Source organism: Acinonyx jubatus, chromosome C2, assembly GCF_027475565.1.
Source record: "Acinonyx jubatus isolate Ajub_Pintada_27869175 chromosome C2, VMU_Ajub_asm_v1.0, whole genome shotgun sequence".
Classification (NCBI taxonomy): Eukaryota; Metazoa; Chordata; class Mammalia; order Carnivora; family Felidae; genus Acinonyx; species Acinonyx jubatus.
In genome coordinates this window covers 107,812,021-107,956,199 of record NC_069384.1, presented here as the reverse complement: position 1 = coordinate 107,956,199, position 144,179 = coordinate 107,812,021, and the positions used below count along the sequence as shown (strand labels likewise).

The 144,179-nt window shown below is 38.3% G+C and overlaps 1 protein-coding gene and 1 long non-coding RNA gene across 6 annotated transcripts; one reads left to right on the top strand and one right to left on the bottom strand.

The window, feature by feature from the left end:
• Positions 1 to 38,691: 38,691 nt before the first annotated feature.
• Positions 38,692 to 136,988, top strand: MME (membrane metalloendopeptidase). Of its 5 annotated transcripts, none has more exons than XM_027061573.2 (23): positions 38,692 to 38,828; positions 43,750 to 43,916; positions 44,881 to 44,916; positions 73,388 to 73,549; positions 74,716 to 74,796; positions 74,883 to 74,978; positions 75,097 to 75,215; positions 76,997 to 77,062; positions 88,909 to 89,043; positions 91,239 to 91,340; positions 92,883 to 93,019; positions 93,129 to 93,222; positions 94,368 to 94,496; positions 95,458 to 95,556; positions 98,512 to 98,592; positions 99,871 to 99,974; positions 116,563 to 116,621; positions 122,569 to 122,688; positions 123,707 to 123,840; positions 124,907 to 124,972; positions 127,885 to 127,980; positions 128,310 to 128,386; positions 135,772 to 136,988. In XM_027061573.2, the coding sequence occupies exons 2-23, from the start codon at positions 43,760 to 43,762 to the stop codon at positions 135,869 to 135,871; spliced, it is 2,250 nt and encodes a 749-aa protein (XP_026917374.1). In that variant the 5' UTR covers positions 38,692 to 38,828; positions 43,750 to 43,759; the 3' UTR covers positions 135,872 to 136,988. The 5 variants fall into 5 exon arrangements, with proteins under 5 accessions (XP_026917374.1, XP_026917375.1, XP_053077257.1 ...); XM_027061574.2 differs by lacking the exon at positions 38,692 to 38,828 and adding an exon at positions 38,973 to 39,095; XM_053221282.1 differs by lacking the exon at positions 38,692 to 38,828 and adding an exon at positions 39,181 to 39,321.
• LOC128315266 (uncharacterized) lies at positions 111,092 to 127,134 on the bottom strand. Its single transcript, XR_008297908.1, has 4 exons — positions 126,474 to 127,134; positions 116,174 to 116,232; positions 113,907 to 114,101; positions 111,092 to 113,816 (listed from the first exon to the last, which is right to left on the bottom strand). It is a non-coding gene; the product is annotated as an uncharacterized LOC128315266 (long non-coding RNA).
• Positions 136,989 to 144,179: the final 7,191 nt, after the last annotated feature.

The window sequence follows — 144,179 nt, the reverse complement described above, 5'->3', positions numbered from 1 at the left end:
ACTGATGGATAATACTCCCGCGTGTGTGATGGGGGTGGGGGGGGGCGGTGGGTGTAGACACCACTTTTTTTTTTTTTAGTGTTTATTTATTTATTTTGAGAGAGAGAGAAAGAGAGCTCAAACACATGCACATGCACATGAGCAGGGGAGGGGCAGAGAGAGAGGGAGAAGAGAGAATCCCAAGCAGGGTCCGTGTGGTTCCTATCCCAGGAACCCTGAGATCATGATCTGAGCTGAAATCAAGAGTTGGATGCTTCACTGACTGAGTCACCCAGGAGCCCCCACACCACATCTTCTTTACCCATCCATCCATCAGTGGACACTTAGGTTGTTTCTATATCTTGGCTGTTATAAATAATGCTGCAATGAAAATGGGAGCAACAGATATCCTTCAAGTTAATTTTCATTTTCTTTGTATAAATACTTAGAACTGGAATTGCTGGATAATATGGTATTTTTATTTTTAATTTTTTGAGGAACCTCCATGCTAGTTTTCCATTGTGGTTTTGCCAATTTACATTCCCACCAATCAAATGTATTTTGAAGGTAAAGCTGATGGCATTTGCCAGTGGGTTAGAGGTGAAACATGAGAGAAAGAGAAGAGTGAAGAAAGACTCTGATTGATGGCCTGAGCAATTGGAGAAATAAATTTTTCATATATTGAAATGGGCAGAATTGGGAGAACAGAAGGTTTTCAGGAAAAGTCAATAATTCATGTTTGGGCATATTACATTCTTTTTAACTTTTTAATAAAATTAATTTAATTGAAGTAAAATTCATAAACAAAATGCACCAAGTTAAAGTGTTCTGTTCAATGAGTTTTGACAAATGCATACATTTGTATAGCTACCGTTGCAATCAATAAGTAGAATGTTTTCCATCATCCCCCAAATTTCCCTTGTACCCTGTCCTAATCCATTCCCCAACACCACAGGTCCTGGGTAACAACTGATCTGTTTTCTGTCCCTGTACCTTAGATTTGCCTCCTTCAGAGTTTTATATACACGTGGTCATATAGTATGTAATCTTTTGGTTAGCTTCTTTCACTCCAAGTAGTATTTTCCTGGTTTCATACATGTTGTGGGCATCAGTAGTTTATTTCTTTTTATGACTGAGTGTTGTTTGCTTTTTTATTATTGAGCTGTAAGAGCTCCTGCTACATTCTGGGTATCACTCTTTTGTCAATTATATGCATAGAAAATAATTTCTTCTGGTCTGTGGCTTGCCTCTTCTTTTGAAGAGTAGTGTATATTGAAGAGCAGAACTTTTAATTTTGTTAAAGTCTAATTCATCAAAAATTGTGTATGGTTTGTGGCTTCTATTTCCAAAAAAATTTTGGCTTACCTTGTTTGCAACTACTTTATCCTATGTTGTGTTTTTTTTTTTTCTAGAAGTTTTACAGTTTTAACTTTCAGGGTTAGCTCAGTGGTTTATCTCGTTAATTTTTATATACAGTGTGCAGTTTATTTTTTTTTTCCCAAATGGATATACTGTTTTCCCAGTACTATTTTCTGAAAATAATTTACTTTATCTGTTGAATTATGCTGGCACCTTTTTCAAAATTCAATTAATTATACTATTTTTGGACTCTCTGTTCTGTTGAATTGATTGACATGTGTATTCTAATGACAGTTCCATACTCTCTTGAGTATTGTAGCTTTCTAGTAAGTCTTTCGTTGTCTCTCCAGGTAGTGGTAGTGGCTTATTGTCATTACTAATAATGTCTGGATTTCCTCAGCATCCCTTGGTTGGCTTTTCAACTCTTCTAATCACTTACACTACTATTAGAATGCATTAAATTCCCTTTGTTGTAAATGCTTAAAGTGGCTTATGTTTTCCAACTTAAATTTGACTAGTATCAATTCTCCCCAAATCGGTAAGTACTGTAATTATCCCCACTTCACAGCTAAGGAAATTGAGGCACAGAGAAATAATTTCCTGTGTTTAAAGGGCTAGTAACTGGAGGGGGCACGTTCAAAGCCAGGTAGTTAGCTCCAGAGTTTGTGACCTTAACAGTCTGCTCAGCTGCTGGCAGACATCATTGTATACATGATATTAAAACATTGAACCTGAGTGAAATGGCGCAAAATGGGAATAGGAAGAGAAGTGCTCAGAGGAGTGAGCCCAAGAGAACTCCAGCCTTTACAGCTCAAACAGTTGAGGAAGAACCAACAAAGGAAAAGAAAAGAAGGAATGAGTGAGGGAGGAAAACCATGGAGTAACCTACAAGCCAAGTGAAGAAAGTATCTCAAGGAAGGAATGCCCAATTCTGTCAAATGCTGCTGATAAGTCAAATGAAGTGAGCATTGGGAAATGATCACTGAATCTGAAAACATAGGTCACCGATGATGTTGGTGAGAACAATTGTAATGGAATTGTAGGGGAGAATTGGCCTAACTGGAGAGGAAGCGGAGATAATGAGTGTACACAACTCTGTGTTTATTGTAAGGGGAAAGGGTAGTAGGGGGAGCGATGGTGGTAGGGAGTGATGAAGTCAGCTTTGGGTGGTCAAGTGGATGATCTAATGAAGAAGATATTGATGACTCAAAAGTGGGGAGAGAAAACCACAGAACACAAATGCTGGAGGAGGCCGTTGAGGCCCACAAATCCTGGATGCGGACCAGACCCAGTGCCAAGAGGAAGGGTGGACTATAGGTAGGAGGAAAAATAACCCCTTCATAGTGGCAGGAAAATAAGACAGAGGATGTGGGTACAAGATGGTTTGACAGGCTTTGTGGTGAGAATGTATGGAAGTCCTCTTTTGGTGGCTACTCTTTCCTCAGTGAAGTAAAAAGATCATCAGCTGAGAGTGAAAAGAGGCAAGAGAGTTGTAGGACTTTGACAAAAATGGAAAAGGTGTGTCAGTTAGGAAAGTGAGAATTAAATAGATCAGGGAGAGAGAGTAGAATTGCCAGGCGGCAAGGATTTGAGGGTAAGGATCATAAATTTAAAATAAGATTCAGTCAGTTGGTACTGAACAAATACCTCTCATTTTTAAAATGCCCACTTTTAAGGCACCTGGGTGACTCGGTTAAGTGTCCGACTCCTGATTTAGGCTCAGGTCATGATTTCGAGGTCACTGAGATGGAGTCCCATGTTGAGTCCTGCACTAACTGTACAGAACCTGCCTGGTATTTTCCCTCTTCCTCTCTCTCTGTCCTTCCCCCACTGTCTCTTGTGCTCTCTCTCTCTCTCTGTCTCTCTCAAATAAATAAACTTAAAAAAATAAAATAAAATGGGAGAGTGTTATGCTAAGTGAAATAAGTCATACAGAGAAAGACAGATACCAAATGTTTTCACTCTTATGTGGATCCTGAGAAACTTAACAGAAGATCATGGGGGAGGGGAAGGAAAAAAAAGTTAGAGAGGGAGGGAGCCAAACTATAAGAGACTCTTAAAAACTGAGAATAAACTGAGGGTTGATGGAGGGGGTGGGAGGGAGGGGAAAGTGGGTGATGGGCATTGAGGAGGGCACCTGTTTGGATGAGCACTGGGTGTTGTATAGAAACCAATTTGACAGTAAATTTCATATTAAATATATATATACATATATGTATATGTATATATATATAAATAAAAAAATAAAATGCCCACTTTCATTCCAATAACATTGTTGGGAAAAGATATTAAGCTAGATCTTTGCATTTAAAAATAATGGCCAAAACAATCTCCATAAAATTGGCGGATTATAGTATTGTATTAAAGATAATTTCCTGATTTTGAGCATTTTAGAGTGGTTGTGCAAGAGAATTGCTTGTTTTTAGAAAATCCACAGTGGGGTATTTGGGGGGAAAGGGACATCATGTCTGCAACTTACTCTCAAGTGGTTCAGAAAAAGAATAATGTGTAAGTATAAAGTTAAATATACACATATGTACACACATATATGTGATATATATTGTGTATTGTGTAGAGAGAGAATAGAGCAAATGTTCATATTTGGAGGAATCTGGGTAAAAATATCTAATATTTCTTTATAGCATTCTCTTTTTTTTAATATTTATTTTCTAGAGAGAGAGCACATGTGCACAAGCACGAGAGAGAGAGAAAGAGAGAGAGGAAGGGAGAGAGAGAGAGGGAGACAGAGAATCTCAAGCAGGCTCCGCGCTGTCAGCACAGAGCCTGACACAGTGCTGGACCTCATGAATCGTGAGATCATGACCTGAGCCAGAATGAAGAGTTGGGCACTCAACTGACTGGGCTACTCAGATGCCCCTGTTTATAGTATTCTTGCAACTTTCCTGTAAGTTCAAAAGTATCTCAAAAAAAAAAAAAAAGAAAGAAAGAAAAGAAAAAAGGAGACTGGTCAACAATATTTCAGACCTATATTTAAAATGGAATACATTTGAAAAATTACTAAAATTTTTAAAAATTATCTGGATTCCTCCATATAGCCTTATAATGTTATGATTTAGAAATTTTAAGTAACTATTTAAAATGTATATTTGAGGAAAAAGTCAAGGTGAGACTGATGCTAGTGATTCTGAATCTGTGTCTCAAAGCATTAGGGAAATCTGCCATTGAAATGTCAATTTCTGTTACGAAGAAAGAACATGGCTCTACTAGGTGTTATCTAGACCCTCTCTATTTGCATTTTCCCCAGGACTGTGCAACATAACAAAGAGCATCAGACCACAAAAATTCCACAAAATTCCATGAACCCTTCCTGCAGCCTCTCACTCCCTTTCCACACTTAGTGCAACAGAAAATGCTGCTGTTTTGATCTTTCATATCCATCCTGAATCCCTTACTTCAGTCTCTCTCTCTAATTGTCACTGGTCCACGTCCACACCATCACTCCCCTGCAGATCTGCCCTCACTATTGTTTCTCCCTCCAATCCATTTTCTACGGAGCAACCAAAGTCATCTTTTATATTTAGACAGTCGTGTCTAAATAAATACAGTGCTGTATGTTAACTACACTAGAACTGAAAAGGAAAAAAAAAGTTCATGTCATAAAAATAAAATAAAGCCAGTCATGTCTCAATGTTTAAAATATTCCAATGCACCTAGAATTTTCTGGGCCTTGAGTATGCCCATATCTCTCCTCTCCATCATTCGCATGTTCCGACCACACTAACCTTTCTGCGGCTCCTGAAATAAGCCATATCTGTTCTCAGATCAGTAGTCTTGGAATGCTCTTCTCCTCGATCTCCCTCATCTCAATATTTTTTTCAGCAAAGATTTGTGAAGTATCTCCTATGTGCTGTAGGCTTTAAGATTACGATGATGAAAGCAGCTGACACGGCCTTTTCACGGGGTTTACATTCTCATCAGTGACACGGTAAGGATTTGTAGAGCCTTAAATGAACATAATTTGGCAGGCCCTCTCTGAGACAAAGCAACCTACAAATTATAGATATCAAATTAGATATAGTAGTGACTACTTATTAGGAATAAGAGAAAAAAATCCAACCACTTTCAGGGCATTGGAGGTTCAGGCCCCTTTCTTCTGAGATACCTGTAAGCAAATTACTAGACATGCCTACATGCTAAGGCCTCTCAGTGGCAGACTGCCTTCCCCTCTTTACCCTGAATACTCCACAGCTTCCAGAAACTCCCACACTCACACGGGCCCCAGGTGAAACAGGGGCTCTGAAGTTTAGCTTCATTGACTTCATGGGAAATTGGCCTCCAATCTATGAACAACACAGATAACATACAATTATACCAAAAAAATATTTTCAGAGAGTGAGAAGTACGATAAAAATATAAAAGTGGGCAGGCAATGTGATACAAAATGCATGGGCAGGTAGTATTAAATACGGTGGCAGCAAAGACCTTAAACTTGATTCCAGAGTACAGATAAAAAAGCCACACACCTAGAAAGGTCACAACTTCTTTGGTTTCTTGACTATTTCTATCGCAGCAAATTTTCAGAAGGGATTTCATGGAAGGGTAGCAGAAGGCTATGTTGCACTTATTATTACACAAAACCGCTTTATAACTTTAAAAAGATCCATAAATTTAGTTTTAAGAGAAAAGAAGGATTTTGTCATGAGATAAATAAAACTAATAAGAAAAAGTAAGACAAGCAACCATTACTTTTATCTTTGAAATGATGGTTCAAATCATCCTGCAGGGTATTTAAGGCCTATTAATCCACCCAAAGACCTTTTGGAAATTGTCTTCATACTCCAGAGTCTCTATTTAAATAGAAGTGCACAGGGTGGTATCTTAGAGAAATGAATGAAAAGAAGGAAGAGGGAGTTCAATTTTAATAGAAAACAAAGAGCTAGAGATGAAAAGATAGGAAAGGAAAATGGAAAAACTTAAATCCTCAAGTACCATGTCTTAAATGCCAAAGACCCAAAGGCTGTGTATCAAGTTACTAAAAGGTATGGCCATTTAGAGTCAGAGAGGAAAGAAGATTGTCAGCAGCATCATACTGTCTCAATCAGAGAGATAAACACTCCAAATGTTTCTAAACTTTTATGAACCACTCCTTTTAATCTTTTTGAAATTGAATTTTGTCATCTTATAAGAACTCTACTTAGCTCTCAAAAATATTTTCAACAAAGGAGTATTTCAATTTAGGAGTTTAGAGAAATTAGTCAAATGGAGTTGGCTGTCTTAATGACCATGCTGGCTTTCATCTTCTCTGAGATAATGTGCACAGACACTCAGGTACTGAGAGCTTTTCCCAACTGCTCTTTTAAATCCTCCTGTCAGGTAAGTTCAGAAGAAAGGATGCAAACTAGCTGCTGAGAATCTCTGCAATGGAATTCCTTCCATCAGCCTGGTCATCTTTTGTGAGAATGTGAGAGGTAGGCGTCTGGCTAGTTTCTTTTTATTTTGAGATACAGAATTATGGTTAGGGAAAAAAAAGGAAAACCCTGTAAACAAAAACATTCATGATATAAAAAGAAAATGTCTCTCTTCCCATTTCATGAAGAGTCCTTCTCTCCAAAGGTAACTAATGGGAAGAGTTTCTTACGGATCCTTCAGGGAGAAGGGGAAAGACACACACACACACACACACACACACACACACATACACACGTGTTTAATGTTTTACACAAATTGCATCATATACCAAAGAGAATTTGAATCTTCTCATTTTTCAATTTGAATAACTGTTGCTGAATTATCTTTCAAAGAAGTTGTATATTTTGTTTTCCTACCAGTGATATATGAATGCATATATTTCTTCATACCCTCCCCAACATTGAATATCAAACCTCCTTACCTTTGTTAATGTAAAAGGTGAAAAAGATCACCATTTTTTGCTTTTGTCGACTTTAATTATGAGTCAAAGTGAGTATCTTTTCATGGTTTTGGCCATTTACATTTGTTTCTCCATTAAGCATTTATCACCTTTGCGTGTTTTTCTACACTCATTGTCTTTTACGTGGGGATTCATATAAACCATCTGTAAATTCAGAAAAATCACCATTTGTAAGCTTTATCTGTTATAAATTTTTTTCCAAGTTCGTCTTTTTTTCTTTTTCTTCTTGCAAATACAATTCTTTTAACTTTTCTTTTATGGCTTTGGTGTTTGGTGTCCTGCCTAGAAAGCCTCCCAATAACAAGATTACATATAAGTTTACCCACTTTTCTTTTAGTAATTTTATAATTTTATTTTTAGATTTTTAATGTACCTAGAAACTATTTTGAGATTCATTTTAAGTAAGGGATAAATTTATTTTTTCTAAACTGTTAGCAAGTTTTTCCAATGCTATTAATTAATCTTTTTTTTTCCCCACTGATTTGGTATGGCACCTTCATAATATCCTAATTTCCCATAAATAGTTGCACCAACCACAGGATCATTTATTATGTTTCCTAGGTGTATTTCTTTGGTATACTAAATTCTTTTAGTTGTTTTAACTCGATTACACATTTTATTATCTAGTAGACTAGTTTGTTTGTTTTTTTTTCATTGCTTTTCCAGAATTGTCCTTCCTATCCTTATATGTTTACTTCCACAAATTTACTCTGGTAACACTTTGTCTAATTTCCCCCCAACCTTTCGGTGTTTCAATGAGATTGAATGACTTAAATTAATAAATTAAGTTAGCATTAATTGATCATTTTTCTTACCTACCCATAAACGAAGTATCATTTCCTTTACCAATCTCAATAGTTTTAAAAATGTAGTCAAAAAATCTTATAAATTAAGTGCGTATCTTTTTAGAACCATTGTGAATGGCACCTTTTCTTTTTTTTCATCTGACATGTTATAGTTTGTTGTTAGAGAAGGTTCTGACTTTTGTACATTAATTTTGAAACCAGCCATCTTGCTAAAATTTCTTTTAGTTTTATTTGATTTCAAATAACTTAAATTTATTTTAATTGTAAGAGGGTTGTTTTGTGTGTGGTTCTTTTAAATTTTCAAAGTAGACAATCATCTCACCTGCAAGTAAGTTTTTCTTTGTTTTCCCTTTTCTTTTTTCCTTCCAGTATTTATCCTTCTAATTTCTTTGTCTTGTTTAATTTGTATTCACTATCACTTCCTGAACAATATTAATAATATTATTAACACTGGGAATCCTTGCCTTTATCCTGATTTTAATTTGAATGTTTATACTGTTTCTCCACTAAGTGTTTTGATTATGATAGGTGTTTGTCAAATATCTTCATTTGAATAGGATAAGAATAATCAGTTTTCCTCTTTTAGGCCAATATTATGAGTAATTAAATTACTTCATTTTCCAAGCTGTAAACATCTTTTCATTCTTGGGATGAACCTCACCAAGCCAAGAAATACTATTCCTTAATTGACTACTTAACGCTATTTACAAAAATTTAAAAGATACTTGCATTAATATTATGAGTGAGACTAGGTTATAATTTTAGAGTGGGGTGGGGAGCACGTTTTGGTATCATTTTTCTCCTGAACTAGTCATGATTTAGGAGAACTAGTGGAACTAGTCACTAGTTTTCCTTTCACTATTCACTGAAAAAAAAAAAAAAATATATATATATATATAGTAATTTAAGTAAGCTCTACACCCAATGTGGGCTTGAACTCACAACCCTGAGATCAAGAGTTGCATGCTCTACCAACTGACCCAGCCAGGTCAGTCTGGAATACTTTTAAATCAGGTTGTAATTATCTATGAAACTATTTGAACTGATGTTTTAGAGTATACCACTGCTATATTTTGCACACATTTAGTTTGATATTTTGTTTACCAAAAGGTCTCTTTAGGAAAAGTGTAAATTTTCAGGAAGTTATGGTTTGAGGTTTTTAAAAATTAATCATCATTTTAATATGTATAGGCTCTTCTCTAATATCTTTTTCATTCCTGATCATGACAATTTATCTTCTTTTTCTTTTTTCTTGATCACTTTACCTAAGAATGTGTTGATCTGTGTTGATTTTGTTGGTTTTTTCAATGGACCAACTTTTGACTTTGTTAATTTTCTTTATTGTTTGTTTTCTATTTTGTTGATTTCTAATCTTTATTATTTCCTTTATTCTACTGACTTTGGACCTATTTCACTCTTTCTTTAGCTTCTTAATATGGAAAGTTAGGCATTGATTTTAGATTTCTTCTTTTCTTTCTTTCTTTTTTTAATCTTATTTTAGGGAGAGAGAGCACACTAGTGGAGGAGAGGGGCAGAGGAAGGAGGAAAGAAATAATCTTAAACAGGCTCCATACTCAGAGTAGAGCCTGTGGGATCTCATTTCCACAACCTTGAGATCATGATATAAGCCCAAATCAAAATCAGATGCTTAACTGACTGAGCCACTCAGGTGCCCCAAGATTTCTTCTTTAAAGCATTTAGTGTTTTAAGTTTTACTCTTAGAACAGCTTTATCTCATAACTGTGGATATGTTGTCTTTTAAGTATAATTCAGTCCAAAGTATTGTCTTATTTTCCTTATTTTCCATGGTATTCTTTGAGTTTATACTGTTTGGGGTTTGCTGATCTTGAATCTATAAATTTATGACTTTCAACAAATTTGAGAAGTTTCAGCCACTTTTTTCTTCAGCCATTTTTTTGTGCTTCTATGTCTCTTACACAGACTCTGGAGCTCTGCTCATGTGCTAGACCTTTTGGTATTGTCACATTAGTCCCTAAGAGCTAAGGTGGTTTGTTATTGTTTTTTTTTCTTCCCCAATCTTTTTTTCCTCTATTCTTCAGGTTGGATAATTTCTATTGACTTATTTCACATTTACTGACTTGTTCCTCTGTCATCTCAATTCAACTTGTAGGTCTATCTACCAGCAAGTTTTTAAATTTATTTATCATTTCAAAATTTCCTTTTTATACACTCTACTTATCTTATGAGGCTTTCTCTCATTCCATTCTTTTTAGGAGTGTTTCCTCCACATCACGTTGCATAGTTTTAATACATAATAGCTGCATTAAAGTCTCTTCTTGGTTCTGTGTATAGAGTAGTTTTCTATTGTATCCTGGACATTGTGAAAGTTGTGTTGTATAGATGATAGGGCTTGTTTTAATCCTCTGGAGAAACTAATATGACTTACACATTAGGATTGATGGGGCACCTGGGTGGCTCAGTTGGTTAAGAGAATGACTTCGACTCAGGTCATGATCTCAAGGTTCACGTATTGGAGCCTTACATCAGACACTGTGCTGACAGCTCAGAGCCTGGAGCCTGCTTTGGATTCTGTCTCCCTCTCTCTGCCCCTCCCCTGCTCGTGCTCTCTCTCTCTCTCTCTCTCTCTCTCAAAAACAAATAAACCTTAAAAACAAATTTTAAAGAAACAGCAGAATTGGTCTTATTTCTATGAGTGGGAATTCAAATCTCAGTTCAGTTTTTTGAGGCTTTGCAAATCTCTGGCCCATGCGTTCATTGATTAGTATGAGAATTTTTGGAGTAGTCCAGTTTTCGGGTCAGATCTTTTTAGGCCTCTGCTTGGGTCTTTCCCGTATAGATATTGTTCCAGGGTGACATTATTCCTGGGTGAAGCTGAGACGTGTGCATATGGCTCAAAGCTCAGCTCCATGTTTGAAGGCCTTGCCATGTACTCGTTGACCTATGCACCCAGAGATCAGGAGCTGGGCCTGACCTAGGATCTAAGTGTAGGATCTGGCATAAATCAGAAATCCCCTTCTTTCCCTCTCTCCTTTCCAGGACTTCCCTTAAGGCACACTCTTCAGCTGGTGACGACCCCTTCCCCTGATTTCTGTGGGGTCTACCCTTAGAGCAGGGCCACAGAGGAAAGATAAATTCATAAATAAATGAGAAAGTCACCCTACGTGGAACATTTTCCTCAGTTTTGCTCCTCTACCACCTATCTGGTTTTGTTTCTTTTCAGAGTCCTTGAGCAATTCAGAACATGCTTGTTTATTTGTTGATCAGAGTTTGTTTCATTGTGATCAGTTGGGAGAGATGGGCTAGAGTGAGATTATTTTGAGATGTTTGCATTTGTTTAAAGATAGCTTTGCCTTAGGGGCGGTTGGTAGAGCATATGACTCTTGATCTCAGGGTCCTGGTTCAAACCCCATGTTGGATGTAAAAGCTTACTTAAGGAAAAAAAAAGATAGCTTTGCCTTGGTGCTTACATAACAAGGCTTGCATAAAAATTTTTATGAACTTTTTCCTCAGAGTTTAGTAGAGATTGCCTCACTGTAAAATCTGAGGAAGTCTGAAATTTCCTGAATATAGCCTATCACTATATTTTTGCAGATTTTTTTTGTCCTTGGAGTTCAGTAAATTCTTCAGAACATCCCTTGCTAATGAACAGCCTGCATCAATTTTTCCTCGAACATCGTGGGCCTTTTAATCCATAGTTTCAGTTTTTCCTTTTTCCTATAAAAATACTCATTATTCTGTATCAGAATACTTTTTTCTACTCTAGTGTTTAGTTTATCTTATTCACAGATACTGGAGATCTTTATGTGGCATTGACTTTTGCTCTCCACATTTATTACCTGCCCTCTAGCTGCTTTAATCTTTGTTGCTTTTATGTCAAATCACTGTGATTATCCCAAACCTTTCCTCCATTTCAGAAACTCTGTCTTTGACATGTCTATTCTAATCCTTACTAATTCTAATTTGTTCATTACTTCTGTATTAAGCACCCTCTTTGTTCCCTTGGCCCTGAAATCTCCCATTTCATCTTTCTGAAACTTCACTATTTTATTTTGTATCTCTTTTTTCTAACCCAAATCATGTTCTTCCTAATTCTTTTGCGGTCAGACTTCTCATGGTGTGTGCAATGGGTTGAACTGTGTCCTCCCAAAATTCATGTCCACCCAGAACCTCAGAATATGACCTTATTTGGAAATAGGGTGTTTGAAGATATAATTAAGCCAAGAATTGAGATGAGGTAATGCTGGATTAGAGGGTGCCCTGAATCCCATGACACTGCCTTTATTTGAAACAGAAAAAAAACAAAGAGACACAGGAGAAAAAGGCCATGTAAAGATGGATGAAGAGGTTTGAGTAGTAGTTCTATGAGCTAGGAATGCCAAGGGTTGCTGGCAACCAACCACGAGAAGCCAGGAGAGAGACATGGGAGAGTTTCTCCTTCAAACCAACCCTGCTGACACTTGATTTTGAACTCCTGGCCTTGTGAAGTGTGAAAGAATAAATCTGGTTTTTAAAGCTACCTGTTTATAGTAATTTGTTATGGCAGCCCCAGCAAAGTACCAAAAATGTCAATTTTGGTACTGGAAAGTGAGAGGCTGCAGTACCAAATACCTAAAAATGTGGAAGTGGCTTTGGAATTGGGAAATGGGTAGAGGCTGGAAGAATTTTCATAGAAAAAGTCTAGATGCCTTAAGGAGATGGTTGAGAGAAATATGAATGTTAAAGGCACGTCAGCTGAGGGCTCAGATGGAAGTGAGGGGCATGGTAGACACAGCTTCCACCATCTTCGAAAACACATGTATTGTCATAAATTGAATGTTGGTAAAAAATATGAACATCCAAGGTGTTCCTGGTGAGGTCTCAGGAGGAAACAAGGGATATGTTATTGTCAAATAGAGGAAAGATGATTCATGTTATGAAGTGCCAGAAACTTTGGCTGAGTTGCATTCTATAGTTTGGTGAAAAGCAGAATTTATAAATGATGAACTTGGATATTTAGCTAAGGATACTTCCAAGCAAAGTGTGATGGGTTCAACCTAGTTTCTTCTTGCTGAAGCTGGTAGTAAAATGTGAAAGGAAAGAGATGGCACCAAATCTGATGATTTGGAAAATTATCAGCCTAATGTAGATAGCATGCTCTAGAGGCAGGATCATGGATTCTGGGCAACTTTTGTTGAATAGATTAAGTACGGAAATCATGGATCAATCAACCTTCTCAACCAAAGCTGGGGAAGATCTGTGGAGGACTTTCTTGTAAGATGGCATAGACCACTGTGAATTACATGGGAGACTAACAAGTCTTCTGAGAATGTTATATGAACAGACACACTACCAGCCTGGACTAAAAAGAGACAGAGATGGGACAAAATGAAGGAAAGCTGTCACACTTCTGAGATTCTACAAGGGGAAAAAAAAAGCTGATAAATTTCTTTGCTGCAAATATGGGCTTGGCCTTGGCCTTCAAGGACACAGAGTGGTTCCAAAGGCAGAGCTACAGACGCAAAGGCAGAGGCCAGAGGGTAAGGCCACTGCCGCAGACCCAGAGGACACAGCATCACACCTTAGATGATGATTCCCAGGCCTTGCATCTATCTAATGGAATTTTCCCTGCTGGGTTTTAGACTTGCTTGAGACTTGCTTTATTCCTTCTGATTTCTCCCTTGGGAATGGTAATGTTTATCCTGTGCCTGACCTACCATTATATTTTGAAAGCAGATAGTTTGTTTTCTAGTTTCACAGGTCCACAGAGAGAGAAGATGGCCAAGGATTGCCAGCAATCAACAGAAGCTATCCTCCAGAACTGTGAGAGAATAAATTTCTGTTGTTTCAAGTCACCTAGTTTGTGGTAATATGTTATGGCAGACGTAGGACACTAATGCAGTGTGCAATTTACTTTTATTTCTTTGGCCTTGTTTTTTTTTTTTTTAACCTACTAGAATTTTTTTATACTAATTCTTTTTTTAATAATTTTTATTATAGTGATTTTATGTAGCTTTCATGCAATTTCTTTTTGCCTTCATTGTTATTCATTTGAGTTTTTTGCCAAAACCTTCTTTTGGTGGTAAATAATTTGGGTACATTCTTCTTATCTTCGTTCCATGTAACTGAGACCCTTATTCCATGGAGTTTTGGTATGAATACTATCATTTCCTTAATTGTGCATGAATAGAAAGAATTAAGTCCAGCTATGACAAATCACAGACAGATGATCTTGCCTATGTTCTCTCTCATATCATTGTTAGAAATTCAGTATATTTGAGAATGGGCTAAAGACTTCAATGAGTATCTTTTGGCCAATAAACATATGGCTAAAATGACAATGAATGAATTGGCAAGGATCTAAAGTAAACAGAAATCTCATAAATTGCTAACATAAATTACTTCAACTATCTTGCAAAATTGTTTGGCAGTATCCATCTACTAAACCTGAGTCATATGTATACTCCATTACCCAGCAATTCAACTCTTAAATATATAATGAACATGAGTATTATATTCATGTGTTTGCCAAATGTATTCATACGTTCACTAAAGACATATAAAATATGCTCATAGCATTTCCAAACAAGAAACTGTTCAAATATCTCAACTGTAAAATGGGGGGAAATGTGATATGCTCACACAATGAAATACCATATAGTAATAAGAATGAATACACAGAAATTACAAACAATGTTGAGCAAAAAAGAGAGAATCTGTTACGGATTAAATGTGTCCACTCAAAACATAAATTGAAGCCCTAACCCCCATTGTGACTGCATTCGGGCCTTAGGAGAAAATAAAGATGAAAGAGGTTATGAGTATGGGGCCACAATCTGACAGGATCAGTGCCCTTCTAAGAGGACACACCAGAGAACTTGCTTTCTCTCCACCATGTGAAGGCACAGCAAAAAGACAACTGTCTGCAAGCCAGGAAGAGAGCTCCCTGCCATGAAACTGAATTGACTGAAACTTGATCTGGGACTCCCAGCCTCCAGAAATGAGAAAGTACATTTCTGTTGTTTAGCCACTAAGTCTTGGCGTTTTTTTTTCCCCTGACAGCCCAAAGTAATACAAAGTCTATTGCGTGAATTCTCCATTTATAAACAGTTAAAAAACTAACCTGTGGGATGAGAAGTTTGAATAATGGGTACTTCTGGGACAAATAGGGAATGACTAGTAATGGGTCCAGGGGGATCTCGGAGGCACTAGCAAGGTTTCACTTTTTGGTGCAATTGTGCGGGTGTCTTAACTTTGCGAAAATTCAGAGATGTATACTTGTGATTTATGCGTTTTCCTAAATGTATGTTATACAAAAAGTGTAATAAAAAATTGGTTTGCCTTTTTTTAAAAAGAGCTCAGGGCCTTAGTTTACTCGTTGTAGTCAGGCCACAGATTTGGGGGGGGTTTGTTTTTTGTTGCTTTATTTCTTTTTTAAGAATTTTTTAAACGGAACTACTCTTAGGATATAGCTCATTTTTCTCCATTCAGCAACTTCAGATAGTAATCCCAGATCTTCAATTCCCTTACCATATTTTTTTTAGCTGAATTCAGTCTCCTCCCACTCAGGTATTTTTTGTTTTTAACCATAAGACATTGGTTTGTAGAAAATAAAATCGATAGGCTTTCACCTGCCGTTCTCCAAGTGCCTCTTCCCTAAGATGATTTTATTTTATCATTTGGCATCCTTTTTACTAGATCCCTAAACTGTTTTAAAAGATCAGTTAGGGGTGGCTCAGGCAGTTGAGCATCAGACTCTTGGTTTTGGCTCAGGTCACGATCTCATGGTATGTGAGTTCAAGGCCTACATTAGGCTTTGTGCTGACAGCATTGAGCCCTCTTGGGATTCTTTCTCTCTCCCTCTGCCCCTCCCACATACACCCCCCAAAATAAATAAACGGCCAATTAATTTGGCTGATTATTACACCTTTTCAGACTTCTCTACTCAGCTCACCTCTCGCTGGGTAAGCCCTAGTGGACTTGCCTGCCTCTGGTGTGCTGATAGATAGCTGTTTATATTTCATACTCTCAAAGGGTTTGAGAATTCTTCCCAAGCTGACATCTTTATTCATTCCTTTGTTTTCGAACTGTAATGACTGTGTGAGAGGGGAAGGGAACAGTGAAAGGGTAAGGATCAATGATACTTTTTAGGATATAATTCATCTTTCCCCCAATGGCTTACAGGAGGGATGAGGGAAGGAATCTTCACAATGCCTGTTACATTCTACCTCTCTCTCCCTGGCTTGGTTATGTATTTATTTGTTTGACTCCTACTACTACACTAATATTTTCTTTCATGCATGTTTGCAATTGCTGTTTTAAACTTATTTTCAATTTTTTAATTTTTAGAGAAAGAGGGGTCTATAATATAACTTTTTTTTTTTTTACCATCTTGCTCTGGAAAGCCCATGGCAAACATACTGAACAACAGAGGATACCAACTTACTTAGCTATCATATATTCTAAGATGTATCAATAGGAAGTTGATTTAAAAAAACTTGTATAAATCCCTATAAGTAATAATAATAATAATACATGTGTACAGTTAAGCTAAAATTGTCAAAATTTTAAATAAAGACTCCTGATCATAATTGATCTCAAGGGTTAGGCAGTAGAATTCTATCAGTTCGAATCCAAGAAAGAGGAAAAGCATCCCCCTGTCCTCAGAGCACATTTAATCACTGCATTTATTCTTGTTGAAGGCAATGCCCATTTTGTTTACTGTTCACTGCCCTACATTCACTTCCAGCACCCTGGACAATGTCTAGTTCTAAATAAATATTTGTGAATGAATCAATTAACTAATTAGTGAGAATGTAATCATAACAAATAACATATAAATATAGTGTGCTTGTGTTAGAAAAAGAGAAAGAAGGGTGCCCAGGTGGCTCAGTTGGTTAAGTGTCTGACTTTGACTCAGGTTATGATCTCACGGTTCATGGGTTTGGGTCCCACGTTGGGCTCTGTACTCAAAGCTTGCTCAGAGCCTAGATCCTGCTTCGGATTCTGTGTCTCCCTCACTCTCTGCCCCTCTCCTACTCACTCTCTGTCTCTCTCTCAAAAATAAATAAACATTAATGGCCAACTAATCTTTGACAAAGCAGGAAAGAGTATCCAATAGAAGAAAGAGCATCTCTTTAGCAAATGGTACTGGGAAAACTGGACAGCAACATGCAGAAGAATGAAACTAAACCACTTTCTTACACCATGCACAAAAATAAACTCAAAATGGATGAAATATGAAACCTAAATATGAGACAGGAAACCATCAAAAGCCTAGAGGAGAAAACAGGCAACAACCTCTTTGACCTCAGCTGCAGCAATTTCTTACTAGACAAATCCCCAAAGGCAAAGGAATTAAAAGCAAAAATGAACTATTGGGAGCTCATCAAGATAAAAGTTTCTGCACTGCAAAGGAAACAATCAACAAAACTAAAAGGCAACCAAAGGAATGGGAGAAGATATTTGCCAGCAAATGGCTTATCAGATAAAGAGTTAGTATCCAAAATCTATAAAGAACTTACCAAATTCAATACCTGAAAAACAAATATTCCAGTGAAGAAATAGGCAGAAGACATGAATAGACATTTTTCCAAAGAAGACATCCAGAAGGCCAACAGACACATGAAAAGATGCTCAATGTCACTCATTATCAGGAAAATACAAATCAAAACCACAATGAGATACCACCTCACACCTGTCAGAGTGGCTAGTATTAACAACCCAGGAAACAACAAATGCTGGCAAGGATGTGGAGAAATGGGAACCTTCTTGCACTGTTGGTGGGAATGTGCACTGGTGCAGCCACTCTGGAAAACAGTTTTAGAGGTTCCTCAAAAAATTAAAAATAGAACTACCCAGAGCGCCTGGGTGGCTCGGTTGGTTGAGCATCTGACTTCAGCTCAGGTCATGATCTCACAGTTTGTGGGTTCAAGCCCCACATCGGGCTCTGTGCTGATGGCTCAGAACCTGGAGCCTGCTTCAGATTCTGTGTCCCCCTCTCTCTCTGCCCCTCCCCAGCTCACGTTCTGTCTCTCTCTTAAATAAACTTTAAAAAAATAATAATAAAAATAAAAATAAAACTACCCTACAACCCCACAATAGCACTACTAGGAACTTATCCAAAGGATACAGGAGTGCTGATTCATAGGGGCACATGTGCCCCGATGTTTTATAGCAGCACTTTCAACATTAGTCAAATTATGGAAAGAGACCAAATGTCCATCAACTGATGAATGGATAAAGAAGATGTGGTTTATGTATACAATGGAATACTACTTGGCAATGTGAAAGAATGAAATCATGCCACTTTCAGCACCGTGGATGGAACTAGAAGGTATTACGCTGAGTGAAATAAGTCAGTCAGAGAAAGACAGATATCATATGTTTTCACTCATATGTGGATCTTGAGAAGCTTAACAGAAGACCATGGGGGAACGGAAGGGGAAAAAAATAGCTACAGAGAGGGAGGGAGGCAAACCATAAGAGACTCTTAAATACAGAGGACAAACTTGGGGCTGATGGGGGGATGGGGGAGAGGGGAAAATGGGTGATGGGCATTGAGGAGGGCACTTGTTGGGATGAGCACTGTTTTCATGTGTAAACAATGAATCTTAGGAATCTACCCCAAAAACCAAGAGCACACTTTACACACTGTATGTTAGCCAATTTGACAATAAATTATATTTATAAATAAATAAATAAATAAATAAGATCAGGGGCGCCTGGATGGCTTAGATGGTTGAGCGCCTGACTTTGACTCAGGTCATGATCTCGCAGTTCACAAGTTTGAGCCCCGCATCAGGCTCTGTGCTGACAGCTCAGAGCCTGGAGCCTGTTAAGGATTCTGCATCTTCCTCTCTCTCTCCCTGCACCCCTCCCCCACTCCTACTCTGTCTCTCTCTCTCTCTCTTTCTCAAAAATCAACATTAAAAAATAAAACATAAATAAATAAATAAACATTAAAAGAAAATTAAAGAAAAAAGAAAAAGAGAAGAAACATCTCTTAACTATTTCTTCACACTTTTAAAGCAGTTTGACAACATTGTACCAAAGAACAAACTAAAGCATTTAACATAAGTTAGAAAAACCCAAAAAACGAAAATAATATTAAAAGATGTCATCAGAATTAAATGGAAAAAAGGAACAAATAAAGAATAAGTTGATAACCAAACCATAACCTAACTTTGAAAATGCCACAAATGAATACATATATTTTAAGTTTCATTAAGAAAAGATTAAAAACAAAACCCATATATTGATACATTTGAAAAATCTTAATATTTTCAAATAGCAAGTGTAATTTTCCAGTAAACTACCCATATCCAAAAAACTACTCCAAGAAGATAAAGAAAATGTGAATTTGTCAAAGCGCTATCCCCACCCCCTGCCAAAGGGCACAGGTTTTGGGTGATTTCATAACTGAGTTATTTCAAATCCCCAGGGAATAGATAATTATTCTGCCTTTTAAGTGTTTCCAGATCATAGAAAAAGAAGGATCACTTCCAAGTGTGTTTTATGAGGTTAGCATATTGATAGCAAAACCTGGCCAGAATGACGTTAAGACGTGGCCAGAAAGACGTTAATGCTTATAAAGAGCTTTTTGTATAAAAAGGACTACTGTAAGTGTTCCAAGAATATAAATTCATTTAACTCTCACAAAATGCTTATGAAATAGATACTATTATCACCTTTTACAGATAAGAAAACTTATACACAGAGAGGTTAAGATCCCACAATTAACAAATGGTGGGCTTGAGATGGAACCCAAGTAACTTGGTTCTAGAAGACAAGCTATTAACTATTACCTTGCCTACCTCCCATAGAGAACAGAAGCTAAAGGCCTATGTCTTTTATGAATGAAGATGCCACCATCTGTGATAAATTGCTAGCAAGTTTAAATCAAAAGTATATTAAATGATTAAAAAAGAAAAATATAGAGGTGCCTGGGTGGCTCAATCAGTTGAGTGTCTGACTCATGATCCCAGAATCTTGGGATTTATATATATATAGATACATATAGATACATATAGATACATATAGATATATATAGATATATATAGATATATAAAACCAATGACCAATGTAGGTTTTATCCAAGAAAATCAAAGATATATCAATAGTAAAAGCTATTTCTATAATTCCGAAATTCTAGGTAAATGAACATTTATATGTAACAAATTCAATAAAAAAAGAACAAAATTCAACAAAAAAGAAGCAAAAATTATCATTATTCACACCTAGTGTAGTAAACACAAGAAAATAAAATGAAAAAAAATTTTAACAATATAAGAATTGAGTAAAAATGTTGTTGAATAGATTTGGGCCTAGGAGACTAGACCCAGAGTGTCCAAGCAGGAGCTGTTAATCTGTTTACGGCTGTCTTGAATTATAGGGATAAGGGTCGAAGAATGTGGTCACAAATACTTTGTGTGCCACCTAAAATTACATTGGGCCATTAGATCATAGGTTACTGACTTCAAGAATAGACCTTTATACCTGCCCTTTGAGAGGCTGGGGACAAAAATGATGTTCTGAGAAGTTGCAGCAAAATTATATAATTTCATATATGTGAGACAGTCTCTGTGATCTGCAGATGTCCCTTTGGGCCGGCTGCAAGCTAAAACCCCATTATTAAAGTCCTTTTCTTTTGCTAGAAGCTTTCTTAATGTGTTAGGTGAAATACTTATGGTTATGATGGTTTACTAAGTTTTACAACAGGTATTTATTCCTTAGTGCAGTAATTTAGGGCAAGTATGCTGGCTTCTCTGGTCCTTAGTTTACTCATTTGTAAAATGAGGGGGTCTGAACAAAATAATCTAAGATTTTTTTTCCAGCTGTAACGTTCCATGATTCTAGAGCCCTCAGGTCCCTCCCAGAGAGCCAGAACTAATGGCTGTACTGGAGGGGAAGTCCAAAGGTCCTGATGACAATAAGTGGGTTGGGGGGGGGGTGTGAATCTTTCACTCTGAATCTTTCACAACTTTGTCTGAGATATGCCTTATCAAAGGATAACTTTGCATATAGCCTATGTGAAAAAAGATGTCCCAAGGTGAAAACAGTATGTAAGTAAAAAGTATCTTAGAAGGGACAGATTGTTTTCAGTACATCCTCCTCTTTAAGGTATATCCTTTGGGGTCTAAATCCAAAGCACTGAGGGGTTCACTAGTTTCCTTCTTTTGGCAGGCTCTAGCCTCCACTGTGTCTTTCTTGCTGTACAAAATTGTCAAAGCACTGCCGTCTCAGGCTCTCAGACCTCATCAAGAATTGATCCTTTTCCCTAGAGTTTTCCTCTAGGGCCCTGAATTGAGGACTCACTTTCTAGGTTACCTCTTTCTCCAGATCTTGACCCCTGCTTTTTCATGATTTCATCATGTTATCTTCGTTTTTCTGTTGTTCACAGTGGGAATGTTGTTCTGAATTAGGCAGCCCGCTATTACTGATGGCCACTTTTTAATTCAAATTCCCTAAGGTCTCTTGGTCATTAAAAAAATTCTTTTTCTCAAAAAAAAAAATTCTCAACAATAATATAGCTGGATAAAAGTTGCTAGGTGATCACAGAAGTACCTTATAAATTTTATCTTAAAGGATGTAAAAGGATTTTAAAATTACATTTCTACTTCTCCAAGGTATAAATCAGACACAAACATTTATTTTTCAGACAGGATAACATGATCCTGTGTTCATTGTATGACTGATTTTGTTCTGCCAACGAAAATTGATTTCAGCAAATTTTACACCACATCATTGTCTTATACAATACAATACAATACAATACAATACAATACAATAGTTGTTGTCAGGCAAAGGCAACCAAAGCATAAAATAATCCTTAACTGAAAGTTATTTGGAATCACGTTTTATCATATGATGACCTTCCTGACAGTGAGCTGGTTAGAATGTAGTGTTAAAAGTAAAGTCCTCAGCAACAATAATATCTGTGTTTGAGTTTTAGCCCCATCACCTGCTGAGGCAAATTAATCTCTCCATTTTAGTTTCCCCATTTGTAAAGTGAGAATACTATGTAATTAATCAGGGATATTTCAAGGGTAAAGAAAAGTTGCTTAGGAATAATTTATTTCTTAGCATATGGTAGTAATATTCATTATTAGCCATTATGCTTGATCACAATTTTCTAATCCTGGTTCTACTGACATTTTGGACTAGATAACTCTATTTCTGAGGGGATGTGCTGTATATTGTAAGATGTTCAGATCTGGGCCTCTGTCCACCAGCTGCCACCAGCACCCCCAATGTCCGACCCACAGTGGGACAAGTGAAATGTCTTCAGACATTGCCAAATATTGCCCGAAAAGCAAAATTTTCCCCATTGAGGACCTCTGTGCTGGAAAATCACATATATATAGAATAATCATCATACTCAAGTCGGAAAAATATTAAATTTGAAGTTAGAATATATAAATTAATATCCTACAATTTCCCTTTATCAGTTCTATAACTTCAAAGAATTCCTTGATTTCTCTTCATCTCAGTTTCCCCACTGTATGTATGCATGCACACACATACACACACACACACAACACATGCACGTGCATATATTATATAATGTGGATGAATATATGTAGTTATCCAATATATGTGGCAATTCTTTTTATGCTGGAAAAGAAAAAAAAAAAGATTTGTTAAACTGTCTCAGAATTTCACTGGCTTGGTAAAGAAAATAAAAACTTCCCATCTGTTGATGAATTACACCCTACCCTCTAACTTTGAGATTTTTTTTTAATTCCATACGTCACCTGGTGCTCATCATGACAAGTGTACTCTTTAATCCCCATGGCCTACTTTACCCATCCTCCTACCACCTCTCCTCTAGTAACTATCAGTTTGTTCTCTATAGTTAAGAGTCTGTTTCTTGGTTTGTCTCTCCCTCTCTTTTCTTTCCCTTTGCTCACCTGTTTTGTTCATTAAATTCCACATATGAGTGAGGTCATTTGGTATTTGTTTTTCTCTGACTGACATTTCACTTAGCATTACACTCTCTAGCTACACCCATGTTGTTGCAAATGGCAAGATTTCATTCTTTTTTATGGCTGAATAATATTCCATTATTTATATATACCACATCTTCTTTATCCATCAGTTGATGGGCTGCTTCTATAATTTGGCTATTGTAAGTAATGTTGCTATAAACAGCAGGGTGCATGTAGTCCTTTGAATTAGTGTTTTTGTGTTTTGGGGGTAAATACCCAGTAATGTGATTACTGGATTGTAGGGTGGTTCTATTTTTTAATTTTTTGGGGAACCTCCATACTGCTTTTAACTGTGGCTGCACCAATTTGCATTACTACCAATAGTGCAAGAGGGTGCCTTTTTCTCCACATCCTCACCAACACTTGTTGTTTCTTATATTTTTTTTATTTTAGCCATTTTGACAGATGTGAGGTGATATCTCAATGTCGTTTTGACTTACATTTCCCCAATCATGAGTGACCAACTTTGAGGTCTTTCAGAAACAGAAAATTGGGCATCATATAACCTTTTACAGTAAAGCTGAATCTTACTAAGGAGCTTTAGAGCCTCAAATCAGCAGGCAGACAAAAATTATTTAGAACCAAAATTATCCGTGAAAACACATCAGGAAGGTGCCAAATTAGAAACCTATAAAAGACTTGCCAGGAATTAAAATATATCCAGTGTTTTGTCCATATTGGAAGAAGTACCTGTTTCTTTGGTTGAGAACCAAATATAGTGTTTGGCTCATGTTTAGGAACCATGTTATTTATTTTTTTAAAGTATATGGCACAACTGTGTTAATCCTCCAATTGGCAAAATACTCAATGATGAGAGGCCTAAGAGATAGGCTAAGGAAAAGAAAAAAAGAGGCTAAGGTTTGTGTCTCATTTCTTTTGTTCATTCTGAGGCACATACTCATTGTGTGAAATAATAAGAAACACCACACACTGTTTGTGTATTTATTATTCATTGAACTACACAGATCCCTTTGACTTTAAACAACTCACTTGCTTTGATGGGATTCCTCTTGGCACTCTTCTACTTTTCTACATCTTTGAACATACTGTTACCTATACCTGGAAGATTTTCCCCCTTAATCTATGTAATGATCTCCCAGATGTCAGTATTGGTTGCCTAGGGCTGCTTTAACAAAGTACCACCACTGGTCCTTAAAACAACAGAGATGTATTTTCTCCCAGCTCAAGGCTAGAAATCCAAAAGCAAGGTATCAGCAAGGCTATGTTTCTTCTCAAACTTATTGGGGACAATTCTTCCTTGCCTCATCTACCAATCAACCACGGACTAAAGTGAACAATGAAATGGGATCAAAAAAAGATGAAGTTATATTTTTTGTAAGGATAACAGTTAAAATATTAATATAATAATCCAGGAAAAATAAGAGAAGAGAATTCATGCTGGCTAATCTTGGCTTTGGGAATGGAATGTAAAGAAAGGAGTCAAGAGATCCTGTAGAGATAAAAATTGCTAGGACTTGGGAACTTAACTATATGGACAGTATTAAAGAAGTCATGAAAGACCACTCGGACCTATGAAACCTAGATGAACTTGGGCAATGCTGGTTGTGTAAAATTTGCCGGGTCCCAGAAGCATGCGTATGTGCAGTGTCCTGCAAATGGAAGGAAACGTGAGTCTGCCATTCAGGAAACACACGGGACTAATTGATGAAGGTTTGTTAGTTGTGGGCCACAAGATCATGGGCCTCATGGAACCGTAAAGAAGGATGGATAAAAACAAGGAAGAAATGGTAAAGAGATGAAAGGAGAAGCAAAGATGCTTTGTTCAGTAGACACAGAGGAAAAAGAGGATGGGAGAGGCCAGTGTTAGCACAGTGTTGTGGAACTGAGAAGTGAAAGTTCACGAAATATATGAAAGTCTTTAAAAGGTCACAGGGCTAGAAATAACGGAGAGAATTAAAGAAGGTTTTCAGTAACCAGGTGAGAGGATTAATGAGAGGGGGACAGCTCAGCATTAAGAGAGGTTTTTCCGGGCCCAGGAAAAGGGTGAACCCACAAATGACTGATTTGGGGGGAAGAAGAGCATCCTTGTGATTGAAGAGTACTAACCTGACCCTTTTTCTTTGAGACTTTAGAGAAATATTAATCACTCCCCGCTAGAACTTGAAATTGTGCCTTAGCAATTTATTGGAGATATTAGAGGAGGAGAAAAATTGTACTTTATGGGGAAACCTTTTTTTTTTTAATTTTATTAGCACCTACTTCAAAGAGTTACTAGAGAAATTAATCTGACCCCGAATTCCTTAGCAGAAAGAAACTCATTGAGTTTCAAATGAGTAAAAAGCAATACTGTCAGTTTAACAGACTAGGGATAGGCTCCATTACCTTCAGCTATTTTAATACCCTGATACTGGCTTAATTTAGCAAGAATGTGACTAAACCTATCCCTTATCTTTGTGATGTCAGACGATCCCAGCAGAAATACCTTATTGGGATCTGCCTCCCTACCCAGCTCCAGAAGCAGCAGGAAATGGGCATAATCAGAGGGAACAGGAAGAGATTAGTTTCCCTTGGGAATATAACTGCAGCCTCTACCGATAGCCATTAGATATCACAGGTGGGCTAGGGGAACAAACAACTCATCTATAATAATACGATTAGTCTGATAGGAGCAAAAACAAGACAGACCACAATATTTAATATTTTTGGAGCTTTCAATTACACAAATTTTGCCCTTGTCAAATGGATCCTACTTTCATTTCTTTAATTTTTCCAGCCTAACTTAAAAAGTTATAGTGTATTAATGTGCACGGAGCAAACTATTGTGAAGTATTCCCAAGTCACTGTACTTGAAGGTGTTTTTTTTTTTAACATTGAAAAGGGTCATAACAATTAGTTACAGCAGTGAGTTTTCCTTAGGATTTGGCTTTCAGAAATTGTAAACATTATAATAAAAATATACACTAAAAGCCTCTATGTGCATACACCTGCACATACAGATCAGGGTGAATTTTAAAGACTTCATTTGGACTTAAAGAATGTAAGGAAATGCAATAATCTGAAATGGTAAGAACGTCTATCTGATGGAAAGGATTAAGAATGATGGGGTTAAAGATAAACTTTATCTTTGCAAATGAATTGCTAAGGCATAAAGCAGAAAACACGAGTCTAAAATCAAGATATTTCTATTTCATTTGGCAATTTTTCTGGGAAACTATGGATCCAAGAGAAGCTGGGAATTGATTACATTTACAATATGATTATATCAAGGTAAGATGCAAAGTTTCCCACTCAGAGGTTGCTTAGAAGCCACACTTCTTTTCTTTATCTTGCTTGTCCTAGTTTTGACTGTTTGTAATCAGCAACCCCATTCAAGGTCAGAATCAGAAAGAACCAGAAATTTAAAGGTAAACTGTGCCAAGGCTGAACAGCTGTCCCCAATCTGGGTTCTTCCTGTCGCTGCTGTGATGTACTACTCAACTCCCTGCTCTTGCCACAGATGTCCACAGGAAATGCATCAGAGAGGTCTAATGGCAGTGAATCAGATGCACATGTTCCTTAGTATGTGGTGATGGGCAGCCTCGACGTGCCTGCCACAGACAGCCCTCCTTCCAAGCTAGAATTAGTTCCAGGTTTGTGAATGCCCAGTGTCCACACAAGCTGTGCCGTAGAATCTCCACTCTTCCCCTTTCTCTATATGTTGTCAATGCGGGAATTTCAGAGCTGCTTGGGAACGTGGCTGGGGGATGAGCATGGTTCTGTAATTGAGCTTAGTCACGTCCTCATGTGAGGGGAAAGTGCAGCGGGTCCCCGTAGGGACTTTCCTGCCCTGCAATATCAGAGCACATGGAACAGTTTAGCCAGAGAATAGGCTCAATTCCACGTTTTGAAATTTAATTTTCAGTCCGTCAGTTATGGTCAATCAAAAAACTGCTTGGGGAGTGAAACCTGAAGTTACAATGTTTCTGAGTCTCATTTGTCCCATCATCGCAGGTAATGATTGCATGTGTCACATAACAGAAATTTAGATGTTTTGCTGGACTGTTGGAAGCAACAAACATCCCACTGTTACATTCTATCACATGACAGAAATGCTACAATTTCAACGAGATGTCCAACATCCTATCCATAGCTCACCACTAAACGATCCCTCGCTCTGTGAAGTGACAGACCCACCTGGTTGCCCAAATGCAGGAGTCCCTCTAGATTCCTGCTTCTTTGCTACCCTCAATATTAAAAAATCACTAAATCCTATGGATTCTTTAATCTTGAATTGCCTTAGATCATTCAGTTATTTTAAAAACACCTCTTATAAGAATCATTGTACTAGCTGGCGTGCCTGGGTGGCTCAGTCACTTGTGTCTGACTTTTGATTTCTTCTCAGATTGTGATCTCACGATTCATGAGATGGACCCTGCGTCAGGCTCAGCACTGACAGTGTGAAGCCTGTTTGAAATTCTCTCCCTCCCTCTCTCTCTGCCCCTCTCCTGTTGCTCTCTTTGTCTCTCAAAATAAAAAATAAACTTAAAATAATCATTGAACTAGCCTTTTTTTTTTAATGTTTATTTATTTTTCAGAGAGAGAGTGTGAGCGAGGAAGGGCAGAGAGAGAGGGAGACACCGACTCTGAAGCAGGCTCCAGGCTCTGAGCTGCCAGAGCCTGACACAGGGCTTGAACCATGAACCATGAGATCATGACCTGACCCAAAGCCGGATGCTTAACCAACTGAGCCACCCAGGCACCCTTCACTGTAGTAGCTTTCTAGCGGATGTCTGCCTTCCTTTTTGCCCTGTTGTCCATGATTTCCATGACCATCAATGCAGGCTGGGCATTCTCATGTACAAGGCTGACTTTATTGCTCCCTTGCATGAATTCCACCATGATTTTCTATTGCATGCAACAAAGTGTAAACAGTTTGCATCAGGTACAAATTCCTTCATTATCTGGTCCCTACCTCTTCAGTCTTTTCGCAAGAAACTGCTCCCCATCTGTTCTTCCTCCCCATGCCTTTTAGCCTTCAGCAATGCTAAACCGTTTGAAGTCATTAAAATATTACAATGTATGTCATACAATATTCAAGACACAGAGAATGTTCTCTATGTTCTCTCTGTCTTGAATGTTTTTATCCTCTCCTCTACCTAACAAATTCCTCATACCAAATAAACGATGTGTTATGTGATGAAGTATTCTGATATGCCCAGGGGTAAAAAGTTGCCTATCACATAGCAAATGCACTTTATATATAACTCAGTTATGAAAATTACCGTGTTCTAGTGTCCATGCTTGTTCGTGTTTCTCTTACCCACTAAACTATGGCTTCCTTGATGACATAAGCATCATATCTTTTGTTTTCTTTGAATCGATGCAATCCTGCACAGGATTTGCTTGCTTTTTCACTCAACATCATTTTTCTGAAGCATCCAATTGATTTGTTTAGCTGCAGTTGCTTATTTTGCATTCTGTGTAGTGTTCTACTGGTATTCCATGTTATGGATGTGTTACAATATTTTACCCATTCTGCCATCAATGGAATTTTGTGTTGTTTCTAGTTATTTTTCAGGATTCTTATAGATAGTGCTGTGGTGAAGTCTTGCTCATATCTCCAGGTGCACATGTGCAGGCTTTCTTCTAGAATATGTATCTGAAGGGACAATTGCTGGATTGTAAATTGTGTGCCTTTTCAACTTTCCAGATAATGCAAATGTTTTCCAAAATGGTTTGCTAAAGTGTAGTTTTTTTCCAACACTATATTGGCCTGTCAAACTTTTATTGGCCTAGGCCAACGAAATGTAATGTTTGGGGTTATCTTTTCAATGGAAATCATTAGTGTCTTTGCCGGAAAAGATTTATTTGCATTATTTTCAACAAGAATCATTTCCATTGCTGTCATTTTCCCACAAATTCCCACACAAGTACTTTTGCATTGCTATCAGTTTCCAATAAAGGTTACCTTTTCACAGTTGTAAAATAGTATGGTCAATAGAAAGTCAACCTGAGGTATACACCCCAATAAAGTCAGATAATCCTGAGAGATCTGCTAGCCAGGGATCTGCAAACTATAGCTGACTGGACAAATTCAGTAGTGGTCAGTAGCCTGCTTTTATGGAGCCCACAAGCTAAGATACTTTTTAAGGGGTTGTAAAAAAGAAAAAAAAGAAGATATGCAACAGAAATATATGTGAACAGTCTAAAACATTAACTATCTGGCCGTTTGCAGAGCAAGTTTTCCTACTCTTATGTAGGAAATGCCCCAAACTCTACTGAAAAGACAGCCAATAATATCATTTGCCCTTTACAAGGACAACTATTTTTTTCCTCCTGGAAGATTATACAAATTAATACTCTTCCCAGCGATGTGTAAGAAGTCACATTGAGTAAAACTTGGGCTTACATTGGAGTTTTAATTGGCAGTTACCTATTAATAAGATTGTGTATCTTCTTATATGCTATGGTCATTTTTATTTAGCCTTTGTTTTAATGTCTGTCTTTTATCGATTTGGAGGGATTGTCTGGCTTTCATTTGCAGTTCTTTATATATTCTAATAATTTTCCACTTTAATATGTTGTAGATCTTTTCCTAGTGCTTTGCTTTTTATTTTCTTTACAAAGGTTTTTGGCCAACAAATAGAATTTAATTTGTAAATTAAATTTAGCAATCTCTTTATATTTTGAACTTTTTGGGCTTTGAAACAATTCCTTATTGCAAGGTCATAAAGACATTCTCTAATATATACTGATAAAAAAAGAAAAAATAGGCCCCAAATTGAGTCACTTGTGCTAAGCCCCACTTCAGCAAACCAAGACTTAGTACCTAATGCAATTGCAGTTTCAACCTCTCCCAGGAATGTAATCTTAAACCAGTCAATCTGGTTTAAGGGATGGTGAAGTAATCCACCTGATAGACCCCTTTCTGTCCGCAAAGGAAGATGAGATAATCAACTCTTCCATTGTTCCCACCCCTTTGCCTATAAAAGTCTTCATTTTGTTTGTATAGCTCTTTGAAACTCCTTTCCATTTGCCAGATGGGATGCTGCCTGATTCATGAATCATTGAATAAAGCCAATTAGATCTTCATATTTACTCAGCTGAATTTTTAAAAGCAGTTTTGGTGGCGGCGGTGGCAAACATAAGAAGCAAACTTCTGATAGCTTCAGAGAGGAAAAGAAAAACAGGAGTGGTAACCTGAGAACCCTTCGAGTTCAGTCTTGCTCGCCATTTCCGCCATTCGGCCATTTCAGAGGGCTGTGGGTAAGTTTCTCTGGATTCTAGGCTCCACTCACTTTGTGAAGCTCCTGATCTAATTGAATTTCTAGTCAGTTCCCTATTTGATTAGAAACCCCAGGCCTTAATTCTGCCCCCAGATTCTACTTTGGGAACTGCTGGTAGTTTAGTCTGCAGTTCCACATTTGTTTGGAATTCTTCCCGAGATTCCATGTTGGGAAGCGCTGGTGACAGCTGTATTTCCCAATTTGTTTGCAATCAGTCTGCAATCCCCATTCTTTGGGGTCCACCAGTTCAGTCCTCTCCCCACTCCCTAGGTTTCACATTGGGAAATGCTGATTGGTTTGGAATGGATTGGATTCAATTTAAAAACTGGACCAGGTCCAAGATGAGACAGGTCAGACTTAAGAACTGGACTGAATATGGGATCAGACTGGGTCGAGGTTAAGCTGAACTGGGTCCACTAAGTAAAGGCTATATTGCTTCTGGGAATCTTGGAAGATAAAAGGCCACAAAACGTGGTGGGCACGGGTTGAGCACTTAAAAGCTGTTAGAGTGTTTGCCACCTAACTCTAAGAAGACTCCTGGGTTAGGATAAGTTGGTCTCAGAACAGGTTAGATTGACTCTAGGTCACCTGCCAACCTCAAGAAAATCTCTATGCAATGATGTTCACTCTAAAACATCACACAATCTCCACTCCAGTGGCACATCTTCCTTAGGTATTAGTTTGGCTCCAAGAGATCCAAAGGCTTAGCTGAAAAAGAATGGGATACTTAAATCTGCTTATTTGACATCTAATTGCTATGGTCCTGGAACTTACAAATATTTACAAAAATGAAAAAATCTTACCCCCAAACCCCCTAGAATTAGACAAGATCATTGTTTTGTGTCCTGAGAACTTAGTAACTGTCAGGTTGGGGTTCTTAAAATATGGCTGGACAGAAATGTGGGTTGAACTCCATTTGTGGTTAAGGGTCCTACAAAACTGCTGCCAGCCCTCAGGGAGGGAAATTACAATGGCCATTCTGAGGAATGTTCCAATTAGCTGAGATCATTTAAGAAGTGCACTTAAAAATTGTGTTCCCAAATTAAACAAACAGAATGAGATACCTATTTTAATAGGTAAGCTGAAGGCTTCAAAAACGCTTCAAGATTCTAAAATGGCTTCATTGCAAAAAAAAAAAATCACACACACACAACACCAGAGGCACCTGAAATGAAAGATGGACGCAATTCCTACTTCTCCTCTCCTTCCTCCTTTAAAGCATTCATTCTATCATTTATCCTTTCTCTACATTATCTTTCCACTCTAAAGAGATTACAAGACCATGAGCGCAAGTCCACCAAGTCAGTGGCCTTACAGATAGCCCTGAATCTACCGTCAACGGAGAACCTCCTTACGGACCCCTCCCAGAGTTGATGACACTCAGGAATTTTCTGGTAAACTGCTATATTATTCCCTTAAACAGCTAAGGGAAACTAAAATTACAGTTAAAGAAAACCCTTGGCAAATTCTGGTAGATACCAGAGCCATACCCTCTGCTTTAACCCCCACGCATAGCCTGTGGATGGAAAACGGGCAGAAGCCAGCTAAGGGTGAGGATTCTCACCAGAGTCAGCTCTTCCAGATCTCTGTCTGTAGTACCTGATAAACAGAGAAAAATAAAATAGCTTTCGCACTCAATTCGTGAATGCCTCTGAAGTCTAAGGGGGTGTTCAGTATTGCCAGAAATATTTACTGTTTTCCCAGCAGAAATTGAAAGATATTTAAAAGGATTTTTTTTTTTTTTAATTGTTGGCCAAACTGGAAGCTGATACTCAGAACCTGATAGGATTTTTTTTTTTTTTTTAAGGTCTTCTCCCCTAAGCTAAAATAAAACTAACTCTTACCTTCTTATCTGGGCCATCTCCTTGAAATGCAAACTTCAGGGAGGTAATTCTCTACAGAAAAAAAAAAAAAAAAAGAAAGAAAGAAAAGAAAGAAAGAGAAAGAGGCTTTAAAATACAAACTGCTATAGACGCTCCCTTGCCCAAAATCTAGCCCACAGCTTCCATAAGATTACTTGTCAAGGACAAGTGTGTGTTCTCCAATCCTTGGATGAAATGTTCAATATACTTATGGAAGAATGTTAGTATTGTTATTCAGATCTTCTGGGTTGTTACTAATTTGTTCACATGATTTATTAAATATTGAGAAAAGTGTATTCAAATAATCCTTATCATGGGGGTGCCTGGGTGGCAGTGGGTTGAGCTTCCAACTTAGTCTCAGGTTATGATTTTGTGGTTTGTGAGTTCGAGCCCCATGTCAGTCTCTGTGCTGATAGCTCAGAGCCTGGAACCTGCTTCAGATTCTGTCTCTTTCTCTTTCTACCCCTCTTTGTCTCTCTCTCTCTCTCTCAAAAATAAATAAACATTAAAAAAAAAATTTTAATAAAAAATGAAATCATCCTTATCACGGTGAATTATCAATTTCTTTTTATAGTTGTTATTTTTTGCAATACATATTTAAAATTTATGCTACTGGATGTAATCACATTTGGAATTGTATTATCCTGCTGAACTGATTACTTTGGTTTTTTTTTTTGGTAAATTGAAGTCTGTTTTATCTGATTACAGTATTTCTGTACCAGTTGTCTTTTGGTTAGTATTTGACATATGTTTATCCATCATTTTGCTTTCAACCATTCTATGTTCTTATATTTTAGATTTGTTTCCTAAATAGAAGATAGCTGAATTTTGTCTATTTATTGCATTACAATCTTTGTCCTGTAACTGGAGAATTAAGTCCAATTATATTTATTGTAATTGATATATTTAGATTTATTTCTACCATGTTAATTTTGTACCGTATGTCTTTTCTAATGTTTCCTTTTTCTCTTTGCTTATTTTCCTTTAGATTTCCTTTTATTAATTCTAGTTTTTTTACCTCTCTGCAACATTTGACCTCATGCACTCAATTTCTCCTCATTGGATACTTACACTAGTAATTTTTACATGTATAATTAATTTAATAAAGTCTAAAATCATTATCATTATCATTATCATTATCATTATCTTCCTTTCCGACAACATAAATAAGCACTGTTAGAGTGCTTTAGCTCTAATCAAACTATCAAGTTATACACCATTATTGTCTAATATTTTAGTTGATCTTTTTTATCCCCAGACTTTTTTTTTAATTCAAATTCCAGTTAGTTAGCATACAGTGTAATATTAGTTTCAGGTGTACAATTTAGTGATTCAGCATGTCCATACAACATCTGGTGCTCATCACAAGTGTACTCCTTAATCCCCATCACCTATTTCATCCATCCCTCCACCCCCCTCCTCTCTGGTAACCATCAGTTTGTTATCTACAGTTAAGAGTCTGTTTCTTGGTTTGCTTCTCTCTTTGTTTTCCCTATGCTTCTTTGTTTTGTTGCTTAATTCCACATATGAATGAAATCATATGGTATTTGTCTTTTTTTGACTGACTTATTTCACTTAGCATAATACTCTCTAGATCCATCCATGTTGTTACAAATGGCAAGATGCCATTCCTTTTTATCACTAATATTCCAGCCAATGGACATTTGGGCTTTTTCCATAGTTTGTCTATTGTAGATAATGCTGCTATAAACTTTGGGATGCATGGGGGTGCCTGGGTGGCTCAGTTGGTTGAGTGTCCAACTTTGGCTCAGGTCACGATCTCACAGTTTGTGAGTTCAAGCCCTGCATCAGGCTCTGTGCTGACAGCTCAGAGCCTGGAGCCTGCTTCGGATTCTGTGTCTCCCTCTCTCTTTGTCCCTCCCCCATTCACACTCTGTCTCTCTCTCCTTCAAAAATAAATAAACATTTAAAAAAATTAAAAAAAAAACCAAAAAACATTGGGATGCATGTATCCCTTTGAATTAGTATTTTTGTAGTTTTTGGGTAAATACCTAGTAGTGTAATTGCTGGATTATAGAGTAGTTCTGCTTTTAGCTTTAAGAAAAAACTTATTTATCTATTTTGAGGCAGGGAGGGGCAAAGAGAGAGGCAGAGAGAGAATCCTAAGCAGGCTCCACACTGTCAGGACAGAGCTCAATGTAGGGCTCGATCCCATGAACTGAGAGATCATGACCGAGCGGAGATCAAGAGTAGGACGCTTAACCGACTGAGCCACCCAGGTGCCCCTATTTTTAACTTTTTGAGTAAACTCCATACTACTTTCCAGAGTAGCTGCACCAGTTTGCATTCCCACCAACAGTGCATAAGTGTTCCCTTTTCTCCACATCCTTGCCAACACCTGTCATTTCTTGTGTTGCTGATTTTAGCCATTCTGATAGGTGTGAAATGATATCCCATTGTAGTTTTGATTTGCATTTTCCTGATGATGAGTGATGCTGAACACCTTTTCATGTGTCTATTGGCCATCTGTATACCCAAACATTTTTTTAAGTCAATGTTTACTTAGATTTTCTTACATTGTTACTATATTCTTTGCTTATCACTCCTTTAAATAACTTATCTATCTAGTATTGATGCAGGCAAGCTGAGTCCAAGAACCCAGTCAAGAGGGTCCTTGGCTTCACACAGGATAGAAATCAAATGCAAGCTGGAGAAAATGAAAACAGACCTTATTGAATAGGGCGAGTGACAGAGAATAGTAGACAGAATATCTGGGCGACCCCCAAAGAAAAGGAGAATGAGTCTCATCATTGCTTGGGGCTTGGGGTTTATCTTGGACAAGGGTGTAGGGGATGTATATCTTCAGGAATCCATGGTTGGGTCCAATCAGAGGTGAGTGTCAGGTGAACAACAGGTGTTATTCCATGAATTACTGAAGGTAGGGGTATTGATGCCAATATCAGCTGAGGTTTGTTTGAAGCTAATGTTCTGGAACATATTTGGGATCTGGTTCTTCTTAAGCGTTATTAGGTGTTTGAGGCCTAGGACAAAATTCAGAGAACAATTAACTTTCTTTTTCCCCCTTGAAGTGGGAACATAGCTTCTGTGGCTTATTCAGAGGTAAATATGGAATATGAATAAATGGAGCCTAGCAAAAAAACAGTAAAGATGGAACCTTTCTAAAATGGTAAGCGAGGAATCATGGGAATCTACTCCTGAAATCAAGAGCATACTATATACACTGTATGTTAGCTAACTTGACAATAAAAATTGTGTTTAAAAAAAATAATAAAATAAAAATTTGAAAATAAACAAACAAACAAATAAATAAATAAATAAATAAATAAATAAATAAAATGGAGTCCTTTCAGCTTTCCTACTTCAGTATCATTTTGTTTTATAAATGTATTCTCAGTAAGTTCCTTTAGTGAGAGCTGAGTGATAATAATTCTTTCAATTTTTGTTTGGTATAGTCTAGCTGGAACCACTTTACTACAAACTTTTAACTTGGGAATTTTCAGGCCACAGAATTCGTTTAAATCCTAGCTAGCCCTACTGTCCATCTGATTATGATTCACCAGTAGCTTTTTGGTGTAAATTTACCTGCCAGAGTCAAGGCTGAAAAAAGCAAACATATTTTGGTTTGGGATAGGGAGGGAAGGGAGGGAATGTGAATGGGGTTTGAGTTTTGTTTTTTCTTTTTCTAGTTCACCTTTGCACTGCAGATGTTTCTTTTCAGTGGCCTCAGTTTTAGGTAGGAATCTCTGACTTGACTTTTCACCTTGCTCTCTAAGAAGTCCCTGGCACTTACAAGTCCTGTTACAAATGCAACCGTAGGTTTGGTGAGGCTGCAGACGGGTAGCCACCCCAGGACAGCACCACCTTTAACACTTACAAGACTTTCTGAATTCATGACTTTAATCTTGGCGTTTCCTTCCCTTTCTTGCTGGCTCAGTGGTGCATTTAAAGGGCCTTTAAAAAACCCTGTATCAAGCGTTTGTAAGTGTTGTGTACAGGGACAGCTTTTAAGGATCTTACTCTGTAACTTGTCGGAACCAACGCATCATTCCACTGTTAATAACTTATTCATGGTAGCCCGGAGGACTACTTTCTGGTCCATCTCTATAACCCACTAAATTGCATGACCTTGTACAACCTCTATAAGTCTCAGGTTTTCTGAGTTTCCTAACCTGGGGACTCTTTCTTTATTAGATCCTTTAAAAGAGAAATCTTCTTAAACTTGTTTAACCTCCTTCTAGGAAGAGATTTAGCATTCCTGATGAAGCCCTTAAATTTTGGTAAACTTTAATGAGATTAAGACTTGTGGGAAACACACCTTCTAGACTATGAGCTGAAAGACAGTCTAAAAACAACTTTAACTATACCTTTTTTCTTTTTCTGTATATTCTCTTTTCATTTTTCTTCCCCTGTAAAATACCCCTACCACTAAGAGTGGATCTTTGAATTGGCTTCCTGCAATGTTTTCCTCTTGCAACAAGACAGAACTAAAACTATGATATATGCTTATCACTGAATAGTCCGAAAAGTTCTCATTAACAAATCTTTAATTTTTAAAAGAATTTAAATGAATTACCTTTATTTTCAACTTCCAGCTATAAGTTTAGAGGCACTATACACAAACCAGACTGTCTTATTTTCTACTGGTAATTAGATATTCCTGAACTGCGAGGGTATTCTATTACCTTCCAAAAAGAACCTTTTTCTGTTTAAAATTTTTGTGCAAATTGGAAAACAAAATGTAGCTTGAAAAGTTTAAATGGAAATGTTACGATCAGGCATGAATTTAAGTTGCATTTTCTGTTGGTATGCAAATTTGGGGATTATTCTGGCCAGGCATCCCCCAATATTCATTATTATGTTAATCAGAAGAAACATATTACATTTTTAATACATGGGGCTCCCTGTGAAGAAACTGAGGCCTGGCTACATGGGGAAAAAAAAAAAAGGACTTTTCTAACTGCTTGTAGTTCATTGTTGATTATGTAAGGTTGAAATAACATTTTGGTAACTTAGCTGAAAAGTAATAAAAATTAAGCACTAGAGTGTTAGAAGAACAAGATTTCTCACACAATGAATTTTAGTAAATCACGTACCTACGCTTCAGTCCTTTCTGTAAAATGAGGAGAACTGTAACTCAGCATTTGAATCAAAAACGAACTAGACTCAGGGGCTCCTGGCTGGCTCAGTTGGTAGAACAGGAGACTCTTGATCCTGGGGGTTGTAAGTTCAATCCCCAATCCCCACATTAGGTGCAGAGATTACTTAAAAATCAGATCTTAAAAAAAAATGAACTGGGTTCATATTCCAGTTGAAACAGTTCCCAGTAGTTTTAACTTGGCCAAGCTCCTTATGCTCATTTATGGGGCAATTACATCCATATTTTAGGGGTGTCATGAGGATTAAGCGGTGTGTAACACGTGAACCAGACAAGAGTAAAGCAGAGAGATATGGAGAGAATTCTTTTGAAGCCTATATATTAGATTGATGTATATTAACCTAGTTATTTAATAATTATTTTAACTTCTTAAAAAATGTCTCTACATTGTATCCCACTTACTATTTCCCTAGCAAGTATTACTATTTCTCCTTGCTTTTCAGGTCTACCACGTAAAGAATGTAAAATCTGTCAGTTACTTGATGTCAAAAACAGATAATTGGGAGTTCAGGAAAAGTCACCTGTATTTCAGTATGACTTCCTCAGGGTGTGTGTGTGTGTCTGTGTTTGCAATGAGACATGATTTGAAAAAGGAAAAGGACACTGTTGAAGCTATGGCATTGAATAATTGAACTAAAAATCATGTAAGCAAAACAAAACCCCCAAACCCCCAAACCACACCAATATGGGAGGTCTAGTTCTTCTGAGCTCCTTGACACTTAGAGCTGCTGAAGGTAGCTTTTATAAAGAAATCGCCTTTGTGCAAAAAGTATTTTTTTTAAACTTCCTTGAGGGGGAATCGCATGTCTTACATGAGAATGCTGTGCTGCTACTTGGCTCCATGAAAACGAGAAGGGTCCAGACACATTATAGCTAATTTTAGAAGGCAGACACACCTTCGCTTATTTTTCTGTGACTCTCTCGCTCCCGGTCCCCAAGCCTTTGGATATACACATCACTAGATTCCCAAGAGTCAGGAGGTGAGAGTGGGGAGTTTCAATACAGAATATAGCTCTTGACATCATTTTGGTCTGACCAAGAAAAAGAAAGGAAGAGAAGAAAGAGGAGAGAGGAGGAGAAAGACGGGAAGAAGGAAAAGGGAGAGGGGTCAAGAAAGAAAGGAAACAAAAAGGGAAGGGACAGAACAAAACAAATAGGAAAGGAAGGAAGCTGGGATGGAGGGAGGAGAAGGAGAGAGAAAGAAGAATGTGAGAAGAGAATCATTTTGGTCTCAGGTTGACTAGGGAGAGCAACAGAACCTTCATCAGTACTACACATTCTCGAAGAGGCGATGCATTGTTTTCTTGAAAGCCCCGAAGCTAAGCAATTCCAAGAATGTTTGGCAAAGCCCTTTTGGGAAGGGTGAGGTGGGGGGGCTTTCTCGCACGCACGCACACCCGGCCCCCACACACGATGTGACAGGGTTCGGGAGACCTAGCGGAAACCTTCAGGTCACCCAGGGAACTGCTCCTCTCGCTCGTCCTGCGGCGGGGGGGACGGGGGGGGGAGGTGAGAGCGCCGAGACGCGCGGGGCGCGGAGATGTGCAAGTGGCGAAGCTTGACCGCGCGCAGGCGGGAGCAGCCGCCCAACTCGCGGCGCGGAATCCACTGAGAGGCCACGGTGAGTCCCTCCGGGTGCGGGTCCGAGGGATGCCCGGTTCCCCCTCGCTCCTTCGGCCCGGGCCGCCGCGGGGCCGGAACCTCCCCCGAGTCCGGCCTCGCTCGGCGCCGCCGCCGCCCGCCGCCCGGAGCCCGCGCCGCTCGGGGCGCGCTGGGGCGGACGCACGGACCGACCGGCGCTCGGCGGGGCTCCCCACGCCCGGCCCCGCGCGCTCATTGGTCGGGATGTGTCTGCTCAGCAGCCTCCAACTTCTCCCGAATCCCACTGGTGAGTCCTGGGAGAGCGAGCCCGCACCTGGGAGCTGGGGAGAAGGGTCCGAAGGGCGCGAGAGCACGGGCGGTGGGAGCCGGTGGGACGGGCACGGGGCGGGCACAGCCGACCGAGGGCAGCGGCCGCCCGGGAGGCGCACGGAGCAGGGGCAGCGGCTCGGCTCCGGCGCAATCGAGCGCCCGGGACCCCGCGGCCGTGGGCGAGGGAGGCGTGCCCTGGGAAGGTGCCGCATCTGGGACTCGAAGAGTGAGGGAAGGGACGAAGAGGGTGACCTGGAGGAGGGGTCTGCGAGTGATGTGGGGTCGAGTCTTCGGGTTCATTTCTACAGCTCCCTGCAGCCTCTGCCTCGGGGAGTTATGTTTGGTTGCCGGGATCAGCGCTACCAAATTGCAGGGGGTCTGATCTGGGGGCTGGGAATTTGCCATTCATTCCGCTGTTACAGACACGGATTTTTTTTTTTTTTAAAGCAAGGTTTGTTTTCATTTTGGTTTCTATCGGATTTTCTCATTTGTAACTCACTTTTCTGTTTTTACTTTTCCTAACCTGAAGATCCTTTCATTACCCTAGCTCTTCATCTTGCCTTAACCTTAGCTTGCTATTATATAATTTATGCTGATAGCGTGCTTAAATCACAGAGGGTTGGTTGGCGGGAGCAGGGGGGGAGTTCCTAGGTAGGTGAAAGTTTTCTTACCTCATTGGCCTCAGTGTATTTGTATTATTCGAAAATAAGGGTAATTGCAACCAAACGTTCCTCTTTAGCCACTTGAGTCTGTTCCTCCCCCATAGGTGATGCAAATGGTAATTTTATTAAACTGGAAAGTAGTACCTGACGTGCAGTGTCAGCATTGGGGAGCTGCCAATCGGCAGGCCGGCTTTGGAGGATTGCAGCGTCTTCACTCTTGCATTATTTCTGGGCCCCAGCACTTACAAAAATTTGTCCGGTACTTTCTTGAACTCGCTGCTGTGACTTCTGTTGAAAAGCTGCACGGCATATGGGAGTGATGTGGTTGTTACTTTGTGTCTAGACCCCCGGGAACACCTACACAGTAATGTCCTGGGAAAAAAGGAGATGGTTTCTCTCTTGACCTGCCTCTTCAGCCTCCGCAGCTACAGCCTAAATATGCAACCTGTCTCTCCTGCTTCCTGTGCCTCAGTTTCCATAACACAAGATTGTTTTAATAGTGTACCCTCAGGGACTTGCAGAAATGCTAATGTGGGGAAGTGCTGTGAAGATGAAAATCGCTTAGGTTTATAGACTTCCCTTTAACAAAGCAGTTATCCTGTAGGTTGATTTGACTCTATTCTCAACTGGTGTAAGAATTGCTGCTTTATATTGCTTTGGAATGCTGTTTCTACTTAAGCAAAATAATCATTCTTTTGGTAATGTTATTTAGCTGAAGTTGGCAGATTTCTTGTTGCGTTAGATCTCCTAATTCTCTGTTCTCTCCTCTGGAAGTGTCTCCTTTTTGGTTGAAACTTTATGACCATATCTCCAATTGAGATGTACTATTTTAAACATGTAGGTATTTTGGGGTGGGGGGCATACCCTGCTTTATATGGAACTATAAGTATCAACTTTATAATTTTTTTTGTATTCTTGTGCCCTCTTCCCTCCCTTCTCTAAAGTGGGGTTGGGTGTAGTTGACTTGAATATTCTGTATCTAGGGGGTTGGTGATTGATCTTGGTGTTCAAGATTCTGGCTCCTGTTTTCTTATAGGAACATAGTGAATCCACCAGAAGTGTCTGGAAATGAATGGCAAAGTTAACCAGGAAGTTAAACTTGTATCATTTCTCCTTTTGCTCAGTGCTGTTCAAAATTGCTACTTAGGAGCAAAAGACAAAAAAAAAAAAATCAGCGTGTTTACAAGAGGGGCAGATGGAGGGTTTGCAGGTGATTCAAAGATGATATTCTTTTGATGCAGGTAAAAGGGCTAACAGCTGTAGTCACTGCCTGTATTTCCCTGTTAACAATTTCTGCAGTCTTAGGTGCAGAACCATTAAAAGCCCAGCTGCCTCTGTACCCCAGTCTCAAGGGTAAGGAGAAGTGAGGGAAAAGTAACCTAGACAGGAGAAAGACATGACTGCCTACCAGTTTTCTGAAGTTGGAAGCCTGGTGGAGCCAAAGAGCACCTTTAATTTAACCCTGTGGCTACCCTGGTTCCTGGCCCTAAGTTTTACTACAGAAACTGATAGTTCTCAGAGAGAACTAAAATGAGAAGTGGATCAGGGCGCCTGGGTGGCTCGGTTGGTTGGGCGACCGACTTCGGCTCAGGTCATGATCTCACAGTTTGTGGGTTCGAGCCCCATGTTGGGCTCTGTGCTGACAGCTCAGAGCCTGGAGCTTATTTCAGATATTGTGTCTCCCCCTCTCTCTGCTCCTCCCCTGCTCACGCTCTGTGTCTCTTGGTCTCTCAATAATAAATAAATGTTAAAAAAAAATTTTTTTTAATGAGAAGTGGATTGTATTATTTCAGGGAAACTTGGCTAGATTGTCTTCTGAAATATTAGAGCAGGAAGACAAATGCTCATGCAAGGCAAATGTGATTAATATTCAGATGCTGTTTACGCCACTCTTGAATTCTTCTGGGGAAACTGGGAAAATTATTCTTTTTATTGTTTACCTCTCTGAGTGGTGTCCAAGTATTAAATTTGGTCCCATCTTTTCTTTCCCCAATCAACATCCGTATTAAAACTCCAAGGGCCACGATCAATGCAATTCCATATCATAACCGCAGGGTCTGTGAGACTAAGCCAACATGAGTTACATAACCATTAAGTAAGACATTTTAACATTCAGGTACATTACATCCCACTTTTATTGAGCAGACACAGTTTTCATGGTCTAATAAAATATTTTTATTTGATAGTCTGTCCTTGGTTATAGCCTCCTGTAATCAAGAGGACAGCGTGCTTAAGACTTTGTATCCAGAACTCTAAAGTCCAGCTGTGGTTCACTTATTAATAACTCACTGGGGAGATTAAATTCCTAGCTATCAGTGGGATCTCCCAGTCCACACTTCAAATGTAGAATCCATTTTCTACTTTATCCTGTGCCTCAGTTTCCACAAAACATACCATCAGACAAATTGTGGGTGTTCAACAAAGATCTTTAAGAGTATTTCTGAGGAGTCACTTCCTCTAGGAACTAAGTTATATGCTTAATTAGTATAAAGTTATAAACAGCTAATCTGTTAGTTTATGATGCCCTTTTCTACAGTCATGCAGAAAAATTGAAGTTGGAGCTTTGGTGGATGGTCAATAAAGAACCACGAGGGCTCTAAAAGAAACCTAATGAAATTTAATATTTAGGCTTTCATCCCCTTAACTTCCCTCCCCCTTTCCAAAACTGCAATAAGATCTAAAATAGCTTTTATTGTGTGATGATATGATACATTTTTATTTCAAACAGTGACCAAATGTGTTCTCTGTAAAGAACATTTACTAGTTTTGTAGTGGGGAAAGTTCCCTGAGTTTTATGTGCCTCGGTTTCCTAAAGTATAGAATTGGAATATTAATACCCACCTTACAAAGATTAAAATAATCAGCACAGGTAAAGCACTAAGAACTAGTGACTGACACACGGGAAGCACTCAACAAATGTCAGCTATTATTAGAAGTATTAATATTAATTTAAATATAAGTTAAGTAAGTATCTTAACAATTGTTACCCTGACCTGCAAGGAGTGTTTTTAAATGCATATATTTTTTTCTTCTTCAGTCGCACGAAGAAACAGTGATTAAGGTTAACAGCTATCTCTGGGTGTAAACCACTGACTTTTGGTTCACTGAGTGACCATCAGAATGTTGTCTAACCAGTTAATAGATACCCACATCAGCAGTAGCTGTAATTTTGAGCTTGTAAAAATAAAAGTTGTTTTTAAGACTAAAAACAAGGGGTGCCTGGGTGGCTCAGTCGGTTAAGTGTCCGACTGCGGTTCAGGTCATGATCTCGCAGTTCGTGAGTTCGAACCCCGCGTCAGGCTCTGAGCTGTGCTGACAGCTCAGAGCCTGGAGCCTGCTTCAGATTCCGTGTCTCCCTCTCTCTCTGCCCCTCCCCTGCTCATGCTCTGTCCCCGTCTGTCTCAAAAATAAATAAAACATTAAAAAAAAAAAGACTAAAAATAAGCTATCACAAGTGTTTGTTCCTTTTTGTTTTTATCTGTATTCATGTTTCAAATTACTGCTTAGTCAAAACCTCAAAGTATTAGTCATTGATTTCCATGCTTATGAAGGAAACCATTGGAGCAAGATATAAAATTCACCTTTGATGTTGTCCAAAGTTCAGAAGGGTGAGTTTAAAACTTTGCTTTATGATGGTACAGCAATTATTTGCTTATGAACTGCCATAGGAATCTTATGTGAGTCTTTAGCTAAGTCTTCTTGTCTAATTTTGTTTGGATCTTTACTGTTATTTAAAAAAAAAAATTGTGACTGATCATGTCATTCATTGGCTCTATACTCTGTTTTCAGAATCAAAATTCTGACTTTCAAAAACAGCAGAACTTGATTTCTTACTTAAAATTAATTAGTCATTTACTTTTATCTAGCCACATTAGCATTTGGAAAGTTGTACACACATTTTCTCTTCTTTTTATCTATGTATTAGTTTGTTGGTAGTATTTAAAGACTTAACAAAAATTTTTTTTCCAGATTTTAGGTGATGGGCAAATCAGAAAGTCAGATGGATATAACTGATATCAACACTCCAAGGCCAAAGAAACAACGATGGACCTCACTGGAGATCAGTCTCTCCGTCCTTGTCCTGCTCCTTACCATCATCGCCGTGACGATGATCGCACTCTATGCAACCTATGATGGTGAGTGACTCCCACACCTGTGCACACAAAAATGCACAAGAGAGTGAAATCTTCATCTTATGCCTTTTTCGTCTACCAAGCAAATGTGTTATGGAGAGAGATACTTAAGGATGGTGGTATAAAGATTTCTTCATAAAATGTAACATCAATATGTCGAAACAGTTAACTCTGACTAAAGTACAATGTCTTTTATGTTTGAGCTAAGTTATTAATTGCCAAGTATATTTAGTGCACTCATGCTTATTTTATAAGGATTCTAGTGTATAATTTTATTTGATTAAAGTATACACCATTTTGTGGCCAGCTTCAATTAGTGAAATTTGTTTTGTTATTGAAATTCTAAAGGGCTTCACAGGAATCTAAGAGGTCTAATTTGAGTCTTAGCAGTTTTCACAATAAGGATTAGAAAAGATTGGTTCCTTAATAGGGGGAAAAGAAATATTACTGTACTAAAACAACTGATGATTTGAATTTAGTAGATCTAGGGCTTAGTGAGTAGCGATGATACAATAAATTGGTGTTTTTCACAATAAAGTGTTTAAATTTAGGATTTACCTATTTTATTTCTCTATGTTCTTTCTAACTATTGGCAATGACATACAATACTCAGGTTTTAGTTCTTGCTTTAAGGAGTTTATTATTTAATTGGCAATTTTTTTAAAAATTTTTTTTTCAACGTTTATTTATTTTTGGGACAGAGAGAGACAGAGCATGAACGGGGGAGGGGCAGAGAGAGAGGGAGACACAGAATCAGAAACAGGCTCCAGGCTCTGAGCCATCAGCCCAGAGCCGGACGCGGGGCTCGAACTCACGGACCGTGAGATCGTGACCTGGCTGAAGTCGGACGCTTAACCGACTGCGCCACCCAGGCACCCCTAATTGGCAGTTTTTAAAAGAACAGAATATAGGGAGAAATTACAAGCCCGCATTGCAGATATTTATGCATATTCCCTTCTTTTTCTAGATGGCATTTGCAAGTCGTCAGACTGCATAAAATCAGGTAAGAAGATGGTTTTCAAATGGAATCGTTTTGCAAGTAATGTATTAACATTTAAAAATCAAATGCTAATAGACAAATATCTCTATATTTCCTTTGTGTATACTTTTATTTATTATAGATCATTTATTTATAGTCAAGGAAAATGCAAAAGTACTTAAGTACTAGATTGATTAGCTAGTTTATTCTAAAAAAGAATTTGCTCTTTCCAGCTCTGGAGTGTGTGGTAAGGGTGATAGAGGACTGTATCTCTAGCTTCTTGGAGTTTGCCAGGTAGTTGGAGAAAGACAACACGCTGAAATGGCGAGAGCGTCATATCATCATGTTGACTTCTCGATGCAGGTGATCAGAGGGGCATGAACTAAGAAGGGAGTGTTGTGTGGTCCGTAAAGCCAGTTGGAGAAGAGAGATTTGGGAGGGGCCTTGATATGGGCTAAGGGTTAGAAGTACAGGTATAGAAGAGGGAATTCCAAGTAAGGACAGAGAACAGGAATCAATCATGTTGTTGAGAAACAGTGAATATGTAGGCTTGATAGATAGGGCCACGTGATGGAGAGCTTTGGAAATGCATGTGTTAGCTTTGATGTTGTAATGAAGGAGAAACGGATATTTTCCAGGACAGATCATTCAGTAAGGCAAAGCCGAAAGATGATTCTGGGAGTGCGGGGTTGGGTAGGTTCAGTGAAAAATGATGAGCCAGAGAGGGTGGGCAGGTAGGGACTGCTGCTGTAATGGAGGGGTGCTCAAGAGTTAGAGTACAAGGAAAAGAAAAGTCAGAGAAGGGAACCGAGAAAGTGTGTGGAGTTACAAGCTGTCACATCAATTAGAGAGTGGTGAAAAAGAGAAGAGCATTTGACAAGAAGAAGGTGGTAGCTGGGTGCAACAGCCTGGGATATGAACACTATTTACCTCCTGTCTCCTTTGTCAGGAGATTCTAGACCTCTTTTCTAATGTTCACATGTCTTCTAAGAAATAACCTGTCCCAAATGATTTTGAACCATTTCCTATTAGATGGTTTTATCTGGGTTTTTGTTATGCATTGACCTTTGCAAAATAATGATGAGAAAATATCTCGGGATTTTAGGTGATAGTTTAATGTTCTGAATGTTTGCCCTTTGCTCTTCTGTATATTGCTTTTTGATGTTTTTATTGCTGTAGTTGCTCTGGATCTCATGTGCACTGACAGGACACCTGAGATATGATGTGGGTGACTGGAGGGAGGCCTGATTGGGACATTAGCCACTGGTTGCTCAACATACTAACAGTCACTTGCCCACCCAAGGGCTTTCCAGAAACAAAAGAAGTTTCTTTGTTCCCCAGAAAATGGCTGCACAGATCCCTTGGTTGGGAAATGTCCAGGGGCACTGTGCCAGAGTTGGTATGTGCCCAAGTTGTCAAAGTTATCATTTGCTCATCCCCCACTTTTCTTTTATTATATGCTCATTCTTATCCTGTTTTGAGAAACTCCCACTTATGTATTGACCTCTAATTGTCTCCAAGTTTCTCTGTCCTTAATACACTTGACATGTCTTCTAAGTCTCTCAATCTATAGGTTCTCTTTCACACTTAGTCTCTCATTCTCTTTCTCTTTAATTTTAATACAAAGAAATGGAATTAAAAAAAATGTTTTAATGTTCATTTTTGAGAGACAGATAGAGTCGAGTGGGAGAGGGGCAGAGAGAGGGAGACACAGAATCCAAAGCAGGCTCCAGGCTCTGAGCTGTCAGCATAGAGCCCGACATGGGGCTCAAACCCATGAACCGCGAGATCATGACCTGAGCTGAAGTCAGATGCTTAACTGGCTGAGCTACCTGGGTACCGTGAAGAAATGGAATTTTTTAACTAGGCAGTCATAGAGAGGCTGGGCAGGCTCATCTAGTGGTACCTACCCCAATTAGCAATGTGATATCTGGAATCTGGAATCTTAGGTGTGATTTACTGCTTAGGGATTGGACTTTGGCTTTTTTTTCTTAAAGTGGTGTTTGGGAAATCTCAATTCATTAAGACATATTTAACATGTATCCTTTCATTGTAGCTTAGAAATCATACCAAATGTAAAACACCTTATAGAATTGTACCTTGGCAGGGAAATGTATACAATAGAAATAGTGTCAGTGGTAAACAAAGTTGCTGAATAACTGTGATCTTCTTTATTTGGCTCTGTTTGTTTACAAGCTGTTAAAATACTTTCATATTGCTAGTTACTGTTCTTCCTGGGGGGGAAAATGAAGATGAAACTCACCCTTATGGGTACAGTATTCACACTCGTGCCCACTTACACACCCACAGTTCCCTGCTTGTTAGTCAACCTTTTCTGCCATAAAAGATACAACTACTGTTTTTAGCAGCTCAAATTGGGGCGCCTGGGTGGCTCAGTTGGTTAAGCATCTGACTCTTGATTTCGGCTCACGGTTTCGTGAGCTGGAGCCCCAAGTGGGTTCTGTGCTGACAGCACAGAGCCTGCTTGAGATTCTCTCTCTTTCTCTGCCCCTCCCCCACTCGCACTCTTTGTCTGTCTCAAAATAAATAAACTTAAAAAAAGTTGCTGCAAATTAACAAAATTCTAGGGGAATTCTTAGAAAAAAGTATTAAAGAAAAATGAGCAGTGAATGGAAAGGAAAAGAAACATGGGGAAAAAAAGATGTTAAAAAGAATATAAGGTCTCCTACCAACAATTTCTAGATTGCTTTAAAAAGACTGGGAGAGGGGTGCCTGGGTGACTCAGTTGGTTAAACGTCCAACTTCAGTTCAGATCATGATCTCACGGTTCGTGTCTTTGAGCCCCATGTCAGGCTTTGTTCTGACAGCTCAGAGCATGTAGCCTGCTTTAGATTCTGTTTGTGTCTCTCTCTCTGCTCCTCCCCTGCTCACACTCTGTCTCTCTCTCTCTCTCTCTCTCTCAAAAATAAATAAATATTGAAAAAATTTTTAAAAAAATGACTGGGAGAGGGGCTCCTGGGTGGCTCAGTCGGTTAAATGTCTGACTCTTGATTTCGGCTTAGATCATGATCTCATGGTTCATGACCTTGAGTCCAGCGTTGGGATCTATGTTGATAACATGGAGCCTTCTTGGGATTCTCTCTCTCCCTCTCTCTCTCTGCCCCTCCCTCTGCTTGAAATCTCTCTTTCTCTCAAAATAAATAAATAAGCATTAAAATAGATACATACAAAGACTGGGAGAATTCAACCCTGAGCACAGAGACTGATAAGAATTGGAAAAGTAGGTATTGAGAGCCAAGGTGCTTACTTTAAGTAAAAGTTGGTTCTAACTTATGTCTTTCTCTTGATAGATGAGGATGTCATAGCAAGTGTACTTCTCTGATCCTTTCAAGTCAAGGGATAGATATCAGGTCATACGAAGGCAAAAATGTAGATTATCTTGAAATCTGTTTGGTGTTAGGTACTTTAAATCTGAGAATCTATGAGTTTTAATATTTATAATATACATAAATTATGTTTATAATACATACTTAAAGATAATTTACATGTATATGAAATGCACCAGTATGAAAGATTATACCAACCTAAAATAAAAGAAACACTACTTAACAAATAACAAGTTAAGGTAGTGTTCAAAACCCTACTATTAAAGCATGAGTAATGTTATTCATCTCTTATTTACTATATAAGATTGTCAAAACATGGAGTTATAGAGCTTGCTTGTGATTTCTCAAACTTCTCCATATACATCTAAATCCTGAAACTGGTTTCCATTGTATTTTAACCTTACTAGCTCAGAAGATTTCAAGGAATCACATGCTTTAAATCAGGGTTTCTCAGCTTCATCACTGTTGCCATTTTGGCCTGGATAATTCTTTGTCGGGGTGAGGAGGCCGTCCTGTGCATTATAAGATGTTTAGCAACATCCCTGACCTCTTACCCACTAGATGTCTAGTACCATTCCCTTCCCAACTTGTGACAACCAAAAAATATCTCCAGATACTGCCATTGTCCCCTTGGGACATCAGAGCCACCTCCAATTAGGTACCACTGGCTTGAATGATCTCAAGAGATCATCCAGTGCTTTTCCCATTGTGATAGGTGGAATAATGCCTCCCTAAAGATATCCACTTCCTATCCCTGGATCCTGCGAATATATTACCATATATGGTGGGGGGGGGGGAGGACTTTGCAAATTTAACTTAAGAATCTTGAAATGGGGAGATTATCCTGAATTATTTGGATGGATTTATGTAATCATAAGCATGCTTATAAGGGGAAGGGAGCAGAAGGGTAGAATCAGAGAAAGGGATATGACCAAAGCAGTGCAGAAAGCAGAGGTTGGAATGATACAGCCCCAAGCCAAGAAATGTGTGCTGCCTTGAGAAGCTGGGGGGGGAAAGGAACGGTTCTCTCTTACAGCATCCAGACAGAGTACAGTGCTGGCAACCCTTCTTGGGACTGTACGACAGGAAATTTGTGCTGCTTTAAGCCATTAAGTTTGTGGTAATTTGTTATAGCAGTGAGAGGGAACTTCTAATACACCCTCCATCATTCCTTTATTTTCAGACTGTTGGTAAGGAATTAAAATATGTACATACATACATGCACAAGCGTTTCCCACCAAGCTGCTGCTTTATTACTAAATGGAGGTGTGTGATATAGAGTATGGGGAAGGAATGTTAAATAGATTTACAGGGGAGTATAATAATAGAATATAGGAGAATAATAATAGAATAGAGTGGAATAGAATAGAATAGAATAGAATAGAATAGAATAGAATAGAATAGAAAGAGACAATAATAAAAGAAAGTAATAATAGTTAACACTGAAGAGTTATTTGTCTGACACTATTTAAGCAGTTTATATGTATCAATACGTTTGATTCTTACAATGACCCTGTGAGGTAGGTACCATTATATCTTATTTTTATAAATGAACAAACTTGGCCTGGGATGCCAGCCCAGGTAGCCTGATTCTGGAGCTTGTAATGGTGACCATTCCTCTGTGTTGCCTCAAAGGAGACTAGGAGTCTATCAACCTTTTATTACCCAATGTCTTTACATTGTATGAAAGCAGATTGCCTCCCCTCCTGCTAGAACCTAATGCTAAGAGGCATAAGATGACTCTCGGAGAGTTGAAATAATTAAATCCAGACTGAGAAGGAGGAGAACAAATATCTCTCCACTCCAGAAAACAGCTATTTAACTGAGAACAGTGAGCAGCTTCATCAGTGATTTTAGTACATCAAATACAACTGCAATTGAGTGGTCTTAAAGAAGCAAATATTAACAGTGTTGTCTTAGACTCTTTGGGGGATGGAGAAGCCAAGTTAAGATACATGAGCAATACAATGCACAAGAGAGAGAGAAAGACTGTCTGTACATTGTGCAGGTTGTATACTGCATAATCATGGTAGCCCGAGAGACACCGAGAGACAGGTTCATGGAGCATCAAGCCTTGGATAAAATCTCTCAGAACTATTCATTTCCTTTCCTTTAAATCTCTACTCACCAAGCAAACTTTTTTTTTTCCTACCAAGCAAACTTTTGATAAGTACTTAATTATTAATAGAAGGACAGGAGGCATTCTGTTCACTTGAAAGATATATTCAGCATGGTGAGATAATGTATTCATATTCAGAGTATGAACCTTCAAATTTCTGCTCACTTTTGTAAGGGTCAGATTCTGGTAATGCCCTGGGTGAAGTATCTTGGCACCAACTGGACTTTTCCTGGCAGCAACAGGAAAAGGTCTCTCACTGTTGGCCACGGTCTCTCCTTTCTTGCCTGTTAACACCCCATGAAGCCTCCATGAAGAAAAATGGCACAACTAGATAAGTACAAGAAAGACTGCAGACTGACTCTTCAGGGCTACCAGGTGTGTAGCAACCTTTCGGAGTAGGAGATGAGGCTATTTTATTTTGTAATTAAGTTTGAGAAAAATCCTTCCGGCTAGCAGGTATCTTAGTAGAAAGCTGGCTGAGACACACCTTTGTTCATGTAAATGTGGCATGTGGCAGTTTGCTTTGGGCAGCTTTCCCGACACCATTCTCCCGACTATTGTGTAGCAATACTTCCTTGAAAATTTCCCCGGTCAAAATTAGCATCTGTCAATCAAATCCTTTCCAAGAAGGGAATCAATTATGTGATAAAAACAAACATATGTAACATATTTTTCTTACCTTCTGGGTAGAATTTAAGCAGTGGTACACCATTATTTTATTTTTTTTCCTTAATGCATGGCCAAGGTATGGAAAACATAGATAAGTTGAATGAAATGGTTAAAGGGAAGGAAATTTAGCAATGCCTGGTAAGCTTATTTGGAATCCTAAGGTTTGTTTCACAGCTGTGAACATCACCTATATATAAAGGAGAGTGGATATAAACTCTGCTTTGGCTAGGATGAGGCCTCTGGCTTTGCACTCACTTAACATTGCAGAGTGAGAGGTATGGCTGTAGTTCAAGGGTCTTGCTTTGTTCTGTTCCTCAGCAAACTGTGGGGTGGCAAGTGCTTTCCAATAAGCCTTTGATATAATATGAAGATCAAGCTGATAATATTAGTAGATTATTTAAGGGAAATTGAAAAATAGAGAATTAAAAATTCATAAGGGGACAGTTCCCAAACCCTTGAATCCTGAAAGATTTCATTCTCTCTGATTGTTCAGAAAAGGATATACAGTAGAGGTGGGGGGGGGGGCGCGTGGCGTGGGGGGAAGGAACTAGTTTTTATCCTATGACTGACTGACTGAAAACCAGGATATATTCTCTCTATTCAACATACCCTCACCTTATAACCATCAGAAAGGCTGTAATTAAATAAATAAATAAATAAATAAATAAATAAATAAATAAATAAATAAAGGTGCCCAGGTGGTTCAGTTGATTAGGCATCCAACTCTTGGTACCAGCTCAGGTCATGATCTCACAGTTTGTGGGATTGAGCCCTGCATTGGGCTCAATGCTAACAGCATGGAACCTGTTTGGGATTCTCTTCCCTCACTCTCTGCCCCTCTCCCACTCACTCATACTTGCTTGCATGGGCTCTCTCTCTCTCTCTCTCAAAATAAATAAATAAACACTAAAAAAAAAAGAGTATCAAGTGTTAGTGAGGATATAGAGACTGGAGACATCAAACATTGTTGGTGGGAATGGAAAAATACCTCAGTACCTTCCAGGTGAGTATCTAAAAACCAATTGGGAAAGCATTTGGCGATTTTCATAAAAAGTTAAACATACTCTTTGCATATGACCAGCAATTTCATACCTAGGTATTTCCCTAAAAGAAATGAAAGCACATGTCCTCACAAGAATTTCTGTGTGATTGTTCATTATGGGATTATTCATAATAGCCAAAACATGGAAACAACCCAAATGTCTATCAACAGGTAAATGAACAAAATAAGGTATAGCTGTAAACGGGAATACAACACAGCAATAAAAAGGAACAAACTATGACACATGCAACGGTATGCATGAACCTCAGACATTGTTAAGTGAAATAAACCAGACACGAAAACGTGCATATTATACAATTCCACTTACATGAAATTTTCAGAGAAGGGAAAATTAAAGAGGCAGAAGGCAGAACAGCTATTGCCTGGGGCTGGGAGTGGGGCAGGAATTGCAGCAAATGGGCCCTAGGGAGGCTTTTGGGTAATGGACACATTCTAAAGTTGGATTACAGTGATGGTTTTGTGCAACTGGATAATTTATTAAAAACTGTTGGTTGAATTTTATGGTATGCAAATTGTAACTTAATAAAGCCATTGACAGACAAAACAAAACCACCCTCATCCCTTTTTTTATCTCTCCAGTGTCCATCTATAAATCATTATATTTTTTAACATTGCTTTTAATTTATTTATTTTTGAGAGAGAGAGAGAGACAGAGCACGAGCAGGGGAGGGGCAGAGAGAGAGGGAGACCCAGAATCTGAAGCAGGCTCCAGGCTCTGAGCTGTCAGCACAGAGCCCAACGCGGGGCTTGAAACCACGAACTGTGAGATCATGACCTGACCTGAAGTCAGACGCTTAACCTACCGAGCCACCCAGGCGCCTCTAAGTAATTATATTTTGATCTTCTGCTTGCTATTAAGTGTTTAATCCCATTTTTGCAATTAAAAATGATTACATTTCCTTTTAAGTGTCTACCAAATCTTCACTAAATAACTCAAGCTTCTCTGTTTGAGTATCAATTATTGGATTGTATTAGGCTAATATTGATGAAAGTCTATGGAAACAGAAAATCAAGTAGGAAGTTAAAATTCAAAATTGGACATTGGAAACATTGTTTGCATGCACCGGGGGGTTTCGCTTTCAGAGGGTGTCAGAGATGCATGTGGTATCATAGGGCAAGGTAGGCCAGCCATTTCTGAAACAAAGTCAGAATACGGGGTCTACCGCAAAGCAGTTTGCTTTTGGAAATAATCCTGCTCTTGGAAAAAATGTGTTGGTTTCACATATGGGTTCTGTGAAATGTGTCCCGTTTCACCTTGACTGCTAGTAAGTCAAGAGTCAAATTTGTTTTCACCTTGTAATTATAAGACCTCTTTGTATACCATTTGATTCATTAGCATTATTCCTATCCTCTTTTTTCTTTCCCATCCAGTGTATATGAGTTAATTTATGTATCCCTGTAAGGCCCCTTTGAATTCATTTCAATAGGTTAATAATTGGATGAATAGAACATAGACAAATTCCAGCAGTAGATATGTGTAGAAGAAAGACTGTTAAATAGTAAGCTTTATTTCAAAGAGATACAAGTGTTATGAATAATTAAGGCACAATCTTTTGAAAGATTACTGCTCCTTTTTCCACTAAGCCAACTTAGCATGGGAGAGCAAAGATACAAGTTTTGGCCACATCCTGTGTTGTTAGCATGTGATCTTAATTAAGTCAGTTTAGCTTTCTGCATTTTATTTTCCTTATCTACAAAATTGGAATTACAGTGTCTCATTTTACAGAGAAACAGCAAAGACTAATAATGATAGCCCATTTCACATGACACGTCCTTCATGGAGATGCACCATAGGTATAATGCACGGATATATTCCATTTAATGTGTTTTTTTTTTCATGCAAGTTGCAGATGCCCTGTTTAGGCTATTTATTGAGAACCAAAAAGCAATCAACATATTTTTAAAGATGAAAGTGTGGTCAAAAGAGAGGGAAGGAGAGAGAGAGAGAGAATGTTCTATATAGTCTATATATTCTATATTGTTCTATATAGTCTATAATTTGTCATCCCTTATTAACATTTTCCTTGACTTCTGTGCTCTATCGTAGCACAAGGTATGACAGGTCCGCCTGTGAATAAGTTAAAGTGTGCACAGTCAGAAACGGGCACTTAGATCCACATTTCCTATAGAACAAAACTTACCATCAGGCACACTGATTTGAATCCATAGTTACTCCATGCTTGCCCTTGCACACTCTCTCTGTTATCCCTTCCCTCGCCACTCACTGACCCCAAAAGTAAATAAACCAGAGACCTGTGGCAATAAGAATAACTAGATCCTTGCTGTTCAAAGTGTGGCCCACAGACTGGCAGCATCAGCATCGGCATCAGCTGGGAAACTTGCAAAAGTGCAAATTCTCAGGCCCCACCTCAGACCTATTGAATCTGCAGCTGCATTTTTAGTGTAGTCCCCAGGAGAATAGTGTGCACAATAAAGTCTGAGAAGTGCTGAAGAATAGTGATTCTCAGCTACGGCTGCTTATTGGGATAATTTGGGAAGCTTTTAAAATATACCCATGCCAAACCATCTCTCCTCCCTGACACACAAAGTTCTTGTTCCTTCAATGGAGTGGTCTCTGTTAGGGGTCAGAAGAAAAGCATTTTAAGTATATCAGTTGACATTAAGGTATATAGGAATTACCTGGATGTTTGCATTTTTAAAAAGAAGTGTATATGTTAACCAAATAATTGCTTTAACAGGTGCAGTTTCAGGCTGTGCTACCCACTGAAAACTCAGTTAGAGTGGGTGAGGCACTGGCCTTTTTATCTGCTAGTAATGGAGAAGTTGAACCTGGAATGTCCTCCTGAATTTCCCTGGAAAAATGTGGACAGGGATGTCTTCACAGAGAACAAGACAACTTCTTTCCTCATCCATCCATTCATTTGTTTATCCATGCCTCTGTTCGTTTATTGATTTTTTTCCAAAAACATTAAGTGGGCACCATCTAAATGCTGAGCCTTTTCCTAGACACTCAGGACCATGAACTCAGATACCCCCTGTCGTCAGGAAAGTGGTAGTCCAGTCAGCATGACAGACCAATAAACTAAATAACCATATGGTGTGGATAAGTGCTATGACAGAAGTAAGCAGACTGTGCTGTAGGCACTCTGAGAAAGGAACACCTGAACCAGATAAGTCATGGGAATGGGCAGCTCGAGTGACTGTGATGGAGCCAGGAACTCATTATCAAGAGGAAATGTCACCCACTAAGTTCTGAAGGATAGTCAGAGACTGCCAGACCAGTGGAGCAGAGAACAGCATGTGCATAGGCTAGATGCAGCATGCAAGCAAAGGCTGAGTTGAGTTTAGGACCTGCACATGATTCATGATGGCTGGAAAAATGCACCAGGCTAGCAAGACATGATATTGGAAAAATTAATTGGGGTAGTTCACATACTACATGGGTTGTAATTCCTCCTAAAGCTTATGGAAAATAAATAAATATGTTATAGGGAGGATCTGAAGGATTTTAAGCAGAGGTTTGCCTCCTATCTAGCTCATACCTGGTGAGGTAGAGGAAGAGATTTACCCATACATACAAGGTAATAACATTTCTGCATCCCAAGTGTGAGGGATAGCTTGACAATATTGAGGAACTGAAGGAATAGCTGTAGGGCTAAGGCACAGAGGGTGCGTATGAGGATGTGAAAGTGGGGATGAGGAGGGGAAGTGTTGAGTGTTGGCACAGAGATGAGCAGGAGCTGGATCATGTGGACCATGGTAAAGTTACCTGGATGTTATCAGGATGTTACCTTTAACTAATAGCCCAGAGAAGTTATGGAAGGAAGGGTTTCAAATGAAGCATGACTTGATCAGAACTGTAACTAAAGAATGGTTGTGGGCAGGAAACTAGGCTACTGCCCACTTCTCTGGGATGAGAACTAATGGTTGCCTGGGTTTGACTGGTAACAGGTTGGAGAGAGTGGATAGATTTTAATATGCGGTGAAAAGTCTCTTTCGAGACAGTGTAGATTGGAAATACTCATAAGTCTTCCATGTGGCAAAGTCAGGGTTGGATATAAGGATTCAGGAACCGTCAGCATCCAGAGGGTGTGGTTGAGATTTCCCAGGAAGGAAATGAAGACTTCCAAAAGGGATAGAAGGGGAGGAGTCAGGGAGGTAAATGGAAAACCAGGGAAGTGTAAAATCACCAAACCATAAGGAAGAGAGTATGTTAAAAAGTAAGATTGTTGGAGTTTACTGCAGCTGAGAGGTTGATAAGAAATGGGCGCACAGAGGAAGAAGTTGAAGTTTCAGGTGGAAAGTGGGAGAATTGATAAGTCTAGTTCCTGGGGACATAAGAGAGGATATATCCAGGGAAAAGGAGGAGAGCCCCCTCTTCCTCTCTTACGGGGGAGGAGCCAACGATGGCTTGAATACAAGTATGTTTGGAGGCTGGGAAGGATAGGAAGGTGTGTTGGTTATCATCCAGTTACTTCAGTTTTCCCTGTGAAGTAAGAAGCAAGGTCTGCTGCTGGGCCTGAGCTGGCAGAGAAAGTGAGAGTATCAAAGGCTGAAAAGGGGCAGTGTATAGAGGGGAAGGGAAGGCCAGCCAGGGCCATGTATGCAGAAAGACTGTGCACAGGATTGATAACCCTGGTGAAGCTTAAGGCCATTATTTGAAATGGCATTAACCCAGGTAGTTTTGGGATTTTCTGGCACCACTGATAATATCTTCAACAGATATTGAGCACTACACTGGTTGCTGAGGATGTAGAAGTGTTTAACACAAAGTCCAGGCTTACAAGAAGCTCACAATAAAAAAGGAGACGGTCAATGAATCAATGTGTAAAATATATTACTTTTTGATGTTTATTTTTGAGAGAGAGCACAAATGGGGCAGGGGCAGAGAGAGGGGAGGGTACAGAGGATCTAAAGCAGGCTGTGCACTGACAGCAGAGGGCCCGATGTGGGGCTTGAACTCACGAACTGTGAGATCATGACCTGAGCCAAAGTCAGGCTCTTAACTGACTGAGCCACCCAGGTGGGCCTAAAATATACTACTAAATATCTTAGCCTATAGTTGGAGGGCAGCTGGATAGATTCAGGGTAGGCTTATTTGCAGGGAGCAAGGGAATGAAATACTGTGATGAGATGTTGGTTTAAATGATGGCACTAAGAATGTAGGCTGGATAGAAGATAAACACAAAGGGAAAATAGAGTAGGTGCGAGGTGAGCTCTCAGTGAAGTTCAAAAGCAGGTATAGAGGGAATAAACAAATGAAAAACCTTCTAAGGATCAGAAGGTCGGCACATAGGTTACTCAAGTCGAAGATTTCAAAGGTACAACTGTTCTGGGTGATGGCAACCTCAGGATGTTACCATCAAAATGCATGTACTGATGTGGAGTGGAGGTGAAAGTCATGACAGTTCAGAAAGTTCAGAAATTCTAGAGCTGGAGAGTAGCAGAGGTGGTCCCTAAAGTCCCTGATGTTACCTGGGAAGATGGCAGAACTTTCATGGAAGGGAAGACTGAGCAAGGCGTTAATATTTAATAAACAGTGAAGAATGTCCAGACAGTTAAAGAGGTAAGGTAGTTGTTGCTGGAATGATCAACTGGCAGAAGCCTAAACAAGCAGTGTGAAGAGAAATGATTTGGATGCTATCTGTAGTGATAATAGAAGGCTAGTTTTGTCTCTCAGTGTCTCAGAGTGCCAGAAGGCCAGGGAGCTTCAGGGGAAGGCTTTCTGATTAAAGCAGAGAGCTGGTGGCTGCACTCTATAAGGCTTAGAGCTTAATACTGAAATACTTAATTTAATACTTAAATACTTAAAATGCTCTCCTGTTTCACATCCCACACCCTTATCATTCCTTCTCCAGAGAAAAGTTTGCAGGAGATACCCTTCCAAATGGAGGTAAATGCTGACAGGAATGAGATTCTAGAGTCTGAGGATGTGCCACCAGAGCTAGAAATTAGTTCACGCCAGTTAGGGCTTTTGGCTCACGTGCTGTCATATGTAATTATATAATTCAAGTGGGTAAACAGCAACCAGCAAGAGGTCATGGTGGAGGACCACCCATCTGGCATGTTGTTGTTGAACTCCATTTGACGGAATCACTAATGAATTCATTCTATTTATCTTTTCACTAGCCTAGGTAGAAGAGTCAAAGTGAATCAGTGAGTTCTTACCTTAAAACAAAATGTTTGTTTAAACGTTTCTCAGAGAGACGATCTTCCTTCAAAATTAAAAAAAAAAAAAAAACAAAGTGGAATTGTCACATTTTGTTTATTTATTTTTTTAAGTTTATTTATTTTGAGAGACAGAGACAGAGAGAGAGAACAGGAAAGGGGCAGAGAGAGAGGAGAAAGATAACTCCAAGCAGGCTCCACGCTGTCAGCGCAGAGCCACATATAGGACTTGAACTCATGAACCATGAGCTTATGACCTGAGCCGAGATCGAGAGTCAGATGCTAACCTGACTGAGCCACCCAGACGCCTTGGAATTGTCACACTCTAAAGAAATAAAAATATCTTTTTGAATTTTAATTAATTAATTAATTAATTTTTATTTATTTTCTTTAAAGATTTTGTTTTTAAGTGATTTCTGCACTCAAACTTACAACCCTGAGGTCAAGAGTAGCATGCTCTACCGACTGAGCCAGCCAGGCACCCCAAAATATCTTTTTTAGAAACTTCAGTCGGCAGGAGTCTCACAAGTAGTAGGACCTTAGCTGTGAACCTGAAAAAAGGGATTTGGTCCACAGCACAGACCAGATGATTGGGAAGTCAAATTGAAATCAGTTAGCAGGCAACCAATAGCCCTCAGTGCGTCTGTTCCTCAGCGCTTGATGCTTAAAGCAGAAAGAAGCAAGCCAACTATAACATGATGGATATGGCCCAGGCCATCTCTTTAAAAAGTTTCTTTTGTTAATCAAGGCTTTCCTGAACTTCAAAGAAATTCTTATTGAAAGGACTCCCAAATCATTAAAGACTTATAATAAGATGTGCTTGAGGATCCAGTAGTTACTTAAAAATACTCCCAGAAAAGAAAGCTTTTGTTAAAGCCATGGGCTTAATTTTCTGGTATAATGAAATTAGCTGAGTGAAATTAGGATGTTTTGATACGTCTGCTAGTCTGAAGCCAGATGAATTCATTATCCCCAAACATATGTATATAACAATTAATGATTTCACTAACTTAGATGTTGCCAAGAAGCAAAATATTAATAATTGTATTTGTTCAGAGAAATAACTTAATTATATTTGAGTGGATCGAGTGAAAGAAGCAATATATAAAAAGTCACTAACCGAACAGAAAATTTCTCAAAGCCCTGTATACACTATTCTGTAGCAAGGATACATGTTGAGAAGCATGTTGAGAAGAAATGGCACAAGTGAAGCCTTGAAAGTCCTCTTAAACCCCTATCCATGCAAATATGAATCTTTAAAATTTTTTTTAATGTTTATTTATTTTTGAGACAGAGAGAGATAGAGCATGAACAGGGGAGGGTTAGAGAAAGGGAGACACAGAATCCGAAGCAGGCTCCAGGCTCTGAGCGGTCAGCACAGAGCCCGATGCGGGGCTCGAACTCACGGACTGTGAGATCATGACCTGAGCCCAAGTAGGATGCTTAACCGACTGAGCCACCCAGGCGCACCAATATGAATCTTTTAAAAGAGAATATAAGATAGTAGCAATAATTGCTATGAAATTTGACATGATGTATTTTAACTGTGATAATAAAATTAAAACCGAGAAAAGAGATGAGAAGATTTAAAAAGTTTACAAACTAGTTGGGTTCCACACAGGGTCTCTGTTGTAGAGTCAGACCCATTTCAGGCCCAGGCACTCACTAAGGTCATGGTCAGTGGCTCTGGCTCCAAATCTGGTGAGTCTCATGGGTGAGCTGCCTCTGACCTCAGCTCCAGTTGCGTAGGGTCCTACCTTGTCCCTTGGGACCTCACTTCTGGCTCGTTCCCCGCTTCTGGAGTCTCTTTCCACTTTTCCTTTCCTGTCTTCTGGGACTGAAACCTAGCTTAGCTCCTAACCTCATTACCTTTTGCCAGACCTTGCAGAACTTTCTTGGATCAGCACACTGCTGGTTACATCTCCTTCGTTGGAACTGCCTGTGGGTTCCAATCCCGACATTGCTCTTAGCTGGAAGCTTCCTCTGTTGCTGACACTTGTAGTCCATCTAAAATAGGATTCAGTCTCACTGGACTGGCTCGTACTGCTTCTACCTGAGCCCAGGTTGTGTACATGACAAACATTTTACGTGGAACAAAAATGTTTCTTCCTTTACTGAGGGAGGGACAGGCCACTAATTTTGTACGTCAACACAGAAAGCCAAGGATCCTGCTTTTTCTCTCATACATCAGCTACCATACCTGTTAATTTTAAAAACTTAGGAGGGAGGAATCCATTTTTTGTCCTGTTTATTTAATACAAGAAAATCTAATTATGTGTGAAAAGTTAATTTTTTTTTTCGGATATTGCCTACCTGACTTTAAATGAACAATAAAAGTCCTTTTTTTTTTAATTTTTAATTTTATTTTAGAGAGAGAAAAGGAGGGAGAGAGAGAACAGGGGAGCAGGGCAGAGGAAGAGAGCAAGAGAATCTCAAGCAGCTTCCATGTTCAGTGCAGGGCCCATAAAAGTCAGTTTTAAAAATTAATTAATTTTTTAATTAAGTGCAACAATGATTTCTGGAGTAGATTCCTTAATGCCCCTTACCCATTTAGCCCATCCCCCCTCCCACAACCCCTCCAGCAGCCCTCTGTTTGTTCTCTATATTTAAGAGTCTTTTATGTTTTGTCCCCCTCCTTGTTTTTATATTATTTTTGTTTCCCTTCCCTTATGTTCATCTGTTTTGTATCTTAAAGTCCTCATATGAGTGAAGTCACATGATATTTGTCTTTCTCTGACTAATTTTGCTTAGCATAATACCCTCTAGTTCCATCCACGTAGTTGCAAATGACAAGATTTCATTCTTTTTTGATTGCCGAGTAATACTGCATATACCACATCTTCTTTATCCATTCTCCATCTGTGGACGTTTGGGCTCTTTCCATACTTTGGCTCTTGTCGATAGCGCTGCTATAAACATGGGGGTACATGTGTCCCTTCAAAATAGCATACCTGTATCCCTTGGATAAATACCTAGTGGTGCAATTGCTGGGTCGTAGGGTAGTTCTATTTTTAATTTTTTAAAATTTTTTGAGGAACTTCCATGCTGTTTTCCAGAGTGACTGCAACAGTTTGCATCCCCAAAAAGTCAGTTTTAATTCAAGCATAGTAACAGGAAAAAGAACCCAGTGTCAAAATATTTTAAGATGCTGATAGAGCACATGTGTGATTTTCAAAGCTTTTAAATAACAGATGGTGATAATTTACTATGAGAAGACATACTTAATTGAGAAGGAAGAATTCTTTTGGAATGACCATTATGGCCTGGTTGTGCAGAGTAGATCCCTTGTTCTGGGTAAAGAGTGTACCTACAATTAGTATTGCTTCTGTATTCTGTGGGTTACCTGGAAATATGCTTTGAGTTATTTCTCAGTAATTGCATGTCTCATACTGATACATCATCATTGATGATCCGAGGCCCCATCTCTCATCTAACCATATCATCATACAAATGATGCTACAATATATGAAACTTACGGAGGAGGTCAGCCCACAGCTTAACATCTGTAGTCCACAAGAACTCTGGATTCATGGAGAAGACCCATTTAAGCTAGGGCTCGTGAAAGCATAAGTCCATTTGGCAGGGCACGTGTCCAAGAGATTCTTGAGAACTTTGTGACCAGCCATCAAGGTAAAAAATAAAGGGAAAGCTGTCTCCATGAGATGCTCATGATGAGAACTTACAGGACAAGGCTGGCTGTTTCCTGCAGCCTCAGCAGGAGTAAATCCTCTTTCCCATGATCATATCCCTCCCCTTCACTGGACAGAGTGATAAGGGCCAAGCCCCTGCTTATTAGTTCCCACAAGTCTGCTTCCACCAATCAAAGATAGGAAAAGCTTTGGGAATGTAGGTGCTGAAGCTTTGGGAACGTAGCTTTTCATCCTTTATCCATCCTGCATCCCTTCTTCAGAGGTTAGCCTACCTTTCACACCCATAGACTCTTACACTCCAGTCCTCTTTTGTCAAGGCCATCACCCACCTTCTCCACCTGGAACACAGCTTGGTACCTGACTCAAATATTTGTGGAACAATGAATGAATGAATGAGTGAATAAATGAATGAATGAAATGGTCTTCTCTCCACCTTTGCCTAGCTAATTCTTCCTTCATTCCCTACATACCCATAACTTACATCTCACTTGTAGTTAGTTGTCCAATGTCTAGTTTTTCCCACTATAGTGAAAGTTTCAACTCTTTCTATCTTATTTATCCTTCTGTCTTCACCACCTAGCAAGGTGCATGGCACATAGTAAATTGTCCATACATATTGGTTGAGTAAATAAAGTTTTCACTGATGTTTTATGTTTATCCTCAACTTCCTTATCTTGATGTCACAAAACCACTGTTGTTCAGGCAAAGTGATTTGTCAGGGCACCTGATCCACAAATATGGCAGCAAAGAAGTGTTCTCATTCTGGCTTTGTCCTGCTTACATAAGTCAGGTTTCTCAGTTCTGGGTTTCTCTGTCAAGCAACTTAAGTTGAGCCCTTTTCTGTCTGATTCATCTCCTTTGCTGGCGGCAAAGCCAATGACTCTCTTCTCAATTGTTTAATTTACCTTGCTAATTCTACCCTCCTAAGCTAGAATTAGGTCAACAAGGAAACCGTTTCTGGAGGTATTTCAGGGAGAATTTTTAATGAATTTCCTACTCAGGTAAGCATAACCAGCTCTCTAGGACCCAAATCACCACTAGTCTGGCCCTTCTTGTTTGACTCCAGCTCTCTCGGAGCTTCTCTCTTCTCCATAATCCATTTCCACTCTCATTTAATGAAGTCCCTGTGCTTTCCTTCTCTTGGATGCCCCAGATTAGCTAAGTGTTGCTGGTTTTCAACCATCATCTCCTCAGGTTCCCTATCCCTGGTCATTTCATTCACAACGTGACCGTTCAGATTCCTGGTCAGCTCACACGTGCAAACACAGGCACATGGAAACCCTGCATGTGCCTCCTTATCTCAGGTTGCATATAAAATAAGAGCTTTACTTATCAACTGAATACTGGCTAAATTTAGCGATTGAAAATGAGAACCATGCATGTCTAGATACAGTGACATTATAGGAGTTTATGTGCATTACGAAAGAAATAGTCTCGTTTCAGAGGAAAACCTGCAAGCTCTCCGAGGGCAGGGATGATACCTGTTTATTCAGCCTGGTGTGTTCAGTTCTGAGTACTGTCAGATATCATGGAGATACTCAAAAATACTTGTCAAAATGAGTTGAAAAGTTTTGGAGTCTTTTCATGCCCCACAAGGAGAACATTTTTTTGGAAAAGGCAAATGACTTAGCGTAATCCTCTGTGTTTTTGATACTATAAAAGAGCTATTCATCAAAAAATACAAACATTTGGAGCCAAACACGACCTCGTGTCCACTAAGTGCTTAGTTTGTTATACATACTGCATTGAATAGTGCTCACTAGAAAAGATCTGTCTTATGATTCCAACATCAGTTTTATAAAAGCACTGATGACCCAGCTCATCTTCCTGCTGTGATCTTTTTGCACCACCCTGTAACCAAAATTGATGCAAAGGCAGAATGTTTTGAGTTATTCTCAGTAATTGCATATTAGAGAAGGTGTCTGGTCATTCTTGCTCAGTACCGTGGTCTAAATTAACAAAATGTTTCAATGGGAGAAACAGGAGTATGTAAGTTCACTGCTTTCTCTTTAGAGACATCCACCAGTGTCCAGGGATCTTGGGATCTACCTGACAGAAGTTACTGAGAGAACAACCTAGCCTTTCAGTAACCTTCTCTATCTTTCCTCAAAAAGGAACATTATTATTCATTAACATTATAATGAACCTGCAGCCCTGATAACTTATTTTAAGTGATATATTGTATTTAAATTGCAGTATAATCTCTAATAGCTTTTTGCTAGCAAAGAATCTTTTAGGATTCAAAATGCAAATTGGACCTGGGAAAGAAAAATTATTTTTAGACATATGGCACTTTAACTTAACTGTAACACAGTGTCAAGGCTTTGGGTTATTAAAAGAATATGTTTTGGGTTTTGATTTTTGGAGGAATCCCTATTGGAAAATTATTGACTGTCCTCTCTTGGCTGTGAGCCATTCATTTAAATGGACTATAAGATAATGAATTTCACTAATAAGAATTTCACTAATTTGGGGAGAGCCAAAAAAGAATTATTATTGTGTGTCTATTAGACTTGAGATTTCTGTGATTATCTCAACAAATTCTAAAATTCAGGGCCAAATGAGGTAAAAAAAAAAAAATTCATGTAGCTATACTCACATTATAGAGCAATTAAAACCTTAATTTGGCATCAAAACTGCCCTCCCGCTCCCCCCCAAACTGGTTGCTGTTTAATTTAATTTGGATTTTCTTCCCCTTTCTGTGTAGCTTCTAAAATTTCTTTAATGTTATTTGGTCATGGCAGAATGATACTGTATTAAAAACAACAGCCTAAAATTAAGCCAATGCTCTATCTAAAGTTATCTTGGTCATCTTGGACATGTGACGACTCTGTGCTTAGATTTCCTTAAAATAGAGGTAATATGTATTACTCTGTTGAGCAATTATAAGAAAAAAACATTTAAAGCAAAGAGGCAACTTAGCATCACAGAAGAGCTCAGACTCTGGCCACCACTGCTTGAGTCAAACCTTGGCTTTGTTGCTTACCAACATCCTCAATTTCTCTAGCTCTAAAATGGGGACAAAAATGTAGTTACCATATACAGTTTAATGAAAACAAATTTTGAAGAACTTAAAACAGTACTTTTCACACAGTAAGGGCTTGGTGCCTGACACATGTCCACCATTGGCTATTATTTATTATTATTATTATTATTATTATTATTATTATTATTATTATTATTACATAAGCATCTTTGGCTCAACCCAAGTGAAATCCTATAGTTTACATTCTATATGTGAATCTGGTAGTGAGTTTATCTGTAAATCTGATAGCAAATGGATACCAGGTTAACTGTAGCACGTGCATGCAGACATGTGTTTTTGTCTATACATTTAAGGTAAATTGATCACATGCATATCTGAAATATACTTATATACTAACTACATCTCAAGTTAAGACATGAAATAATAGGTCTCCTTTCCGGGGAGTTGCAGCTCTACAGAGTAAAGCCACTATGCTTTCCTCAGACCTACTTGTATAAATCCACAGTTTCTGAACAAATGTATAGTGACGGCTTTTCTTGATGCTGATCAATTAGACTAGTGTTAAGACTTGACTTTGGCTTAGCTGGAACTTCACCAGAGGTTGACAGGGAGTGGTTGATTAAATGATAAACCAGCAGTCTGGATTAAATTCAGCATCAGATATTTCCCCATCCCACTCCTGCAACCTTTCCTTCACCAAGGTATTACAAAAGCAATTTGGGGACAAGGATTTCATTTAAAAGTGGAAGAATCCAGAATGTTTGCAATGAAAACCATTTGGTTTTTATTAGCATTAGTCTGTGTGCTTGCTAATTTTCAGTCATTTTCCCTTTAGGAATGGTCCTCTAGAATCCAGTTTCTACATTACTGCCTTTTGAATGGAGTCCTTTGTGACCCGTTGTGATTACATTGCATTTTCCTTGTGTTCTTTCAAAACGTTCTGACTTGGCCTTAATTTTGGCTGGGGGATGGCGGGAGGAGGGTAGCAGCAGGGGAATAAGGTCAGCAATACTTTCAGAATGTTGTCAAAAGAGATTTTTAAATTGTCAAATTTTCCCAGTAAGTAATATCAGGTATTAATAAAGCACACATTTAGGAAAGAAGGTTGGGTCAGAAATGGGTGTCCTAAGGTCTTTACAAGAGCATTTGTAGGTACCCCAACATTTCTCTGACCTCTTCTGGACACTTCCAGAACAGTCATAAGCTAGGCTGATTATAGTGATTTTAAGATAATGAAACGAAAATGTTGTGTGGTTGGGGTCAAAAAGCCAATGACTTAGGCTGATTTGGAGAGAACAGGCTGAAAACAGTTTTGCTTATATACCATTTCCTAAGACTTAGTTACGTGCAGAGTAAGAACAGTCAGGGAAGAAATTTTTTCACAGAATCAGATGTGTGGCACTTATGTTGTAAATAGATGCCTAACCTATTCAAAATCTTTGACACTAGAATATAAGTTTGGTAATTGAGGATGAAATTATTTGAATTCATTGCCACTACATATTGTTGCCTGGTTTGTACAAAGCCTCAAAGAAGAAACAGACGAAAGTATATAGTTGATCCAAATTCTTTGAGAGTTCCCCGTTTGCCAACTCACCTGGCTGGCTAAAATTTATTTGTAACCCCCAAAATCAATGTGTGTGGTGCTTTTGAGGTCATTTGCAGACCTGAGCAGATTGGTGAAAGATCTGAGTCACCTGACACGTGTGTGTCCGGCTGAGGTCTAACAAGGACTGTAAGCAAGGGTCCTTGGTCTATTTAGTGTCGTATTTGTCATATTTTTTGTGTTTTTTTGTTGGTTATTTCCCTATTTAAAAAGGGTTCCAAACATTGTGCTGAAATACTATTAGTATTTCTAAGCACCAGAAAGCTGTGTTGTGCCTTACAAAGAAAACACCTGTGTTAGATAAGCTTTGTTCCCTCATGAGTTGTAGCACTATTGGCTGTGAGTTCGGTATTAATGACTCAATGATATATATTAAATAAAATGTCTTTCAATCAAATAGAAACACATAAAACAAGATTATGTATTGATTGGTTGATGAAAATGCTCTGTGGTCAGAAGCCAATAAGAACCTAACTCTGTATTTCCCCAATTGTCAATGACTCTGTACTTGCTAATTCAGTGTTAGTTGTGACGTTAGAACTCCATCAAATAAAAAGAATGGATCATGTTCATAATTCCCATGAATTCATTCTTATGGGAAAGCATCAGTGAACTACTGAGTAGGGACCAGTATTAACTAATGTTAAGTTCACAAAAAAGTGCCACAGCACAAAGCTTTATGTTATCCAGTTTATTTATTTGCTGCTTGTGGCAATCCTATTTATTTCAGGTTTCCCTTATTTTCCTGAAAATTTCCCCAAGAGCACTTGACACATTCAGAAATCTTTTTAAAACACACACACACACACACACACACACGCACACACACGCACACACACGCACACACACACATACACCCAGAAAACTAGTCTCTACGGAATGTATATGTATAAACATTGAAATATTTCTTGGGCATAGTGCCAAAAGTCCTATTTTCAGGTAGCAAACTATTGATATTGTTGGAAAGCAGGGGATCGTGTGGCATGGAAGCCATTGGTGACATGAAGTGGAATTCCAGTGTAGCTGGAGCTTCCTCATGTCCAATCCTATCTGAAAACTGGTGTAGTTATGCCCCCAGTCTATTGCCTGAGAGGCCCAAGAGGCTCCTGAGATTAGAGACAGCTCATCTTGGAGGAATAGAAAGTCAAGCTCAACAAACATGGGCCTTAAACAAAGACTTGCCCATCAGAGGAGAGAAATAATTCTGAACAGAGTGCAGGTTTTGCTATTATTGTCTCCCCCAAACCAGGCCTATCAGTCCTTGTGGTTCTTGGGAGAGGGAGGCATGGAGCTAAAATGTCAGACAGCTATTTACCTGGAGACACGAGAAGCCTCTTTGAGACTCCTCCAGGACGATGACAGATGAAAGAAAGGCATTTTCACACAGGTCCTGCACCAGACCGAACTGGGTCATGGATGGGGCAAAAGGTTATGGAGGCCAAAGGCAATATAGTAGAGAGGAGGCCTGGAAGGAGTGGGCCTGTACACAGGAGATATATGTGTGGCTTCCTGCAATATGGGGCCAGGGGTTTATAAGGGACTGAAGTGCACTTAGAACTGTAGGTTGTTGGGGCATCTGGATGGCTCAGTCAGTTAAGCATCTGACTTTGGCTCAGGTCATGATCTCACAGTTCGTGGGTTCGAGCCCCACATCGGGCTCTGTGCTAACAGCTCAGAGGTTAGAGCCTGCTTCGGATTCTATGTCTCCCTCTCTCTCTGCCCCTCCCCAGCTTGTACTCTGCCTCTCTCTCTCAAAAATAAATAAACGTTTAAAAAGTTAAAAAAAAAAAAAAAAGAAGACGCCCTTCTTGAATACAAATGGGCTGTATGCCACTTGCCTGTCCACTTACCCTGCCGTGAGGAATTCATCTGTTTTGTTTGTTTGTTGGCGGGGCAGTGGGGGGGGGGGGGTTAACCTTTTTCCTTCTTCCTGGCCACCACAGACCTTCCAAGCCCTGATACTTTCTCTTACCTTTGACCCGAGACTTGTTGCTGGTGATAAAGTTGGGAAGCTGTGGTTACAGAGTGGCAGAGAGGGGAGAGGGCAAGGGCAAAATAGAGGGTAACTGAGAAGAAGTGGAAAAAGAAGAAGAAAGGGAAAGAATGCAAGTTGCTGCTTCTCACATATCCCCACCTGGTCTATCCAAAATACCGAGGGAAGAGGGTGGTGAACCTGGGGCCCTGGGAGCCTACGTGCAAGGCCTGTGACTCCATCATTTACTAGCTGCTTGATCTTGGGGACATTACTTAATCTTGTACAAGTAAAAAGTGGTGAAGCTCAGGGATTCAAAACCGGTCTGCCTGATTTAAGGACCCCAAACATTTTCCCAGCTTCTACAGCATCTTCTAATCCATTCCCACACAATAGACCCTTGGTAATGAATACAGTAATTAATAACTTCCCGGATGGTAGTTGAGCTTGTTTTAAATTTCCTATAGTCAAGCAAGTTAGGAGAATGTTACAAGAAGATTAGTTAGGAAAAAAAATGGTGTGTCATGTATTATCAGCCTCGAACATTTGGAATTGTCATTCATAAGAAATAAGCTCATTATTAATAGAAGATTACTTTTCTTGTCTTTATGTGACTATTTTCTTAAATTAAAAATGCTTTTTTTCTTATTGCAAAAGCAGTGCATGTTCATCTAATACAAATTGGAAAATAAAGATAAGCAACTAATACAAAATTAAACACACTCATAATCCTCCAACCAGATGTAACTGCTATGTCTTTTAGACTTTCTGTGCTTTTATGTAGATTTTAAAAAATAGCATAAATACGGTTTCTTTCACTTTAAGAACATGTGGTCAGCATCATTCTGTGTCAATACTTTTGCCTTTACTACATCATTCTTTATGTCTACTTATTAAGGTGAATAATTTTATTTGTTTTTAAACCACATTTGTTTACTCAGGAGTCAGAAACACACAGATAAGGAAACATCTGAAGAGCCCAGGTGTGGCTGCGTGGAGAGGTTGAGTAATTCAAAACATAGCGCAAAATATAAAAACAATTACGACCAGTTTGACAGCTGAGCGTCTGTTTCCTACAGGCCTTCTACCCGCAGGTCTACTGCTGACTTCAAAGAAAAGTCAGCACAGAGGTCCGGATGGTAAGGTGCAAAATGAGAATCAAACCCACGATAAGAGATTAAAGGAAGCTTGATCAAAGACCCGGCATAAAAGTGCTAGCCCATGACTTGCCTTGGCCCATGGCCCCAAAATATTCACCAGGACAGCAAGCTCTCTTTGAAGTGATTGGAAGCGCCCATGCTCAGATGAGCTCTGGTCAAAGGAAATTTGAAAAGTGGCACAGGAAAGAGTTTGCAAAGTTGTCTCTTCCTATCTGTTGCCTGCTAAACCCTCACAAATTGTTTGAATCCTGCTTCTTTGGTTTGTTTTCCAGATGTAGGTAGTTGAACCGGGTGTCAGGTGATGAATTCCACCTAGATGGGAAGGATCCTCCTTTTTTGTTTGTGGGAGAAATGAGACGTACAGAGGCATTCACATGGCAGTGGATTTGTGCTCATGAGCATAGAGCCGCTTCACTGCTCCTCCTTTTTGTTCAAGGTGTTTAAAAGGGTATGTGCTGTTTCCAAATAGGCAGTAAGACTTGTTCATTCTACTGACTCATTACTGGTTCACTGCTCTTCCCCCTCGGAGTTTATTGCTTGCTCCTTGTGATGTTAGGGGCATAAACCTTCCATTTCCCCAGGGAGGGAAGAAACTAGAAGTGCTCCCAAAATGGCAGTTGCCTTTACAATGCTCATTTTTAATACTTAAAAGTATTTTAAAAGACAAAAGGTACATAAAATTGCTAAAAATGTCTGCTTAGACCATCTTTGGTTAGCTCTTCTTTCAGGCCCCTAGTTTTCTGGTTTTTCACTTTAAATGTGATAATTCTCCAAGTTTTAGGGTCTTTATTTTCACCTCCCCTGTCATCATATTTTCATTTCCCTCAGCATTTAAGGGAGTTAGTTTTTCTATCTTTTTAAAATCAATTTCCTAATCTTTACCTGAGGTTTTAAATTAAGAGTTTTTACTGACCAATTTTGATTCACTGCAACATTGGGCTCTGTAAGAGACCTGGAAAACACATTCCCTTCTTTACCAGAACTACACAGTCCAGGTGAGGAGGTAATGTTTTTTTCCAACAACAAAAAAATGAGTACGATGGCAGCTGATATAGATTTTGCGAGGACAGTCCTTCATGAAGAAGGATGATTTGAACTGAGGCCTTGAAAATGCCTGAAATCTCTAAATATGAAAATATTAAAAAGGATATTTTAGTAGGGCTTGATGCAACACGGTCAAAGTTACAAAAGCAGAAAACTGTAAGGTGTTCACAGCACAAACTGACGCAGCCATTTTACTGGGACAGAAGGCGTGTGTGAGGAAGTAGTGAGAGAGAAGCTTCACTAGACGCATCAGAATGAGAATATGCTGTGGAGTCTGTATTTATTTTAAAATTTCTCCCAGAGTCATTTATTCCATCTATGATTTTGTTTGTTTTCTTTTTACTCATGTAAAATTAACATAAAGTGTTAACATTAGTTTCAGGTGGGGATTTTATGATATGTTGGTGTATATTTATATATTTTTTCTAGATTTTATTATAAATGCAGATGGAGTATTTTGAAAACCTCGGAATGGAAATGGCATGCTGAAATGTTATGGCAACATTAATCCAGTTGACCCACAGGGTGGATTGCAGTGGGCACAGGCCTGGGGCCACAACTTGGGCAAAAGGGCATGGATAGATCCTAAAAGAAGGAGGGCCTGAAAGAGAGCAGAAACAGTGGGCATTGAAAGGAAGGGATGGACTGGAGGCCAGGAGATGAGAACTGGTCTGACGTGCTGGAGCAGGGGAGGGGGTGTGTCAGAGGAAGGAGTAAGAGGACTCACAGATAACTCAGTAATGTCATCACACACAGCCATTTGTGCCTGTCTTTTATGAGGTGCTAGGTGATGGGAATGCAGAGAGGCTAAGTTCATCAACAGAATGGTTAGGAAGATGGTGTAGGTGTCCACAATGAGCATTAAGGACTGAGTGAGTCAATGAGCTCTCAGAAGTTCAGGGAAAGAAATATTCCCTGAAAGTATGGAGTCATGGGAGCCTCAGGGAAGAGATGGGCCACATGCTGAACCTTGAATGGTGAGCAGCTTTTGGGAAGAAAGGGAAGAGAAGTTAGAAGGGTAGGATGAGGAATTGAGAAGCACCAGCACCCAGCAGAGAAACACAGGAACGTTTGTGGCACATGTAGCGAGGCTGTCTGGTTGGGGCAGAGAGTTTGAGTAAAAACACAGGAAAAAAAGAGAAGGTAGAGACTTTTTTTGATTAGTAAAGATTTAGAGGCCAAATTAAAGAATTTTGTAATTTAACCTGGGCAATGGCAAGCTACTGCCATATTCCAGTGAGAGAGTGGCCCGCAAAAGTGTATTTGGGGAAGTTTAATCTGTGAAAGATATGTGGAATATATATAAGTAGAGAGATGGTATTAGCAAGATGAATAGTTGGGTGACTTCTAGCCAAAAGGGAGTGAAAATGTAAACTCATCACGGCGAGTATAGGAAAGAGGCAAAGGAGTTACCAATAACCTAAGCGGGAGGGGGAAATACAGAGCGTTACCCAAAGTTCAAACCCGGGAGGCCATGATGATGGTTGTGCTGTGTACCAAGGTGCACAAGTCCAGACTATGGTCTGGAGACGACCCGTAGTTCAGCATTAAAGACTTGGAGCCTGAAGTGGCAGCCAGGCAAACACATCCAGAGGGTGGTAAGAAGCCGAGGCTTGAGATTGAGCTGCAAAACAGACTTAACCATTCCAGGTTGGAAGAATCCACACAGCTCAGCAATTGTTTGAAGTTTTTTAATTAATTCAGAAAGTGAAGTCTTTTCAAAAGCTCATTTGAGAACTTATACTCTCTTGATACAGATGAATTCTCAATTGGTCTTTTGTTTTTACTGCAAAACAGTTCAACTTGGATGAGAAAGAACGTGGGGAGGACAGTGGGAGGGTTTTCTCACTCTTCCAGGTGTAGGAATTGTGGGTGTTGGGCCTCCTGTGCATATTATCCTTCTCCTCAATGGCAGTAATTCATATTTTATACATCCTTCTATCAACTGCAGCACCTAGCACAGTCAGGGTTTTGCACGTTGTAAATACTCGGTGTTGGCTCATTTGTATTTTCATTGTAGTTTTTCAAAGATAAAAGAGTGGACATAAGAAAAGCTAATGAGCTTACAGCCGATTTTGTAATGACAGACTCTACATAAACAAGTGCAAATCGGATGTCAAATTTGAATTGCAAAAATATTGTGAGCGAGGTCCAAGAAGTAGTAATAGTAGAGTGATAAAATGCATTAACAGTCCCACAGGGGCACCTGGCTGGCTCCCGTCAGTGGAGCATGAGACGCTTGATCTCAGGGTCGTGAGTTTGAGCCTCACATTAGGTTTAGAGATTACTTTAAAAAAACAAAGAACAATCCCACTTCCCTTAGAGTCTCAGAGACATTCAAAAGTCACAGAAATTTGAAAAGTAGAGTCAGCCGCTAAAATTAATAGAGTGAAGAGCCGCCTGTGTCAGCCCCAGGTTCAGGCCTGGTAAGGCAGACCTGTGTTCTTTGTTGTCATCTGAGATAGGAGCTAGCAAGAACCTCAGTTATTTGGAGGTGGGGGTGGGATGTAGGATGGGAAGACTGAGACCTGTCAGGAATAAACCTAACCAACTCTAACAAAGGAAGGGAGGACTGTACATAGATAAGAGTCATCATTCCTCCTCAATTGACCATTAGAGAAGTAAGAAAAAGGAGCATCAGTGCAGTTGACTTGATCATAAAGGAGAAATAACATGCCTCTTTTCCCCCCTTCCAAACTACTTAAGAAATACACCCTTCATTTGATCTTGTTCATTCTCTGGTCTTTCAGCTGCTCGACTGATCCAGAACATGGATGCCACTGCTGAGCCTTGTACAGACTTTTTTAAATATGCCTGTGGAGGCTGGTTGAAACGCAACGTCATTCCTGAGACCAGCTCCCGTTACAGTAACTTTGACATTTTAAGAGATGAACTAGAAGTCGTTTTGAAAGGTTAGTGGAGTTTGTGTCTATGCATCAAAGATTTCTCTCTTAATATATCCATTTTTTAAAGATACAACTCTTAGCCATTACAGAGAATGTCACAGAAGATTAAAGCCGATAATCCCTCCACGTTTTGTGGCTCACCACCAAGTCTCTCTGAGGGTGGTAACGCTGAAATGGATATGTTGGCATCTCAGCATTCCTGCTTTCATTTGTGGGTACACATACAACAAAATCTGTCCTCTCTACAGGGTGGCATCTTATGCCATTTCACACAATAAGAAATTAACTGGGGTGCCTGGGTGGCTCAGTTAGTTAAGCTTCCAACTTTAGTTCAGGTCATGATCTCGTGGTCCAAGAGTTCAAGCCCCACATCGGCTCACTGCTGTCAGCACAGATCCGCTTGGGATCCTCTGTCCCCCTGGCTCTGCCTCTCTGTCTCTCTCTCTCAAAAATAAACATTAAAAAAAATTTTTAATGAGTTAATTGATTGCCACCAAACACCACCTCCATTATATTTTCCACCCTGGCCCTGGGTTGATGTCGATATTGAGCCATTACTGTGTTGACGATGTTACTGACGTTTATATCCCTGGGTGGGTATTTATTCTAACCCAGCTAAGATACTCTCCCTGGGAAGTTGAGGAAGTCTTGTCTAGTCTTCTGCTATCCTCCGTCTTCTGTTCCCCACTTCTAGAAGTTACTTTGTAGAAAAACAATTTTTGCTATTTTAGAACATCCAAACAAGTAGAATAATTCATTCAATTCATCTGGAGCATGAACAGTACAATCACACAAAGATAATTATTTCCAGCTATCGAGAAGACTATCATATTAAATTCCATATTCCTCTGCATTATTATTTCTTTTTCATCTTAATTTTAAAAAAACAGGAACTTATGTATGGCAGAGCAGTACACGTCGTTGTTCACAAAAAAAGAGAATCTAGTCAAAAAGACTTTCATCTAACTTGGCTAATGAAATCAACTCCCAGTTCTGCACTAGGAATAATGATCTGGTAGGGGGTTTAGTTTTTCCTGGAGGGTTTTAGCATGGGGAGGGAGTGAACATACATACACAAAAGCAAGCTTTTTTTCTGAACTGCACTGCAAATGTTAATTACAGCTGCAAATGAGCAATTGTATTGATGGGTTGTACTCAATGCTCTATTTCAGATGTTCTTCAGGAACCCAAAACTGAAGATATAACAGCAGTGCAGAAAGCAAAAACACTGTACAGATCTTGTATAAATGAATGTAAGTGCTCTTCCTTGTATTTCATTAAGAGAGTGCCAAAATATGCAAAGACTTCATAAGGAATTTGTTTTCATTGTTTCCAAAAGCCGCTATTGATAGCAGAGGCGGAAAACCTCTACTCAGTCTACTACCAGATATATATGATTGGCCCGTAGCAACAGAAAACTGGGAGCAGACCTATGGTAAGGTGATTTTCATTCTTTTTTAAAAATATAATTTCCATTTAGAATCTATGTTATTATAGTATCACATTAATGCACTGAAACTTCTAAAAGTATTCTTCACCTTTCTTTGCTTTAGGTCCTTCTTGGACAGCTGAGAAATCTATTGCACAGCTGAATTCTAAATTTGGGAAAAAAGTCATTCTTAATTTTTTTGTTGGCACTGATGATAAGAACTCTGTGAACCATATAATTCATGTAAGTTTGTGGGCTGACAGCCAAGTTAGCTTTAAATTGTTAATAAAATTTCTGCATACATTGTTGTTGTTGGTATTTAGAAATAATGCATATTCTCATTTGAATTGCATGAGCAAGATAGTAATAAATTTGTGCTCTGTCCCTGAAACCTGGATTCCCAATTTTGAAAGTATTCTCTTAATGCTGTGGTCGTGTCTCCCTTCTGCTACCTTAGGTTTGATACTGCTTTCTTCATAAAATAAATTAAAGAAATGAAAGGGCCCCCTAATTTGAAACAGCACCTGATTTCTCCATATGTTCATGAAAGGAGCATAGTTTGGTTTACGTTAGTAATGCAAATCTGGAAACCAGAAATTTCCAATTGCTTCCCAAAAGGACACAGAAAAGGGATTTGGGGAATTTGGGGGTGGGGGAGTGGGTTTTTTTTGGTTTTTTGTTTGTTTTTTGAGAAAAGGATTTTGAATACAGTTTTGGCTGTTACTAAAGAATATCTGAACTTTTTTCTCAGTGAAGGTAAATAAAATACTGTTCTTTTAAAATCAGTGTTTTAGATTTTTTCCCCCTCATGTAAGCCATTCATTTAGGTTTACTTAAGGTGTCACCTAAGATGAAATTAATACTTAATGAGTATGTTTGGAATGGACTAAAATATTTACAGAGCTTTATTTTTGGTCTCCTGTGAAAGAAAGTACCCCAAAAGTTGCAAGACACAGATTCATATTTATGTCACTGTTGTATAAATCTTTATGGCCATTTTTATTAAAATCATGAAAGGAATTGAACCCAGCTGTCTTCTACAGTGGGCCCCCTTCTCCCTTCTGGAATTCACTCCTTTGTCTCTTCAGTACCAGCATCCTGCATGATCACCATGAAGAGATTTCCTAGGGAGAGTGGGGAGGTTGGAAAGGGGGCAGAGCCCTATCTGTGGTGACACCTTCTGGCTCTTTCCATGCTAATCCTCTGGGTTCTGTTTCTTTTGTATTGTCCTGGGCTCTTTACAGCTGCTGGGTTTCTCACTTTAACCCATACATGCCCTAGTTTGCCCCATACCCATCAAACCATGCGGTGCATAGGAAGCAATCTCACAAAGCTGCACATGTGTCCAGGTGGCTCTCCAGGTGGTCCAGTGGACCAGACACACTCGAGCAGAGACTAGTTTCCTCTTTCACACACTCTGCTGTCAGCTGGGTCTGCTCAAGTGTTGAGCAGAGCAGGAGAGAACCCAGGAGGAGTCTCCCCTACCCCCCACCCCCAGGATAGGGAATCTCAAAAAAAATCTCTGGCAAGATTTCCACTAGAGAAACAGTTGTAGAGTTACCACAGAGGTTTCCACTTTTTTGGTTTTTTCTCATCCCCATTAAGGGTGGGAGAAGAGAATGTCTTCCAGGAGAGCATATTAGAATCTCAGGAAGCCAAATGTCCTGTAAATGTGTAATTTAGAAAGTTCCAAGTCCTAGATTCTAACATGTTTTTGTCCACCTGCACCTTTGGTTTTGCATTAAAAAATTCTTCCTGGTGTATTTCATTCAAGTTTCTTTGGTTTTCCTCAAATACCTGCAGCATACTCTTCCAGATTATCTAACTACCCATCACTGTAAAACTGCCAAGTAGTATGGAAACCAGTGCCTAATTTGTATTCACTCATTGTCTGACTGTTGTTACCCTTATAAACAGCAAGAACACTAGGCTCTTGCTCATACAGAGATAGACATGCTTGTATTTTGTCCAACTGTCCCACATCAACTGAATGGTTTATTTTCTTCTTGGTATATTTTTTACAGATTGATCAGCCTCGACTTGGCCTCCCTTCCAGAGACTACTATGAATGCACTGGAATATACGAAGAGGTAAACAAACAAACAACAACAGAAAGCTACAGAAACAATTGGTGTAAACTTATAAATACCGAAAAAGATTAAGGCCAAATTTAAACTTAATATACATAGTAGTGAGCTTCCTTGGACTGAATGCATACTCTCAGCAGAATGAATCAAAGTCCTTTTTTTTTATTTTTTTATTTTTTTTAATTTAAAAAAAAAATTTTTTTTTTGACATTTATTTATCTTTGAGAGAGAGAGACAGAGACAGAGACAGAACGTGAGAGGGGTAGGGGCAGAGAGAGAGGGAGACACAGAATCTGAAGCAGGCTTCAGGCTCCGAGCTGTCAGCACAGAGCCCAACGTGGGGCTTGAACCCACAAGCCGTGAGATCATGACCTGAGCTGAAAGTGGGACGCTCAACCCACTGAGCCACCCAGGCTCCCAAAAGTCCTTTTTTTTTTTAAATGTTTATTTATTTTTGAGAGAGAGACAAGAATGTGAGTGGGGGAGGGGCAGAGAGAGAGGAAGACACAGAATCCAAAGCAGGCTCCAGGCTCCAAGGTGTCAGCACAGAGCCCGACGCTGGGCTTGTACTCACAAACCGCGAGATCATGCCCTGAGCCGAAGCTGGACACTTAACTGACTGATCCACCCAGATGCTCCATGAAAGTCTTTTAAGGAATAAGGAAACTTGAAATTCCTTATTTGTGTCTTGATTCTTACTATTTAAGTCATATGACCCATTTTGAAAAGTGAATTATAAATGTTTCATTTCCTCTATAAATTGAGTCATTTAAAAAGTAAATGGAACCGCCCAGGTGGCTCAGTTGGTTAAGCACCCAACTCTTGATCTCAGCTCAGGTCTTGATCTCAGTTCAGGGTGGTGATTTCAAGTCCCATCCTGGGCTACACGCCCAGCATGGAGCCTACTTAAAACAAACAAACAAACAAACAAACAAACAAAAACAGATAATCATGGTCTAGGGCAGTGCCATTGAGGTTCAGGGAATGGTCCAGTATGAGAATGAGACACATCATACTCTATAGTGCCCTTTCAGAACCAGTCACCGGATGTGACTTTCAGAGGACTACCTAGGAAAGAGCATCGGGTTCAGACACAGCTTTGCAGCCACTTTCTGACTCTAACATTGGTCAGGGAGCCAGGGAGCATCATACGCCACAGAACTGGGGGGTATTCTAGAATGCTTTGTATTATGTCACAGCCTTACTGCCCTCACACTGATGTTTGTGTACCTATGCTTATTGATGTAAAACACAACACAAGACAAACCCAGCAATGGGACGTATAATTAGATATTTGGGGAAGATGTTATAAATGTTTTCCTCATAATTGTTTGGTAACTCAGAAATAAGTTTACGTTTGATGATCCTGATGGGTTACAAGGTAGTGATATGGCTGAAATGACTTCATAGTGAAAATTATTAGCTAAATATGTTTGTGTCAAGCATTTATTTTGCCTAATTATTAAGTTCAGATAACGTGGAATCAATCCACTGTAAAGTGCCTTTTTGAGCGGCTACACAACATTGAAATGAAGAAAAAGATTTGTTATAAAAGGCCACTACTAGTAGCACAGACAGTCAAATGGAGGTGGGATATTTGAGTTCATTATCATCTAGTAACTGTGTGGGCTGTAGCTATTACAGGCTTTATGAGCTACTTCCTGCTGCAGAGTTGAGGGTGATTGAGGAATTTTGGCTCATTATGTTACACTGTCATCATCATGAACTGGAATGTTTCTCATATTCAGGATTGTGTCCTAAAAAACATTAATTTTTCCAATCCTAAAAATATGTCAGGTTTTTTTTGACCTCTAATGTCTCTGATATCAGGGACTACCTGGCAGTCAGTGTATTTGGGGGGAAATTTATTCCCCCCCGCTAAAAAAAGCAGTTCTTAGGATGATGGTGTATTTGTGTGTTTTTGATTCAATGCTGTCTTGTAATCTAGAACAGGTCACACACTGGCCATCATAGACTTGAGTCTGACACAGAGGCATTTTTGTTTAACCCGCAGTTTTGTTTTGTTTTTTAAGTTTGGATTAGTTGCCAATATTGTTAACAATATTGTAAGATAACGATACTGTAAGATCTGCAAATCTAGATTTCTTGATAAATTAGTAGGGGTGGAAGCCCTAGGCCTGCGTTCCCAGGTGGCTGCTGCTTTCCATAGTGCACTTGTTCTTCAGCCTTGAGCAGTCATTTAGATGATTACTGGGTTATATGGACTTCCTGGTCCCTGTGTGCCCTTGAGTTTGTAAATTAGTTGGGTTCTGGCTAAGCTACGGTAACAGAGACCTAAAAATACTGAAGCTCCAACCAGAGAGAGGCTTATTTCTATCTCCTGTTGTAATACAGAAGGAGGCGGGCAGTCAGGGGAGGAAGGAAACACTGCTCCATGGGAGTGGCTGAGACCACAGCTTCTTTGACCACCTTATTGCTCTAACATTAAGTCTTCTCATGTTTTATATTAGTCTGTTTGGTCAGAGTTGGTTCGCCAATGCTCTGTTCACATTTCCTGCCATGAGGAAAGAAAAATAAAAAAGATTTCTTTTTATGTAAGTGATGCAGAAGTTGCATACATTCCATTGGTTAGAACATTGCCATGTGGCCACAGCTAAATTCTAAGTATTCTGGGAAATGTAGTCTTACGCTGGGTGGCCATGTGTGTGCCTTTTAACATGTGGTTGACAGGGAGGAAAGCTCTATTACTAAACAGAAGAAGGGAATTTTGGATGCCAAAGACATAAGAGTAGGACTTTATACTAGGAAGGTTCTTTAAATGAGCAAATGATAGGGAAAATCCAGCAGCATTGGCATTTACAGCCAGGAAGTTACCAGTTCAAATTAGGTGCCCCTCAGTGATCTGGATTAGACAAGGAAACACACAGCGTGCTTGCTGCCTTGCCCCGCTTCCATAAATAGGGCTATTGGTAATTGTACCCTTTCCTGCTAACATCAGGCCCCAGAATACTTCTCAGCTCGGTGCTCCAGCTCCAAGCAACCAGTCAAAGGGGGGTTGGCATATGGGATAAAATCTAATTTTCATCCTGGAAATGGATAATTACTAGAATATTTGTGGACCCTCCCCCTCTTTTCAAATCCATTAACTGCATGGGGCGGGGGGATGTCAGGGGGAGAACAAAGAATATGTGTGGCCACAGAAGAAATTCCATATTTTTCCTTATTGCCCTCATGATATATGCTACTCTCTCCCAGCCACACCTACCTGTAATCCCTCACTTAGTTTCTATTCTGTATCCCTAGCCAGCTCTCAAGTAAAAGTTAATTCTAGTTTTCCCACTACCTTGCTATCTCTGAAAAAAGTTAACCTCTGTGAATACTTTTTCCTTAGTGTTGTATTGTTTCATGAAAAAAAATGATGAAAAGGATAGAGTAATGAAATAACATCTAGTGGAAAAGTTATAAAACTAGAAGAAATCTTAATATCATTGTATCAGTGTAACACTGGTCTTCATTGATTTTCTCACTTATAGGCTTTTATATATCTGTTCCCTTGCCTGGAGTACTGCTCGCATACCTGCCACCTGCCCAGCCCTCTCTCTTCCTTTTCTCCTCACCCTTTCAATCTAAGTTTAAATTTTATTTCCTCATGAAGGCCTTCCCTGGAACTTGTAACTAGACAAAAATACCTTTATGTTCCCATAGCGCATGGATTTCTGGATACTTTTTTATTTAATGTCACTCCCCCCCCCCCCAGGAAAGTGTAAAATTAGTGGCAACAGTGGCATGTCTCACTTATTCTTTGCTTCATTTCTAGTGTCCAGCTTGGTTCCTGACCCTTATTAGTTATCAAATGAATACTAAGTGAATCAGGGGATGAACGGAATCAGTAGATGAATAGTTGAGGGGAAGATGGCAGGGAAGAGAGGAAAGAAAAGGAAGGTAGAAACACCCAATCTCTTAGAGCTCCCTCCTAGTTCCTCACCTTGATTTTGGGGCAAGTGTGAACTCTAGAATATCAGTGGCTAATGGACTATATTTCCTAAGTATCTTACAAACATCCTATAAACGATGTATCCCTCTTCCTCTTTTTAATGTCTAATTCTTTCTCTGCTACACTTTCAGTTTGTCTGAGATATATTCACATAGTCAGTGGGCCCCATACTTTTGCATTCCACATTATTTTATTGGAAATAACCAAGAGAAATTTTGAGGATTGGCATGAGGTCACCAAATTTTACCAGGAAAGGGGCTCCATCTTTGACTAGAGAAGCCTGGCTTCCTTGTCAGTCACTCTAACCAATGATTTTCAAACTATAGTGTGGAGTCTGATTCTGCAGTTATGCCTCAGGGGCAGGGTCATGAGGGAGGGTCACATCCCCTCTTTGATCATAAGGACCCTAAACATAAATCTTGATCAGATCATTACCTAAGCCCATTTCCCCAGATCCTTCTTGGCTCCTCTTTGAGGATATCCAGCCCATTCAAGAAGTCTTCCTCATAATCCTAAGCTAAACTTATCATGAACAATGGAAACAGCACCTACTATGAAAGCGCATTCTGCTTCATAGAAATATGTTTGTGGTGTGTGTGTGTGTATGTGTGTTTGCTTTTGATACCCTCCAAATGGAATTTTTGTGTTGTGATAATTGTATGGCATTCAAAACAGTAAAATGCTTTGTGTCATCACACTACTAAGTAATGAAAATAGATGATGCATTTTTTTTCCCAAAAACTATCTCTCACCTCCTTCCTCAAAGACAAAACCTATTTTTCTCTTGTTAAAAGGCCTTCTTGCTTTTCAGACTTATTACGTGCTTTTATTCTGGCAGTTTCAAATGTTATATTTTGAGAAATGCGTATGATATTCATCTGGTTATCTTTCTGAACTTAAATACCTCTGTTCCTTTTCATTTTCTGTACTTTCTGTCTCACTTAAAGAAGAGAACATGCCCTATGATAATAGAAACCAAAGATATATATTCTAATATTTCGTACATGACACATTCATATGTTTTCTTAACAATTAAGGTTACTCATGCACAGACTTTAAGAACTAAATGGGACATTAGAGGATTTAGTCCAAACTCTTCTCTTACAAATGAGGAAACAGAGACCCAAAGAAGTAAAATGACTTGCTTAAACTCACAGATTAAAAGATCCATGTGTCAGTTAAGAACATTAATTGTAGGGGCGTCTGGGTGGCTCAGTCGGTTGAGCGTCCGACTTCGGCTCAGGTCATGATCTCACAGTTCGTGGGTTCAAGCCCTGCGTCGGACTCTGTGCGGACAGCTCGGAGCCTGGAGCCTGCTTTGGATTCTGTGTCTCCCTCTCTCTCTGCCCCTCCCCTGCTCACGCTCTGTCGCTCTCTGTCTCTCAAAAATAAATAAATGTAAAATAAAGAAATAAATAAAAAAGAACATTAATTGTAAGTAATAAAACCTACTCTGATTAATTTGAATGACACACTACTACCTCAAAGGACAGAAGTTGAGATTTGAAATAATTCTGTACGTTCTAAGGGTATAGTTTCTATGCAAAGAAAACAATAGGAAAGATACACATTACCCATAAAAGATAATCATCCTATCCATAATTTTTCATTGGAACCAGCCTTATGTGAGAAAGTTCTTGTATATTGATTGACTCACTGAAAGGAATGATGGCGTGAATTTTCTTCAGAAGCTACTCACCTTCAGAAGAGTCTCCCAACTCTGTATTTGAGGATAAATTGGAACAGTTTTCAAAGCTTCCCTTTAATTACCTCTAGATTATCAAGGCTAATTGTTACCTTGTCCTGTTTTGTAAAGAAATCTGTAGGTTAGCCACCCCAAATATTTGAACATAATTGGGTTATAGATATGTTTATTTATGCTCCGTGTTTGTCTGAGAAAGTAGAATAAGCCAGAGTAGCAGTTTCCAAACCTAAGACCTCTTTGTGTGTCTCAATAGCAGGGCTCTGTGTAGCCACACCTTCTTGCCTACATGCTTCAAGACAATCCATCAGGATTTATTTTACTTGCTTACACATCAACAAAATATTTATTTGAACAGAGCATTTCAGGGCTAAAAGAAAAGTGAGCAAACCACTGGTCTAGCAGATGAGAACCAGAGGAGGTGGGGCAGAAATTGGAAATTAGAAGCCACAGGATATAGTGCTACAGGGGCATAGGAGGGAAGAAGGAGTCCAGAATCATGAACAAATTCAATCCACTTAGAAAAACTGAGGGCTCATGAAAATGGAGATGTTTGAGGGATGAGGATAGAGGACTTGGAACATGGCCAGGACGGTTGGAAGCCAAAAAGAGATGACCCAGGGTCTGTGTGTCTGAATAAGAGAACATGCAGACCGGGAAAGAAGGAAGGAACAAAAGCTGAGGTTTGCAATCCTTTCAATGAGCAGGCGCAAGCTGGAATTGAGTTAAACCTACAGAGGATTTTGTTTGCTCACTTACCCAAAATACAAGCAGAGAGAAACTGTTCCAGACTTGGGCTGAGAATGGAAGTCTGATGACATAGGAAGTGAGGGAAACTTAATATACTTAAAATTTAGCTTCATTTTTTAATTTATTTTTTAATTTTTTAAGTTTATTTATCTATTTTGAGAGAGCAAGAGAGAGAGTGCACATGAGCAGGGGAAGGGCAGAGAGAGAGGGAGAAAGAAAGAATCCCAAGCAGGCTCCACACCATCAGCGCAGAGCCTGATGTGGGGCTCAAACCCATGAACTGTGAGATCATGACCTGAGTGGATCATGATGCTTAAGTGACTGAGCCACCAGGCGCCCCAAAATTCATTTTTTAAAATCAGTAGATATTTATTGAGCTTCTACTATGTGACAGATATTTTTCTAGGTGGCAGATATACCAAGGAAACAAGGCAGAAAAGTTCCTGTTCACCTAGAACTCCTGTTCTAATGTCAAGAGATAGAAAGCAAAGAAACAAGTAAATAATATAAGGAAATAAGATAAATGCAGACAGTAGTGTTATAAAGGAAACAAAACAAAACAAGGTGATACAAGGTGAGTGACTGGGGATAGGGGTCGGTGGAGAATTTAGATGTAATTTGGTTTGGTTTTTAAAAAGATCACACTGGCCGCTGCTTGGCTGATTTGATAAAACAGATTCTGCAAGGGAAACTGCTGACCTCATTTTGTCCTTTCTGGGCACCAGGTGACTAACAGTCAGGAGATTGTACCCAGTCCAGGCATCTGTATTTAACAAAATGTAAAAGAGCTTTTAAACTTGAGACTTAGTGAATATGACAAGAATATGTGAATATGACAAGACTTGTCTTGGCATGTGTGGCACTGACAAGAGAATTTTTTGAGATGGATTGAACGTGGTTTATAAAAGGAACTACATACAGCTTCTCAAACATCTGCAATAAACCTTAGAAGTTACACAATAAGTGCTCACATCAGTCTCTAGGTTCTCCTCATTCATAATCTGATGAAAGCCCCCAAAGAGTCCCCATGCTGGTCTACAGTGGATCCTCTCGAGTCTGGTGTTTCTCCTGCTCAGATTGGGTGCTCTTTCTCAATTCTGTCTGCAGTCCCTGCAGGGGAGCAGGTCTCTAGTGCGACAGGTGCGTGCTCCCTGACAATGATATTTAAGCGGTCAAAAAAATAACAAGCCCTTTTGATGGGAAACCTGTCTTTCCCACTTGGTGTCCCCTGTGTGTTCCTTCAGGAAACTTTCTGTGGAGCATTATTAAAAATCTCTGGGCATCCAAATGTCCATTGATGGATGAATGGATAAAGAAGATGTGGTATATATATACAATAGAGTATTACTCGGTAATCAAAAAGAATCAACTCTTGCCATTTGCAACTACGTGGATGGAACTGGAGGGTATATGCTAAGTGAAATCAGTCAGTCAGAGAAAGACAAATATCATATGACTTCACTCATATGAGGACTTTAAGAGACAAAACAGATGAACCTAAGGGAAGGGAAACAAAAATAATATAAAAACAGGGAGGGGGACAAAACAGAAGAGACTCATAAATATGGAGAACAAACTGAGGGTTACAGGAGGGGTTGTGGGAGGGGGGATGGGCTAAATGGGTAAGGGGCATTAAGGAATCTACTGAAATCAGTGTTTCACTATATGCTAACTAATTTGGATGTAAATTTTAAAAAATAAAAAATAAAATTAAAAAAAAAAAGTGAGGAAAACTTCAAAAAAAAAAATCCCTGGGCATCAGTGGATAAGAATAGCACAGTTCGATGACTTCTCAGTCATCTCCACATGACTCCTCTAGAAAAGGGAACGCAGAAAATTGGTAAGAGCTGGGTGTCCCAGGACAGAATCTTTGGAAGCGAAACCCTGATCCTTAGGTTGTTGTTGCCCTCAGGTACCCAAATATCAGCCAATCTAACTAGAAAGCTATCTGTTCCTCCCTGGGTCTTGCTGTTGTTCATAAACAAAGATGCTAAATTTTGAAGGACAATAGTAATATGTCATTGCTCTTTTTCTCTTTGGCAACCAACAAATACCAGCTTTGTTCTAAGCAGGAGAAGCCCAATTTCTGAACAGAGCCAATTTATAAGTACCATTTTTTGGTCCTGCAAAATGAAGATAGTTCTAATTAGAGTGACAATTCATGGTCTTGGATGTTAGTAAATATCGTCCCATTGATAATATGTAATTTAAAAATTCACAAAGCTATTATTACGAATTTTACCATAAAACCATGTGAAACCAATGATCATCTCTGAACCTGCTATTATAGGAATTGGGATGTACAAAGTTTTATTTTTAAAAGGAGGGCTCTGGGGGTGCCTGGGTGGCTCAGTCGGTTAAGCAGCCGACTTCGGCTCAGATCATGATCTCGCGGTCCGTGAGTTCGAGCCCGGCGTCGGGCTCTGTGCTGACAGCTCGGAGCCTGGAGCCTGTTTCAGATTCTGTGTGTCCCTCTCTCTGACCCTCCCCCATTCATGCTGTGTCTCTCCCTGTCTCAAAAATAAATAAAACGTTAAAAAAAAAAATTAAAAGGAGGGCTCTGTAGATATTTAGGTGGATTCTTTTTTTTAAAAAAAAGTTTTTTGATGTTTATTTATTTTTGAGAGAGAGACACACACAGAGTGTGAGTGGGAGAGGATCAGAGACAGAGAGGGAGACACAGAATCCAAAGCAGGCTCCACGCTCTGAGCTATCAGCACAGAGCCTGATGTGGGGCTCGAACTCACAAACAGTGAGATCAGACCTGAGCCGAGGACAGATGCTCAACAGAATGAGCCACCCAAGCGCCCCGATTCTTTTTCACATAAAGGATTCACTGTGTGAAGGCTTAAACAAGGCCACCTTATGACCACTGGCTGTGACCCTTGTCCTACTAACTAATTGCTCTTTCAGTACCAAAAAAGAAAAATTGAATTTCAATTTTAAAAATATCCTGGCCAATGTACTATTTAAATGTTAAAATATACGTTGATTACTTTCTCCCCAAATCATGACAATTACTATCATTTGGCATATTACATATCTATAAGTATCTCAGGGAAGAGTATTAAAACCTTAGAGTAGAATCACATCTTGTAAAAAGGATTTAACAGCAGGAGTAAGCTTGGGTTCTGACAGCTACTAGATAAATTTGGAAGCCAGGAAAGATAATCAAGATACTAAGACACACATTTTAATCAGTCATATTGGAGTAGTTGCCAGGTAATGGAGCTCATTAAAGGAGGTAGTGTATTCCATGTAGCTGTATTAAATATTCAAGAATCCCAGAGATTGGTGATATCATATGCTTCCAGTTTTCTGGGAAATCTTACCAGCTCAGCAGACTGGAAGCACCATCCAGAGTTCTTGTGCTTGCCTTATGCCAAGTTCTAGAGTCTTTAAATGAACCTGTAAAGATAAAGATACTGGAGTAGAACCAGTTTGCAGCATCAGTGAAGGGCAGGAGAGCGTTCTTGTTATTGCTTTCTTACCTCATTACCAAAAAAAGCATCCCACAAAATCAAAAGGAATCTCAGCAGACTGATACTGGAAAATTCAAATTACCATTTCCTTCATAGTCAGTAGTAATTCCCTGCTGAATGCAGATGAATTTATATGATTAGAAATATGGTTAATTCAAAATGCTGCATGCTTATACTTTGGAATAGTTGGTCCCGTGAGATGTGAAATCAGACATATTTGTTTACTTCAAAGGGAAACAAGAATTCTGATTACCTTTTAATAGGAAAAGAATGATTTGGTGAGAATATACATAAAAACATCCTTTTATCCCTGTTGCCTTAGTGATTAGGTTTTTAATACAGGCCCACAGCTGAAAAAATAGTTTGTTCTATTGAGTGGCAGTTCCAAGAATAGAGATGCTAGCTGGATACCCCAGCATCACGGGGTATCCATGAAAAGAGAAACCCTCTCCCTGGGGAACTGTTTACTTAGCATTTAGTGAAGGTCATAGAATGCCAGTATCTAAACCTTACTTTAAGTGGTCCTTTTGATTTTCAAATTGATAATACCTGTACATCTTGCTTGATAAAATATTTTTTTTTATTTGCCTGTAGGTTTTATGTTTGATCCTCTTAATGAGTCACTACAAATTCAGATGCGCCTTTTGTACTCACAGTGAATATAAGTGTGCTCCTTTGACTGATAATCAATAAGTAGGGATATTAAACCCTCTTGAAACTACAAAGTGTTAAGCACTGTATAACCTCCCTTCGTATTTACCCTGTGAATGAGTATTAGAAGCACAGAAGTGCCCATTAACCACAAACTTGTGTGGCATGACTTCCCTAATCATGGTTGTCTGTTTGTCATTAAGCTGGTGCTAGGAACTTGAATTTTGAGTAAATTTTACGGGGTGGGATCATAATTTATTTTAATTGCTGATGGATAATAATGGCTGAATAGCAATGGGTTGAAATCTACATAAGTGGTATTCCATTTCCTGGTGTTGATGCCACTCTGAATTTGAGTAAGGCATTATATATTCTGTAAAAGGTTGATAATATAACTAGTTTATGGCTTACCTTCTCAAAGTTAAAATGCATGTGAAGATAAAATGGAAAGAATTTAAGTCCTTAGAAAAGCTCAAATATCCAGATATAGAAATTTTACATTGTGAGCCAAATTATGAGCACACAGTCTCATTTGCTGCTTAGACAACAACAGCAGCAAAAACAACAAAAATAAACAAAAAACAAATGCTTGGCCAAAGAAAAGATCTAAAGATGTCCTGATAATGTTATATGAGTTTGTGGCCATCTCTTCAAGAACATTTGAAAAGGACATACATAAGCATAGAAAATCTGAGAATGGAATTCAGTAAAAGAATTTATTATTATTCAAGAAAAAAATGCTAGGTTATTGCTTATCAAGTGTTTTTGCAACTGCATTCTTAGTAAGGCAATTTAAAATAACTTGATAATGAATAGAAAATTATAGAATTCCCAAATCAAATAGTGATAAATTACTTAGTACCTTCAAATGATACTTTTTTTGTTCTGCTCTAATTCAAACACATGATGACTTTCTAAGAATTTGTGCAGGTCATTTCTTTTTCTTTTTTTTTTTTTTTAATTTTTTTTAATGTTTATTTATTTCTGAGAGACAGAGCGCAAGTGGGGAAGGGGCAGAGAGAGAGGGAAACACAGAATCTGAAGCAGGCTCCAGGCTCCAAGCTGTCAGCACAGAGCCTGATGTGGGGCTTAAACTCATGAACCTTGAGATCATGACCTGAGCCGAAGTCAGACACTTCACGGACAGAGCCACTCAGGCGCCCCTGGGCAGGTCATTTCTTTTAGGATTTAGAAAATGATATTTGTTTTACTACGCTTTATGTGTTACCAAAAATTAATAAATTTTAAGTTAAATCGTCATGCTAAATATTTAGAATGGTCTCCGACAGTTCATTATTATTTCTTGCAGGCTTGTATAGCATACGTGGATTTTATGATTTCTGTGGCCAGATTGATTCGTAAGGAGAAAGGACTGCCCATCGATGAAAACCAACTTTCTTTGGAAATGAAGAGAGTTATGGAATTGGAAAAAGAAATTGCCAATGTAAAACACATTTTTTTTAATACACTAAATTTTCACCACTCTTTTTTTCTTTTCTCCTCTCTATCATATTTTAAAGGTAAAATGTGCAACTTTGTAACCAACTGGTAAGAATGCATAGCTCAGTAATGAATCATTGACTTTATGAGGACCTTTGAAACTGTAGAATTTTGTAGTAAACTGGGTTCCTGATAGCCAGGAGGCATACTAAGTTTGGCAAATATTAAACTAGATACACTTAATTACTTATTATAAGTGGATTATACCAAAAGCCTATTTGCAGTCATTTGTTGAAATGTCCTTGAGATTCAGGGCACTGCAATTGCTATGTATAGTTTTCCTTTGCTTTATTTTAAAGTTTAAGGTGATCACAGAGATTGACTGTCCTTTTGCTTAGAAATACTAGTCCCTGAATATGACCACATGACAGTGTGATGTTACTGAGTTCAGACCACCAGGCTGGCTCAAAGGGTCTGACAGGCAAGGTTTAGCAGCAAAGCCCACAGGGTGTTTTCCTGAGTTTCCTCTAGTTTCAGATGAACCCTTGGAGTCTGAATTGGCACTTTCTTTTTTTTAATTTTTTTTTTTAATGTTTATTTATTTTTGAGACAGAGAGAGACAGAGCATGAACGGGGGAGGGTCAGAGAGAGGGGGAGACACAGAATCTGAAGCAGGCTCCAGGCTCTGAGCTGTCAGCACAGAGCCCGACGCGGGGCTCGAACTCACGGACCGTGAGATGGTGACCTGAGCTGAAGTCAGACGCTTAACGGACTGAGCCACCCAGGCGTGAATTGGCACTTTCTTGTCTGACTTTGCTCTGACAAGAGTCTGCAGTCTCAAGGAGTGAATTCTGTCTAAGCAGTATCAAGGTTATTGATTAAACGCATGGTCAGGTTCAGTCTAGAATCTACGGACCTCTCTCTGACATTGCAAACAACAACCCGTGTTCCTAAATCCCTATGTGCTTGCCACTGCCCTCAGCATCTCGAAGACTAAAGATCTTTGAGGGCAATTTTAGCTTTCCTGGAGCTACATGCGACCAAAAATCTCCAATCAGAGCCAGACTTTGCTTGGAGCTGCAGCTGGATGAATGGCGTTTGGATGGGTTACATGTGATTCTGTGCTGGACACAGAGTGGTGAGAGGAGAATAGTTTATTGCCCTGGGTTTTTACCACTTGGCCATTCCCAGACCATGTCATCCTTTGATCAGCCTTAGCTCTGTGATAGTTGTATCTTACCTCAGAATTATTCGTGTCTTTGTTTTTCCTTCTCTCTTAAATTCAGGTTGGGGTGAGGTCTTAGTCTTGTTTGAATCACCTGTGTATCTCTAACAGAATCCGGCTAATTATTGCATTCAGGAGATGTTCAATAAATAATTTTTTAAGTAGTGAATAAATAAGTACCTAAAGGGGAAATTGGAGCCATTGTCACCGAGAAATAATTCCCATATTAAACTTCTACCATTTGTCTCTCCTCACTTAAAATTGACTTTGCTAATTTCAGCCACTAGTTGAGGAGTTGCTACTACGATTTTCTTTTTTGGTTGAGTGAAAAATAAATAAACAAGTAAATAAAACTGGATGCTGTTGAGTATAGTGTGTTAAACTAATTAGGTGGGATAGGAGTCACAAAAATAGAAGGTGCTGGCACTCTCCTCATATGACTGTGGTGTGCACTAGGAATTTTCTCTCTTACTGGCTTTAAATTCTTGCAGAAGTCATTATGTTTTTTGGTTTGTTTTTGTTTTTCCTGTCTGGATTTTACCTGGGACGCTGGATAGTGGCAATGAGGAGGTGGGAGAGAGTATTTGAGAGCTGCATTGGAGAAGACTGTATTTGAGAAAGTTATCATATAAAACAACCACAGCAACAACTGAGCTGGCCATGACCCTTAAAAAGAAAGAGGCCTGTGGACACTGTCTGTGTGGTTCAGCAGTTGTCAAAGTATAAAAAGATTTTTGAAGAATTTTATATTTGACATGGCAGCCAAATAGTGATGATTATTACTAAATATACTTAAAATCTCCTAAATTTCATTTCTCTTTTTGATATCAATTTATTTTAACCATTAAACAAGTATACAAAATAGAGCTTGAGTTATGTTGTACCTATTCCATACTTCTTTTTCCTTCATATAGAGTTATATTTTTCTAAATCATTCTTAGTTCTAAAACAATGATCAAAAATTAAATCCATAGGCTACAACTAAATCTGAAGATCGAAATGATCCAATGCTTCTTTATAACAAAATGACATTAGCCCAGCTCCAAAATAACTTTTCACTAGAGATCAATGGGAAGGTAAGTACCAAGTTTTATGTGCTCTGTTATTGTGTCATTTCTAAAATTATAACATTGAAATATAGTTGGTTAAAATTCAGTGATTATTTACTTTTTGAAATAAATTGAATGTCAAAATGAATTTAGAGGACACCAACCATTTGACCTGATGACAAGACTGGGAAAAAAAAAACCATGTGAAATCATTGTATTATATTTAGTTAGAGTGAATTTCAAATTAAAACTCCTTTCAAGGCAGCTATGCAATGATATTAGACTATTGTAACAAAAAGTTTGGAAAACATTAAACTGGAAAATCCTTCTGAAATACAACTGTATAGCCATTGGACTTGGCCAGTCAAATAATAAAGCCACTAGATTTCTTTTTAACTCTTAAAAAGGATAATTTATTTATGGAACTTGCCATATTCTCGTCAAGGCCATCTATCGAGATGTTCCGAGCAATAGCGGAGAAATAGAACACAAGAAATAAGAAGAAAAATCTGTCTCATAGATTCCATTTATAAACAGTTGTAATTCATTAGCCAGTACATAATAATCTCTTTTGGGGACTATGCGTGTATCCTTGTGTATAAGTTCATACACATGATTGTGAAAAGTAGCAAGATCCATGGGAAAATCTACAAACCATCACATTCACTGATAGAATTCTCTTTGGCACTAATTACAGGAAAAAAAGGGAGGGGGGATATTTTGTAAAGGCATGACCTATTGTTAGGAATTTCTCACATGAAGCTGCTTAAAATAATAAGTGTTAAGGGTTTTAATAAATATGTTTGGAAACAATGGTCCGAACTACCAAAGGAAATTAAGACAAGTATATAGTACTACATACTTAGTGATCTTTATTTTTATGTACTTCCACATCTGTGTTTTTTTCTTATATCTACTGGTGGTTTAATAACCATTTAGAGAATAACAGATAAGATTTCATCTCTTAGCAGCTCCAAAGTGTAAAAATTGCATATGCCTATAGACCCAATATTGATAGTTTCAAATGTGTTGTTTGGCTTCATTGGACCATTTGTGTTGTATCTGTGACATTACTGTACCTCTCCTACAATAGTATGCTTTCATTTATAGCAGGATCTCCACTGAGATGTATCACTGTGTTTGACTGGATTGTTTAATATCCACCTTTAAAAGATAAACACTTTATACCCATTTAAATTTTTGCATAAATGTAGGAAGCTTTATTTTATAAAGCTTTTTCATTTTTTTTTAATGTGAGTTAGACCAAGAAGATGACATCGAGCTTAATTTCTAGCTGTATATTCTCTATGCTTAAGGGCTTTGCTTTTGCTCTTAAATGGTTGGTTGAATGCTGCTCTCTAAATAATCATGCTACAGAACTAATTTCTATTCAGGAACTGATTGAAACAATGGAGGAAAAATCCCACGCAAATAAACTGGCCATTGTGGTAATTCTATAGTGATGCAAATGACACTCTAACCGTGTCTGACTCCATAACCATAATTGAGTCTTAGAACCAAGAAGAGAAATCCAAAATGACTGAATGTTTTATGCCTGCTTTTTTCCAGCCATTCAGCTGGTCAAATTTTACAAATGAAATCATGTCAACTGTGAATATTAATATTCCAAATGAAGAAGAGGTGGTTGTTTATGCTCCAGAATATTTAACCAAACTTAAGCTCACTCTTACCAAATATTCTGCCAGGTAGGTATGTCAGAGTGCCTATGTCCTCAAAATTTACATTTAATATCACTCTTTAGAAGCTTTGCAGCCTCATCTTTTCTGTTGCTGGGTGGTGGGTTTTTTTATACAGAGATCTTCAAAATTTAATGTCCTGGCGATTCATAATGGATCTTGTAAGCAGCCTCAGCCGAACCTACAAGGAGTCCAGAAATGCTTTCCGCAAGGTGAAGAAAAAAATCTCTCTTTTCTTAAGACTTAACGCATAAAGAGATACATGGTTATGAAGGCTTGCCATGTGCTAGAATGTGGTGAACTTTGCCAAGAGTCAAAATGCCAAATGTTGGTTATTTTGCCCATATTTTGGCTCTGTTGCCTAGGAAAGCCAGCTTTCAAGGGCTTTGCCATCCCATGATTGTCTACTCTGGCAGCATGATTGAATTGCCCTGGAAGGAGATGCATTTGGTTATTTGAGCAGTTGGTGAGAGAATACTGGCTTGGTTTTTTGTTGTGTTAAACGTAACCGCAAGGGGGTCTATCTGAATAAGTTTCATTTTCAGGTGCCCGTAGCACACTAGACATACAGACTGGTGGACTACTTTGATGTGGACAATCCACTGAGAGTACAGCTACCTGGAGACAACCTTAAGGCGTTTTACTAGGCTGTACCTGCATTATTTAAACAATCATCCTATTAGTGCTGTGGTGAGGGGAGAGGGCAGGAGGGATTGAAGAGGAAAAACTCTGGCAAACGTATTGATTGGTGTTATGGAAAGGAAACAACTGTTTATTTGACATTTCTAGCATTTACCCTTTGAAAGAAAATGTAGACAAAGTTTTGAAATTAAAGCCTGCAAAAATGGTCTTTTGCTCGATTTCCCTTACCTCAGTTAATTCCCTCGTTAGTACTTAAATTTATTCACATACAGTTCTTCTAAGTACTGGAAATTCAGCTAAATTATTAAAAAACTGAAATGTGTTTTCTTGTATACCAGATACCTCCCTTGTTACATAAATTGAACATCACTTTGTGTTTACGTTTATGCAGTTGTAACTGTTATATATATTTTTTTGGTTTTGGTGGAAGGGGGGCCATTTTGTTGTTGTTTTCTAAAACTGTCTACAAGGGTATTCACCTGTAACGGCCCAAAGTTCCACTGGGATGTGCTGCCGAAAATATACCTTGTTTTCAGATTATTTGTAAGTAAATGCTCCAGTTGGATTACGTTTTTGTCTTGGGCAAGCAACATGCCTTGTGAGGAGAAGCAGAATTTAGAGGACATAAAGAACAGAGTCCCTGTGAAATATGTGTTCTACCTTGTTCTGGCCATCTTCTCGTGGTCAGATGTCATTTCCTTTCTCTTGCCCTTAGGCCCTTTATGGCACAACATCAGAGACAGCAACGTGGAGACGTTGTGCGAACTATGTCAATGGGAATATGGAAAATGCTGTGGGAAGGCTGTACGTGGAAGCTGCATTCGCTGGAGAGAGTAAACATGTGGTAAGGTTTTCAGCACAATACTCTTATCAGTTAATTGTTTCCAACAATGGGCAATTACAATAGTTCATAATTGGGCTAAAGTTTATTAATTGGCGGAGAATCTCTGTATCACAATTTGTGGTTATTTCTCAACCACTCTCCTCCTCCCTCTCCCAAAAGATCTGCTTCTGTTTCTGATCTTAAAGTTGTCTAGTCCAAAACCAATCGTCCCCCGTCCCGAAACAATGTATTCAGAGTACCCACTCACTCACATGTTCTGTTGATACAGGTAATTGTAAATTCTATTGGCAAGACTGACCAAGAATTAGTTTTCTGAAAAACTTTGAAAGTAAGGTTTTAGGGTTTATTTGAAATATCTAAAAAAGTACTCCATTTTTCATTGTTATTGAAATGAAGACCATGGAACTTAAAGACTAAGTGAAAGAAACTATTAAAATGCTACTTTATGCTTAATTGAACTACTAACAGTGATGACAGCTACTATTTTATGTGTTTTTTTTTATGATAATGGAAACCATTATGTTCTTTTTTTTATGTTTATTTTTGAGAGAAAGAGAGAGCACAGGTGGGGGAGGGCAGAAAGAGAGAGAGACACAGAATCCGAGATGTCAGCACAGAACTCTACACAGGGCTCGAACTCACTAATGGTGAGATCATGACCTGAGCCAAAGTCAGATTGAGCCACCCAGGCGTCCTGAAGCCATTACATTCTAAAGATAATTTTTTCATTAATGCATATATAAGACCTATTTCACCATTAGTGTCAATAGTAGCAAGATTCCTTTGAAAACATAATTATCCACATGTATCCATTTGTTTAGGTCATGGTTTGTCTATAAATTTACATGCATTAACATATTATTGAGTGCTATAAAGGCAGCTCAAATCCCTGTTTGTTAAAATTTGTGTTACAGAAAATTAATTCATGGCCTAAATTTGTCTTCTGTTCCTTTCATTTTAGGTTGAGAATTTGATTACACAGATCCGAGAGGTTTTTATCCAGACTTTAGATGACCTCACTTGGATGGATGCTGAGACGAAAAAGAAAGCTGAGGAAAAGGTAAAAAAGAAACACAAAGCTAACTATTAGCTAACAATTGCTTTACAAGCAAAGATCAACTTTTAAGGAAGTTCAGAAGAAAGAAGTTCAAGGATTGCATAAAATTAAGCAAGCTCCTTCAAGATGTCATGTTTCCAGGAACAGTTTTCGTGGATAAAGATTTGTTTCTATGATTTTTCACCTTTTATTATCTCTTTGCATCCAGCTCCTACTGTCCATGTTCAGTTCAAACCTTTGAAAGATCTCCAATTTTCCTTTTTTTTTTTTAAGTAGTCTTCAGAAAACAAGGAAAAATCTTAGATGAACAAGAACCGAAAGATACTATCAATGGTTCATCTCCTCTTTTCATAAAGCTTATGCAAAAGGACTCTACTAAAGCCTAAAAAATATCCCTTAATGTTTAATGCAGATTTCCAGCTCAAGTTTTAGAAAACATGCCTGATTTAGACTTTTATATGACCTAGGGAGAAAAGTGCTAAATTTCTGTAAGTGTAAGGTGATGCATTATTTATTACATGGTGATCTACAGTTAAAGGGATGTTGAAGGAGCCTTGTTATAGCTATTCTTATCTACCCCATTGTGCACCTGTTACTGGGACTTCTCATATCTTGCATAAGAACAAAGGTGTCAGGGCTTCTGGGTGGCTTAGTCGGTTAAGTGTCCGACTTTGGCTCAGGTCACGATCTCATGGTTCATGGGTTTAAGCCTGGCGCCAGGCTCTGCACTGACAGCTCAGAGCCTGGAACCTGCTTCAGATTCTGTGTCTCCCTCTGTCCTCCCGGACTCATGCTCTGTCTCTCTCAAAAAAATGAATAAATGTTAAAAAAAATTTTTTTTAAAGAATAAAGGTGTCAGATGCCTAAGGAAATCTTAGGTTTAAACTTACTATGGTCATTTGTCTTGATAACTATATAAAACTAGAAGGAATATGTCCAGTGGAAATTCTATATACTTTGGCAGCAAAATTCACATGCAACCTGATAATTCCTCTATAGTTGGGATGGCAAGAAGAACAGACCATTCTTCAAACTGATACAGAAAGAGTCTATGAACCTACTATAATAAAAAACCAAGATACAGTCTAGTTCTTTCCAGGATTAAATCATGTGGAAGGACTATCTTTTTCAGTATTCTCAAAGCTGGAGATAGGTTAGGTCTAGAATTTAGGCACCAAAGTATATCTGTCTTTTCATCACTGACTCAGAAATTCCTCAGAAATTCAGGCCGGGTCTACTCCTTTCATGTTCTAGCTATCTTGACCTGGGTCTATTTGATGTAGCACAACTGGATTATGCTAGATCATCATTTCCCAAGGCAGTATCATAAGCCACTGAACCCACAAGTAGTTCCCTGAAGAAGACTCTCACGGTCAAAGAATTTAGGGAACATTTCCTGTAGGAAGACTTTCCTGATCCCACCCTAGACTAGGTTACATGCTTCTAGGAGATGATTTTAAGGCACCATTCCTAACACTCATTACATTGTCTGTCATTGAACTTTATGGTAAGCTCTCTGGGGGAGAAATTTTTTCCTAGCATTGTATTCTCAACCCCTTACAAAGTACCTGACTCATCATAGATGCTTGAATATGTATTGAGTGAGTAAATAGACAAATTAATTCCTTATGCTTACAATTGGACACTTACAATTACCTAATTTTAAGCTGCAGTAAAGAAGCCTGCTTAATGTTTTTGTCACAGTATTTACCCAAAGTATTTGACAATAAATCCTTTTTATGTAGACCTAATTCTGTAGTTTGTGTCCCTTAGGACACTCTTTGGGGAAGTGTCTTCTAGAAAATAAAAAACCTCTGAGAAGGGGCTGATGGTAATGGGCAGTGTTGTGGAAACCTACAAGAAAATGGGCTTGGCCTAAAACAGACTTACGCATATCCTGTCTGATCCACTGCGGAAATCCTGTGCTTATGAAACAGATTTGTAGCATAATTAAATTACTTTTTTAGGTTTTTATCTATTTATTTTGAAAGAGAGAGAAAGTGAGCAGGGGAGGGGCAGAAAGAGGGAGAGAGAGGATCCCAAGCAGGCTCCACACCATCAGCACAGAACCCGAAGCGGGGCTCAAACTCACAAACTGTGAGATCATGACCCGAGCCGAAACCAAGAGTCGGACGTTCAACTGACTGAGCCACCCAGGCGCCCTGCATAATTAAAATATTTAAGAGCAATGTAATATGATAGAATCAAAAGTCAAATATCTTTGAAAAAATGAGAGAAATAAAAAATGGAAAGATATTGCAATAGTAAACTAGTAATAAAATAATAAAAAAATAAGTAAACAATTTTAAAATAATAAAAATAAAAATTAGCAAGGGTAGTAAGCAAGTGGTAAACATGAGCTAGTACAACAAGGCAAGTCCTGTCTTCTACTCATTTAAATAATGCCATTCATTTAACTGTGGAAGATAGGTACACTGGCCTTGGAGACCAAAAGAGAACATATAAACTCCAGGACTCCATACTCAGAAAGAACATTAGCACTAAACTTATAAGCCCATATCTGTTTTCTCAGCCAAATCAGTGAAATGGAAGGACAATTATAAGCTGGTAGAATGGAAGCTCTATTACTTACCCCTCCTAAGAAATGGAAGAAAAAAGCCTTTCAGAGAAAAATTTCATGGAAGTACAATACATGAGGAACAATGACTTGTCAGTTTTCATTTTGGTTTTCTTGGGAAAGCTGGAGCCTATAAGAATAGGGTATTAAAAGCTAAATTTCAGAACCGGTTTTTGTTTATTTTCAACCCCAGGGAGAAGCCATTGCAAAGGTCTCTATTTAAGTGTTGTCAGATACTATTTTTGTAAACAGTATGGAGCAGGTTATTCAATTGGCAGTCATGGGCAAATTATAATGTTTGCATTTAAAATATATATATATAATGTTTGCATTTGAAAGCTATAGAATTATCCTTATATTCAATATTTTAATTTTCATAGGCCTTAGCAATTAAAGAAAGAATTGGCTATCCTGATGACATTATTTCAAATGACAACAAACTGAATAATGAATACCTCGAGGTAAGTCTCTATACAGACTGTGCTAATGATACCTGGGGCTGGTGATGATGTCATTTGCAGCTGTGGGGTGCCCGAAATGATGTGAAGTAGCCTAAGGCCAAAGGTCTTGTTATATAAAAGCCTTTTCCACCGAAGCCAGAACTTGTGTTTTAGTTTTAGCCTTTTGTTTCATTGGCCTGGTTCATATTTGGTTTTTGTGATCTTGGTCTCCATATATTCCATTGAACAGTACTGGAAAAATCTGGTGTCCTTTAAAGAGCATCAAGGGGTAGACATCAAAGTGATGAGCAACAGGCCGCACTCAGGCTCCTTATCTCCTCTGGTCCAGGCCTGGAAAGTCACGTCTTCAGTTCCCCTTCGCTTTCCTATTATTCCTCCACTGGATAAAAACCAGGTTATGCCTCTGTATTCAAAAAAAAAAATAAAACAAAACAAAAACCTACCATTTGAAAACCAGAATCAGTTTTATTCCCCTCTGGTAATGTAACAATGAAAAGAGAACGGAATTGATTCAAGTCACTACACTATTGATTTAAGACCCAGGTGAGGATCCTGTTGCTAATCTTGGTCCCTGCAACTCCTTGAGACCCTGGTGACAAGGTGATCCTTGCCCAGAAGTGGGGATGTCAGTGATTCCTAATCCATTGATTACCGGTCTAACATGGGAGTTTGCAAGCCACAGTGTCCTCTTCTCTCTTTACATTTATAGAAAAGCTTGACTATTTCTTGTAAATGAGCTGGCTGCAGCATCTGAGTCCTGGGGGCCTTTGTGGCAGGAGTCTGATGGCTAAGAACATAGACCCACAGGGAACTTCTTGGGTTCAAATCCCAGCTCCACCATTCACTAACTTGGGCAAGTGACTTAATTGCCTTGGTTTCCTCAGCTTTAAAATGGCAATAACAACCCATCTTCATAAGATTATTATAAGGATTAAAAACATGTAATATATAAAGTGCTGAGAACAGTGCCTGGTACATTGTAGGTGCTAAAATGGAATGTGCTCTTATCTGTCATGTAAGGGTTACTATCAATATAGGAAAGCTTGTCTGACACTCGGTTCATTTGATTAGTTACAGAAGAATAGACTAAAGTAGCGATTTAGTTAGAGCGACAGTGACCTATTATATAGAACTAGGCTAAATGGAATTAAATCCTTCTTTGGTAAGTTTTAATGCTCTCCATTAACTTTATTAACTGATACGATTTAAGAAAATGTTCCCTATGTTTTTTTAGCAGAAATTTTGACTATTTTTCCCAAAACCTTTTATGTAATATAGTTGAACTACAAGGAAGATGAATACTTTGAGAACATAATTCAAAACTTGAAGTTTGGCCAAAATAAACAACTAAAGAAGCTCCGAGAAAAGGTGGACAAGGATGAGTATGTATATTCCAGTTTGCTATATGTTCATTCAGAAAAGGGGCTTTTCCCCTCTCATTGTTGGGTTAAGAGAAAGAACCTGACTCAATGTTAATGTTAAAAAAGTACAATATCCTCCTTCAATGGAGTGAATACCTCTAAGAGCATCCAAGAATATGCTAAAGGTGGGTCAAAGATTTAAGCAAAATTAAAATTTTTTTTATTATGGTGGCCTCAGGCTACCTCATTTCTTTGGTTTCCTCTCATATTATTACCTATTTCCTCTACTTTGTGGACAAGTTTCTCAAGAACACCTTAACCTAGGTAACCCAGAGCAAGTTTTCTCTGAGGCCACACTTGTGGAACTCGGAATTATCTCCTGCCCACAGCCCCACCTGTTTTCTATGGGTCAGTCATCCCACAACTCCATCCCCTTCTAGACTGCTCCGTGTGACACACCCCTCAAACTTGTGGCAGCCAAATAAGAGATAATGGGAGTTGCCTTCAAATGCTCTTAATCCCTGCTTATCAGTGGCATTGGTGCTTCATGTTAACATCAGCTTAGTGTTTATTTTTCAACTAAATGGGTGTGTCTAACTCAGTATGTCTAACATATTAACATGCATCAACTTGTGTGTTTGTGCACATAGAGCCCTAGAGCTGCTTATGTTGACTTTTTCTTGCTGGGCTCTTAACTTCTAGAGAACAGGGGCTATTCCTTTTGACTGCTCAGCAGCATGCTGAACACATGGAAGGTTTTCAGTTAAAACTGAGTTAAAGAATGAGTGAGCGAATAAAAAAGAAATGTACTAACTTGATCGTGTGGTAGCCAACAAAATAACATGACAGTGAGGTGCTTGGTTTATTATTCATGTATTCATTTATTCGTTCATTTATTCATTTACTAAACTAATATTGTAGAACACTAAGTCCAGGTTTCATTGGGACCTGGGAGAATCACAAGTGAACTTTAATTATATTATATTATATTATATTATATTATATTATATTATATTATATTATATTATATTATATATTATATTACATTACAACAGCAGAAGGTAAGAAAGACATATATAATAAACTCTACCACTAGGAGGGAAATGTGCCAGGAAGTGTACAAAGTGATGTGAGACTGTTTGATGACAGGCTGTTCTGTTCTCAGTTAACTAAGTACAGGTTGGACAAAATTCCTAAGTGAAAATGCCAATACGTTCAATCTCTGTACAGCATTTTGAACCTGTCAGGTGCCATGAAAGAGAGATTGATTTCCTTTGCTGACCTCTGGGTTTATACTGCAGTAAATGTATTGTCTGGTGCTAAAAACAGGGCTGCAAATGTCAGAGAACGTTTAGTGTCCTAGCTGGCAAAGAAGGAAGAAGAGTGGGTGCATATGGTTTGTGTTGTAATTGGTTGTGAAACCCTATTTCAAGAAACCCACAAAAAAGTCATCAAAAAGAATATTCAGTGGGTAAACTTATAAACTGAGAAGTTTCTTGTAAGTCTGAATTTTTTTCTTTAAGATGCATATACTTACATTTAATAATTGTTAGTACTGTGTGAAATATCTACAGAGAAATATTGTCAAATAGTGTTTCTGAAAATAGCTAATATAACCTGCATCCATATGACACCAGAAGACTTTTTCAAAAGTTTAAAAATAGTTGTTGAGTTATGGCTTCATGTTTTCTTTTGAACTTAATGTAGTCCAAAGTTCTACAATTATTTCGTAATATAGTTTGCATTTTTCATTCCCTTTCATCATATGTGTTGCTTTTCTCTTGAGTCCTTTTCCCTTACAATAATCACAAGTGAAACCTGTGTACACTGTTTTAATGAATGTTTGCTCAGTAGCACACATAGGTCAACAGAACATTTTGGGTCCTTCCCATGAGCTTCTGATAGTCATCATAAGTGCAATATGGCTTCTAAGGTCTTCTCTGCCATGTCAGACTAGTTTCTTTTCCTTTCTCTTCTTCTGCCTGTGTACTGAGTCCAAGGGTTCTAAATTCTGGCTGTACAGGAGAGTCACCTGGGGAGCCCTAGAAATAGTACTGAGGCCCCAATCTCACTACCCTTGCCTGTGATGTACTTGCCTGTGGGTGGGGAGCCAGGTATTGGATTCTTTTTAAGTACTACCCCCCAACTTCAAGTGAGAACCTCTGAGTTAGTGTTAGTTCCTTTTGGTTAATGATACTCTTCGTATTTAGTTTTGTGTCATTTTCTTTCTACAGGGTGATGCTTTTAATTTGGCAGTTTAGGTTTAAAATTTATTTTTTGTTTTCCAAAATATTGGAAGCACTTTTGACAGTGATCACGTCAAACCATTAGGACTGTGGGATACAATGTCATGACAGTTCCTTATATTTTTTTGAGGTTTCTTGGAGTGAAAGTTTCAGAACTATTTTGTAATTGTGTAGTAGTAATAAAGTCACTATGTTCTCCTTCCTTTTTTATGTATACCAAATTCAAATCCTCACTGTGTGTGTTCAGGCAGACACATCTACTGCTTCTGCTTTGTTCAAATAGTTTGTAGTTACCTCTCAGAGAACTACATTTTCAGATGCTCAAGTCCTCACTCCTAAGGTCTTGCAGGAGAAATAGTGCCCATGCCCACAATTGATGGGACAGGGATGGGAAAAACTATGGATTATGTAGGGTTTATATTGTAGGGTATTGTAGATGCATTATATTTTCAAGACAACAATCAATTTGAATTAATTCAGTCAATTAACCAAGTAATAAGTTTCTGGACCTGTTTTTGTTTGTTTGTTTGTTTGTTTGTTTGTTTTTCCCCTCACTGGGCAAACTCATATGCTTCTTGGCATCTTCTACCGCCATTATGACCACTGAATATTTGTACCTGGCCCAGATTTGTTTTCAACCCACATGTCTAGCTACCCATGAAACATCTCTACATAGGTGTTCCACAGACCCTACAAACACAGAATTTTCCATTTGGGACAAAACTTGATCAACTTTCTCCCCATATCCTCATATTGCCCTATATTTTCCAGCAACTTTCATCTTATTGTTATCAAGACAGAAATCAGGGACTCACTATTCTAGATTGATCTCTTTCTCTCATCTCTGACATCTATAGTAATATCTACTCCAGATCCCCATTCAAAACCAAAAGTTTACATCTACCAGCTGCTAATTAAAGATTATATAGGTATTGCTAGGGGATCTCCATCTTACTCTCTCCATGGTCACGGAGTAAATTCAGGCATGTCTCATTGTTCACCAAAGTTATTACTAATTTTTTCCTAATCTTATCACCAATCATCTTACTTTCCTTCAGCTCATTCTCCTTACTAATACCCTAGAGATTTTTTAAATCAGAATGAGTCGTGTTATTTCCTGATGAAAACCTTTCAATATATCCCTATTGCCTATCTCATGGTACAAGGCTCTGCATTCCTCCCATTAGCTCTCCAGAATTCCTTTAGATTCACCCTGCCCACCCTCCCAGCATTGCCCAAACCTCCAGCTATAGGAATAACTCTAGGTCATTCTTCCATCTTTTCTTCCTCCTTGTCCCTTACCGTGGATCACCCTTTCTGTCCTTGTTCATCTAACAGAAGCCTATATATTGTTGGACTCAACTAGAACATTACTTCCTTATTCATAGCACCCCACTGCATTTTTCTCTTCACCTTGTGCCTGCCCTAGTCCTTGTTGAAAGCAGAAACCAGATGTTTGTGTCACCAGAGCCTGAACACTGATAAACAGAATATAGACCCTTCCTCAATGTTTCTGGGGTTAATAAATGATACAATAGTGGTTTGTGATCATGCTGATGAAGTGAACTCAACTGCTAAGGTAGAGAGTGTCACATCCAAGCGTTTCACCATCATGGTCGGTGAAGTTATATAACAGCTCTCCGCTGCTCTCTCTGTTTAACAGATTCAAAACATTGAGAGAGTCCTGGAAGTCTGTATGTGATCTACCTGATTTGATCATTTCACTAAAAGAGCCTTCTGCCCATTTGAGCAGGCAGCTACTGCAAAGGACAGGGATTTAAATTTGAAAAGCTTGGTTCATGGGGTTTCTGAGTGCCTAGTGTTTCCAAAATTATCCCAAACATTGTGTTCTCTGGGTCTTTGGTACCAGTTTGTAAAGAATTTCAAATATGTCATATTATCAGATAGTAAGAGTGATAAACTTAGAATGTAATATCCTTTGGCAAAATTACTTAGATATATATCTATAATGATTTTATTTCCAGTAACATGATTATTCACTTAGAGTCAATAGAACATAAACCTCTAAAGAGAAAGAAAAATGTACAAGAATAACAACAGAAAGCATTCCTTTTCTTTTGTTTTAGATTTGATGTTATTTTGTTAGTTTCTCAGGACACAACTTCCTGTGATATAACTGTGATGTGGCCCTGTTTGTAAATCATGACCACTGAGCCGTGGCGTTACTTATCAAAAACTACAAAGATTCATTTCATTGCTTCATCTTTCCTGCTGTTGTGTTTCAAAATAAAAACACAGGTATATTGACAAGAGCCAGTTCAATAAGCATTTTATTGAGCAGCTGCAACGTGCAAATCATTGTGCTAAATAAACACTGTAAAGGATATAGATGAATAAAATGTGGCCCTGGAGCCAGGAGCTCACAATCTAAAGAAAGAAGCAAGTAAGTAACAGTTAAATATGATAAAAGGCAGAGTTTGCTTGGTTCTGTTACAAGTGCTAGAACAGCACTTTTTTAAAACCACCATTAAACCTTTACTTATTAGTAGAACATTCTCTAGAAGCAACATGTCAGCATTTAAATTAATATTGACATGAACAGAAGATTCACTAGAAACAAAACAGAACAAAATGGTTGGTTCATCTGTCTTCCCTGTCATTGCTTCAAGCCTGCTGTCTTTTCTAATCTGGGCTCGTTGGGTGGTGGCAATCCCTGGCAGCCAGCACTGTGGCTCTGTGTGTTTTTTTCTGAAAGGTCAACACCACCAAAAACAGCAGGGAGGTTGGTACCCTGTGAAGCGACACCATGGATTTGCCACTGCAATGAGTGACTAACTCTCTTTCAGTGTCCCAGTTCTGCCACTTACTACCTGTGGCCCTTTAAAAGGCATGTAGTTTTCTTATTTATAAAATGAGCAGGTTGATTTAGACTGTATATCATCTTTAAGATTCCAGCATTCAAATTCTGTGGGCCTAACTGTGAAGTTTTGATAAGAGCCAAGAAGTTTTCCTCCTTGGCTTCTACACATCAGGTGACTCGAGAGAAAAAGAACATGCTCTCCAGAGAGGTAGGGAAGTAGCTTACTTCTTTCTAAATAACCCTTCTATTTTTGCCCTTCACTGATATTTCTAGAGCCAGTCTTCTTTCTAATGAAGTCCTATATCAGTGAGCTTGGTTATCAAAAGAAAAATAGTATGCAGGGCTATTATATTATATATCATATAATATATCCACTAATACAATATATAATAATATAATATAATATAATGTGGGTAAATGAGATGGTATAGAGGTGGTGTTGGTAGGAACTGTCCAGGGTGTGTGTGCGGAGTGCTGGAGACTTGAGACACAAATGAGTCTCCATGAGCATAGATGTATGGGGAGGATTTACAAAAAAGATTATTTGGCTCATCAAGCACTACTGAGCCAGGAACATGGAATAACAGATAGACTAAATTTGGACAAATCATTCTGGTTCCCACATACTGCCATGGAATTCTTGTGTTCTACATTTGTTGTAATAGTTGAAAATTTGAGATTTCCATCTTTTAGGCTCCCATTAAACTGCCAGCCTTTGTGGTTTTCCGCTGTGTTTTGGAGGCTATAAGCAAAACATATTTGATCAGTAAAAACATTTCTGCTTTTTTAAAATTAAGTTTTTGCAATTCCTGTATGATTAACATACAGCATTAGATTAATGATTCAACAATTCTATACATTACTCAGTGCTCTTCATGATAAGGATAAAAACATTTCTGCTTTTTAATTAGCACCCAAGGAAGGCTTTGGGTTTTTTTGTGTGTTTGTTTGGTTTGGGTTTTTGGCTTTTTTAGAGGGGATGGGAAGTAGAGAAGGGAATTAAATGGTTTAAAGGTTGAAGTTTTAAACTAAGAGAATTTTGCAAAAGAATTCTAGAACTTTTACACTAGTGTACCATCTTTTTATTTATTTTTTTTTTTTTTAACGTTTATTTATTATTGAGAGACAGAGTGTGAGCAGGAGAGGGGCAGAGGGAGACACAGATTCTGAAACAGGCTCCAGGCTCCAAGCTGTCAGCACAGAGCCCGACACGGGGCTCGAACTCACAAACCGCAAGATCATGACCTGAACTGAAGTTGGAGGCTTAACCAACTGAGCCACCCAGGTGCCCCTACTAGTGTACCATCTTGAGGGGATGATATTTCATATTTCAGTTGGTGCATAGCTCTTGGTGGCCATGGCTCTCTATAGCCTGCATAGAAGGAGTGCCTCACCTAGGCCTAGTGCCTTTCCCCCTTCCCAGAGTCCAAGGAGGGGAGTCATCTCTCTTGGAGGTTGGAGGACTCATTCATATGCCAAGGCCCAAATACATATTGAGCACCTATCATGTTCCCTAAGTCTTAGAGATACAATTAAGAACAAAGCATAAAATAAACAAGTGAGACAGTATTAAACTAAAAAGCTTCTGCACAGCAAAGGAAATGACCAACAGAATAAAAAAGCAATGTATGAAGTGGGAGAAAACATTGGTTAAATCATATTTCTGATAAGGTGATAATCTACAAAATATATAAGAGACCTCTAAAACTCAGTAACAAAAAAAGTAATAAGCCAATTTAAAACTGGGTTAAGGGCTTGAATAGACATTTCTTCAAAGAAGACTTATAAATGGCTGACAGACACGTGAAAAGATGCTCAGCGTTAGTAATCATCAGGGAAATGCAAGTCAAAAACCACAATGAGATAACACATCACTGCTGTCAGGATGACTGTTATAAAAAAAAAGAGAGAGAGAGAGAGAGAGAAGTATTGGTAAGGGATATGGAGAAATTGGAGAGCTTGCACACCATTGGTGGGAATGCAAAATGGTGCAGCTGCTATGGAAAACAGTATGGCAGTTCCTCAAAAAATTAGAAATAGAACTACCATATGACCCAGGAAACCCATTTCTAAAAATATTCCAAAGAATTGAAATCAATATCTTCAGGGAATATTTGCACTCCCTTGTTCATTGCAGCACCATTCAGAACAGATAGATGTGGAAACAACCTGTTTCCACTGACTGATAAATGGATAAAGAAAATGTGGTTCATATATACAATGGAATACATTCAGCTTTTAAAGAGTAGGAGATTCTGCAATATACAACATGGATGAACATGAAAACATTATGCTAAGTGAAATAAGCCAGATAGAGAAAGACAAATACTGCATGATTCCACTTATGTGAGTTTTTCTAAAATAGTCAAATTCATAAAACCAAAGAATGGAATTGTGATTACCAGGGGCTGGAGGAGAGGAGTAGATGGGGAGTTATTAGTCAAAAGGCATAAAGTTTAAATTAAGCAAGATCAATAACCTCTAGAGATCTTCTGTGCAGCTTTGTACACACAGTTTTCAATGCGTTAAAGTGTATTAAGAGGATATAGCTTCTGGCAGATGTTCTTACTATAATTAAAAAAAAAGAATATATTGATTCCATGGAGTTACTGTCTAATGAGATAGACAATAGACATAATGTAAGTTATGTTATTGCTAATTATATAGGATAGAAGAAGTTTCAGTTCTTGAAAGATCCCAAGATTATTCTAAATCAGGAAAAAAGTCATCAAAAGAAAATTCTGACAACTGATTCACCCACCCATATATTTTCCAGTTTGGGAATTTCTCTGAATTTGGCACATCACACAAATGAAGAGGCACACATTTGTGCGTATACAGATAGAAACATATCAAAGACTAAAAAGAATGTGCCTTGTTGCCAAACTTAGAACTACATGCCACCAACTGATGACTTCTAGGAAGAAAATCACATCAGTGATTTCTGTTGCATTTTGTTGAAGAAGTGGATTCTCCCAATTTCAGGTCACAATGGGTGTCTTGGTTCTCACCTCTCAGGTAATCAGAGTACTTCAGTTATGTTAACAACTCTTCTGCAACATCAATGAATAGTTTAAAGAGGCTCTTTTACCCTGCTGTGCTTTTATCTTTGGGTAAAAAACATTGCACTTTATGGAACAGTGGAAAGAATTTGCAGTCAGGGAGGGACGGTGGGACCGTGGAAAGTGGGACTTAAACAGAATGGGCAGCCCTGAGTTAAGGTTCTTGCTCTGCCAACAACTAAGTGTAAACTTAGACAACCTCCATAATATGAGTATCAGTGATTCCTTTATAAACTGAGGAAAATAACATCTACTTTTGCCTTATGGGGTTGTTGTGTTATATATTGTATATGTGCCTGTCGTATAACTTAGGTGCTTATTAAATAGTATAGTAGCTGTTTTTGTTATAGTCTGGTCATGATCGGTATTCTAAAATGACTTCGTTGTAGGGTAGAGGCCAGCATCCTAAAGTGTAGTAGGGTAAGGGGGAGACCTAAGTGTGAAACAATTTTAAAAGGAGCACTTTCAAAGGAGCAGTCCCAAATGGCAGCCTAGGAAGATCCTGAACTCACGTCATTCCATGGACTGAATCTATAGCTACATATGGAACAATTATTCCCTCTGATAAAGACCTGAAAACTAGCTGAACAGCTTCTTCATGACAAACAGTAAAAGGGCCAAATTGAGATGGGTGGGAGAGGCAGTTTGGTGGTCTTGCCAAAAACACTATCCCTGGTGCAGTGACCCACAACTGGGAAGGGGGGATTTCACAAATCCAGAGCTTCTTTCTGAGGACTGAGGTGTTTGTTCCCCACATCACACCAACCTGTGGGACCTGCAATGGAGAGATGTGAAAACCAGTGGGACTCAAATCCAAGAGACCCAAAAGGACAGAGAGAACTGAGATAATTATCTTAAAGGGCTTGCATGCAGACTCCAGTCACTCCAGGGACCAGCACAAAAGCAGCAGTTTGAAAAGGGCCTAGATTATATGTGAAGGAGATTTATTTGCTAATTCTAACTCATCTGCCGAAAGGGCATGGGCCTGTTGGGACTCCATGGGGAGAGAGGAATGGGTGGACACCAACTTTGCTCTCTTTCTCTCTCTCTCTCTCTCTCTCTCTCTCTCTCTCTCTCTCTCTCTCTCTCTCTCTCTACCTTGATAGCATAGGTAGGAGTGCCTCAGCTCTGTGCTATTCTGCTGCCTTGCTGAAGTGAACGAGCATATACAGGACACGCAGGGGATGCTCCTTAATTACCTGGCTCTGGTGGCCAGGGGGCTTGTGTTAAGAAGCCACCAGATCCCAAGGACTGTAACAATTTGAGAGATAGTTTTTGGCAGGCAACCACCCCCAGAGTACTACACAGACTGTAGACTAAAACATACCTCCAGTATTTCTGTGTGAAAGCCCTATTTATTTGTCCAGGAGCTTTTCAGTCTGAGGGGCAGACTTCAGGTGTGCTACAGATCTAGAGGCTATGGAGGTGCTCTCAGGGAATGTAGGCTGGGGATACCATCTTTGCGTCTCACCACACCTCCCCAGTACCTCCCAAAAAGGAGCTTATACACTCTTCAGAAGCCCCAATTTTTATAACTATACAACAGGGACACCTGCAGATCAAGTGGTCTGGAGGCCAGTAGGGTTTACAATTGCAGTCCCTCAAAACTATATATTTGTGTACTTCAGAAACTGCTGTCTCAGGGGCTTCCAGTCAACCTCAAACTGGGTGCTAAATGAGATTCCTCCCTTTGGAACACTGACAAGTCTTGCCACACCCTCAACAACTGGGATCTATGAAGAATGAATCAGGTTGCTTTGATACCTACAAAGGTTGAGAGACAGCAAATACCTAGGGCAAGGTTGAGAGATAAGTTTCCTACACAAGGGCACTCCTTCAGTACTTCGAAAGGTAGTTGTTTTGCCTAGTACATAGAAATAAGTGAAAAGAGTCAAACAAAATGAGAAAGCAGACAAATATGTTCCCAATGAAAGAGCATTAAAACCATATATTCCATATTACCAAATCAATCTATAGGTTTAATGCAATCTCTATCAAAATTCCAGTAGCATTTTTCACAGAAAAAGAACAAACAATCCTAAAATTTGTATTGAAACACAAGACATCCCAAATAGCCAAAGCAATATTGAGAGAGAAGATAAAAGCTGGAGACTATATGTGTGTGTGTGTGTGTGTGTGTGTGTGTGTGTGTGTGTGTATCCTACAACTCATCAGCAAAAAAAAAAAAACAACAGTCCAATTAAAAAATGAGCAGAGGATCTCAATAATCATTTTTCCAAAGAAGACACAAAAGATGACTAAGAGGCACATGATATGATGCTCAATGTTACTAACCAGGGAAATGCAAAGAAATCACCATGAGATATCACTTCACAATGCTAGAATGTTTATTACCAAAAAGAAAAAAATGGCAAGTTTAGCAGGGGACCTGTTGTACACTATTGGTGGGAATATAAATTGGTGCAGCCACAATGGAAAACAGTGTGGAGTTTCCTAAAGATACAAATAGAAGTATACCATATGACCCAGCAATTCCACTTCCTGGTATTTATTTGAAGAAAATAATAACACTAATTTAGAAAGATATATGCACCCTTATATTTATTGCAGCATTATTTACAATAGCCAAGATGTGGGAACAACCTAAGTGTTCATTGATGAATGAATGGATAGAAGATGCAGTATGTATGTATGCATGTGTGTGTGTGTGTACGTGTGTGTATATTTATACGTATACATCATATACACACACATGCACACACACAAGGGAATACTATTCAGCCATAAAAAGGGTGAAATATTGCCATTTGTGACAATATGGATGGAATTTGATGGTAAATGCTAAGAGAAACAAGGCAGAGAAAAACAAATACTGTATGATTTCCCTTATATGTAATATCTAGAAAACAAATGAAAAAACAAAACTCATAGATACATAGAACAGAATGGTGGTTGTCAGGGCAGAGGATGGTTTGGGGCTGGGTAATATATATAAAGGGGATCAAGAGATTCAGACTTCTAGGTATAAAATAATTAGTTGTGGGGATGTAATGTATATAACATGGTGATTACAGTCAATAATATGTAGTGCATATTTGAAAGCTGCCAAAAGAGAAAACAAAAACATGTTTTTCATAACTTTGTATTGTGACAGATGGTAATTAGATTCATTGTGATGATCATTTTGCAGTGTATACAAATATCAAAGCATTATATTGTACACCTGAAACTACTATGTTATATGTTAATTATACCTCAATAAAAAATTAAGTTTTCTGATTCATGAAAGTGGCATATCTCTTCTAGGTTTTTAAGTCCTCTTTAATTTCTTTCAGTAGTGTTTTGGAGTTTTCAACGTACACATCTTGCCCTTCTTTTGTTAAATTTGTGCCTAAATCTTTTATTGTTCTTAGTAGTATTGTAGATGGCATTGTTTTCTTAATTCATTTTGGATTGACATTGCCAGTGTATATAAATAAAACTGAGTTTTGTATATTGAAGATAAGTAAGTAAAAATGAGCACTTTCATTTTTAAAGAGTTTAGCAAGGAAATGGCATTCATTCATCCTTGTACTGAAATGTGTTATATAATACAGATCGACAGCTCAGAAGTAGAGGATTTGGATGGAAGATGAGAGGGTCCTCTTTCTCCGTAGTTTACATATTCGTGTCCCTGTTGTATTGCTTAGTTTTTAAGTGCATTCGAAGGTCAGAAAAGCATGCTGTGCCTTAGTTTCTACACCTGAAAACTGGACGTGTCATCTATCTTGTATGATTGGTTTGGCTGAATGAAGGTCTATAGGTATAGGAAACTCTGAAGTCTTGATGAAAGAATATTAATAAATGTAAAAGGTTACAGTGGTTATTGGGATTACAAAATGAGAATTCTCCTTTCCACAAGGACTTGAGGAAGATAGAGAAAACCATTGTTTCGTACTGCTGATCTTAAAGGAGTTGCTTTGGGACCACTAGATGCTGGGAAATGGAACACTTTCAGGGAAAGGGGCATTAACAGTTTTGTTGTTTTACGTTTTAAAGTTACACATGAGAGGGTGAAAGAGGAGTTAAATTCCAGGTGCTTTTGCAATCCAGTGGGTTTATTACATCCAAAAGGCTGCGGGATCAGGCTGTTGACTTCTGCCTTTCGTCTCTGCTATAAAACTGATGTCTTTGTGCTTTAATTCATCACTGCCTGGGTTCTTCAGGGTAATAAGAGATAGAAGAGAAACACCTGGTCCCCATCTCAAGGGTATTTCAGTCATATTTCCCATCCACACTGTTAGTTCAGCTTTGAGGTCTGTGCTGCTTAGAGTGGCCCATCTTTGTTCTACTGTCAAATGCCCCCAAACCAAAATCCATTCACCTGACAAAATCATGGCTCCAAAATTAAAAATAAAGTTTTCCTCCTTCTTGCTTTCCCATTCTTTGCTTAATACCACACACACCCAAACTCCTGCCCACTCAGACCATTGGAGGCAGGAAGAAAAATCAAAGAATGGGTGTGATTTCATCACTCAGGTCTGATACCTGCTCCAGGCAGCTGCTAGTATCTGGCCTCCAGCCTGGACGTTAAAGGTACCGTCAACCTGCACTACCCATTATTTTAGGGCAAGAATCACCACCATTTGGTTTTCTCTTCTGTTGTGCATTTTCTCTTTTCTGTGCTGCTATTCAGCATCAAATGTGTTTCTGTTCCATAAATGGAAGCTTTTCCTGAAACTTTGAGGCTGTGTCCAAATCAAATGAACTTACGGTTTCCATTACATCACCTTTAACTTGAAAAATATTTTCTTTGCCGTAATTTAGCTTTTTACATCCAGCGTACTGAGATATTTCATGACTGACCACACATGTTAGATGCTGAACCTGTAGCTGTTATCATCATTTTATTTAAGGTGTAACGATTCAATCTCAGTATTTCAAGTTCCTGTTGTTCCCAGGGACAGTATGCCCTGTGCTTTTCAATCTTGAATCACCCAGGGGTAGTCTAAGGATGCATTGTGCAGGTTCTCAGGGAAGAAAAAGCAAACGCTACACACTACTGCTCTGTAGTGTGTAATTCCAATTTTATTTGGGAGTTTTGTGGTCATAAATATCTCCATATTTTCTTGAAAGCATAATTCACCATGGACGTTTTAATATGTAAAGCACTCCCTCCTGGAAAGTTACAGACATGAATCAAAACGCAATCATAAACCCCTCAAAGTCATGTAACAGAACAGCAGAAAAGCACTAAAACAAAGGTATGACATTTATTTTTACCAAAGCAGTAAACATGAGAAGGGTCTATAAACTTCATTCATCTATGTCCTCCTTCTGAGACCTGTTGCTCTCTGAAACATTTTCATACATCCAGCTCCTTTCCTCTGTGCTTTACTTATTTTAAGAAAACATTTTGGATTGGCACCTTTGGTCTGTCATTTGTAGCATGTGCCTGAGTCCAGAACCAAAAAATTGGCATATGATTTGTGATTACCCATAAAAGTCCATGAGGAGTATACCATCACTAAATCGGTTCATAATTGAGAAACTGAACCTTAAAACAACTGAGACCTGGAAACATGTTACATCAATTTTATGACAATTAAAATGAATAATTTTAAGCTATTTGTGCATAAAGTCTACTGCCATAGGTGCTATCAAAATGTTGAGACCACATGAAAAATACCTTTCTGAAGAGTCGCTCTAAGGAATGGTGTTTCTCCTCAGGAGTAGCGAGAGCACGCTGTCCATTTTGCCCCTCCTGCCACACAACTCAGAGCCACACTTGAACCTAAGTCGGAATAACTATGTGAATAACTATGTGAATATATGTAAACATAATCCTGATAAATCATTTTTCCTGATCCTGGTTTTTACTTACGTAAGTATTGTCTTTCGTAATGCCTTTTTGGTCACACGAACAAAATCGACTTGCTCTGTATGGTTCCTGATCTCTTGATTTTAGTCTTAACACCCCTGGATTTATATGTTTTTGCTGTGAGTCATGTGAGAATCATGTGGGAATCAAGTGGAGTTTAATTAAAATAAATGTAATTATTTGCTTGTAATCCTCAACCTGCAAGAAATTTAAATAGTGATGACTCACCTATGATGAAATTGGGAAAAACTGATCTATCAGTCACACCATCCTGTTTGAAAATGTTTTTATCTATTTAAAATGGCATCAAACTACAAAAATATTGTTCAACCATCCCCTCCCACACACACACTCCGTCTTCAAATTAATTTTCTTTCTAAAGAAAAATTCAGAGAAGTGTTATCTGGATTTTTTTTTTTAATTTCCCGATGTTTTCTATGAATGTCTGAGTCGTGTTATTGGAGATAAAATTCATACTTAATTAGAATTTATCAGACAGTTGTTATATATGGCTTTCGCTCAGTTCTTTTTAAGAGATCAAAATAGGAACTCACATCTGACATCCCACAATAGTTACTGAAGTTGTAGCTACAATGTTGATTTGGACAGCTGACTTTGTACTGCTTACCTTGCAAAGCAGGGTCTGGAAACAGTTCTGATTTAACCTCATTGTACTAATTACTGTAAACTCCTTCCATGAGTAGGATAATAATTGGCACACTAATTATTGCCCTGAAAGTGGCATAACTACAGTGAAACCGTTAGCTAATAATATATGATTGTCTTAAGTGTATGCATGTGTGCTGACATTTAAGGGGTTATCTGAAATTAAGCATTATCTATTATTCAATGACTGTGTGTGTGTGTGTGTGTGTGTGTATACACACATATATATACTAGTATATATAATATATATAAATAAAATGTACATATATAAAAGTCTTATTAAGATTGGAATATTAATCCTGTTGCAAAAAAGTGCTGAACAATAATTTTATTTTTTATTTTACTGAAATATAGTTGACATATAATGTTACATGAGTTTCAAGGGTACAATGTAGTGATTCAACAACTCTGGATTATGCTATGCTCACTACAAGTGTAGCTACTATCTGTCACCATACAATGCTATTATATACCATTGATTATATTCCCTGTGCTGTACCTTTCCTCCTGTGACATTTATTCCATAACTAGGAGCCTGTACCTCCCACTCTCCTTCACCCATTTTGCCCATCCCCCCACACCCCTCCCCTCTGGAAATCATCAGTTCATTCTCTGTATTTATGGGGTCTGTTTTTGATTTTTGTTTGTTCATTTGTTTTGTTTTTTTAGATTCCACATATAAGTGAAATCATGTGGTATTTGTCTTTCTCTGCCTAACATCTTTCACTTAGCATAATACCCTCTAAGTTCATCCATGTTGCCACAAATGGCATGGTTTCATTCCTTTTTAAGCCTGAGTAATATTCTAACAATGATTATTGTGTCTTTTTTAATGTTTATTTATTTATTTATTTATTTTGAGAGAGAGAGAGAGCATGTACACAAGCAGGGGAGGGGCAAGGAGACACACGCACACACACACACACACACACACACACACACACACACACAGAAAGAGAGAGAGAGAGAGAGAGAGAGAGAGAGAGAGAGAACCCCAAGCAGGCTCAGCACTGTCAGTGCAGAGCCCAGCGTGGAGCTCTATCTCACAAACTGTAAGATCATGACCTGAGCCAAAACCAAGAGTTGGACCCTTAACTGAGTGAGCCACCCAGACACCCCCAACAATGATTACTGGTATGCAATTTTCATAATATCTGAGCAGAAAGACATGGGACCATTGTCACCTGTTCTTTAGCTTAATACTGCCCTCAAATTATTGTCTGCGAGCTATTTTTTTTTCCATTTTCTCATTTAGTCTTATGGTAATTTATGCTGCTTTTTCATCTCTTCAACTAAACTGAAGTCAGGAACTGTATTTTATGAAATCTCTAAATGCTGCGTGGAGACTAAGTCATGGTATACATAGACAGACAGACAAATCCACTTAAGATCCACCTGGATTTCACTTTGCAGTCATTATACCAAAATATGCCTTTGCTCAATTAGCTGGATTGCTTCATTTAAAAAAGGTCATTTTAAATGGCAGTAATCAGAGGCAGACTACCTGAAACTAACTACCTGAGAAGGGGATATCTTAGTTTCAAAATAAACTAGAACATTTAAAAGATGTAAATATATTTGAATATGAAGTTTTAACAACTTACACTTCAATATTCTGCCAATTGCTCCAGAATTGTTGGTATAGTTACCAAGTATCAGGAACCTAAAGGTAAACATATTTCAATATAATGTTAATCCATTGCAGTTTCCAAAAAGGTACATATGAATAGGTTTTGTACTGTGAGATGCCTCCACAAAATTCACACAGGTGAAATAACAGATTTGCAGAAGGGGATATATTCTGATTTTTCAAAATGTAGAAATATTTTCAAATGAGCTGTCTTACCTAGTGAACTAATTTTAACTTGTTGGTCATATTTCAAACAGAAAGTTAAGATTCCTCTTGGAATAGTAATAATGCTTTTATTGCGTTGAGTAGATTGAATCAGATGATAATAGTATAATTTGTAATGAGTTCTTATGTTTTCCATAGGTGGATAAGTGGAGCAGCTGTAGTCAATGCATTTTATTCTTCAGGCAGAAATCAGATAGGTAAGGTCTATTCCTAAACAATTCTTTAATATTTCTCTGTTGTTACCAACTTGTAGTGAATTGCATGACCAATTTAAAGTACTCCCCATAAAAGCACAGCAGAGGCCAAGTTATTGATTTATTGAATATACTCCTTAAAAGTAAATGCATCCATGTACCTCTTTTCACTGTAATAGCAAATTTTAAGTTAGTACAAATTACATTAAGTGGTTTTCTTTCTTTTGCAATGTTCTCATCTGTGGCTAAATGGTTTATCTTATGTCTAAGTACTTTTATTTTATTTCTGAATGCTTTTTAAATGTCTCTCATGTCTCCATCAAGTTATATTGACTTTAGGACTTTCTAAGCATCAGCATAAGTTTAAGGTTCCATGAACCAGCTTTGCAGAAATCCCATCCTCCAGGCAATTATGTATGTTAGCTCTGGTGGGGATGGTCCTGATCTCTATCACCCATTTTTCTGGAAGATTCCAAAGGTCTCAGAAAGTTGAAAAGTCAGTTATATTAGGTTGAACCATGTGAAATTATATTTGCTTAACTACTTTTAATCAAAAAAAAAAAACTAATATGTTCATGAATAGTAATGTTATAGGAATATGTGTAGAAATGAATACATGAGTGAGAGGTATAATGAATAACTAAATGACTTAATAGAACAAAGATATATAATTTTTTCCCCTGGGAAGACTTTGAGATCTTTAAACTTTTTCTTAAGTATTACATAAATGGACCTATTTTTTCCCAAGGGTTTTAAATATGTAGAAAGGCACCCAACAGATTGACTACTATCAGAGGTATACTAAACAAACAGTACAGCCAGTGTCTCCAGGTGTACTTAGTCTAGCCCTTCATTTCAAAGTGTGGTCGAGAATGAAGAGGGGAAATATTTTCAGCATTATTCTCAAATAAAATCTCATGCCCTAAACCTCATTTTTCTTGAATTCTGTTACAAATTAGATTAGATATAGTGGAAAATCCTGCAATATTTTTTACCATTGGTTAAAAAACAAACTTTAAAAGAAATTATAACTCTGATTTTGTTTTAAAGTTCGATTATACCTTTCCCCCTTGCTTTTACACCAAGGAAAAGTTAAATTAAGAAATTAGCTACATTTTCTTCTGGTATGTTTATGGTCTTTATTTTTGGAGTAAATCATTAGCCATCTGGAATTTATTTTGGTATATGACATGAAAATTAATTATATAAACTAATCAGAAAAGTTGTGTGTGTTTTGGGGGGTTTTGGTGTGTTTTTTTAAATTAATTTATTTAGAGAGAGAGAGAGAGACTGTAGGAGCAAGTGGAGCCAGTGGGGGAGGGGCAGAGAGAGAGGGAGAGAGAGAATCCCAAGCAGGCTGTATGCTCAGTGTAGAGCCCAATGCAGGGCTCATTCTCACAACCATGAGATCATGACCTGAGGTAAAATTAAGTCGGATGCTTAACCAACAGCCACCCAGGTGCCCCAAGACTTGTTTTTTATAACATATCAATAATAAGTAAGTCATATGCAGTTGGTTAAAATCAATTAGTTCAAAGTCTAGTCTAGTACATTTCCTAGCTAGTGCAATGATTACCTAAACCCAGACCAGAGTCTGTTTAATGATCAACTAAGAATACATGCAGTCTACCCTTTTCAATGTATTCCTAGAAACCATTCAGTCCTTTCTTAAAAGTGCCTTTCTCTCTGGAGAGCCTTCACTTTGAAGACCTCTTTTTGATATTCACTAGTTCTGTCAGTATAATATCTAGTTCATTATAGACTTGGAGTTAAACAGGATAGTGAGCTTTTATGGAATTCCAAGGCAAAATGAGGCAGCCTGGACTTCAGTCTGTATTTGAGCAGACTAAAAGATACAGCTTTATTTTAATCCAGCTGAGGAAGGACCCTGGATCCTATCAGACCTGGTGCTGAATCATTCCAACAAGAAGACCCATACAGACCTTTTGTAGAACCACTCTGGTATGATAATCCCTTCAGCCCCTCTCTAGAGCAGATCTACAGTTTAGGTCAAGGCAGGATCTTGTTAGGCTCTGAATTACCTCATATCCCTGGAGCTGGCTCAAAATTGGTTTACTTCAGAGATTCCCTGATCAGAGAAGACCAGAGAATGTTCTCAATTTGAATTTGATACCCTCTAACCAAAGAAGCACACAGCAAAAGGAAAAAGGAAGAAGGTAAAAGTGGCCTAACATTTCACAAAGTAGTCAGTTATCCTCTGAATAATCAAGAATTGGCTACAATAAGCATTCTTAATAAGAAAGACCTTTTAAAGATTCTGAAGATAAATTCATCAGGTAGAAATTCATTATCTGAAAAATTGTTAACATCTTTTCATATGCTTGTGTTACAATAACAGCAATTCAGAGGAAAGGAAAGTGTCATGCAAGAAGAAATCTTTGACATGTGTATGTTTTTTCTTTGACAATTCATTTAAATCTTCAACGTGGGGATTGTCTTAACTAAAAATAATTGAAGATCCAGACCTTCGTCTTTCTTCTAGATAGAAGTGTGTGTGTGTGTGTGTGTGTGTGTGTCTGTCTGTCTATCTGTATACATACATAGATATACAACTTTTGATTTTGGAATTGCGCATTACAGAATTAGAATAGCTATAGAATAGCATGTGTCTCATAAATGACCCTCCTACCCTCACACAAATACCTTAAATTAGATCACATTTAATTTCTCATGAGATTGGCCTTTTTATGTTATGGTAAAAAAGAACTTGTTTTATTATCATTTAGGGAGTTATCATATTAATAATTTCTTCTTTTTAATTCAATTCCAAACACTTTTTGTTCTAACTCACACGGGAAGACTCTATTCTGCCTTATGCACCCCTGCCAGTTTCCATCAATTTAAAAAAAAATCAGCTTCCCAGACAGGAAGGCATACTGAAAGTGTTTAATTCACTGGTTCTTATTCCCCACACATTTGCTCCATAGAGCTCCAGAAACCTCCCATGGATTATTTAGTGTATTCAACCTGGGTAATGTATGATGACATTGAAATATAAATTTTCTAAAGTTACATTACTTGTTCTTAGGAATCTCATTTTCAGGCTTGAAAATTAAGAGCAAATGTTTCCAAACATATTGATATTCCATTTAACATAAAAAATAATCTTTAACTTTTTTCCACCCCAAATTGATTTCACCTGATGTCATCAAGCTTTATACAAGATTCTAAAATTGAATTGCTCGCAGCCTTAAAAAAATAAACCAGGGAAGCAAGGGCATGGGAGTTAGGGAGAAACACAGTTTTTTGTTTCATGGACCAGTGACTTATGTAATTAACTAATTGACAATCATGAATGTAAAAAATGTACAACTAAGCAATTGTTATCAACAGTTGTGAAGTCTACTGGTAATAGTGATAGGCTAATGGGGAAAATCCTCATCACTGAGATTTAGCTGATAGTGTAAAACAAGAAATCATAATTTGCAAAGCTGATCTTGAAGACTAGTATTTAATATGAACCATAAAAATATTATCACTTGCCTGAAGAATGACATATCAGGGTACAATTAAAGCAGCAGGATCTTTACAGTTAATGTTTAGTCTTGATAGCACATTTCATAAGAGCATTTTATATAACGGGTGGATTTTAATCAAAGTACATAGTGTGGGAGATAGTATTCACTTTAAGTGAATAACGTACTGCACATAATTTTAATACTTTAAGCTAAAAATAATTTCTTGGCACTGTTGATAACTCAGGCAGCTACATGTGAGGTATAACTTTCATCAAAATTCTCCAAGGACAGAAGTATTTATTTTCTAATTATTTTGTCATTTTGGATGTTATGGCAACTTTCTAGATTTTTTTTAAAGGTCTGGAGAGCATTTAAATTGTCCAGCATATTTTTAAAGTCTCCTCTGTAAATATCCAATATTTATCCTTGAAATCCATTCAAGGCTATGCCATATTCGCCCCACCCAAAAGACAAAGAAACAACATTTGCTACTCTGTATAACTAGATCTTAGATTTCTTAAGGTCGGGACCTTCTCTTGACTTTTCTTAGAATCCCACATAGCAGTCGCCTAGGGTTTTGCATGCAATAGGTGTTGCTACCAAAGATTTTATTATTATTATTATTATTATTATTATTATTATTATTATTATTACAGGATGTAACTCAGTAGATACTAGAATTTTAAAACATGTAAGATGAAATTGCTAAGTTATGAGTACTATGAGGAAGGGGGTGGGCATGAGGAAGATGAAGTAGGAGAGGACCATGGAGGCAAAGGCTAGGAAAAAGATGCTATATTTAGTTAGAAAGTATCAAAGCCACCCAAGGATTTTTCTCAGGGGACTGATAATGACCAGAGTTGCATGGTTTTTTTTAAAAATATGATTTATTGTCAGATTGCTTTCCATACAATACCCAGGGCTCATCCCAGCAAGTGCCCTCCTCAATGTCCATCACCCACTTTCCCCTTTCCCCCACCCCCCATCAAAGCGGTGCATTTTAGTCTGGCTGCAGGATGGATTAGATCTAGGATAGATTATAGTTGGGTGAGACAGGAAGTGGAAAGATCACATAGGAAATTAAATTTTTTTTTTTTTAATTTTTAATGGTTATTTATTTTTGAGAGACAGAGCACTAGCAGGGGAGGGACAGAGAGAGAGAGAGAGAGAGAGAGAGAGAGAGAGAGCATCCAAGCAGGCTACAGGCTCTAAGCTGTCAGCCCAGAGCCCGATGCAGGGCTCAGACTCATGAACCATGAGATCATGACCTGAGCCAAAGTTGGATGCTTAGCCAACTGAGCCACCCAGGTGCCCCATGGAAATTAAGTAATTCTTAAGACAAGGAATGATAATATGAAGTAGGATGGTGGCAATTAAGACTGATAGGAGGAGATAAACAGAAGAAATGCTTCTGGAAGGAAGGTACATGACCTGGTCTTTTCCTAAGTAGACTATATAAGACTTTGTAAAAACAAACAAACAAATAAACAAATATTTAAACAATAAAAAAAGCATGTAAGATAAATAAAAAATGTTCATGTTGGATGATTGAGACCCTTCAGATGCCATTATCAGAAATAAAGTCAAGAGAGTGATGGTTTAGAAGGGAAAATGATGAGTTTGATGTTTGACACATGAAATTTAAAGTTTGTGAGACATCTAAGTGTAAAAAGCTAGCAAGTTAATGCAGATGTCAGGGTAGACATAAAAATACTTATTTATTTAATAAAGTCTTTAGTAAATTCATTTGTTCATTTATCATTGATCATTCACCCATTCAACCTATTTCTTAAGCACCTATTATGTTCCAGGCACCTTGCTAGTTTTAGATGCTGAAGATAATGAACTCAAAAAACAAATGGACTCAACAAATAAACAAATGTATCTCTGGGCCCACAAATCTCTGCTCTCAAAGGACTGATATTCGAGGGTCTAGAGCAGGTGAGGGCAATAAGAAAAGGAAGAACAACAACCAAAAATAAGGAAATAAACAGCCACAGGTGCCTTGTTAAAAGTAAAATTGGGCAATGTGATTGGAGGATGCCTTTCATTGAGTAGTTCTGTTTATTTAACAAGCTATTGTAGATGAATAAAATGTTAGAGATGACATTCAAAGAAATACTTGTGTTATTAAATAAATGTTTCTCCCAAATATTTGCAGTGGGGAAAAGACTTTCTGAATGAAGATGATAATTTTCCCTTGCTCTAAACTCTTTATAGCAAAAAACAATCTTAGCAGAGTTTGTAAAGTGAATTGTGATTATAAATCATAGATTACAGTACCGCTTTGGGATAAGCTCTCTGTTGTCATCAATAATAAAAGACCTACATTTGTTTTATCACAGAAGATTTTTATATACAATTAAGTGGAACTGACATACTGGAAAACAGCTTACCAGGCAGAAAGCCAGCCCCAGGCCTGCCATCACAGAATAATGCCAAGAATCTTTAACCATCTTCTTTCTTTGTAGTCTTCCCAGCTGGCATCCTGCAGCCCCCCTTCTTCAGTGCTCAGCAGTCTAACTCATTGAACTATGGGGGTATCGGCATGGTCATAGGACATGAAATCACCCATGGCTTCGATGACAATGGTAAAGTGCCGTGGACACTTTCCTTTGGCTGATAAACCTGATTAAGAGTTATTATACTTGATCAATACAAGAGCATATTTATTCATCAATGTACCACTGGCTAATAATCATACTTTTAGTATTCCTTTTAAATTGTTCTTAAGAAGATCAGAAATTTCTAGTAGTGAGGTAAGCAATGTGTGCTTTCCACTCTTGACGGAATAACACAAATATTTACATTGAGAAGACACTGATATTTGTCAATGATAAATGTTTGGTCTTATTTCATGAAAGTGTCTATTAATTCAACTATACAGTAATTTTCACAGGTAGGTACTAATACCATTTCAGTTTTTTTAATGGAAAAAAGTAAAGACACATGAAAGAATTGCTAGGAATTAGTGGAATCAGGATGTGAGTTCAAGTAATTTGTCTTTGTAGCCCTTTTCTTATTCACTACATCATAAGTAACTATTTAAAAGGATGATAAAATGAAGTCTTAAAACATGACATGTAATAAATGCCACTGTAGCTCAAAAAAGGGAAAGATCAATGTGTTTAGCATTAGTGGGAAAGCCCCAGGAGGAAGGCACTTCTTTCTGTGTGCTTGAAGTCGAGGGAAACTGAGTCCACGGTGTGTTTCATGAAGGGTCTGAGATATGAAATGAATGCAGAATAAAAATAATGGTCTTTTTAAGTTTCAAAATATTAAATTAAACAGTCTTGGTCAACATGAAAACTCTCCAAGAGAAACAAGGCACGATTTCAGGAGTGGTTTACCTGGTGGCCTCGGCTGAGATATCAGGAACCAAGTGGACGCAAGGCTCGGATTAATACTAAGGCACATCAGCAAAGCAGGCCCTGGCAGCCCAGGTTTCATCAACACAGGATGAGGAGGGGAGCAGTTCCTCTCATTACCTGTCCAGTGTAGTGTTCTCTCACACAGTGGTATTTTGTTCCTTGCCTTTCAGATTAAAGATACCTTATTGTAGTTCTTGATGTAATGAGTTCCCATTTTACTTAAATCATTATATTACAGGCAGGAATTTTAATAAGGATGGAGACCTTGTTGACTGGTGGACTCAACAGTCTGCAAATAATTTTAAAGACCAATCCCAATGCATGGTGTACCAGTATGGAAACTTCTCCTGGGACCTAGCTGGTGGACAACATGTATGTCATCAGCACTCTCTTGAAAAGTTTTAGATATATTCAGTCTTTTTTATTGTTGTTGTTGACGACGATGATGTTTTATTTTGTTTGAATGTAGATGACATGTAATGTTACATTAGTTTCAGATATATAACTTAGTGACTTGACAATTTTATACACTGTGGTTTCACCACAAGTGTAGCTACCATCTGTCTCTTGACATTGTTATTACAGTATCACTGACTATATTCCTTATGCTCTGCTTTTTATTCTTGTGCCTTCCTCATTCTATAACTGGAAGCCTGAATATCCCTCTGGTCTTCACCCATTTGGTCCATCCCCCTGTCCCCTTTCCCTCTGGCAACTATCAGTTTGTTCTCTATTTATAGTTCTGGTTTTTTAATTCATCCTTTTTAGATTCCATTTATGCGTGGAGTCATATGGTATTTGTCTTTCTCAGCCTGACAACATAATACTTTCTAGGTCCATCCATGTTGCCTCAAATGACATGATCTCACACTTTTTTATGGCTGTGTAATATTCCTGTGTGTGTGTGGGCGTGTGTGTGGGTGTCACTTCTTCCTTACCTGTTTGCCTATCCATAGACACTTAGGTTGTTTCTGTGCCCTGGCTGTGGTAATGCTACAGTAAATAAATATATCTTTTCAAGTTAGCGTTTTTGTTTTCCCTGGGTAAATACCCAATAGTGAAATTATTGAATCATATGGTATTTCTATTTTCAATTTTTTTTTTATTTAAAAAAATTTTTTTTTCAACGTTTATTTATTTTTGGAACAGAGAGAGACAGAGCATGAACGGGGGAGGGGCAGAGAGAGAGGGAGACACAGAATCGGAAACAGGCTCCAGGCCTGAGCCATCAGCCCAGAGCCTGACGCGGGGCTCGAAATCACGGACCGCGAGATCGTGACCTGGCTGAGGTCGGACGCTTAACCGACTGCGCCACCCAGGCACCCCTATTTTCAATTTTTTGAGGAATAGATATAGTCCATCTTAAGTGCATTATTGATGCCTTCTTAACAATCCAAATACAGGTAAGAATCTTTAAGCATCTTTTGTTTTTTAACAGCTCAATGGAATTAATACACTGGGAGAAAATATTGCTGATAATGGAGGCATTGGCCAAGCATACAGAGTGAGTAATAATATTGTTTCCCATTTTAATGTTTGGAGTATATATTTATCATACTTAATCACTGATGTAAAGCCTTTAGCAAAAGGTGCATATAATGTAGGGAGTAAGCAATGAATAGAAAGTAGAAAATACATGGGGAAAAGGGATTGGGCAGTACAGTTATGATTGAGCTGAACACCAGTCTGAGCTCCTGAGAAGCTGAGGAGAAGAAACATGGAATGTTATATGAGCAGAAACGAGGAGACATGCACGTTCCATAGAGGAAGCAACATTTTTCTAAGAAATAATCTCTGAAATAATTTTTTAGAAAAGGTATCTCATAAAAAGGATTATTTCAGTCATTGATTAGTGTACTAAATGGGACCCCCAGTTTCACAGCAGGTGAAACAGTTAGGAACCATAATCAGCATCAACCACAGTCCAGTTACACTGATACACTGAGGGACTGAAGTGATATGGCCTTGTGGCATGTGGCCTTGTAATCATCCAAACTATTATATCCAGAGGGGTATATCCATGGAGCATCCCTTAGAATCTCGTTTAGCCTTCCATTCATTCTTGCATTCAACAAATACTTGTTGAGGACCTTACTATTCTCAGCGCTGGAGATGTAACTGCAAACCTTCCATGAAAGATGTCATTATTTGATGGGCTGAAAGATGATCTAGTCGATGCCATGCGCACAAGAAAAAGTAGGGATTTTCACAAAAGAGTAGAGGGATACTGGTCTTGGAATCAACAAGGAGAAAGAGAGAGGGTAGTTTTAAATGCCTCTTCTAACCCCGAGGTAGCTCACATGTGAGACAATGAGCAGTGTCTACTTGAGAAGGTGCAAGGGTCAAGGTGCCTCAGGACAGAACCACGCTTCTCTAAAACCAACACAGATGGAATGTCCTATGCAATGGATGAAGATGTAGGGTTATTTTCCCACTATAGAAATGTATGGGTTAGAGGGGAGTAGGAGGGCCTTAATGGTTGGGCCAGGAAAGGGGAAGCAGTGAGGGAAAGATGACTGGTAGAACCTGTGACTTGGCAGTGACCATGGATGATCAAAGTGTGAGACTTGAGAGATTAAGCTGCCTGCAAAGTTTCCAAAAGAATGAATCCCAACAGAATCTGGGGTGGGTGGGGGGTGGTACGTTGCTGTTTCTTTGAATGCTTGGTAATATTTTGACTGGATGCCAGTCAATGTGCATTTTACCTCTTATGATACTAGGTATTTTGTTTTCGCACAAATATTCTTGAGCTTTATACTTGGACACAGGTAAATTCCTTAGAAATGGTTTGATCCTTTTGGATCTTGCTTTTACAACTTGTTTGGTGGGACTAGGGTAGTGTTCAGTCCAGGGACAATTATTCTCCACTGCTGAGGCAAGACCCTACTGTGTGAAACTCAAGGTCTTCCATTTTTGTCCTGTGTGAATACTAGGCATTTTTATCTCTAATCCTTTTTCATGGTTCCTTCCCTAGTTTCTGGTAGTTTGCTCATATGCATACTCACATACTCAGCTGAATACTTGATCTCTAGAGATCCTCTTCTGTGTGGCTTTCTCCTCTTCAGGACTCTGTCCTTGGTGTCCTTGAACTCTCAGCTCCTCCTCAACTCAAGCAGTCCCTTAAACTCTGATTGAGTTTCTCTTCTCTACGTTGTAAACTGCAAATGCTTAAGGCAATACACTGGGGCAATTATAGGGCTTATCCTATATGTTCACCATCTCAGAGAGGTCACTCTCCTTTTTGCCTGATGTCCAGTGTAATGTGCACCATTGTTCCATATATTTTGTCCATCATTTGGTTGTTTCAGCAGGAAGGTAAATCCTGTTCTTGTCACTTCATTTTGCCTGGAAGTGGACCAAATTGGCACTCTTAATACTCCCAAACCCCCACAGTTATTCTAATATTCAGACAGATTAAAAATCATTCCTGTAAAACTCTAGTCAAAATCTGAGTTGATGGTACTTCCATGAAGATCCTCACCTAAAACAAGTACAGAATTATTATAATGAAGCAAATTACAAGTGTGCAAATATTTTATTATATGTGAAATCATAGAATCTAATACCTTGTCCCCTTGCTATATTGTGAGCTTCCTAGGAGGGAGCAGGATCAAGTCTTCCCCATGCTCCTAGCATCTTTACAAAGGAGATACTCAGTAAATCTATGTCAATGGCAAGGAGGAAGAAATGAAATATATCTTCTGCCTATCTGAGTGATCGCTTTCCTTTGTATTAAATTGGAAGTAACACATCTCAGAAAGTTTGTTGTAAATCTCTTAAGTATATTTAGTGGAGAAAAACTGCATTTTTTAATAGAGTTCATAAAGCCTTAAGAATTAAGAACACTTTCTGACATTCAAGTAACCTAAATTCCTTCTTCCTAATGCAACTGAGGTTCAGTCTATTTTGCCTTGTCTTCCAGGGGGCCACAATAACGGCTCATCTTTATGCTTAGAATCATAGGATACTAATTTTTAAGAGATCTTAAGGAATGCCTTGACTTTGGGCCTGAATCATTCAAACGAAGTCTGATGAAAGTCTTTTTGCTAAGAATAATAACTGTGCTAAATATAACCATCACAAACTCCCTTGGCAATCCATTCTTCCAACAACCAGACTTACCCATCTCTCTATAGAACAATATTTAGATAAGTTTTTCATCATTTATTTAAGTCATCCATTCATTCAACTGACATTTATTGATCATTGATATTTTCAGACCATTTGTAAATAAATTCTGGTTTTCTTTCTAATCCATGAAATAGTTGTTAAGTTTCCATATGTAAATATATTATTATGGCGATCCTGATATAAAAAGTTAATTACTTGGTTACTTGGTTACATGGTCTTTTGCATAGATATATACATAAATTTCAAAATTATAAACATCATGTTTCTATTTCATTAACTGCCTAGGCCTATCAAAATTATGTTAAAAAGAATGGTGAAGAAAAACTACTTCCTGGACTTGACCTAAATCACAAACAACTATTCTTCTTGAACTTTGCCCAGGTAGTGTATCTTTTTTGATTGATAGATATGAAAATCATGTTGAGTTATAATTTCATAGTAAGTTAGATATTGCATGCTGAGTTTTCTTGTTTTAATCAGTTATGGCAGAGCATTTGACTTGACTGACTTTCATTGTTTATAACAGACTATCATATCATATTAATGATAATTATGTTTCTGGTTGCCTATCACTGAACAATTATTTGAAGAGTAAATGGTTGGGGAATGCAGAATTCCAATTTAATTTTTGCAATAGGAAGTTGGCTTTCTGAAACAAATAATCTTTGAACCTAAGCACACTACTTTCCTTTTTCTATCCCTATCCCTAGGTGTGGTGTGGGACCTACAGGCCAGAGTATGCTGTCAACTCCATTAAAACAGATGTTCACAGCCCAGGGAATTTCAGGTACATGGGTTTGAACTGCAGTCCAGTGCTCCAGTATTGACTCCATTACTTCTAAATTTGGAAATTGTTTTTTTTTCTAACTGTGACTATAAAATTTTGAAATACACTTGTTGTTTTTTTCTTTTGAGGGTCATAGAACAAATGATCACCAGAACAAAACAGGATAAATGTCATGTTTACATGAGCATAGCCTTGACTGCTGTTATCCTCAGAATATACGTGACCAATGCTCAGTGCTTGATGGATTCCAACAAAGATGCTGCCTGAGAATAGTAGCTCTATTTAAAGCTAGCATAGACATTTTTAAGAGGCTATGAAAAGTTTAAGCCTAGCACCAATGAATACCTATTCCAAAGAAAGATTTGCATTCAACATAAAGAGAAATGTTCTTTAATTAGAGGTTGATTAGAATTAGAGGCTTAATTAGAGGTAATCAGTGGCTGTCCAACATAAAGTTAGCCCCAGAGCTCCAGGAGAGGATACCTTGAAGCGGAAGTCAGAGAACAGGTCATTAAGGATGCTGGAGAAAAATGCGCTGTAGAGTGGAGGGTTGAGTTAGAAGAAATCTAAAGTCCTTCCGAGACCAGAAAATCTCAGAGAAATCAAAACAGTGAAAGAGAATCACTCGAACCAGTGTTTCAGTGTTAAATCCTGGATCCCTGTGTATCCAGTTAGGACTAAATTATTAATGCTCCCCCTTCCAACATACTATACCACTTCATCACTGCTAAATGATCAACAACACTTCTCAAGCAGGAACTCTGAAAAATAAATTAAAAATTTTGTAGAGTGGTTAGAAAACAGTTTGAGAACAAGAGAGAATTAAGGGGCTGAGTTTTAAAAGCCCTTCCTAAAATAGCCATAAGTATACTGCCCGGATCACTCACTCCTGGGGAAAAACCACATTCAATTATGAAACAATAAAATAGCACATTTACAAATTAAAGAATTTACTCAGCTTGTTCTAGTATCATCATTGTAATCACCATCATTTAGTATTTGCCTTAGCAGTTCTTTCAAAATTCATTCTTTCAGCAACTGTTTATTGTATGCCCAATATGTTTATAATCCAAGGTAAATTCAGTCTTGGTAGAATATTCAAATTAACTTCTTTTTTAGGTAATGAGCAGCAAAAGTCACTAGGTCAATTCCCATCATGGTTTACCCAAGTAACTGTTTCGTTTCTAGAATTTGCTTTTTCCTTACTGAAGTCTTCAGAAATGAAGGTACGGGAATCTAATTCTGAAGGCAACGAATGCAATTTATGCGCTCACATTAACCATGATAACAATCTAATTGGTCAAAGTTCTTCCCTCCATATCCTGATGAACTAAAGCATATGTCCGTAGAAACCTAAGTGAATTTAAGTAATATTATTGTAGTACGTGATACACCTGGCATCCTCAGAGAATGAGGCTTGCAAATTGAAAGCTTTTGATAGCTACAATTTGTCCCTTGAGTGTTAATGTTTTCATCTTAACCAGTGGATGAAAATTTCTCTGTTTAAAATATTTTCTACCCTGTTGCCTTATTAACACAGCATCCTCAACAAAACCTAGCCTTTGTTTTTAAATGACACAGACTGTTATGACTACTAGTTGGCATTTTAGGGCTTATTAGTCTCCTGAAATCCTCAAAAGCTAGTGTGGGGAGCGACTTATTCCTACAATACGGAGCCACTGATGGGGATACAGTAGTGCTTTTTTTGACTTTTAATTTTGGCTTTTTATTAGGGTTTTTCTGTTTGTTTCTTTCCTAGTTCTCTTTTCTGTTACTACATTGCCTGCCTTTTGCCATTTAATTCCTTTATTCTGATTAGGTCAGAAAGCATATCTTTAAACTTGTATGGTAAAAAAAAAAAAAAAAATGAATGCAAGCTTTGAAGTAAGAAACACTTGAGTTCCACCCATGATTCTGCCATTTGCAAGCTGTTACTTAATCAATTCCTTAATATATAAAATGAGGATTAAATTCTCATAAGAGCCATTGAATATTAATGTTAATATAGAAGTGTCTGTTACATATATGTGTGTGAAAATTAGTACTAGAATTATTTTTAGACACGAAAGGTATAAACAGAATAAGAATTTCCATGAGTAATTTGAAACAGTTTTTATTAACTAAAGTCAAGAGCTCTTTGTTGCTCATTTCTTATGTCTGTATAGTTCAGAATGTCAGTAACTGATCACCGGTTAAATGATATGTAGGTAAATATGTAACTGTTCTACCTTCAGTTTTAAACTGAAAGGATTTTATTATAAATATGTAAAATTTGCTCTCTATAAAAGTACATATTATTTTATTATAAAATATGTAAAATTATTTGTAACTTTCATTTTCTCTACCCTGGTGCAAAAGATGCCTCCTTGACTATTTTTCATTTATAGCAAGAAAAGTATGTGTTGTTTTTTTTAAAAGGGTAAATGGAATGCCAACCCTTTGTCAAGGAAATTATTATTTTCTCTGGAGGTAAAGGGATTTCCTTGGCAAAAGGTTGAGGTTACATTTAGTTTTGGAAACAAGCTGCTTCCTGGCTCTACAAAGTAAAACATATTTTTTAAAGAGCCTTAAAAACTAATAGAAATTGAATTGCTAGTGAAAAATTGTGCATAGTGGGCTGTGTAGAAACATTTCTGAAATAGAGGGAGATTTTGTAAGCTTACACTTAAATATTCACAGTATTAACAACAGAAGACAAAATATACTTGATATAAAGCTGAATCTATAAAACAATTTGTTAGGTCTGAGCTGTAATTGTCTTATTCTTCCTAACCAAAGTCTTATGTACTTTACATAAACTTCTAAAAACTTTAGTATTTAAAACAAAAACATTTCCCCATGAGGTTCTAGAAATGAACTCAAAATTTAAATGACTTCTTTGGAAATTCAGTTTTTCTTAGCCATCTGCAGTCACTCGGAATGGTTGTTATGCTAATATTTACCATATAAACTACACATGTGTTTCTAAGTTATTCAGATGTAATACTTCTAAACAATATAAAAGGGTCTGATACTTTTTTTTAAAGGAAGTCCAAAGGGACAAAGTGATACCAATGTATATGCTACTTAAATAGTAAAAGTGCTAATTTAGATGCTTAAGTTGCTAGGGTCCCCTTGGTGGCTCAGTTAAGCATCCGACTTTGGCTCAGGTCATGATCTTGCAGTCTGTGAGTTCGAACCCTGTGTCGGACTCTGTGCTGACAGCTCAGAGCCTTGAACCTGCTTCAGATTCTGTGTCTCCCTCTCTTCCTGCCACTCCCCTGCGCATGCTCTGTCTCTCTCTCTGAAAAACAAACACTTAAGAAAAATTTTTAGAATAGATGCTTAAATTGGTGGATAATTGTCTTCCAGTCAGAATATAAGGGCACTTTATAGAACTAACACTACTAATAAAGCAAGAAATTTTCCCCACAGATTAATTTCTAGCACTTTTTTGTAAGATAGTCTTTCTAGTGTTTTTTGTAGACATTTCCAAGTAATATGGCGATTTTATTCCCTATTATTCTATGATATAGTATGCATATGCTAAATCGTCTTTGAAATACTAATGTTTCCTCCATTTACCTTAAATATTAGCATTGGTTTTGATATTTTGTGTTAGTTTGGATTTTGGTGAACCCTGTAGAATTCCTGTTAGCACTTGTTAATCTTCAGACTGGATCTGGGAATCTATTCTGGCATTTATTTCTTTGTCAATCCACAGTGGAGCATAAGCTGATCAAGGTGACCTTACTTTAACAAAATCATCAACAACAGTTAATGATAAAGATTGGATAGTTTACTTATGAATGAAGCTAGTTAACCTGGTAACCAAGTCATTCATTTAGAAGAAGGAACAAAGGGTTGTCAGAAGACCAATTAATTGCAAAAAGCTCATTCAGTAATTCAAAAATCCAGTTAAGTGCAGGCAGAGGTAGTCTTCTTGGTCACCTGATGTTCAACTCTCTATATCTTAAATGTTTTTAAAAGAAGTGATTATTTGCCAAGGCAATAAACAACAATAGTACAATAAAATATTTTATATAATAAAATAAAACTTTCAAGTAAATCACTTTAAGAAATAATTTGTAAGAGCCATTTATCTTTGTTATTATAAACACATATGCCACACAGTTTTCATGTAGCACGAAATTCAGATAAGCATTTTATGTAATATTAATGAAATATGACCCCACTCTTAAGAGAAGGGATTCGTTTGATTAATAATGTATCCATTTTTTGAAATAGATTATTTATGTCCTCCATCCAAAGATTTAATGTAAACAATAAGACATTAATTAGAGTGCTAGGAAGGTAAGTGAAGGCCTGGTACGTTGTTGACCTAATTATTCAGAATCAAATTGTCTAAGCGAAGCCTTTGGATGGAAAGAGAAGAGCTGGAATTGAAATGAAGAGCTAAGTGTGCCTGAGGTTGAGTGTTGCCACATTGCTAACTCCCATTGGTGCTTTGTGAAGACTTCCCTTTTTTGAGGGGTGTGTGTGTGTGTGTGTGTGTGTGTGTGTGTGTTTACTTTCCTTAATATTTTTATGACAAATGTAGAATTAAGTCATGGGTTTGGACATTTTACTGAAGTACTACTTGTCCCCATATGATTATATCTAAGACACAATCCTTTTATTTAAAAAGTTTACTAAAATGAAAACAAAAAAGAGCAGCTCTTCCATTCAGTGACTCTCAGATGATTTCCTTGCCCATCAGGGAGCTTCCTCCCCAGTTTGAGGAACAATCGGGCCACCATGATGACTGTCATTCAGCCAGCATATAGGGCTTCCTAAAGTGGAAAGGGGATTGAATTAAATGAATCAAAGCATCTTTCTGTCTCAGAGTCCATGAGCCCAGAAACTTAAAAGACTAAAGACCAATACAAATTCCTGATGTCTAAAATCCTTTTATTCTTTGGAGCGCCTGGCTGGCTCAGTCGGTAGAACATGTGACTCTTGATCATGGGGTCATGAGTTCGAGCCCCACGTTGGGAATAGAGATTACTAAAAATAAAATAAAATCTTTTTATTCCTGCATATAATCACTTTTGACCAAGTATCAAGTGAATTTGTTCTTAAACTTTTAGATGTAAGAAGTGACACATTTATTATTATTATTATTATTATTATTATTATTATTATTACTATAATAGCAAATTAACTCAATCACAAGCTCCCACCCTAAGCAAGGAAGTAAGAAGTTTAATTTCAGTAGTTTTCAGTGTACTCCTTGTTAAGATTGTTCAGGAACCCGAAGACCTAAAAATTAGGGAATTAGCCTCCATCTCCAGCCTGCTGTGGTCACTGCTGATATCCCTGCAATTCAAGGGCTCCCTCTGAAGTCAGGTGGCTCCATTTCCTTCAGGTGGTTATGGGCAAGGGCCCATTACACCCCATCCTATCAGAGGTTCTCTCAGGACCCTGCCCATAGTGGGAGGCATGTCTGTGCCATTCACACAAAGGAGAGGGCACATTACTGGGCCCCTCCTCAGCACTGGGAAGCCAGTCTTTTCCGTATCAAATGGACTAATAGACGTAAATGCCCCAGCTCTGGCCCCCACCCCGTTTCAATCACCACCCGCCCTCCCCCCAATACCAGGAAGATTCCTATTAATCTTTAGGACTTTTCTAGGAGTACTAAAAATACACACATAACCAAAAAGGTTTACATTCTCCCTGAAGGGATAGAGGAGTTGCAATGTTGGGGATGAGAGATAGTTGATGTGGTAATAGTTGACACATTAGGGAGTCAGATTTTCAGAAATTCAGTTATCTTTCCTGGAATGGGAATAAGGAAAGCAAATGCTTGCTTTCTCTCTAGTTGGTTGTAGCAAATAAACAACAAAAATGCCAAGCAGGACATTTTCTTTATAATGCCCTATTCCTCGTATACATGTAATCACCGTGACCAGCCAACAGACTCATTTATTCGGTATGTATGTCCTGAGTCCTACAATATACAAAGCACTGTGCTAGGCTTGGGGGGAGGGCAGCAGGGAGCAAGAGATACACAGTATTTTGCCCTCACATTACAAGGTAGGGTTATGTCAGGAAGTAAAGAAGGAGAACAAATCACTGTGAACCAAGAGGGCTACTGCAGGTGGAAGGAACTAATCTGGACATTATTTGAAGAAAGCCTCTGAGGAGGGGTGTTTAAGTGGAGGCATGAAGGCTGAGAAGGAGTGAGTCATGTAGTCACTGGGGAGTAAACTTTCCAGGGACTATGGTCAGTGGGAGCAGAAAGCCCTGAAGAGGGAAAGAAATTGGCTGGTTTGATGAATGGAAAGTAGGTCGGTGTAGTTTGAGAGAAATGGGATGAAGAACGAACGTACTATGAGGAAGCCGGGAAGGTCGGCTGGAGCCCTCAAAACACTGGAAGCCACAGAAAGGAAGTTGACTTTCATTCAAGCCCCTGGAAGATTTTAAATAAGGGAATTAGGGGATTTGATTTAGAGAATGGGTTAGAGGAGATAAGAGTGCAAAGATTTACACTTAGCACATCTGCCACGTGAGGAAATCTCAGTAATTAGAACATACTCTCCTGTCACTTGCTTGAGGTCTTCCCATCACCCTAGTCTGTTTGCCTCCCTGCCCTTCCTCCCAATCCAAGGTGGGTGTGGTGGGGTGGTCCCAGTGGGAAGAGAAGGGAAGGAGCTGGTTTGGGGTTGACGTGAAAACATCACCTCTGCATCACTTTACTGACCTATCTGTCTCCTCAAATGTTGCTTGGTGCCGAAAGTGGGTTGGACAGTGTTGTTTTTGCCCATTGGGGTCAGAGATAAGAAGAAATTGACTTTCTGCCAGCCTTTTCCAGTTACTCAGGCTGAATCCAGTTTCTGATATCTATGGAGTTCTTTTGGAAAGAAAGAAAATAATTCTCTTCCTTATTAAATCAACAAATATCTATTTAGTCTGTTATACTTGTTACTGTGTGAGCCCTTCCAAAAGATAATGAATACTCATGATTTTATTTTTGGCCAAACTCTTATTATAATAACTGCAATGCCAAATATGTATTATTCATTTATTTTACAACGTGTATATCTTACTTACTTTACTGACAACCTTAAGATGCAGGTACTATTATTATATGCATTTATAGAAAAGGAAAGTGAAGCACAGAGAAGCGAAATAGATTCAACTTATAACCAGGATTCAAGCCATGCCATCTTCAAATCTGTGCTCTTAATTCCTGTGGTTTGTTACCTGCTCACTTAAAAATTCTATTAACAAATAACAAATTTATTCTACCTGTTTCTTTTTTATGATAATTATTACTCTCTTAAACTGTAAATTTCAAATTCCCTCAATAGGCCTACACCTATAGAAATTCTGTAGAGCTTCTCCTATATGGTATGGACATAAGTATCAAATGCTGATGGTGACTTTGTTTTGTTTCACAGAATTATTGGGACTTTGCAGAACTCCCCTGAGTTTTCAGAGGCCTATCATTGCCGCAAGAACTCATACATGAATCCAGAAAAGAAATGCCGAGTTTGGTGATCTTCAGAAAAAACGACGTAGCCTTTGGTTAGCCTTGCCAACACCATGAAAATGGGAAACTCTGTCCAAGAGAAAATGGGCCACCAAAGTCACTGTAATTACATGGGGGTAGTTAACAGAGATGAGAGAGCATCATTTAGAAACGAAGTTAGGTTATTCTGGAAAAGGTATGGAGAGGAGGGGTGGGGTCTGGTGTCTATCAAATCAATCACTTCTCACTGTGTAAATAACGCTTTATGTCTAAAGATATTACCATTCATTTCTGTTTCTCATACGATCTGCCAGTTTGATGTCACCTCTTGAAAACAGTGTTAACCTCTTGATGTAGACTGGGATTTCTAATCAAAGGGAGAAGGAAGAGATTGGAGAATACAGTTGGCTCTAAAAGCACAGCAGTGGCATGAGAGTTAAAACACACATTGCCTAATTACTTATTTTTATTTTTATTTGTAACATTTATGCTCCTGGAAAAATCTTCCAAAGAATTCTTATACATGTTGGGGCCGTGGGACTTAATGTAATTTTAAACCAGTTTTGCCAATCATCAGTTATTCATCCTGAAATCATTGTATTTTAAGCTACTCTTAGGGCGAAAATGAATGTCTGAAACTATTTTTCATTATACCTGCTTTCACTGATGTTGAAATTCTCAAGGCTCCCTGCAATTTTCTAAGCAATTTCTTGTTCTCTCTCCCTCTCAAAACTTGATCTTTTTAAGAGATTTGTAGTAATGTATAAATAATAATTTTTATATTTAATTATTACATTTATGACTAAGTAATTATTATTATAGGTAATCACTGAATATCGAAGTTTCAGACAGATAGTTCCGAACCAAGATCTGTAAAGTGATGTACAGATGAAGATTTGAGATTTTTACACTTATAAATCATATTGATAAAAAACTTTAAGCACAAACTAGGTGAAAAATGGCCATTGGACAGTTGTCTAAAGATACATAAGACCTGTGGTTTACAATCAGGATTTTCAGAATAAAATCTGTCCCTGAGGTGGCTCCGATAAAAGGGCATCTATATAGCTCTGCATCTCTTTATCTTTTCAGGTTTGTTGTCTGATGGAAATATTTTGATAATAAATTGAAACTGTGAGCCCATTACTCACTAAGCCTATTGTGCTAGCTGTCTAGCTTTGGAAAGTGCATTTCTGGATATAAATGAGAGACTTCCCCACCTCAGACAGACCTGCTTCTAAAATCCTAACTCACATAAGAGTTCTGGGAGGGGACTGTTGCGTCCCTGATAGGAACTCATCTCTTGAGGCTTTCATGTTCTCTTTCCGTGTCCTTTTGGCTAGTTTGGTTCATTTCATTACTTGATTAACATTTTACAAAAGAGGCACACTTCCAACATCCTTATTTTTCCTAACAAAACGAAAATGAGGGAATTTCTGTTCAAAATATGAGTGTTGGTTTTCTTGCTTCTTGAAAGATGCCCATTGGCCTTTTTTAAAGAAAAAAAAGTTATTGAAATATAACACACAACAGTTTCATAAAACGTAAGTGTACCCAGCTCAGTGAACTTTCTCCTACCGTAGACAGCCCTGTAACCAGCACCTTTAAGAAACAGAATATTACTAGTGCCTTAGAAGCCCCTTCTTCCAACCACCACTTTGCTCCTCCAAGGACAACTACTGTCCTGACTTTTAATATCATACATTGGTTTCAATTAATTAGTATGTATTCTTTTGCGTCTGGCTTCTTTCACTCAGCATTACATTTGAGATTCATCCATATTGTTGCATTTGACTGTGGATCTTTCATTCTCATTGCTCAATAATATTCTATTGTGATTTCAATAGAATATTCAATAATATTCTATTGTGATTATACTACAGTTCACCCATTCCGTTGTTGATAGGCACTTGAGAAGTTTCCAGTTTGGGGTTGTTACAAATGGTGCCATCTTTTTTAACTTGAGATTTTAATGGGCTCATTTCCACAAATATTTCCTAAAGTTATTATAAATATTGAAAATACAGTTTTATACTAGCCATGGATATCCTTATCTTTTCTTCTTGTATCACTACCACTGTTATCATGGACAATTAAAAGTATACTTATGGGTATCTTTCTTTAAACTAAACTGAAAACACTTTTAAGTAATATTGGTAATTGGAGCAATAGGAGGTTCCAGTTCTGAAGAGAACAACTGTCTTTGAATCACTTAGTATCTATCTTAGCCAAAAAGCAACTAGTACAAATTATAAAAAGACACTAGATTCCCCACTCTTTAAAATGTCAGACTCCCATCCCTATGGAAGGACTTGAGTGAAATTTTATGGGCGGATGGGGCAGGGGGGAACAACTCTCTAGTGTCTGGATGTCCCGTGTCTAGAAATACCAGATTTCCTGGGACTAAGGGATACACCAAAGTGAGAAGGCCAAAACTTTCCCGTCCCTCACACATGAGGATGTTCTTAATCTTGCATGGCACTGTTGTTGAGTTGTATGGCTCTCTCTCAACCAATCCCAATCACTTGGAGTTGTTCCATCAGGTAAGCTCAAACATAAATCCAATTTCACCATGGATGAATCCTGGTCAAGGAAAGAGTTTAGAAGCTGAGACATTAAGGGTCGGGAGGCAATGTAACTCAGGGAAGAGGACAAAGAATTACTCAGCAGCCACCCTTGGTAAGGAGTCTGCCTTCATGCTTCAGTGTCCATGTGGATTCTAGCTGTAAGGTGGAAAGGATGCTATCCTGGGAGAAGAGTCTTCTCCTAGTCCTATTCTTCCATAAATGACAAGGTGACTTTGGACATTTGATCCATTCTCTTGGGTCCTTGCTTTTCCCCCCTGAAATAAAAGAAAGTTAGATTCCACCAGTAGTTCTCAACAAGAGAAGGAGAATGTATCCAGTACTTCTTTGCTTGTAATTTATCCCCCCAGTTAAGAACCACTGGGTAAAATAATTTCAAAACTCTTGTGTAAATGCCTGAGTCCAAGTCAACAACGTTATAGTTCAAAGGACACAGACCAAAGTTTTATCTAGTTAGGGTCTACACTGCTCTTAGTAGTTTTCTTGAAAGCCTTTATTATTCCTGTTGTCACAGGTGGAGTTCTCAAAGTAGAAGATAACTGTTAGTTTGGAAATGAGACTCCATCCTGGAAGATGGAAAATCAGAAGGTTTTATGGGTTCCAGTGTCAAAAATACAAAATAAAACAAACATTTTTCATAGTATTGCTTTTACTCTTAGTCCAAGTCTTCCCTAACGCCCATGTAAGCCCCCACAGCGTTTATGTCTTGAAAAATGTTAAAGCCAATGTTAGAGCTTTTATCTCTGTAATCTTATACTTCCTGCCAGCTTCAAAATGGATCTTTTAACAGTGAATGATATAAACTATTTCACCAATATCTTCTTATTTATATCACCCCATTCTTCCAAAGATACTATCATTTTCTGATCTGATTTCTTTCCACATATTCAGTGCAAAGGTTTCCAGATGGCATAGGAATTGACTTAGGCAGAAACCAAAAGTGTCTTTGTGCACCATCCCTGGGTTGAAGGATTTGACTTTTGGTTAATCAGGTGAAGAGAGGAGCCACATGGGACGAGTGTCAATACACATGGCACATGTGTATTGCATTCTATTCTTTTCTTTAACAGTGTTGTCTTAATTTTAACTCCTTTGTATTTGGAATTTCCTCTAAAACAGTGAGAAATACTACTGTTATTTTCAACTTTATAGCCAAACTACTGTGCTTCTGTTTTGTTGTTTGACAAAGCAGAACCTCTAGGTTGTGCAAGAGAAGCCTGACAGACAAATGAGCACTGACTTTTGCCAGAAATAATGATGGGCTCTCGACTTGAACAGCGTAGGAAGACTGGAAGTCTAGCAATTGTGACTAAGTTTTATATTTCTGAATTTCCTTTCTACCCAGAAACTAACAACAATTTTTTCAGGTATCAGGCATGTTAACATCTGATTCTACTCCTATAAATGCACTTGGTGTCATCTCTGATCTGGTTATTTCCAATTATAATGCATCCTAAAAGTCCACTCTGTATGCAGGAAGACAAAAATGGGGTCAAGTACAATATCTGGATTGTCAATTACCTTGGTGCAAGTCTTCCAACATGCATGCTATCAATGCTCTATGTCTCCTGAAATATGGCATCAAAGATGCAATGCTAAGGTGTTCATGGCAGCTTTACCTTTAGAATCAAAGCAATAGGGAGAAAAAAAGAAATAGCAGAAAATGTTTAGATTTATTCAAAGAAAATCAGAAGAGGATGGAATTAAGTATGCATCATTATTTCAATTATGTTAAAATATCGTTGCATAGAAAAGGAGTTGGAAGAATGTATGCCCCAAATTAAGAGGGAATATCTCTGAGTGGTAGTATTACAGGTGATTCTTACTTCCTTTTGCCCTCTGCATTTTAAATGTCTCTAAAAGGTGACAACATTACACTTTAAAGCCATCTAAAAAATGTTATTTGGAAGAGAGGAGGAAGTAAGTAAGGGAGAAAAGATGGAAGGAAGAGGAATGAGGAGAAAATTGATCCCCCAAAAGAAACCTAATAATTCCTATGAATTTAAGCTGTGTTCATTTACTTAAGAAGCTATTCAGTTTAGTAGCTCAGACCACTTAGACCCAAGGAATCCAGTGAAATGGATTTTGGTCAGGAGCCCCCTTCTCCCACCACGGGCCAGATCTGCTTCCCAGGGTGGTTTTGACACACACTGCTTCACACAGAGCAGGGGAATTTTAAGGACCTTCCACTGACTGTGTTCAAGGTGATTCAGTGAGAACAACGCATGTGTTTGAGAGGTTTTTTTGTTCTTTTTTCTCCCTAAAAATACTAAGGGTTGACTGATCTTGCCACTCTCTCCCACCTGGTCTCCGCTCACACAAAATCCTAACATTTGCCAAATCCTGGCCAAGGTTAAGGTTACAGCATTTGACTGAAACAGTAGTTTGTAAATTATACAGTGATCAGACCTAAATACTCCACCAGGTAGGCACCATGGTGTACCTAGGGGCTCAGATACTAGAATTTAGAGGTAGAACAGGGAGGAGGCAAAAGGATACAATGAATCCAGGTAACTCCCTGCTCATACGTGTTTACTTATGACTTTGGTTGTAAATGTGAAGATCACACTCATGCTAGTTTAGCCAAAACTAGAGACTTTATTGATCCACAGTACCAAATGTGGGACATGTATGACTAGGTCTTCTTTCCATGTGTCTACCTCATTGTTGCAGACTGCCTTTCTCCAGAAGAAAGCGTGATGGTCAACTCTGCCCAGGCTCAAAGATCCTCTGCTTCCTTCCCAGGGGAAGGACAACATCTAACTACAGTCCACACTTAACATCTTAGAGAAAACCCAATGAAAATCCTAGAGAAAAAGTCTATTTTAGAAACATGTCTATCCCAGTGGATAGGGCATGGGGAAATGGTGTGGTTGTAGAAATTATCATCATTGATCCCCTAACCCTACCCTCAGAGAAGGATAGCTTTCCCAAAGACAAAAAGGACCATTCCTAAGAGAGAAAGAAAAATAAACATGTCCAAAACACTAGTAATACAAGATGCTTCTTAAATGCTTTATAAAACATCTAGGTTTGGATTATATTATGCATATTAAATTTTGAATATGTTGACTTTAATTTTGTGTAATCAAAATGAAGACATGCATGCATTTTAGTTAGATTTAATATTTAAGAAAAGTGAAAATAATAAAAGAGGGTGAGGAAGAGAAACAATACCTATTATTTATTGTGAGCCAGACATATAATATAGGCTGTTTGTGTAGAGTTTCCACTTAATATAACTAACCTGTGAGGTAATGTTCTACTCCTGTTTTATAGATGGTGAATTTGAGTTTCACAAAGGTTAACTAATTTGCCCAAATTCACACATGTAGTAAATGATAAGGCCAAGGTATGCTGAAGTCCAAAATCTACATAAATTTACTATCAAAACTCTCTACATCACTGTAAAATTCCTTTTAATCTATCAAGATAAACTCATTTGTAGCTAATAATTCCCAAAATACTCCTTTAAGGAAAATTAATGAAAATAATATCTTTTCCAATTACTTTTATGACTTTATATAAGCCATTGTGATTTTTAAGAGAACATTAAGTATTTTGACGTCATGTCCATAGACACTTATAGAACATCTGCTATGCTGAAGGTACTGTATTAGAAGTAACAATCAAAGGAGCTAGAAAAGAAAAAACAAGACAAAGTAACAGTCTTTGGCTGACACTACACTTGTCCACTACATCCATTCGCTTATTCATTGATGAAACATCAGGCACCTTTTATGTGTGATGCACTGTATCACATAAAAAGGCCCATTAGAAGACAGTCTTCTACTGGGCCCACTAGAAGATAAAAATAAATGAAGACAGCTGGCCTTTTAATATAGTAAAGACATCAAAAATGCACACAAATAAATGCAGCTGAATGTGTGATGTGCCAAGAGATATGAGAAAGCAAAATTTGGGAATTCAGAAAACTTTTCCCTCCCAGGATGCCAGGCATTCTGGAAGAACCAACACTGAAGTTGCACTTGATCGTATGGTTAGGATCTTGACAATTGCAGAAGGAGGCAAGGACATATATTGGAGAAGGTTAAAATTAGTCAACAAAAGAGTAAGAAGTCCACAGTTAATCTATGTAGCAATGGAAGACACAGCAAAGGGGAGTCTGCACTCTAAAACTGACACAGTCATTCATTATTCACTGTTGGCTTTTTGACATGTTTCGTAAACATTTTTTGGAAGAAAACCTTCCCTTATTTGTCCACATATCTGATGCTATCCTCAAAGTTTGTTCATCATCATTCCACATAGAAAGAGGTCCTGTTTATTTCTTGCATTTGCTAGAAGTTGTATGATAAGGATGTTACTCATCCTAGATCTCCTGGGAATTTTGAATTCTGCTCTTATTCCAGTCCTGTTGCTAAATCACTACTCTTAACAAATGACTATTTCTTTGCATTTCCATTGTCTGAGAATTAAAATCAGAGTTAAGATCAAAGCGTTTTCAAAACCAGAAGGCAGGCAGATGGAATATTTTGCAAACCAAACTCCTTGGAGATGACGAAAGATATCATCGTGCAGAGGAACTAGGGCACAGTGTTATGGAAAAAATCTGAATCGAGAGAGAGCCAGATAGACCCAGGGACACACAGGGTCAAAGCAAAGACCAGCCAAATGGCTACATGGGAAGCATTTGGCTCCTCTAAGCCTCAATTTCCTCCTCTTCAAAATGGTCATAATCACAAGCACCTCTCAGGGAAGGATACTGTACCAGTCGCCAGCAAATTGTGTTTTCAATGGAGTTGATATTTAAATACTTTGATGCTTACCTCTGACTTTTCCTTGACACTAATTAAGCCTGTGGGTCTTTAAAAACATGAGGGCTTTTGGCTAAAAGACTAGAATTTTGTTTTTTCTTTTTACCGTGTTGTCTTTCATGTTGCTCTAGGTGAATCGTTTACTTGATCCCTTTTTAAATCACTTTCTGCAGTAGACATTCTTGAAACAGAAAAGGCACAAAACCTGCGATCCTTTAAGTAGCAGAGGATTTCTTCAAAAGTAAAGAGCAAAAGCAAGAACACTCTAAACAAAATCGAAGATTTGAATGAGACAATAATTTGTGGGGAAACAATTTAGGCAAGTTATCTTCACTTTGCTTAGAAAATGGCATCAACCCAGACACCTTGGGGAAGCTATTTAACTCCTTTGAAACATAGTTTGCTCAGAAGTAAGTATAAAAATATAAATTTTTATGTATGTCCACATACTAATTCCCAGAACCTGTGAATATATTAGGGTTTTGGGCAAAGGGGAATTAAAAGTTGCAAGAGGAATTAAGGTTGCTGCTGACCTGACCTTCAGAAGGTGAAATTATCCTGGGTTATCCAGGCAGGCTCAACATAACCACAAAGGTTCTTAAAAATGAAAACGGGGACAGCAGAGAGTGAAACCATATGAGAGTTCCATGTGAGAGTCAGCTGTGGCTGACTTTGAGGGCAGAGGAAGAGGGTAACAAACCAAGGGATGCAGCTGGCTTCTAGAAGCTGGAAAAACCAAAGGAGGACAGATTCTCCCCTAGAGCTTCCAGAAGGAACACAGCCCTGCTGATACCTTTTTTTTTTCCTTTTTTTTTTTTTTTTTTTTTGGCCCAAGGCGACCTGTATCAGATTTCTGACCTACCAAATTGTAAAATAATAGATTCATGCTCTTTTAAACCACTAAGTTTGTGGTAATTTGCTAAGGCAGCTATAGAATATACATGATATTAATAGTCATTGCACAATACTTCAGA

Coding starts and splice junctions, on each gene's coding strand:
- MME (XM_027061573.2), top strand. CDS start 43,760: ATGGGCAAATCAGAAAGTCAGATGGATATAACTGATATCAACACTCCA. Junction 93,020..93,128: donor CTTACCAAATATTCTGCCAG/GTAGGTATGTCA, acceptor TTTTTTATACAG/AGATCTTCAAAATTTAATGT. Junction 94,497..95,457: donor CTGGAGAGAGTAAACATGTG/GTAAGGTTTTCA, acceptor CTTTCATTTTAG/GTTGAGAATTTGATTACACA.